The sequence below is a fragment of the Amblyomma maculatum genome, chromosome 6, assembly GCF_055883805.1.
Source record: "Amblyomma maculatum isolate TAMU_Amacu chromosome 6, ASM5588380v1, whole genome shotgun sequence".
Lineage (NCBI taxonomy): Eukaryota > Metazoa > Arthropoda > Arachnida > Ixodida > Ixodidae > Amblyomma > Amblyomma maculatum.
Genome location: NC_139349.1, coordinates 23,807,599 through 23,951,777, shown reverse-complemented (window position 1 = coordinate 23,951,777; position 144,179 = coordinate 23,807,599). Strand labels below are relative to the sequence as shown.

The following is a 144,179-nucleotide window of genomic DNA, read 5'->3' as shown; positions in this document are numbered from 1 at the left end:
GGTCGCTTAGAGTAACAGATTGCGTTCCAATGGAAGGAAAGCGTAGCAGGGGGCGGCAGAACGTTGAGTGCGCGGATGAATTTAAGAAGTTCGCAGGTGTCAAGTAAGTGCATCTAGCACAGGACAAGGTTATTTTGGAGGAGTATGAGAAAGGCCTTCGCCCTGCAATGAATGTAGTCCGGCTTATGATAATGACGATAAGGAGGATGATGAATATTGTATTTTCAGATCAAAGCGTTTTGAGGCCGATTTGAGAACCTGTGGAGAATTGAGCCAACACATTACGCAGGGCCGTAGTATTATCATCTGAAAGCATTTTGTGGCATAAAATGTTAAGATTCTCTTCCTTCCTTTAGTGGGCACTAGTGGCTGTAGTGGAAATTAAGAAGAAGAAATGGACATGGGCAGGACATGTAGGGCGAAGAGAGGATAACCGATGGTCGCTTAGGGTAACAAACTGTATTCCAAGGGAAGGAAAACGTAGCAGGGGGCGGCAGAGAGTTAGGTGGGCGGATGAGATTAAGAAGTTCGCAGGGGTCAAGTGGATGGAGCTAGCACAGAACCGGTTTAATTGGAGAAATATGGGAGAGGCCTTTGCCCTGCAGTGGGTATAGTCAGGCCGATGACGATGATTAGGGGCTGTATCCCCCAGCTTCAGCTACCGGATAACTACAGAAACGAGATTCCAAGTTGCAAGCCTAGAGTGCCAACAAATATTTGTGATTGTTTCCTTTGTCTGAAAGATATAAAGTCATGCACCAGTCTGGCTCTATAGAGTAAAGGTTCCACCATTAAGACTAGGCCTGAATTTAACAGCAAGTGAGCGCTGGCCCTAAGCTAAAAGGTGTATTTAGTTTTATTCAATTCAACATGGCGGTAGTCTTTCTTCTTTCTTTCCTCTTCTCGGGCCGTATTTTTCAATATGATGAAGCAGTTCGATGTCAAAAAGTGAAAGATCATCTTGCCAGTGGTCACGAACTGAAGCGCAGAGGTGTTTCTTACATCGATTGTTCCTGAGCACGTGGTTCCTCGCCACCACTGTTCTGACAACAAATAACCAGAGAGTATGCGTCGCTTGGCGCATACTGCTGATAAAAGCAAGGCATTCAGCTGAAAAAAAAAAAAGCCGGGCGCCTTTGGAGAAGGATTTATTGACTCAACGCCTGCTGGAGAAATTACAAGGAAAGATCGGCGCGAGAATCCGGAAACGCTGTCGCAGCACCATCAATCACGCCCGCACGGAGCAAATACGCGGAAAATTGCGGCCCCTTCCGAGGGTGTCAGGCTTTTCTTCGTGCATAATACACGCTAATGGAACTTCCCCAGCCTGGATAGACGGGACAATTTAGATATCATCGCAATTTAACATTTCTTATGCCGGTTTTTGTGTTTTAATATGGAAGCGTTCTTTTTGGTTGTTGTACAAGAGAGAAACGACACGACTTGTGAAGGGCCGTTATTGTCGCTGGGGCGCATGAGGTCTCCGTTGATTTTATGAATACCCGCATATGCAAGTGTACACACACACACACACACACACACACACACACACACACACACACACACACACACACACACACACACACACACACACACACACACACACACACACACACACACACACACACACACACACACACACACACACACACACACACACACACACACACACACACACACACACACACACACACACACACACACACACACACACACACACACACACACACACACACACACACACACACACACACACACACACACACACACACACACACACACACACACACACACACACACACACACACACACACACACACACACACTCACACACACACACACACATACACACACACACACACACACACGCACACGCACACGCACACGCACACACACACACACACACGCACGCACGCACACACACACACACACACACACACACGCACACACGCACGCACGCACGCACGCACGCACACACACACACACACAAACAAACACACACATACACACACACACACACTATCTCTCACATGCAAGCTAGAGAATCTTGCTTCTAATTCGTGCAATGCGGCTCTGAAGCGTTTTTGTTAGCCGTACGCTTGGGAGGAGTAAGGGAAACCATTTTATCAACATTCAATGTGTTAATGTGTTTGGAAAATGTATAGAACACTTGTAGTTCGCAGTGATCAAAACTAAATGATCCAAGGGAGAAATACTAAAGCTTTTTGATTTTAGAAAAAGAGGTAGTATAATGTAGCGCAGTTGGGAGTAAAAAATAATCAGCACATGTCACGGATCGCCAGATCGCTTGACTGACAACGTGTGGTGCTGCGGTTGACGAAGAGGCTAATAACGAGAGCTCCGAATCGTTCCCATCTTTCAGTAGTAAGGAGGTAGCGAACTGTATGACGGGGGTTCGGCGAAATTAATTTTTTGCTGACATAAAATAAACAAAATACAATCCATCGTTGGCTATGACGACTCAGACAAAAAGAAATTCCACATGCACAAACCGGTAATGGCGGCACTTCGATGCTCGGGTGGTGGCATGCTTGATAAAAATTTCTTCTGCTGTCCGCCCCTGTGCTGCAATCATGAGAACGGCCCGATAGGCATACTTGCGAACCTGACTTTTACGTGATGGGATATCACAGCTATGATCGCCAGTCATTTCTGATAACATTTTTACTCGGAACTGTACATGAGCAGTTAAATATATTCTGCGGAACAATTACGTCAATCAGCAGACATCAAATTGTGTAGTTTTTGTTAGTGTGTTATAATATCAACACCTTTAATATCGACAGTTGCTGTTACGACTATAGGCAAGACAACTGGTAGCTATCCTTCTCTTCCCGTCAATCCAATGGTGAATGCAGCGCCCTCTAAAGAAACTCGCATAGACGCTGGCGTCAGGTTTCCCGCTGGATAATATTAATCGCCCTGCTCCACTGGATGAATGCTCTTTGTTGTACGAAAAGCTACAAGTGTCCAGATCACAACTCAGAAAAACTCTCTGCTAGATGACATCCAGTTTTTTGCTCTTCGTGAGTAATATGGGTTCTATTTTGTAATAAAAATAGTCGGTCTTTTTAAAATTATTCTGTTTACACTAAAGCGTACGCATGACTTCTATGTTGCGATCGGGTCACTTTTTGGATTATGAGATTTTTATTTCCTGGGAACCTTTTTTTTTGTCTCTGGATTATAAACGCCAGGAAAGTGCAACCTTTACAACAAGCCAATTTCGAAAAAACGCAATCTGCGCTGCTTATAGTTTCATGGAGAAGATAACAACATGGCAAGAACTCCTAATGTATTAAAACAAATATACCGATATTTTAGAAGTGTAAAAATTCCACCTCTGTCCCGCTGTAATTGAAAAACGAAAGTAGTCTTCCTAGTAACCCGGGGATTTTATTGTTTTGCTGCATATGAAAGTAAACAAGCTAAGATTTATTCACCAGCAATAGAAGAAAACACTGTTTCCGGAACTCTGCTCGAGAATCCTTACTTTATCACCAGAAGAGGGGACAAATGCTCGGCTGGCCAATTTTTTTCGTAACTCGGTTACCGCCTGCGTCTATGAGCGGTTATTGGAACCATCTGCGGCGCGTGCAGTAGAGAACGGAAAACAACATAAGTAAGGCTTCCTTTATAGCCGCTACTCGCACATCGTGCGCTTCTGAACGCGCCTGCTTCATCCATAGAAATTGGTTTCCAGCCAGATAATATGAGTGCAGGAGCCATTTAGCCTATGCCGAAACAAGCAATTTCGTCCTTCCTATAAAATATCGCAAGGACGTCCGCCCTAGCTAGTGCTAGCTCTTAGGCAGGACTAGCATGACACTTGAAATACAAGGCTCACTTGCCCCTTTTAGTTTACACACTTTAATTCTACTCTCCTTAGTATAGAACATCCACATTTGCATTGAATTTGTGAAAACGTGGCCCATCAAAAAATATTTTAAACACAAGCAAAGGCCGCGTATTTGCAAAATTGTGTTAAGAAAACAATATTTGTTCAATAATAGAAACCGTGATCTGCGCTGCAACGAAACAAGATGCACTTGCGTCTTGTGTAGTTAGACGAAGACGATTGATGGTTCAATACTGAACTCAAAATATGCATGAAAAGCTTGATGCTGCTGTATAAAAAGAAAACCTTCTGGTCATTTTGGAGCTGAGAGGAGAAGCACAGGGTTATCAGCAGTGCCTCCGAGCTTTACGAGCTAAATGATTTCATGCAAACTTGTCACTTCAAACTCGCATAGGTAGCATTAACACGAGAAGGAAGTACCTTTGCAGATTTTTGTTACATATTCTACTCTGCAGAAATATTTTATGAGCCCTATCCTTGCTCTGCACAATTATCTACGGGATTTATCAGCAGCACGTAATCTCGTATGGGGCCCCACTGCGACGGCTCAGTGATTAAGACGTTCGAGTACAGAACCGGAGTATCCGAATTCAAACCCGACCACGGGCGGCTGCGTTTCCGTGGAGGCGGTGCGATGTCTGTGCTCGTTCAAGACCCTCAGGCGGTCGAAGTTACTCCCTACCCTCTTCACTTCTTTCTCTCGTTTCCCTTCGCACTTACCTACCTTCCCTTACAGGGTGGTCAGGTGTCCATGGAGAATATTGCGACAAATACTGCTCTTGTAACGAAACGTCCAAAAACATTTCAGTTCAGTTCAGTCTTTCAGTCGTGTCCGACTCTTCTTGACCCTATGAACCATATCACGCCACGCTTTCCGGTCTCTCACTATCTTCCTAACATCACATAACTTCATCTGCAGCGCCTCGAGGATGCCATCTAACCATCGCGTTCGTTGCCTACCCCTTCTCCGGCGACCCTCAACCTTTCCCAACATCAAATCTTTCTCCAGCGACTCCTCTCTTCTTACCAGATGACCGAAGTTGCTGAGCTTTACCTTTAGAATTTAACCCTCCAATGATCAGTCAGTGTTTATGGTCGACAATATGCTCTTTACTAAGCGGTCAAGGCTAACCATTGCTCTCTTTCCCAGAAGCAGGCGTCTCCTAATTTCATGGCTGCAGTCTCCTTCCGAGGTAATCTTGGAGCCCAAGAAGAAAAAATCTGTCACAGCTTCCACTTCTTGTCCATTGATGCTCCAGGACTTGATAGGGCAAGACGCCATGATCTTTGTCTTTTTAATGTTCAGTTTAAGCCCAAACTTCTCACTCTCTTCTTGTACGCGCATCAGAAGTCTCTTGAGTTCCACTTCACTTTCTGTCATTAAAGTGGTATCATCGGCATATATAAGGTTATTGATACGTTTTCCAGCAGTCTTCACTCCAGCTGAAGACTCGTCCAAACCGGCCTTCCTCATGATGCACTCTGCATTTAGGTTAAATAGGCAGGGTGACAGTATGCAGCCTTGCCTCACTCCTTTCTCAATCGGAAACCAATCAGTAAGACCATGCCCAGTTCTGACTGTGGCCTCTTGTCCTTGATACAGGTTCCTGAGGAGACAGGAAACATTTAGCCCAATGTTTTTAGATGGCGTGTGCCAGATTGTCTTCTTGGTTAAGGAATGTTGCTCTGTACACAATTCAAGCTTCGATGCATGTATGTGAGTACTCTCTGAGGTTTTATTTTTCCAGTAGTCCAAACCTTGATGGATTCCTGGGCTAAAAGCCAGAGATATGACTTGGCGAAGGCCCGGGAACCATTCACATGGCAGCAGACTAAAACTGGCAAACCATTATGGGATAAAAAGGTTAGCTATGGTTTAACTACGGTTAAGCCCAATGGCGTAGTGAGAGATCCTGTCCACGCTAAGGTTCAGCTTATAGTGCAGTCATCTGTCTTCTTCTTCTTCCTCCTCTTCTTTTGCTTGTTCTTCCTCTTCTTCTTCCTTTGCTTGTTTTCCTCTTCTTCTTTTTCTTTTCTTCTTCCTCTTCTACGGCCGGCATACCTCACACGGTGCGACAGTGACGTGCCATTCGCCGAAGACTACAGCAACGGAATTTTTTGGGGCGTCACTAAAAAATAAAACACAACAAAGAGGAAGTCAATAAAGCGACATGTTTTGTTGAGTATACAATACAGTACATTAACCTTAATGCATACGCAATAAAATAGTTTGCTGGATTAAAATTGTTTGCAGCAATCCTCTGATCATTCCGATGCGACTGTCGTGCCATGTTTGGTGTCTTGAATCAAAACGAATAAGAGCGCATTTAAAGCCCGCGCTTACCGTCGCTTCTGTGGCACAATGAATTAACACTGCGTGCCTGATTCTAAAAAATGTGTTCGATTACTGTGTGTGCAATTTTGTTTCCTTTTTTACTTCACGACATTGAATTAAATTACGAACATATTTCTTGGGGTGCGTTCCCCTTACGTTTGCATAATGCGATGTTTTTATTCTTAATAGCAACGAAACCAGCCGCGAACACAGAAAGGATGTGACGATATGACAACGGTTACACTATTACTTTCACCTTCATCAATTCCTGCCTACAGTGAGTGTATGTGGTCTTTAGGTTGTGTTCAGAGACACCTCTCAGAAACAATCGCAGGTAACTCGCTTTAAAATCTTTTAACGAAATTACGCCGCGGCGATATCCCAGTTAACATATTCTACGTAGGAAAGATGGCGCGACGGACGTCATCGATGTGTTAGGCTCATTACTGGGAGTAATTTTAATCCACACAACTATTACAATATTAATGCATTTCATTTTCCGTACAGCGCTTTATGCTCGAACAAAAAGTAAGGTTCTGTTTTATTTTTTAGTGACCTACCCGGCCTTTTCGTTGCTCGAGATTTCAGGGAACAGCAATACACGCCGAAGTGTAGTTTTCGCAACAAAAGAGAAGAAAAAAAAAACAGATTCTCATATATGCTTTGATGATTTCTCTTGTATGCTCCAGTTTAGGACACCAGTGCTGTGTCCAGTTTTTGCACGTGCACAGCTCGGTTTCCATGCTAATTCAAACATGGTGGTTCAGCACACTACTGGGAACATCAAATATAGATACCAAAGAAGTCCTCAATCGCTGATATCGATGAGAACATAGAGTAATATTTGAATACATTTAAGTTTGTGGTCTTCATGAAGAGGAAAGCTGTCTTGTATCTTATATAATAATTTTCATAAAGTAGAAGAAAAAAGCACGTAAAATATCTGTCTCCAGCCGCCATGAGTCAGATTCTAATCCTTGCCTGGCGCATTTTCCGTGCGGTTAATTTACCAGTGTATCAAGACTTCTGCCTTCTACTCTTTTCATGGCCTATTTTTCTTAAATGCAACCAAGCCTTAAAAGAATTCCTTGGTGTCATCATCGGCAAATATTCCGCAAACAAGGAACCCATGTTAGCTGTCCTGCAACCGATTTTTGTTAATTTATTTTTTCCTTTACTGAATGCCTACTTCCTGTGTAATTACGTCACTTCCTATCAACCATATATATATATGCTGGAAATCATGTGTTGAGGTCAACGATGACCACAATTGTTCTTTCCTACTCCCTTTTTAATGGCCTTCAGATCCTTTAAAACTGTTGAATTAACGGCGCACTTTCCATCGTACCGTAGGCAAAAACGCCGCTGTGCATATTTTCAAAGCCTGCATACATGCAAAAACTAGCCCTACCAGAAGCAAATACTTCCTCTTTTACCAACGGCCAAGTTATCATCAACCTGTCATTACAAGAAAATTAACAGTGAATATCAGTTGAACCTCTATTATTACTACATGCACGCACATATTGAAAATTGCCCATATATAAGTTCGCAGCTTTTGACAAAGCTAGCTGGCTTCCACGGCTGTTTTGATCCTCCCAGCAATCCATGTTCTTGTGTTTCTTTTAATTCCCTAAGATAAACCAGCCTCCACTGAGACTTTTTCCAGGCAGTTACGACTGCACCCCTGACCAAATTACATGCAAAGATACAATCACCTCAGTTTTACAAGAATATATGGTTACACATTAGCCTTCAACTCATCAGCACTTCCACGAGCCATCAGATTATGAAATAACTTGCCAGACATTATCGCTTCTCTTCCTAATCTAGAAGCGTTCCATCGCCAACTCATCACATTATATCACTGAGCCTTCATTTTGCCTTATTTGTCTTACATGTACATTTTTATTAAATTTGTTGCAGCTGTTAAATGTCTTGATGGGTTTTATTTACTTGTGTTTGCCTATGTACTCTTTCCGGGTTTTTTTTTTGTTTTTGTTTTTTTAAGCGCCATTCGGGGCACTGTGTGCCGCTTGCTTTTTATTGTGCTTAATCTGTGTGTGTACCATTGTGCTTTAATCTGTGTCGCGTATTTCTTTTTCTTAATGATATAATAATTTCCGCATCGTACTATTTTGTTTGTTCATATATTAACTACCTTTGTATTTTTTGCCTGTTTGCTTACATTTTTGTATATATTGCACTGTATAGATTTTATGTCCCCCTTACACCATGCCTAATGGGCCTGTAAATTATTTTCAAATAAATAAATAAATAACAACTCGGAATTGCTTGCTCAACCTTCCGCATAGATTGGGCATCATTGTAAGAGCATGGTTAGCGCGCTTGGACTGCTACCTTTTTTCGGAGATGCACAAATAAGGTCAAAACACAGGACCAAAGCACTCTATTAACGCCAATGTGGCAGCAAGAGATAGGTTTGCTTTGCTTTCCATATTCTTTGAGAACATAGCGACAAATTCACTGTATAAACAAAGCAGGGGATATCTGATATGCCCCAAATTATTTAGTTCAGACGTACTACTGCAAATGTTTCACTTTTTATGGCTTTGCACTTTTAGCATCGAAAAAACATTTCATCGTGATAAATGTGCCGGAACGGGACTCAGACACCAAATATGGTGCATGAAGGATTGAAGAGAAAAACAAAAATTCATTTTCAAATAAAGTTCAGGCTATAGAAATTTCCCGGTCGGCGAAAATGTACTAAGATTTTATTTATTATGTAAGGCATGCCAATAGTGCTCTTTCATTATTTTAATCTCGTGTTACTAAATGGAGCTGCACCTAAATGTTGCAGCCGGCTGAATTATGACAATATTGTTAAAAAGCTTGAAACAATGAGAATAATGAGAAGCACTGCTTTCTTTGGCAGGAAAACAGTACCTCATATGAGAGAAATAATGCTAAGTATTGAGCAAAACTATGATGTGGCAAAATGTTATCATGTAAACAACTATTGCAACCAGTAATTGAAACCAGTATTGGAACGCTATCTCCTTATTTCATGAGTTTTGATTTTCCTTTGTTTTGTGTTGTGATGCCTGTCTATATCTTAAATTCTGATTGATTGTTTGACTTCTTTTATTTCTTTATGCATATGCATTTCTTGTAATGTAAAATGTTTGAATGTGCCCCTCCTGCTAGGACCATGCATAGTAAGAAGTATTTCAAATAAATCAATATGCAGGAACAAAAGAAGTATAGTATATAATATGATGTTTAATACTGTAAAGTGACATCAGCTTTGAGCGGTGCCGTAGCGGAGAGCTTCGATATGTTCACGCACTTCATGTTTTTGTGATTTTTTTTTAACATATTAGCATTTTAAAGAACACAGGTGACCCATGCTTCGTCTTCATCGGAACGCACAGTCGGTGCACTATCAAACCCACCCGCGTGAGATCAGCATTCCGACCTCCTAACCACTGAGCCCACAGCAGCAGGTTGAAAGGAAAACGTATTGGCGGGCTATGAGCCCAACAGTATTGAGGCACTCTACAACTACTGTTCACTGCTTTTTTCTATACTGTAACTTTTTATGTCTTGCCTTTCTTCGCCGCACATGAAGCAGAGTATTTTTATTTTGTGCCACTGTTCTTTTAACATCTTTTAGTTGTGCATGTATTTTGAAATTCATCATCAGCTCTACGTCGCTCTGCCCTTTTTACGGGGTGCAAGCCCTTTCAAGCCCTTGTTTGGCTTTTTTGTTTACCCCCCCCCCCTCCCTTCTCATTTATCATTAGCATCGCTGGACATCAAACGTGCCTAGTCGACAAGAGATGCGGAAAATAAACTTCATTTGAGTTGACCGACCGACTACAAAATACTAGTCACTGTGCATGTGTACTATCACGTCATTATCCACATTTATTCCTGTTCCATGATTCCTCATGGCTCCTTGTTTGAAGTTCGAAGGTCGGAGTTTGAAGTTTGTTCTTAGTTTTCGTATACAGAAACTAAAGGGCCCCGAGCAAAAGGTGCATACTTGCACCTGACTAACCAAACTCAACCAAAATGCTCGCTTTGATCTCTATCCGTCCTTTGTGAATGCACAGAATCAGATCCCATTGAATACCTCCTGCCGACTGGCACACAATGATTGCTAAAAGGTGAGAGGAAGAGGACTTCGCGGCAGGGTGCACGCAATCCAACACAAATTGATTGCTATCTGTCAATGTCTCTGAAGATGCCTTTAGTCAAGTTGTAGAAAATACAAACTGCGCAAGAATAATGATCTGGTTCACTTTATCAAAGAAAGGCGCACATCGCTGAAAAAAAGTGTTGTCCTAAAGTCTAACTTCAAGTTGCGAAACGCCTGTTTTGCCCGTACAAGAAGCTTTATCCGACAATTCTGTATACTGCCTCCTGCGCACTAGTATTGGCGCTAACTGTCCGGATCGGGAGAACTTAATAAAATAAATCGAAAATCGGCGAGACGACAAAGGGAGCTAAACCAGCTTCTAGTACCTTGACAATAGCCACGGAAACGGTCTGCGATGTGCAACCACGCATGTATTATCTCTAAGGGGACCCCTTTTCTCCTTAGTGAAAAACTAATAAACCGGAGATGAAGAACAGTCTTTGAAGCGTACGACGTAGTTTCGACCTAAAGACCAGAAGGCTGTGCGTTCTGACGGCGGGGTAGCGGGAGAATTAAGCATATGTGCAATGGCTTTGTTCAAACGACCCGGAGTTGCGGCACCGATCAGGAACGGCTAGCGCGGGGATGGCTGTTTCGACATTGTGACCAACATGTTAGTTGCTAAAGCCAAAATGATGAGCATGGCAAAGACACTGCCCGCCCGTTGACGTATGGAGAAATCACAAAGACTGCTCAGACATTTAGATATCCGCCTATTATGCAGCACTGACGTACAGCAATGCTATTCTGCGCCCGGCTACTACGCAGTGCTAACGATCAGCAGCGTTAAGATTCAAGCTCATAATTCTCCAAAAGCGTGCTTTTTGGCCCGTGAATAAATGCACCTGCAAATTACTAGCATTCCGCGCAAAGTAAGTCGAAAGTTGGCTATGCAGTAACAAAGAAAATGGGGTTAAAGTAAAAATGCTCTTTCGGAATTTTTGCCGCTCTTCAAACAGGCTATAGCAATGGATTTCTTGATACTCTTACATTCGCAGGCCTTCGGTTCTCACAGGCTTGTTTCAGTATCATCACAGTTTCTTCCTTTTTTGTTGTTAGCAGATTATTCAGTAGATTCGGGAGCTCGTTGATTACCTGATTGCAGCGTTGGAGCTCCTTATGCATGCCCGTGCATTTCCTTTCTTGAAGCGGCTGTGTTAGGATAGCACATCGTGTTAGGTGCTGCAAGTTATTGAATACACAATCACCTACGCTGGTGAGCGTACATATACGGTCAAATTAACACTACCCGTGGTTCCATTGTCGTTAGTTAGCCAAGCAGTCGCTGAATATTATGTTAGCTTAAGGGAGACGCTGGTCGACTTTCACTGATCGAACGTGATGTACGGATGGATAACAACTTTTATTGTGCACCTTAAATGGAGGCCCCTTACTCCCCAACCCGGCACGCAGGCCTAGGGGATGGGGGCTGGAGCCTCCACGACTAAAGGATAACAAAGAGTTTTTTGCCTTTTCGCGGCCTCGGCCCCCAGGCGGACGGTTTGTTGCTGCCGATCGAGCTGGGTCTTCCTACGCAGCGCGGCTTCCCAGCTCTCTCTGCCATTGATATTTTCCTCGACTCCAGGGGAGTCGACGCATTCCCATATAATGTGGTCGAGAGTCGACGTCAGACCGTCCTGCTGTTTGCAACGCCCGAGTGTCGGGCCTAAACAATACCGAAGGCAACCTAAGAACGCTATTATTCCAATTTGTGGAATATGCTATGCGTATCGTCAGCAATAAAGGCGAGTTTCTCCTCGTTTGTGTCATTAGAGAGTGATTTAGCGACGTGCGTGAAGATGTTTTCAAAGAGATGGCAAGAAATGAGGACGCAAGAAACAAGCCTGGCAGCCGACACTCAACGGGGCCGGAGACGAGACTGGAGACGACAGAAAAATTAGTATACGATGGCTTGAAACCTATCACGTAATAATAATAATAATAATAATAATAATAATAATAATAATAATAATAATAATAATAATAATAATAATAATAATAATAATAATAATAATAATAATAATAATAATAATAATAATAATAATAATAATAATAATAATAACTATTGTTTCACAGGAATGTAACGACGCGGTATCTGTCACATGTGTTCTGTGTACACCTCACCCGCACCGTAAGGGAAGGGAGGGAGGTGGGAGCGAAGCGGAAAAAGAGAAAAGGGTGTCGTAGGGGAGGGCTTCAAAATTAATTTCGGCCACCTGGGGATTATTAACGTGCACTAACATCACACAGAACACGGACGCCTCTGCGTTTCGCGAAGTGCTCATATTTTTGCTCTGCCACCTTAAGAGCGCGACTGCACATTATGCGGCACGCGCGACACACACTTTCAATACGTGGCGCATGTGACTCAGGCCATTACTTCTCCACCACTGCTTCCTTTGCTAGAATGTATAGAAGACTTTTTGGCCTACATCTCATCTTTCAGATTCCAAGCGAATAATATCGAGTCATGCGCGACACTAGCGCAATCGCGTGCTTCTCCAATATCGTTGTCCTGTGTGGCTGAATTTACGCGTGAACGGCTCAATCAAGATCGCTCTTCGTCGGAATCCGCTGAATCCTAATCTGTCCGATCAGGAACCGCCTTGAGGCCTCCGTGATTACCGCCTAAGAACGCGCGAGAAACGGAAGAGAACATTAAAGATTCTTTGCGTCGTAAAGAGCTAGCAAACTTTATGTCACCATAAGCTCCTGCGCCACTGATGCAATATTGTCACTGGTTTGGCACGTGCTTAGAACGACCTAGAACACCGTCATCTCGGCAACTTTCCTGGGTATTGGCGAGTTGGCGAGTTTCGAAAGCCACTGGTGGCGCGCATAATTTTACACCCAGGGCCACGTGAGCACCGTCATTCGTTATTGTAGAACACTTTCGGTTTAGATTATGACCGGTCATGATGTGCATAAGCCCGGCCATTTATTCGCTGTAAAGCGACTATTCAGCGCCTTCACTTCCTGGGCCACCTGGAGATGTCGGGGGCGTGAAGCACTCAAACTTATTATGGTGTGTCACGGTCCGACCAGCCTCCTACTCCTGCAGAAAGGAAGGAATGCTGCAATTTGGACGAAAATAACTACAGGGGTTACGTTGACAAACCGTACTTTTTTTTTTTTTTCAAATGGCAATAGAGGCAGCGGTATTGCCGAGATTCGAACTTCCGTGCCAGAGCAAAATTTTTGACGTCGGCTCTAATGTACTAAGGAATACAGCACTGTCATTTTCACACCGACATACCAATGAAATATTTAGGAAAAAAAAAATTCAATTTCGTTCCTGCTGTACATATCTTCATTATTAAATATGTATATAATCAGCCTTTAGGAATGACGTGATTTATGTGCTGAAGAGTTTTGTAGCGCTTGCGCAAATGGGAGAGGTGGTACATGGTTGTGAAGTTGGAGTATATTTTTGTGTTTTAGGGAAAAAGCAGTTCTAGCCTCCCGCGTCGGATTTGGCGTATTTCTGGTTTCCATCCGCCTAATCCAGTGCCTGCGATTTGTGATTGAGAATATGTGGAAATGTATGTAACCATGTAGTCTGTGTATAGGTTTCTTTCTGTTAGAGTTGAATAAACTTCTCATTGTGTTGCTATTATGGACAACCCAGATTAGATCCGCTACACATTTTATGCGACGGCCTGTTATCACTGGCATGGCCACCATGAGAACCACGAAAATTATCAACGTCAAGGTCAAAGCTAATTAAGAATAATAAACAGTAATTTAGCCGGAGTGGCGTAAATTTTCAGATAATGAAGTCTGAACAGACAGGGACGTAACTGCGCCTTTCAAAAGTTTAAAAAGATTTATTCAAGAAGAAGATGCCTAACATAAGCGTAGCAGGCTTTAAGAGGTCTCATTACAGCAATACTATAGCACTGGCATAGGTGTAGAACATCTGCTTGACGTGCAATAGGACCGCGGTTCGAGTCCAGGTACCGCGCAATTCCCTATCGGTTTAAAAATCAATCCGCGTGTTGATGGAATTCGATAAACACGTTTGGGGTGCGACCTGACGAAGGTGAACACCTCCAGAAACGCACTCCCTCCCCAGAACAGTATTTGGCCACCCTTATGCAGTAATTGGCTACAAATTCCTATTAATACTTAAAAAAAACAGCCCTCAGTACCCAACGGCTGCGGAACAACTGCTCACGGCAATTGTGAGACCTGTAATTCAGCGGAGGATGCTACGGATGTATGAATCCGGATAGGCCGCCAATGAAAGCTGGGGATCAAGTGGATGCAGGTAGCACAGCACCGGGTTAGTTGGGGTAATACGGGAGAGGCCTCCACCCTAAAGTGGGTATGATCCGGCTGTCGTTGATGATGATGATAATAATAATAATAATAATAATGATGATGATGATGATGATGATGATGATGATGATGATGATGTCGCTGGTGGTGGTGGTAGTAAGATTTTCCGCCTGAGCACGCACTAGATGTAATTACACATTCATAAGACTAATTAAGCTTGATTAGGCTTTCAGGATCTTACTAAGCCCGGCTAAGTCTATTTAATGGGAACTCACTCTAAGTTTCATTACTTAACGTTGCCCTAATCTATGCCCAAACATGGCTTTAATCTTAGGATATGCAAATGCATATGCATAGGATAAAGGCATATGCTATGTACTGAACAACGAATATATATTTCCTGCACAAACTTCGATATCCCTTCTTTCATTTTCAAAGCATTTATATTCCGTAAGTTATTTGAGCCATTGGCACAAAATTACTCCTTGTCTTTGTACAGCCCAACATTCTGCTACATTTTGATTGAAATCCTAAACCTATCCGGTAATCACATAGCGCAGTCCTAGGCAAATTATTGCCTCTGCAACACCGTCAGCTCTGTCCAACCGGACAGAACGCACTGTTCGCTTACGTAGGAGGATGAACGTCTGTTGAAAGATCGTTTACAGCAGTGTCCGTTAATCGTTGTACTCTTGGTCAAAAATCTTTAAGCTGCTACGTGCATACGGCAGAAGCGGCTGTGCACCGCCTGTCGCGGCGCTGCCACTGCCAGCGCGCGTTGACGCTGTCTTGCGAGGGCAAGGTGGCATTTACCCGTAGGGGTGGTACTTGAAAACAGCTTAGGCGGACTTGGTTCCGCTTCATAGTTTCTTGCAATACAGACGCGGCTGTAGCTTTAGCTGTTTGTTACACAATTAGGAAGCCTCATGGCGCACCTTACGACCCCGGCAATGGCTGAACAGGAGCATTCACGTTTCTACTACTTCGTTTACTGTATTGATTTTCGTGAAGTGTGGCCTCTGTATTGATGCCGTGTTTAGCGAAGAATAAAATGCTACCTGCGTTTACCTATATAAATGCTTACGAACTAAATAGGATAAGCCAGAATCCGGATGATTAGGACATTACAAGTTGTGCAGAGTGAGAAATCAAATACGAGTGCTGCTGAGCGATTGCGCGCGTACCACGCCGCTTCTCTGTGGCGATCGTATTTAGACTCGCAAAGAGGCCTCACGCGGGCGCGTTTCCTTTATAAGCAAGCAACAGCATAAACAGAGACCGCTCTTAAATTTTCTAGCAACATTGTTATTAGGAGGTGCCTGAAAACAAGGCTTGGAAGAGTGATCTTTCTCTCACCGTTTTATCCTCGAAGCAAATGAGCTGCAGCACGTGTCGGCGGTGGGCCTGAACCACGAGCTGTGGCCTGAATACCTCTTATTAAGACTGCGTTTGTTTAAACATGCGTGTTTTTCCCTATTCCTCCAGTGTCGCCATAACGGGCTCCTTCCATATCGCCACACTGTTCAATGTTCCCGTAGAAACCGCGCACTAGTATTACGTCACTGTCGCCATAATTCTCGCCTTTCATGGTAGCCGCACTCTAGTTGCGTCCGCTAGGAAAGCTGTTGTAAGGCTCACTATATTTTACTCCACTTTCCTGTCTCCTGATTTTGCTCTTTTATCTGCAATAAAGGAATACAGATGCTATCTACCTTCTTCCACCTTATAGCCGTGGCATGTGCGCCTCGTGCGCTGATGACGCTACACCGAAGAACGCGCTAAAAAAAAATCTATGACTAAAAATTATAACTGATTTAGAGTGGATGGATGGAAACAACTTTATGTAATAAAAAAAAAAGTCTTCCAGGGTGGTCTCCTACTAGTCCAGGAGTCCACGGGCTTTGGCTTCACATAGAGCCCGATCGACCAGCCATTTCTGACCGGCGGGTTGAGCTGTCCGCAAAGCAGCCTCCCAGGAAGAAAAGGTGGGATGGGGGATGGGGGGCACTGCCTGGGGGGAAGGACATTCCCACAGCTAGTGGAAAAGTGAGGATTTTGGCTCGCCACAGGTGTCGCAGTGAGGGGGCAAGCCAGGGTGAAGGCATGAGAGACGGTAGGGGGAAATGAAACAATTCGTCTGCAATTGTCGCCATGTAGCACTGGATAAGGGTGACAAGGTGCTGTGGGGTGGTGGCAGTGTCATGCGCTTGTGTTTGTAGAATGTGGTGATTTGGTTGTATGTAGAAAGGACCGATGCGGCCTCCTGCGCGGAGTTGGCTGCCTGATCATCCGGGGCTCGGGTAGAGAGTTCTCGAGCCAGCGCATGAACGCGCTAATTACCGGGGATCGAGGCATGCCCTGGGATCCACGTTAGATTAACCGTTCGGTCGAGAGAGGTGGCGGTGGTAAGAATATGATGCGCGGCCGGTGTCGCCACGCCGTTTAGGTAGTGGTGGTATGCCGCCTGAGAATCTGTACAAATTTCGGTAATAGCTTCGTCAATGGCTGAATGGGCAAGCGCGAGTGCGATGGCGGCTCCTTCCGCTTCTGCAGGCGAATTAGTTCGAATAGTGGCGGCGGCCCCCACTCTGCCATCTTCGTAGGCAGCGACTGCAGTGAAAAATCCAACTTTAGAATTCCCTGCCGCGTCGACATAGAGGATATCAGAGCGGTTGCGGTATCTTTTGGTGTAATAGCTGGCTCTAACTTTCCGTCTTCCCTGATAAAGGCAAGCGCCCATGTTGCGTGGTAGGGGCTTCTGGTATATGTGATCCTGCGTGCCCGGAGAGATCATGAAAGGTGTAGCACTTGCTGGGGTGGCGATGGGTGGATTGAGACGGAGTTGTCGCAGTAGGCATCGTCCTGTTTCCGTGCGACTCAGGCGGACTAATTGGTTGGTGCGTTGAGCTTCTATTAATTCGTTCACTGTATTGTGAGTACCAGTGGCCAGCAGACGTTCTGTGCTAACCGTCCGTGGAAGACGTAGGGCGGAGGTTATGGCCTTGCGTATTAGGATGTCCGCCTGCTCTGTTTGGCGCTGAGTGAGTATATGATATGGGAGGTGGTATGTGATTCGGCTAATGATTAACGCATTGGTCATATTGAGGGTTTCGCGTTCCGACAGCCCATTGTTGCGCGCAGCCACACGCCTGATTAGTCCAGCAACCTGCTTAGTCTGTCTTTGCAAGAGTTGAAGGGTGGCGGTGGCATCAAGTGCGTTCTTAATGAGAAGGCCGAGAATCTTCATCTGAGACACAATGGGCACTGGGTTTCCGTACATGTGAAGTTCAATGGGGGGATCACCGGGTAAGGGTTTAAGCTGCATTAGTTCCGATTTAGTTGGGGAGCATCGGAGGCCTGTGTTTTCTAGATAGGTGGTGGTGATGTCTATGGCAGGCTGCAAGATATCCTGGGCTGTTCCAAGGGATCCGCTTGTTGTCCAGAGGGTTATATCATCTGCATATAAGGCTGTGTGGAGCTCTGGGATAGCAGCAAGGGCCTTTGCTAATGGCGCTAGGGCAACGTTAAAAAGTAGCGGTGATAGGACCGCTCCTTGAGGTGTTCCGCGGTTAGGCAGGGGGAAAGGCTGGGAGGCAATATCCCCAAGGTAAAGTTGTGCCGTGCGGCCCTGAAGAAAGGCCCGAACATACTGCCATATGCGCGTGCCGCAGCCCGTGGTGGCTAATGTCGTCAGGATATGGTCATGGCTTATCGTGTTGAATACCTTGTGAATATCCAGGGCCAGTATGGCGCGCGTAGAGGCTGTACGGCGCTTAGTGAGTAAGAGAGACTCTTTAAGGGCGAGAAGTACGTCTTGTGCCGAGAGGTTTGGGCGGAATCCAAATTGAACATGGGAGAGAAAGCCTGTTGCTTCTAGGAACGGTTGCTGACGATTGAGAATGACATGCTCGAAGAGCTTGCCGACACAACTCGTTAAGGATATAGGGCGCAGGTTTTGAAGAGTGAGGGATTTGCCCGGTTTGGGTATAAATCGCATGCTGGCGTGGGTCCAGGTTGATGGGAGCGTCCCAGCGTGCCAGTGGTTATTAAAGAGTTCCGTGAGTTTCTGGAGAGAGACTTCGTCCAGATTGAGTAATGCCTTGTACGTTATGCCGTCCGGTCCTGGCGCCGTGGAGCGGCGAATCTTAAGGAGTGCTCGGCGAACTTCACTTAAGGTGATGTCAGCATCAAGTTCGGAGTTAGGCGGAGGTGGATTTAGTGGATCTGCTGACTGAAGGGATATGGGTATATAGGTGTCCCGTAGTTGACCAATTACGTCGGTGCCTTTTTGGAGTTCTAGCTGTATCAGACGTTGTGTGTTTACTTGTGTCTGTGCTTTAGTGGTTGTTGGATCTAAAAGAGCGCGTAGGAGGGCCCACGTGCGTTTAGTACTTAATGTACCCTTCAGGTCGTTATAAAAGGTTGCCCAGTTTGCACGGGCTAAGGCGTTCGCGTATTCTTCTGCCTCACGAGTGAGAGCGGCTATGCGGAGTCTCAATTTACGATTGTGTCGCTGGTGACACCAGCGTTTGAGAAGTCCCTGTCGGGCCTCCCATAGATGAGCCAGGTGCGGATAAACCTGCGGTGCAGTAGGAGTATTTTTAATGCGTTTGCTGTTCACCCGGATGGCCTCCACCAGGCGGTCTGTCCAGTCGGTGACAGTAGGGACTTCGATAGAGTCAGCTGCCAAGTATGAGCGCACTTTATCCCAGTCGGTGAGAAGGTGTGTGCGAGGGCTGAAAATCTTGGAATCGTAAGCGATAGTAGTGGACACTGGGAAGTGGTCACTCCCAAGGCTGTCTTGTAGCACCATATGAGATTTAACAATTAAATTTGGTGAGGCCCATGTGAGGTCCGGCGTGGTATCACGAGTGACACTTGTGCCGATGCGAGTAGGTACAGTGGGGTTTGTGATCAGGCCGAGGTTATGATCAGCCATTGCGGTAGATATTAGGTTACCTTTGGGTGCGTCTGAGGTGTATCCCCATTGCGTGTGGCGTGCATTAAAGTCCCCCACCACAAGGAGTTGTGAGGTGCGAAAGGAGCCCAGGATTCCCGGAATAGATCTGCCTTTATCTTTAGGGTTGCTGTATATGTTAATAATTGTGAGGCTGCATGTTTGCCCGCGTGAGCTGAGCTCTATCGCGGTATATTGAGTGTCTTTACTGTCAGGCGTGCTTGTCGGTGTGCGGTCTAGCACCGGCATTGATGCGAGTGTGAGGATTGCCGTACGTGACGTAAGGGCTGCTGTCTGATAACCACGGATATGAATGCGATTTGTTTCCGTCTCTTGCAGAGCGATGACATGCGGGGGATTAGGGGACTTTGCGATGTATGCTGCTAGTTGCGCTTGTTTTCTGCGTATGCTGCGGCAGTTCCATTGCCAAATTATTGTTTCTGTTTGCGTAGTGGATTGGCGTCGCTGCCGACGTTTTCGCGTGCTATTGTTCTGTGCCATGTTGCTGAGCTGCAGACGCTGAATGAGAGCAGGCTTCGGGTTGAACTACGCGCTGCTTGCGAGGCAATTCCTGATGGGGTACAAGTTCGAAAAGCTTGTTGATGCCGGCTTCATGTTTGTCCAAGCGTGTGTTGATCGTGGCTTCTATCCTCTCGGTCATGGATTGTATGAGCTGTGCCTGGGCTTGTATGAGCTGTTTCTGCATCGCTCCGATTTGTTCGGCAGCTATGGTGTTCATTATACTAGTAACTTCTGACCGAAATTCGGCGGAACGTATATATTGTTTCACTGCCTCTTGAGGTGTAATGGGAAGAATGGGAGGGTTAAGGGTTGGATTGGGTGAAGTAGCGGAGGCTGCTTGGACGGACAACTCACCTTTTTTAGCAGGGCCGGCTCCTTTCTCGGGTGTGGCTTGCCGCGCCGACAGCGCTCCTGGGTCTCCTTGATGCGAGCTGAGGACTCACTGGCTTTCGACGTAGATGCCTCAGACTCGGGGTCTCGAACGCCAGACACTATGTCACGAACGCCGGATGAGGGACCACGGACGCTAGCTTCTTTACTGCGAACGCTGGACGCGGGGTCATTGTCTGGCCTGGCAAACACAGGGCGCGTCTTGAAACGGCGCTTGCATTGCGGAGCGCCAGTTTGATGGTTTTCTTTACAAATAACGCAGGAGGGCTCACAGTCACGGTCCATGGCTGGATTATGTGCTCCACATCGCGGGCACAGCGAAAGGCCTGTACCGGGGCAGACGTCCGGACGATGGCCGAGCTTGCGGCAAAGGTTACAGGCTTCAACCTTGCGTCTGAAGGGAACGCAGCGGGTTACACATCCTTGATAAAGTATGTAAAATAAGACTCTGATGCCACGGAATGTGATCAGAACAGACTCGGTAGAGCCCATACGCCGACCCATAATGATGGTATCGTGCCGGTCAAAGTCAAGAAGACTAGATGTGATTTCCTCTGCGGAATGGTCCAAGGGAATTCCGTGGATGATGCCTCTGCACGAATTCAGGGGATCAGCGACGTGCGTGGCAACGTCGTAGGTAGTATTGTTAAACTGGAGGGCTTTAATTTTGTGATAAGCTTCAGTATGATGCATGTTAGGCGTGCTGATAAGGAGGGTGTTATTGACGGGATTAGGTCGAAATATATCAGTACTTGCTTCAGCAGTTGAGATTTTCGAGGCTTGCAGAACGGCTTGGCGAAGAGCGTGAGCAGGAATTTTGGAGCAGTCAAGGCCCCCGCGAAGACGAATAATAACCTTGTAGTCGCTGGCTGGTAATGGCGGTGGGCGAGGCGTGCGCCTGCGAGGCACTTGCGAGGTAGTTTCCTTCATCTCCGACTGGAGGGTGATGGATTTCTTGAGTTTCGGGCGCATCTGTCGTGCACTACACGCCAGCTGCTGTCGGTGGCTTCTTCCAGGGAGATCTCTTCTCCATCGACCATGTATGCGTTGAGCATAGTGGGAGGGTAGGCCTAGGACGCTAGGCCTAGCAATGATGTCGGGGCCTATGTCCCAATATCGGCCTGATTCCAGGGGAACGGCGCACAGTAACCAGATGATGGTGGTCCAGGGTAGTCTTGAGACACTCACGATGATCTAAAAAATCTGGAAGTGCTTTAGAAAACTTCTGAAGCCACTAATTAGGAAAATCGCCGGAGCCCATCAGAGACGCGTCCATTCGCTCCGGCCCCCTCTAATTTAGAGTGATTACGAGACGGAGTTACTAAAATATTTATATGAGAGCTAAGAGAGAATTAAGACAAAGACGCTGCCGAATTTGGCTACTAGCTGTGTGGTGCTAATTGTACCTGAACGCGGCGAATGGCTGAGCTCCTTCATTTTTTTTTTGCATACTTGAAATCGGAAGTTTCCATTCCAGTCATCAGTCGCTCTAGGCTTCCGGGAGTTCCGGAATTTTTTATAGTCGCCCATTTAGTTTAGACGTCATGAACCCCCCCCCCCCCCCCTTTGTTTTTGTTTTTTTTTATATATAAAACAACTTTGCCGCTGCAGTAGAGTGTAGATATAGATAGCAAAATATGACGTGGCTTTATCAGGTTCACATCAAATTTCATCATTATTTTTACTTATCGGTATTCATCACTATTTCGGCTTTCCATGCACACACTAATCAAATAAGGCGGGCATAGGTATTCAAACTTCCTAAAAGAAGAATTGACGTCCGTGCCAGAGGTTTCTTGCTTGTTCCCGCAGCATGTCATCTTCCGCATCAGCTTTCCTGGCAATGTCGTAGTTGCATTCAGCTAATTTAAAAGCTCCTTCCTGCGTTTATGTGTAACATATTCAAGCAGTTGTATGCAAATTTTTATTCATGCCTTCGAATGGAGAAGTTATTAGTTTGCGTGTTGCATACGCTCAAACATAACCTAAATCGCGAAATTATCATAATATATAAGACGCCCATTGTTGTCACATTCGATATTTCTTGCTTTTCGCCGAAGAATAACGGCTTCTTCATTCTCACGTGATTTCCTTAGACGTCCCACATTCTCCTGTAAAATATTTGCACTGCCTTATAAGACGAAATTCCTGCAGAAAATGACTGCAAGGAAGCGCGCATGCAATCACATAGCTTGCATTCTCATTCGTGCTGTTCTGCTCCTTCACTTCTGTACTCCTTCTACATGCATAACTATAATTCTGCGCAACTATATATGCAGTTAAGTTTTCGCTTTGTCTCAACTGAAGTGTTCATGGGCTTAGATTAAAATATTGTACACGAATATTTTTTTTTTTTTTTATAAAGACTTCATTGAACAACCTAAAGCACTTGACTGTTTTACTTGCCAGCTAAGTTTATGGCTGCTTAATTCCTCACATATAATATATTGAAATATCTTCTCGCAACAAGAGGCCGAATATGATAGCAATCGAAAAGTCAATCAAAGCTCATTAAGAAATACACAGGACAGTGTTGTCCTGATTACTTCTCCTCTTGTGTTTCTGTGTCTTTCGCTGGTTCAGCATGTTAAATTCGCACCAGCTAGCTGAAACGGCCACCATATAAAATAAATATTTACTTTGAAACTAGTAGTTTTTCTTTCAACCTACGGTGAAGTCAGCAGTTGGCAGAAGAAAAATTACATTGGGTACACTGCTTGTTCTGTAACATTGCGCCTAAATTAAAAGGAAGCAAACATCGCTGTGAATAGCATTTACTCTCGGTAAGCAGTACATGTCTCCGAGACCGTGATTTGTTATCTGTTTGCTAGGATAGGTACAAACTGCGATGTCTTACTTCTAAGCAAATCTCCAATCTGCGCTGCTTGCGGTATTTCAAGGTGCCCGCTGCGAGCAGTGATAACCAGCATGTATCTGCCTTGAATATTGCAGTTGAGTTGCAGGAATCAGAATGCCGAAGACATATATGTCTTTCGGTGGTTTTGACTGATACATGTCTTTCGGCCAATCGCCCCGCGTGCTCGAACTGTTACACAATTTTATATTTTTCCCGCTCAAATGTGCTGCTTCTATTTGGGGTAGTTCGTTCTGCATAAACTTTGAAAGATATCACCGGCTCTGTAAAAGAAAGAAAGAAAACAAGAACCATTTTCAGTTTTTGTATTGCAGAGAACCCAAACTACCAAACCGTAGCGTTGGAAAAGCCGGCGTTATAACGTGCCATATTTTAGGAAACTATATTTAAGGAAATACAAAGCGCTCTCAAATATAATCCTTCTAATATTACAGTTATGCAGATGCAGAAACGCAAGGAAACCTTTCTTCTGCATTGGGGCTAGCTTTTCTGTCCTCAGAGGCAGTAACGTATAACCGCGATGGGCCGGATGATTGATTATACACTTTACAACAATCGTTCACTTACTGACGTTTCTGAACAGATTTTTTTCACGCGTGCGATGACAGATGATGCCGTATTACTAGCCCAGAATCGATAAAGTGGGATGATTGTTGGAGGAAATTGTACCTTTTTTTGACCCATCCTCAGGCCATATTTTTTATCTTAACTACGTATTGATGTCCTACCTGCAGAATGCTGACCTGAAGTTGCACTGAGGCTTTTATTTTTAACACAAAATAGCAGCTACAGAGAAGTAGGCAGCTAGAGTGCCCTTCTAGTATTATATATAGTAAACAGTAATTCTCCACCCCGAGAGAAATTAATACCTCTCAGTGAGCTCCACCCTATTCCTGGGTGACCATTGCTCTGAGCTTGCGTACAGTATACGTTTAAAGATCCCTTTTAGAGGAACGTTGCATGCATTTCAGTCAAATGACATGTACTCAAAGAAATTAGCTGTGGTTTAGCGTGTGGTTAAACCTGGAGTTACGCCAGAGCTATCGGCATGGCTACGCTTAGGTTCGGCTTGAAAGTACAGAAATAGATTTGGCACCTAGTAGTTCACTCTGTGGTTTCAGCTTTATTTATGCCACAGGGGACACTTAATAATAATAATAAATTATTAAGCGTCCCCTGTGGCCAGTTCCTCAATGGCCAGCTCCTCAGCTGTGGTGACTGTTTCTCCATTGCGAATGCTACAGGCTGTGTACCAGCTGCGGTGAGGGGCGAGATCTACAGCCATCATCACTGGCTTCGAGAGATGGTAAGAGGTGTCCATATACGCGACGTCCGGACGTCCGCTGGAGCGTTTCTCGAGTTGACGGGCCCAGTCGGCCGTCTCTCGGCGTGGTATTCCGGGTGCATCCGGATCCGGGAGTTGGGATCTCCCCGCCGAGAGCGGCCCCAAGTTACGGCTTCGCGCGGCTTTTACATCCCCAGCTGTGGAGTTGCAGATGAGCTATGCGTTGTGGAAGGCGACTTTAACCGGACACCGGACTCTCTGAGCACTCCTCTGAAAGAAGAGGTTAACCTGGACCTGGCCAGTGATCCTCGCATTCAGACCACTAAGTGGGGATAAACATTTAACCTCGCCTACCATAGGCAAACCCTCCGATCAAACTACAGTTTTGGAGCCATGGAGACGGCTGCCTGCTACTTTACCGACCATCGGGCGATCTTTATGGGAATTGAGAAGCAGCAACGAGGAGAACAAAGAGAGAAATCATAAATGCAATATTAATTAAACGCTTTACAATTTACTGATACATATTGTCTCGTCTTTAATTTAGCCATAACTATACGTATCGGGGTAACCAGCGGTGCAGTAATGGAGAACCAAGATAATTGATAACGTTTAACTAAGATACAAAACTGGAATAGCCAGAGGTGTAACAATGGCAAGGTAAACGGCAAAGCTTAACCAAGATAAACCAGTCTCAGGCTACGTAATCCTGGCATAGCTGAGCTAAGCCACTGTCGTTTTTTTTTTTTTTTTTTTTTTTTTTCATGAGGAGACCGGCCGAGCAGTGTGACTGACTACTGTGGCACAGAACCTCTATAACCCACTCTCTGTGACCCGTACTTTTGCACACAGGAAGCTACTAAGAGGGTCGCGCAATCCACCGGCAGCCATAACTGACCACCTACCGCATAGTGGCTGATACACTTCCACAAAGCGACTGTGCGGTTTTCAAAGCCCTTAAATAATGTCAAGATTTTAAACCTTGCTTTTGGCTCATGATGCCCTTAGTTTCATATGTGCAATAAAACACAACAACACAACACACTTAGTACTGTGGCGCTGCAACTATGGCGGTTGCTAGGCAACAGCTCAAGATCAATGCGAGTACGACGAAGGTGCGACCACACCGAAAACGCGATCACGGCGAGTGTATCTCTCGCTACAAAAGCTTGGCGGTCGCAGAGCTATGATGCACTGAAGCAATAACCATTCGATAAGCGCAATTAAAACGTCAGCTGTTGTTAGTATACTTTGTATACTTTATATACTTCGTATACTTTGTTGATAGTATACAAGCAACCAACTAGCCCGCGTCTCACTATTATAGTTGTTGTTAGGCTGGCTGCTGGACCTAAGATTGTCGACCATCTGATGAAATATATGTTGTCTGTAATACAAAAATATAGGAGAATTTGCTAAGCAGTCTGCATAAAAATGGCAATATTTCCTACTTCTCATCGCCAGTACTGCCTTCAGTAAATTCAGTCAAGAGCCCTCATATTATACCTTTAAATAATGATACAGGATTGATTCATGATAGTAACTATGCAGAATAGTGCATGAAATGTATGCTTTGATCAAGAACGTTTCTTTTCTGTTGGGGTAACGTATCATTGTACGTAGGTATCAAGGTAAACGCATAATGCGAAACTATGCTGGCAGTCATGTTAATCAGTACTTAAAGAAGAATATATGGCTCTCTAACAAAATAGGAATGAACATGCTTGCAACATCAAGTGTCCAGTAGATGTTACTTATGCGTTAAGCTGACAACAAAGAGTACTAGTGGTTTACCATGCTTCTGCGAGCTTTCTTTTCGTATTAGTTAAACGCGCAGAGGCGTTTATTACTTTTTTTGTCAAAATGGCTTTATATATTTCGTGTTTAGTTTAGCAACCGTTCTTTTGTCTTTGTCAGCGACTGAATTTTAGAAGATTGCAGCTTAATTAGAAGAAACATCGCGTCTCTGAAAAGTATTTCCCTTAACGCCAAAGGTATTCTACTGAAAGTGCTCAACGGCACGAGTCGAAAATGAGAATAAGAGGTGAGAGACAGGCTTTATACCTCTCTTTACACTAGTGCTGTTGCCCTGCTTTACTAAGAAATATGTCTGAAAACTGGACACCACAAAGTACCTAAGTTACGTGTGTATATCGTAGTCACGAGGTTCTTTGCTGGTTTAAATTAGTGTAATTTCACCTGATTTCTCTTCTTTCGGCTGTGATAGGGGAGGAATATAAAACAGTCCAGCACGGTTCGGTATGCGCTAGAGTAAGCCAGTGAAACCTGGTTTGCTTTTTCTTCCATTCTGAATCTTCTAAGCGAAGTGACCATGCCTGTCACAACAAAACAGCCTATGGTGGCGGCACGACAATGTGCCTTCCTTGTCAGCTTTTGGAGCATACGTGAGAATCCTAATGTGCTAGTGCTTGCACTTTTGTTTTTACTGTTTTTCATAACATAATGCGAAAGACAACTGGCTGGCCTGAATACGCGCATATCTAAGCCGCCCACTTCATTCTGCCTCTTCCTGCTCACAGAAAACAGAGTACTACACAACTATAGTAACTGTACCGGACATCCATTGGCTCCGAAGCATGTTTTCCATATTACGTACCAAATATGTATTTTCATTAAATTAAGTACCAACGAGCTCTAACTTTCATGAAAATAAAAAAATATGACAATGCATTCAGAATAAACCAGTCTGTTTCTTTTTTTGCTTGCTTTTGATGAAGGAAGAGGGCATGGCAGTCTGCTAACGAGCTAGCGCGTCATGGATAGCGGCGTACAAGTGTTTAAAGTCGTGAATGCCTCAGAAATTAATGAATAGAGCAATCATACTCAGAACTAAATTGTCTGTATGCTTTCCGTTATCACTAATAAGCTCTAAAGAAAGCTCCAGGAACTTTGTTTCATAAAGATTTGTTTTTGATTGGTCTTCATTTTTCCTACTGCCCATAGTCAAAACTTCCCTCTGAAGTAAACCTGTGCCAGACGTCTCGAACACTGTCGTCATAATCATGCACATTTCACCACATTTCAATTTTTTAAGTAAAACCCACTTATGCCGCACGACTACTCAGCGGCGGAAAACCATTATTAAAAATTAGACATTTTTAACAAGGACACTTGCAAGTAAGACCATTTCAGCCGAGCCGCAACGTCTCCTGGTTTGTTTCAACAATTGGCTGGCACTGGATAGCTGAGAGCGAGAAACGTTGCGGAGCATAAAGATTTCTGTCAAGACTCAAATCCAAATATGACTGTGCTGCCAGTCTAGACTCCGTAGTTTCCGACCACCCAAAAGCGGTTTCTTATAATCCAGGAGACCAAACGCGTGTTTTGAGTTTTCTTTTCAGTCTGAATTGCAGCAGCATTTATCTCCCGCAAGAAAAATAAACTTACAGCACCTGTTTTAAAAGCGACAGTTTTACATTAACTGTTCAAAATTTGCATAGATCAGTTTTAGTTGAATGCAAATTCTCTCTGGATTGACTCGCTTCACTTATTTCGCTCAAGGGAACAAGAAGTTAGTGGCAGAAAACCCGGTGGCAAAGAGCAGAAAATATTTTTTTCCGGTAGAATGTACGCAGAATAAAAAAGTTACATATAATTCGCTGAAAGTTTTCCGAGGAAAATTGACTCAAATACAAGCAAACAAATATTTATTATCTTCACGCACAACCAAACAGGCTTAATTACTCGTGGATTGCCTTCCGAACAAGTGAAAAAGTAATCTCCCCCCGCAACTGTCAAGAAAACTATTAAGCCTGCAACAGTATACGTGAGGCGACGGGCAGGCACTGTGGAATATTTTTTCCATACCGATGACGCCAGATAACCGCATTTACCCCGCAAAAAAAATGAGGTGGACAGAAGAGAAAAAAGTAAGTATATTGGCTCGCAAAGTTTGTCATCCGAGTAGCAAAGCAGGGAGAGCATATGCGAGCATTGCTAAATGTGCAGAATTGCGAATGAGTGAATAACGCACAACTAATGACAAAACCAAAGTTGACACAAGCTGCATAAAAATCAAGAGGATACTAAATAAAAGTAGCGAAGGCACCGACCCGAAAGTATGAGCTTGCGTGAAAGGTGAGGTTACAGCCGCATTTGCTAATGTGTATCCATAAGCTCCTCATACGTCACGCCATGTGCGATAATGCTTCGGTAATGCACTTAATTTTAATCCTCTTAATATGTGCTTCATGGGATCCAAAGACTGATGGAGTCCGTAGTCAGCTAATACGGCCTCGTTACCGCAAGGCACCGAAGGCTGTACTCTCGAAACTCATCATTCTCGCCAATATATTGCTGCGCAGCAATTCAAGATCTCTTTCCATCCCTATGCATCAGCCCTGTATCGACTGAGAAGTTTCTGGAAATTCCTCTCTCTCAAATACAGTGAGAAGTGTTTTAGTGTTAAAGACCTCTATTACTTTGGGTTCACTCTTCGGATGTCATCACGCGTGAAATAAGCCGCAGCATTGAAGTTTCCTATCGTTACCTTTTCTTGGTTGGATTCAACGGCATGTTGCTTCAAACACAGGATGGAATTGTATTACTTATGGGAAGCGTTGCTGTCACATTCAAGAAGGAATTTTAATAAGAAAGTGAACATGAGAAAGATGAGGCATGGCGGTTCTTCATGCAGCTGTATTTCAGTTTATTATTTTTATTATCATTGGTAAATGCGAATTTGAAATATAAGTTGTACTTGCCAGGATGTCCCGAAATTACACATTTACATCGTGAGCCTCGAAGTTGAAAGGGGGCCTCCTAATATATAGTGGGTGGTTTGAATGCAATATAAGCAATGAGCAAAGCAGAAATATGGAAATATTGCACACAACACAAATTTAATAGGACGTGGCCCGGCAAGTAAAAAGGTAGATACTACAATGTAAATGCCACAAAGCGCGATTAAATGACAAGCATATAGAATGCCGATATTTTAAAAAAGTATTTATAAACTTCGGCATCAGAAATTATATTCCTTCCTTCTTTCTGCCTCTATTCTTCCTTTCTCGTCCTTGTCTCTTTGTACCAAGACACTTAGCTGGGCGAGTTAAACTAACAATGGTTGTGTCTTTGTGTATAGTACAGTGTTATTTGTGAAATTATATATACAAAAGAGGTGCCAGAAAAAATACACTTTGTTAGCGCACTGTCATTAGCAATCTCAGCCTAGAAGTGCCAAAATGTGCGCGAATTAAAATTACTCACCTCGTTTTACCATTTTAATTCAGAGTGAGGACAAACCTAACACCGATGGCTTACCATGAGCTGCTCAGTTAGGTACCCTGCTTCTACCCCTGCTTCTAGCGCGACTAAAGTCTCCAGCGTTTCGCATATTTGGCGGTCCGGGAAATTTAGAAAAGCATCTTTCTTGGAGTCACTTGGTCTTCGATCTTATGCAGATATAATTTCCGTGAATGCATATTGGGACACCGGGGCACGTCCTCTCTTCATTACTTGCCTCTGGCGTCCGACGTGGCTGAAATCAGGTCGGGCGATGAATGGACCGCTGATTATTCACACGACAAACACGTCCTTAAGAGCAGTTTTTTGTTTTAAAGTGCAGTTTATTTTCACTATCGAATAAGTGAAGTAAAATGGCATCTCGAAAGTTAATATATAACTTCGTAAACAATGACAGCCTAGCTATTCCTCGTTATCCTTGTTAGGCAACACTCGGAGCAGCGAATTTCAGCAAATCTGTCGCATGAAACCTGCCGTAGCTAGTATGATCCTTGGCGTACTATCCTTTGCAAAAGTAACAAGGTGGCATTTCCTAGAGCAGATACATTACTAACCGCATTTTGGATTTCGCTAAGGTTGCTCTGAAGCCTCCTTCAAGCAATAATAAAAAAATACATCCACTGCCAGTATTTAAAACCTAAGAAAAAATTCACTCGCTACTCGTTAGCCACTACGCGATCTGATTTTTTATAGCAATAAAATGTAGAATATTTACACAAAGCCGTTTAGCAGTATTTGACTGATATAACGGGGCTAAAGTTGTTTTATTGAGTTTATAAATTTGATGTGTGGAAGATAGCCAGTTTCTTCTCTGGCTAACTTTGCAGTCTTTCACGCTGAATTTCCGATCTCACCCCCTTCATCTCCTCAGGCAGAGTTGAAATAAATATCTCAGGTATGGCTTATACTTTCTGATAAAAGCTTAAAGCAGCCTTTGAATATTTAGCAAAATACGGCATGACGTAGCGAAGAAAAGGGACTCTATATAAAGTGCACTTTGGTTACCCTTGTAGCCAATCACATCGTCTGCGCTGGGCCGCTGCTACTACTGGTAGTTGTGATTTAAAAGGTGCGTACAGAGAAATAGAAGTTAAACAAAGCACACTATACCAAAACGTGGCAAAGAAAGATAAACACGGGCAAAACATTGCTTTTGAGCATATGTCTATGTTAACCAGAGCTAATCATCATTTACCCGAATTTGTCTCATTAGTATACTATCAAGCCCGCAAAACTTCTCAAAGAAAATTGTTTTGAAAAGAGAAGACAAGTGCTCTCATTTGCCTAGCCGATTTTCATCTTTAGAGTTTGCATGACTGCCGCATTTTGTGGCAGAGAAGCACACTATGGAGCCTTTTCACTTTCCTCTATGATACTGTACGCAGGAAGATACCACGCTGGCGGCAAATCCTAAACAGCTGTAAGTCTCAAAGACTCAAAGGTACACGTTATTCTTTTCAGATAGCCTGAAAAATTTGAATGACGCATTTTACCCTTTTAGCTACTACTTTCTTGCTACTACAAAACAAACATTTTTGAATATCTAGCTGGTCACAAGTCAGATATTGGAGACTTTTTAAATTGCTTTGATCTAAACTGAAGGTGGTTACTTAGCGGTCCTTCAGTTGCATTGACTGCGAACGAAAACGTGTTTCTATCGGATCAGAAAAGAAGAGTGATAAGACGGCTGTCATATTCTTCTTAATGTATTTTCACATTTTTTTTATCTCATCCTGAATGATGTTCGTGGTTAGTGAAGATGAAAATGAAATGTACTCGCTAGCTCGCGCTTGTGTCTTGTGCTGTCTCTTTTTCGCTGATTGTTAGCACACTTCCAAGTCAATATAAAACAAAACACTGCTGTATTTATAGCTTTTCAAGGTAGATGAAAATCGATTACAAAATTCAAGATATCAATTCACAGCTTCCTTTCCGCATCAACAACAAATATCAAAACAAAAATATTTTTATTTTATATTTCTTGCGGGATTCTGAACCAGCACTGTTCTCTCGCGAAATGCCCAAAAAAATCCTGAAGTTCTATTTTTATTCTGGCACTCAGAACATTGACAGATAATGCCTGTCAGAGGATAAAACATCACCCACAGCGCTTGAACATTTCACATAAATGAAATCGAAGGAAATGCATGGCCACAGCAATTGTTTACGAAAACAATAGCTGAGTCAGATATCAAGGAAATGGCTCATCGCTATTTTCCATTTTCTTTCGTGACAGCGCTGAAGGTGCGATCTCTCTTCACTGTCAATATAAATGGCTTCCAGAACTCGCCTGTCAAGACAAAAGAGGTCACCGGGAGTAATCGTGAAAAATAGCGACAGGGTCTGCGTACAACAAACGACTTTTTCCTAAGAATCCGATGCTATTACCAAGAAGCACAAATCTTGTCCTCATAACGATCAGAAGCCTACCTACCAGCTGGAACAAGGAGAATGAGCAATGGATGTTGAGACGTTGTATTGGCATGGCTGTTCGTTAGTGGGGTGGTTCATGTCTTGCTGTGCTTCCCTTTGTTGCGCAGGTGTCTGAGAACGTTTTTGGCTTCATAAATTTTAAATGCTTGAATGTCATTCAGCCAGAACACCGCTGAAAGGATTGTAAAGAGGTAAAATAAAATATACGAGAGTGCTTAAGCTCCACTTTAAGAGTATACTTTTGATAGCACCTTCAACACGGCCTTTTTATTCTGCGAATAGTTGCATTGAGAGTAGCACAGTTTGGCAGACTGTTAAATGGTTCTAATAAGAATATCGGTTCACAGGAAATGAATGGCGCTGTATCTGTCACGTTGAACCTGTGGACACCTAAGCCGCTCCACAGGAGAAGGGTTTTGTGGTGCAAAGGAAGGTGCAATATCTGTCTCATTTCTCGATGGTAAATGAAAAGCATACAAATTGTAGTCTAACTTATGCGATCGCTTCGAATCTCTGTCTCAACTAGCATCCCATTTGACCACCAGGTGAATGCTAAATAATGGCCGAAATTGTATGACACCACCCTGGACAGTGAGTAAAGAACGAATGCTTATAGGTTTGAGGCCAAATTATGTGCATGTATCTTCCTGACGTGATTTTCTGAATTCTGGGGTACTGTGATGGCTATTTTGTCCGAATGAGCTACATACGATATCGCGTAAACCTTTCCTCACAATTAGTTCTGGTATATATAAATCTTCAGATGGATGCTCGACTTGCCCCGAAAGTGCTTTCGTTCTTCAAAAAATGCTTTCGAGTTCCTGCTCATTTCAATTTCCGCGGCTTTCTTTTTTCTGAGTGATCGCAAAGGCGTCTTCTTCTATAGCTCGATCATTATACAGTCTTTCCCAGGGGTACCAACTCATGGTGGTTGTTACAGCATTAGGTATAAAAGGCGTCATAAAATCCAAGTATTAAGAGATGAGCAGTATATTATTAAGCAGACCAGAAAAGGCGGACGACTAACGCGCCCATAAGATGGCAGTAATAACAATGACATAACGCTAACCAGTCTATATCCATATAAAAATGCAAGTGGCCATATTTTCAACATTTCCCGAAACAAATTGCCCCGCCGGGGTGGTGCAGTGGTAAGACGCCCGACTACTGTGCCGGAGTTCCCGGGATCGAATCCCGGCCTCGGCGGCTGCGTTTCGATGGAGGCGAAACGAAGTGGGCCCCGCCGGGGTGGTGCAGTGGTAAGACGCCCGACTACTGTGCCGGAGTTCCCGGGATCGAATCCCGGCCTCGGCGGCTGCGTTTCGATGGAGGCGAAACGAAGTGGCGTCCGTGTGCTGTGCGATGTCAGCGCACGTTAAAGATCCCCAGGTGGTCGAAATTACTCCGTAGCCCTCCACTACGGCCCCCCTTTCTCTCTATCCACTTTCACTCCCACCTTCCTCCCTTCCCTTACGGCGCGGTTCAGGTGTCCACAGAGCAAGTGTGACAGATACTGCGCCTTTCCCTTCCTATGAACCAACCAACCAACCAAACGAAGTGGCGTCCGTGTGCTGAATGACGTCAGAGCACGTTAAAGATCCCCAGGTGGTCGAAATTACTCCGTAGCCCTCCACTACGGCTCCTCTTTCTCTCCTTCCACTTTAGCTCCCACCTTCCTCTCTTCCCCTACGGCGCGGTTCAGGTGTCCACAGACACAAGTGTGACAGATAGTGCGCCTTTCCCTTCCTGTGAACCAATTATTAATATTATTGATATTATGCCGCGCTTGAACCTACATTTGTCATTCGAGTAAGACAGAATACATTTATTATTTCGACCCATATTTTAGGACTGTTATTGTTGTGTTGTTAGGTTGAGTTCATGGCGCGTAACCAGCTTATTTCAGGACTGACTGAAATTATTTGCACCTTAAAATTGTAGCTTTTAGTAGAGTGGAAATATGTAAAGCTCGCTAAATGATTTCAAACGCTTTCAATCGTGGAGCAAGTGTTTTTCCAGGCCAGTCATTTTCTTCGCAATCATTTCAGTGTGACCGAAAGTTGATAATAACGATGCTTCTAGTACACTATTTTAACTCGATAGTTTTCTGGCGCATGCTCCTTATGCTGCACCGCACTTATTTAATCCTTCAATAAATCCCTAATAATAGATATCCACGTTTTTTGTTTGTCCACATTAAGAAACAAAAGCAATCTTCCACTTCTCAGCCTTATTTTCCTCATGTGAGTTCAGCTAGAGCAAAAATAAGACATCCAATCTCTACACAAGAGAAATAAGCTTCCCTATTCAGATAAATGGAGTCGTTTGAGACAAAACTTTTTCTTGCCTGCTGTTCCGGGCAGTTACTGCTGTAATTCTAGCTCCTGTGCATCGGACCAACGCATTGAGTACTCATGCTCTCATGAGACCATTTATATTACTGGGCCAAGCTATCACTCTTCGGTCCTCACTGGCTTCGACAAATAAAAATGGTAACCCAATGTCGTTCGTGACAAAATCCGTTGTTGCTACGCAGCAGCCTGAGAAAGGGCGAAAAAGTCGACGAGACGCTGCTTGGGGCAATTGTATCGAGCACCACAATCTGTGTAATGTAGTCAGTAAAAACAGCCTGAGTGGTGTGGCACCTAAATTTAATAAACACTCTCGAAGCACAGAAGTAAATAAAAAGTGGTCGATTTTCATAGCCAAATTGCATGTAAGGTGAGCTAACATTTGATTTCATGCCATATACATATCTTTCTCTTTTTTTTTGCTATTTGAATTTCTTACTCATGCTTGAGTTCAGAATTGTGCGAAAAGAATGGTAACTGCAAAAACATTGTAGCAAATTATTTTTCAAGCTGGAATGTCTGCAATTGTTCGCCGATGTGGCCTTCTCCAAACAACTGTCCAGATAATGCAGCTATTTGTGCTGCTTATGCTCAAATACTCAATGAACACGCCCAGAAGAACCGGTCAACTATACGTTACACTTAGGAAGGGGCTACATATTTTGTTAACTACAGAACTGCTTTGGATCATGCAATACTACAGTAATATTAGCAGTTGTCAAAATAGAGAAGGGACTGACCTGCCTATGTCATATGTTGGTCTGTAGTCGTTATGACGTCGCGAAAAGTGGAAGGGTGTGAAATCTCGGGTCATACACGAGCGGTTATAAGCACGATATTCAAAATACTTGTTAATTATCATGACAAGGGGAGGAATATATCAGAACACAGCAGGAATCTACGGAAAGTGCTCTGTCTCTCTGAAGAACGCATTACAGTTGGCGCGAAAAGAAAAATAGAGCCCCAGCAGACACCGTTGACAGTTAACAAGAAAGAACAACTTTTATTTTTCTCCCACAAATAATACCGCGTAAAATCTTCGTGCCGACTAAACCTCTACGCTGCTCCTAACATCTCAAAAGAAGCTGTCAGATAACGTGCAAACTGCTGCAATTTGAGCTTCCTGGCGTAGGCATTACAAACTCGGTTTCTTTGTGTTCTTTATCGCTTCTTCCTTGCAGACAAAGCTGCTTCGTTCTCCGTAACAAGTGTGATGTAGATTTATGATCCTCTTTTTCCTACAGGGCCTTCGAGTAAAGGAACACCGTAGTATTTTCTGCTTTTCTCTTGATCTCAGATTTTTTTCTTTCCCCGGTGGCACGTCACTTTCTTATCGCAGCCCCCGTCGTAATCTTAGACCCTTGTTAGGGAGGTAGTTTTGTATTATGCTTAGCTAGAGAAACCGTCTGAAGGATTCTTATTTCTTGTTCTTCGTGTAGTCGTGCTACGCAGCGGGCCTTGTGTCATCGGGAGAACGCTTTATATGGGTCATTTTCCAAGGCTATTCCCTCATTCCACGAGATTTGCTACTAAAACGATTGTTCCTTCACTACTCGAGAAGGGTATGCATTGTTTGGTCTTTGGATGTCTTTGAACGAACTGTGATTATTATGGCTTAACTAAAGAAACTAAAGATTGCTGCACGAAGTTTTATGGCCCCCGATTAGCACACACATACAATAAAAAAAGAATAAATAGAATAATAAATTTATTTTATTTATGCGTAAATTTACCTAAAATGCCTGCAGCGCCGTAAAGGACATTGCTGTTGGAAAGAGTAAATACAGAAATACGAAATTAGGAAAAACTTATCCTTGCATACAGTACCTCTGCAGACACGCACATTTCAGAAAAGCAAAGCTGTCTTTTTTATATATATATAGCTCAAGACAGGAACACAGACGCACAAATGTCATTTCAGGCTAAACTTATATTTGCTTAGCTATTCCTTTCATTTATTGTACACTGTCGTTATATCATGTATGTTGTTAGGTACTGTGGTTGTATATAGGGATCGAGGAACCGTGACACCGTACATCTACTTAGTCTCCGATTGTCCGGTGAGGCTGAGGAACCAAACCAAGCCATAGTCATCTACTTCAATTGAAAATCAGGCGTATTTTTATATCTTCGTGACTGTTAGTAAACCCACTTACCGCGTATCCCTCAAAAGGTTAAGCATGAGTGAAATGCGAAAAAAAGAAAAACGAGGGAAAACGCTAAACAGTACTTGCATTTCGCATTGTAAAGTATTTTGCAGGATTTGATTGAAAAAATTTCTCCTTCGACAAGCGGTGTTTGCCGCTGCAGAATGTCACTACTATAAACTCCTGTATTCACCACTCCCCTACGTACAGCTTTTCCAAGCGCCTTTGACTAATAACTCAACTCGGAGACATCGAACAGAATGCAAACTCAACATGGCGTACAGATGTCATCAGAATGAGTGTGAGAAGCAACACTGCCATCTCTGTCGCTTTCCTGTTACGGCTAAGAGCACAGTGTTCAGTCTTTCTTTTTTTTTTTTTTTCGAACTTACATTGTTGTGGGGAAGCACTCAGATGTAGGCGCGGCAGTTCACCGTCAATACCCAGCTCAGTTTAAAACTCAGTGTTATTCAACCCTCCTCCTCAACACACACAAACTGCGCCATCACATCGTCTCCTTCGTCTCGCGACTGCTTACGCTACCAATACGGCCACCGCTAGGCTGTCCTGAAACAACATAAAAGACGCCTTGTAAACTGCGTCCGTCCACCTTGAAAACAAAATCCTGCTATAGATTGGCGCATATGTAGAGATAGAAGTTCCAGTACCTGCACCCAAACACACAATAACTTATACAATCAAATAAGAGAGAAATAGAACGGCCTTTAGTATGAGGCTGACTTGATAAGTTCACCAAAATAGCAGATATAGAACGATAGTTTTACAAGCTGTCTTTTTTTTGCACGTTGTTTTTATACTTTGCTTTCAAGTTTTAGTCAATGAACAGTTGCAATTTTGTTTCTGCTAGCATTCTCGCAATTTGTTTTGTTTCTGCACTCAAGAAAACAGGCACATACCATATAGGAAACAAACATTTTAAGCATCATCCTTGTTATTGTGCCAGACTGTCTTCCGTTCAATATTCGTCAGTCCTGTCAGAGGGTTCCTCGAATAGCAAGTGAAATTCCGCTGTTGAAGAGTTCTCGTATTAGATAACTTCTTTGTGAAACCTTAGTTATAGCAACGAATTCCGAATAGTTCCCCGAGCGCCAGCATCGCAAATCTGCTCGAGCCAGCCGCAGGCCCTGCAGAATCTAAGCAATTACAAATTCTGCCGACGGCTCGCGCCGCCAATTTGGGTGGCAGGAGCACCGGCGCCGCGCTTATGAGCCGCAGGAGCGGTATAATCATTAGCACTCATTAAACGCAGCCGTACTGAATTCCGATTGAATTCGCTCTGCAACAGCCAGGAAAGGAAGCGACGTCAGCTCTGGTGGTCTCTTTGCGGAAACTATACTAATTACTGGAGATGCTCACATCTCTTCTATAAGGAGGGATCTGTTTATGTTGTGACATGATGCACGATACACACGATACGAATGAAATGCAATGAAGTACATGCGGTGTCTTGATGAAGCTGTTTAATAGAGCATAAAAAGCAGTTTAGAGGTAGAGACGATGCTGGTTCTTCTCAAACCATATAAGAAAATAAATCTGCACACATGCAGCTGTTTAAGGCGAAGAACCGAACAGTGTAATACATTTAGCCTAATTATTGAAAAGATATACTTTCAATATTGAAAAGCCTCAATATTGAAAGTAAGCATTTTCTAGGATTACAATAATTGCGATCATGACACTTAATAAGCAGGGTTCTGCAGCTATACCTATTGCTCACACTAAAATTCATTGAGGAGTTTAATTCGCGAAACTGTCGCCCTATTTGTTAGGACGGGCCATGAAAGGAAAAAAATTAACGCGTATTGTCCGCACTGCTTGAATACGTAGGAACTAAAGCCGAACCTGGGCTGATAGTTACATTCCGAATCCAAAATTTACTCTCCCGATTGCAGGGCGGGCCTGCAGGATATGAGAAGCTACCAGACTCGAGAGCTCTCGAGGGCCGCTGCCCCAGTCGGCCTGCTTTTTAATGAAATTCATTTTTTTTTATTCCCATCCTCCTTTCCAGTCTCAAAACATCCTACTTGTCTCGGGAGAGGAACAGGCTGAGACGGAACTTAAACCTGGAGGGTCAGTTTTAATCGGCACGATAATTATAACAAGATAAAAACTTCACGTTTTTATTTCTGACATGAGTGCCCAAGGCGGTGCCAGCCGTGTATGAAGCATCGGGGGAGAAACCAATCTCATACCAAGTAAAAAAAAAATGAAAGCCGGAAATTGTCAGCCCCAACGCTGTCGACCCTTGTCGTCGCCTCGTGTGCCCAGAGAGAACCGGAAATACAATTTCAGACGGGCCAAACACGGTAAACAACCAGAGGCATCGCCACCTCAGGCAACCGAAGCAGAAAACGAAGTGCCAGGGTATAAAAGAGACTGCCATTAAATCAGAAAATGTAAGGACGAAACACTTCCATCGCAGGCAATGCTAGATATGTATTAAAATACATAAAAAATGAGCCAATGTGTCGAGGAAGCGGGCACATGTTTACATGCTTGTTTTCTTCATTCCCTCTTTCCGCACCATCACGATTCTGAAAAAAAAAAAAATACTGAACAAACTAAGTTTCAGTGCTCCTATAGCAGTGCACACTTTTAAATGATATCTCTTCAACTGTGGGTGACGGTGCAAAAATAGGGGCATTTTGTCGCTGTTAACTTCATTTTTTTTTAAAGCAAAACTGCGAGCTCCGAAGAACTGCCGTGATCAGTGCGTATTCGTTTGTTTGCTCGAAAAACAAAGCAAAAGAATTTGGTATGCAATCCGCAGCAAAAAAAAAAGAAAAACACACACAGTGCTTCTAGCTCTTAATCGAAAAGCGATTTCACACACCTTTAAAAATGAAATATCATCGCACATTATTAGCATTCATGCGCAGGACAACTGCGCAAGATATTCCTCGCTGGACGTCTATTACACTCTCTCTATACTCTATACTGAATTCATTTTTCTCAACTTGTCGTTTCACTAAACTATCAACTTATGAAGTTTGGCATCGTATCGTAATATTTGTTTTATAGTGGGCTTTCTGGGTTCGTAATTATTTCAGAAGCTTAGCTCTGTGCTCAGCCTGCCTGTTCTTATTTTTTACTAGAACAGTTTTTTTAAGAACAGATGGTAATTATAAACCAATGTTAAAATTCATTTATTAAGAGTGATTTAAAATGTAGCAAAGCTAAGCAAAATATTTCCGCAGTTCTGTGCTCTGGACATGCATGAGGCTAACTAAAGCAAAACATTTTTCTAAAATAACCTTTTTCGTTTAACAGAAGTTTTTCCAAGAAAGCATATTCATCCTTACCACATAGTTTGCATAAAGCTCTTCATACTTACTGTACAATGATGAATTTTTGGCATAGATGGTCTAAGTAGTGACATAAAGTGGTCTTTTAAATTTCAGTTCAATCGAGCAAGCGGTTGAAACCTTCAATCTTTTGGGTAATGGCTCGCGTTAATGAGCTGATAACTAAAACAGCGGCTTGATCCCAACCATTGTGACATACAGTTTGACGTCCATTTAACACCTCAGGACATCTCCCAAGCCTAGTGAAGCTGTCTTTATGTCTTCCTGCCGAACAGCTCGACGTCCCGAGTGCCTTCGCAGCGATCCCTCTCCTTGCCTTCATTTTCAAGCACAACGTTCCAGCGTTATACCAGTCTTAGCTTTCATTACTTTGTCCACCATGAGTGGCGGGTGCATAGGCGCCAGCCGGTTATGGATCTATATCTTATGTCAATGTACACAACAGTAGCGTTGCAAATCGGCTCAGTCGACCGATCAATCTGACTCTCGACTCTGGCATTCGTTATCGTTATGGATAGCAAAATATGGCCCCATTTCTTTCATACGAAGCTGTGCCATTAGATAAAAGGCTCTCTCCATGAGCCTAATAGTAATAATAATAATAATAATAATAATAATAATAATAATAATAATAATAATAATAATAATAATAATAATAATAATAATAATAATAATAATAATAATAATAATAACAATAATAACAATAATAATAATAATAATAATAATAATAATAATAATAATAATAATAATAATAATAATAATAATAATAATAATAATAATAATTAATAATAATAATGGACAGATGAGTTTCGCTGCTTGCGTTCTCTTTGCAAACGCTTATACAAGCGGGACTACGACTCCTATCTTGAATCTTTAGAGAGTAGTGCCTCAAATCGTCCTAGTCAGTTCTGGCGATACGTTCGGAAGCGTTCCATTAAATCAGATTTGAGTATCAGCTTAGTTTTCTCAGGGTTCGGAAATTCGGGATGTTGCCGACAGTTTTGCACAACATTTTTCCTCCGTTTACAAACATCCACATTGTGATTCCGTTTGCCTCCCATCTGGTGCACCATCTCATTCGATTCTCTTTGACGAGGAGTTGATAACTGAGAGTCTTAAGCGTCTGAGACCCTCTTTGTCTCCTGGACCTGATGGCATTCCAGCCGCCATAATAAAAGCCTTCAGTTACATCTTTCTACCAGTACTGACTGTCATATTTAATAACTGTTTAAAAAATGCTGTCTTTCCTCGCGTGTCGAAAATGGCACGCGTGTTTCCTGTCTTCAAGTCAGGAAACAAATCTGTTGTTTCCAATTATCGTCCGATTTCTCTTCTATGTGCAACCTCTAGGCATTTCGAATTAGCCTTGCACAACGTACTTTCCTTCCATCTCAAACATATCATAGTACCGAATCAACATGGCTTCATATCGAGTCGCTCTACTTCTACTAACCTAGTCACGTTATGACGTATGCCTCTGCAGCAGTCCTTCAGAGAGGTCAGATTGACACTGTGTACTGTGATATGAGCAAAGTTTTCGACGTAATTACTCACTACTTCTAGAAAAGCGTCAGCTCTCTGGCGTTGAAGTCTCACTCGTAGCCCTCCTACGCAACTATCTCCTTGATCGCTCCTGCTTTTTCAGTGTCAATGGACAGACCTCCTTCGTTTACTCTGCAACCAGTGCAGTTCCTCAAGGTTCCGTACTAGGCCCACTTCGATTCTCCATTTTTATTAATGATGTTTTCTCGGCTATCAAGAACTCCTCATTTCTTCTTTATGCTGATGATATCAAAATATTCAAGGTAATACATTCTTTTCAAGATTGCTTGTTGTTACATTCGGACATATCTGCTTTTTCTGATTGGTGTGCGAAAAATTGACTTACCCTCAATTCTTCCAAATGTAGGGTTGTCTCATTTACTCGTAAAACACACAGCTTTCTCTACCATTATTCTGTAAATTCTGTGCTGTTGGACACGGTTGGTGAAATTAATGACCTTGGTGTACTTTTTGACCGCACCCTTAGCTTCTCCTCTCATACTAAACGCATTGCTCTGCGGGCTATGCGCACGCTCGGATTCGTTTGCAAACTTTCGAGAGAGTTCCGTGCTCCACTACTGTTCTTAAAACTGTACCTGTCCATATGCTTGCCGCTCTTGGAGTACGCTTCGGTTGTTTGGAATGGCACCTGCAAATCGAACTTCGGTAAGGTTTACAGAGTACAAAAAAAAATTTTACGGATATTTCATTATCGCTTTCCTTGCGCAACTTCCTCATCTCGCTCGACCAGGAGCACCCAACTGAATCTTCCTTCTCTTCACTGCCGTCGTATCAGAGTTGATATGATTTTTCTGTACTAACTCCTTCGTGGCCACATGGCAGTTCAAGATGATAACGATTAAACTGAAAAAATGAAAATCAAATATGCGGCGAATAATCCTCATTTTAAGCGTCGAATTCAATTAACTGCAGGCTGAAGTTGCTTGAGAAAGACAGCAGCCTCCCCACTCATATTGTCACGGTGTGAAGTCTGGTCAGAAGTCACCGCGCGACACAGGAGTCACAGGAGTCATAGAAGTCACAGTGCACAGAGCGGCAGAAAACTAGCGGTTCCGCTTCAACAGAACTTCGGTTTCTTCGCCTCGAGGAGGCACACGCTCGCGATCAGCGCAAAGGGAAGACAAAGACTGCACCGTGTCAATATATTATCGGTATTTGGAACTTACTATAGGATGCGGCTGGGTGTCCTACTTAATTTCGTCAGAAATATTTGAAGCATTGAATAAGATGTGGTGTTTAACGCACCATACACCGAAAGATGCCTATTGGACATGATATCAGGAATGCGGCATATCGAAGCAACATGTCGAGTTACGGTGAACAAAATTAAATACTCAGTTTCCTAACGCGTCGAGTGGCAATAAAATTTTGTCTGAAAAAGGCAGTCTACAAAATAAAACATGAATATTACCAGTAAACATGCGCTTCCACCCCTTCTCAGACTTGCAACAGACACGTGGATGATGGATGAGAAGACGAATTCTCGGTAACGTCCATACACAACCTCGAGTTGTGGGAAGTACTTTAATGCGCAGTTTATCATGTTATCGACTCCGGCATTTCACTCATAGATCGCAAGCTATACGCCTATTAGCGAAAATGAGAAGTGCGCCGTTTTGAGCATGCCGGCTCTCATGGCTCATCGTTCTGTCTTCTCGAATTTATGTTCTCGTTGCGGTGTGAAACACTGCTGCATTTTACAATTTCGGAAGCCGAAATCGAATCAGAATGAGCAGCAGCCCGCTCCCCCCCCCCCCCCCCCCATCTTCCTCTATTTATGTTTGCAGGCTTCCGGGTAGTCGGTAATCCGCATCCCACACTCGAATCGCTTACGTGATTCTCGTTTTCAGGCTTTCTAAGCGATTACCCGTTTCGAACCCACACTGGCTGTAGAACCTTTATAGGACTAGGGGAACAAGTGTTACAACAAATGGTTGATGACTTAAGAACAGTGCCAGCAAAGCAAGTAGTGGGTGCGGCGGAATGATATACGCTCTGCGAACGATGTGTGTTCGTTGCGTGTCAATTCATTGTTCGTGGGCTGTTTATGGCCTCTTCAAGTCGTGATCCGAACGTGCCCTAAGACGCGTTTCGGAGGTTAGAAAAGTGTAACTCGCGTGGGAGCCTATCGTGCATCGCGTGCACGTAGGAGCACGCCCCGGCAACCATGCTTGTCATTTCTGTCAATTAGATTATTTTTTTCCATGCACTCTGCAAATCTGCAGCTCAGCTCAGACTCCGTGTTTATTTATAGTGTGAGTCACGGCTGGTGGAGGTGGGGCTTAGATTTAGTTTGCTCATTTGGATGGTGTTGTTTGAAAGATGGCCTCTCTTTACCGCCTTCAAAGGGAAGGGTTATAATTAAGTCGTGGAATGTACGTAGTGGGGCGAATAAATCAGCTAGTAGGCACGGTGTGCGATTGGCCTGTTCAATTTTTGAATAAAACCCAATTACTGATTGCGGTACGCGTGCTCCCCATTGGCTACTAAATTGGTGTCGAGAATGCGGGACAAACTGTTTTGGGGAAGTGTTTTGCCGCCAAAAGAGAGGAGACTTGAACAGGACCTCTTGGTGGAGAGTCGGAGGAGAGTGTTTGGAATGGGTCCAACTTTGTGCTGGCCGTGCTCTGAATGAAGATCAACCGCTACGCGCAACGCGAGTGAAATTGGCCAAGCAGAACGAGATTTCATGAAAACATGTTTCTGGACTGATGTTCCTAATGGTTCTATATGATATCAACCACCCTGATTAAATCGAAAAGTGGCTGTAAGTATATTTAGCTTCTATGTTAGTAGAAAGATGTAAGTCCAGATTGGGCATCCTTATGTAGTGTGTGGCAACCAGGCGTACCAGATCTCGACCGCGACCGACTCTGCAGAACTGCAATAAGAACATCTAGGAAAAGCTTCCCCGCCTCTCTGTCATTTGTTTCGGCAGTAAACCCCCAGCACTTATTGCCAGCAGGTTCCCAGGGCAACGACCGTCTGATTCTATCTGACGTGCCATGTCACACCCGCAACTTTAATTTCAAGCTTTAGTGACATGTTGAAATGCGCTTTGATTAAAGCATACGAAGTGTTGACGTGTTAATTCTTGGTGTCTGGGAAGCGAGATCATAACCATTTGATAACGCAAGACAAAGTGAACAACCTTTGAGGGTTTCTACGAAAAGTTTCTACGAAAGGGTCGCACAGCTTTCATCGCCGGCTTAGATCTTGAAGAAGACTTTCTGTGTGAGGAGGAAGGGCTGATTAGTTAGAGGAGATTCTGATAGGAAAATAGGGTGGGATCGAAAAGCGTTAGAAAACCTACTGTAAAGGCAGGAAGGCTGCTACCGTAGGCATCCTTGATGGGATTGGACGGGCTTAACTGGAGAATTGAGATAAAGACGGCGAGTTTAGCAGAACAGAAGCCTGGTTATGGATAGGGTGCAGACAGATCGGGCAGGAATTTGAAAGGGTGCGTTTCCAAGAATTTACAGCTCATGCGCGCTGCAGAGTCATCCATATTGCACGGTATGGATGGTATGACAGACATTGTTCCGCAAGTTTGAAAATTTGCTACAATTTAGACTTTAGGATAAACGTCTGCACAAAAACTTAAAACCTCTCAAATATGCTCCATCCATCAATCATTTAGTACGGTGTTGCCGCTGCTTAGAGTAGAGGAAGATCAATTGAGATAAACAAGCAACATTCCGAACACTACTTCATTTCACCTTTTTAACTTTTTCTCCCTCTTTCACCCCCCCTCCCCCTTTAGTCTTTACTTTTTTTTTCGCCTTTATTTTCTTTATTTGTGCTAAAAAACTATACACGAACAGTTGGTTGGACCCATAGCCTTTACAGCTAGTAATGGGTCCAAATGAAAAACAAGTACAATGTTACTGCAGACCTTGTACAGAAAACCTTCAAAATTAACGCAGTCTCTTTCTCTTTCTCTACTGTGTTTTGTTTTAATATTTATTTTACTCTAAGTTGCTTTTAGTTTTTCCTTGGCGCCTTTCCCAATCTTCTTCATGCGACCCTCAGCCCCCGCAATCTTTTTCAGCCTTTTTTTTTTCCTAATAATTTTTGTTTTTCTCATTTTTGTTCTAGGAATCCCTAACGTGCCCATTCCGTGTCTTTCATTTTTATGTTGTTATCTCTATCCATTTTCGCTTCCATATTTCCAGCAACTGTACGGCCCTGAGGGTAAAGGCAAATAAATAAACTGCTTCTGAGGAGCTGTTTGATTCATTTATGCCAATTGTTTCAGGTCAACTCCAGCTTTAAGGGCCCATCTACCTCTCTCAGCCCTGTGTTTAGACAGGCAGCTTTTTTAGTTTACTTTCGTTACCTCTGACTGGAAACCACAGCTCTAAGCACGGCACAAAGGAAGAAGAGAAGACCGGCGCTTTCCACAACCTCTCCACAAGCCGGATGTTGTTCTTCTGAGCTTGTCTACATTACCCCACTTTAGAGGTCGACCGCCTAATCTTTTTCAGCTTGCCCGCTGCAGTTTCCCCCTTGCCCTGGCAATATAATTTCTAGGATATTTTGAACTGGAGCGCATTTACGAGATATTACACTCCGGCCCCTCAACAGGGCTCCCTTCTCGGTGTGAAAGCTCCATTTAGGCCCCGCCTGATGAATGCCAATAGCTTTGGCCAGACGCATTCCTATCCTACTGTCTAAATGTTCTTAGGCCACTGAGGCTTCCCATCAACTGCTGTTCTTGCGCTTTGTGTTACAGAAAAAATAATATCTCCCTGATTTTAAATTTTCATGATTTCCTATGTCAAGCTTCTCAGTGTGTTTTCCTTTACCTTATTTTCATTCCGAACACACCGAACAAAATTATTTAGCGCAGCACATCTTATTTGTTTATAAACGGTCACACTATGCTATCTTCTGGAGGTCCTTTGAACACAGGCACTTCTATCCTTCGTTCCTGTTCGCTCACATTTTCTGTGGCTTCATTTCATTTTCTTTGGATGCCTGCGGCTGTGTAACCAAGATCTCCGACCTGCTTAGTGGAAAAGGCCGTCGCCTAAACTTTGTTCACATATATTTCTTTTTGTCTGCAGTGAATCACCAAATTGCCCTAAATACATTTCCCTCATTTTTTTTTCTCGATCGGGGCCCAGCATGTGCAGAGTGTGAAAAAAACGTTAAAGAACCACAAAATAAGTGGCCTAAAAAGAGTGAAATAGCCTAGTCTGGTCGTTGCTGTTCATAGACATTAATTATAGGCAGGACAATTCTATTGAGGGCCTTGCATATATTGTGCATGCGAAAAAGTTTGCACCGCACTGTAACTGAAGCACAGGAAAACTTCGGATAGCTTTTAGTGCATAAACCCCGTACAAGGAGATAATTATGCATTCCTTTCAGTTTCTCTCAAGCGTTAGGTCAGGCACAAAAATTAAAAAAAGCCAGTTGTTTCATCTGGGCATGTATGCACGAGCGCTCATGATTTGAGCGCAAAAAAAAGAAGGATTCGCCGCAAAAGACCCCACATGCATAAAAGCGCGTTCGTCAGTAGCCGAAAGAAATGACTGTTCCTCGTGCTTGTTTATGTCTGGATCATTAAAAAAAAAAAAAAGAAAGAACAGAGCGACCAGAGATGGAATTTTTCCGTCTGATTATAACGAAGCGCTGTCCTTGAGGAAAAAAAAATTAAAGTGTCGCTTGGATGTCTCTCGGCGAAAGCCTACCCTTTCTTTCCTATCATTTGCCTCCCATTGTTTGCCTCCTAACGCGTTCTTTGCAGTGCTAAACATAATTATAATTTGTTTACAGGAAAGGAAAGGCGCAGTATCTGTCGCACTTTTCCTGCAAGAGTGAGTAGGACACCATGGTTTGGACGGCATCGCTTCTGTCGCGTGGCGTTCCTTGGCACGCGTTCAAGTGTGGCATTGCAGATATGAGGAACGCTAGGCAAGAACTAATCTCGTGAAAACTCGTGGAATATGACAAATCTCGGGCACAGATCTCGCGCACAACTCTTGAGCACGGGATTTCGTTCCATGACCCAAGAAAGGCATTCGCCTTACAAAATGGTGAAAACTGGTTAAGAGATATTCTAGCGTGCCGATGGCCGTGGAGACCTTTGGCGACACCGGAATATTCGATAGCCTTGAACAGAATGTCAGGGTCAGAAAAAGCGGCAGAAGGGATTAATAATCTGAATTATGAATTTTTATATGTAGTTTCGGTTGGGGAGGATCCCCGTCTATAGGTGTCTCCGTAGGACTTGTTGTTTTCTTGTCAATTTTTATGGGGTAGTGGGAGTGTTCTTATTGCTTTGTAATTTGCGGTGAGTTTGTGGTATGATATGACTGGCTCACCGAAGGGTTAAAAAGGCCGTACCAACAGCACCGAAATATACGTCACGCACTTCAAATCGAGGTCACACATAATAGATAAACACAGCTTTTATTTTGTTGCCCAAGTTTTAAGGTATAAACGCAATCGAAACGTAATCAAAGTGCAAGTGTTCATTGGAGGCGTACGTGATCAAGATTTGAATTGCACCCGAGCACCGCACATGTTCCTTTCGCTAGTGTATTTAAAAGCTGGGGATTCCTTTTCGTGATGTTAAACAGCATTGAGCTTAGTAAAAAAAAAAAAAAAAAACAGTGGAGCTAAGCAGCGTGATGAAGAAATTGCCACACATATATTTTACTTTCTCTCTCTGCATCTACGTCTGAAAGAAAAAAAAACATTACACTGTTCGACGTACCCCTCTCCAAATGTTGTGTATGGGTCATCGGTGAGAGAATCGTGAAGAACATATTCTCCTAACCAGTCTCAGAAAAAAATTAACGACTAAAAGAATTTTACAAGTATTGTATTCATATCTGGAGTCGCAAATGAACCGCAGTTCTTACCGAAATCTTCAGCTAATTAAAAATACGAATCAACATTTGGCTGCAATTCCTGCATAACCGCATTTTATCACTTTTACAAAATGGTTGATGCGACTCCTTTCAAATCCGTGTACACGAGAGAATCATCTTGCATAAATGGAAGCCTTATGTGAAGTTTCCATACTGGGAAACATGAGGCGCTGTAAATTATTGACCTTTATTAAAACCGTCGTCTGGTCCTATATGACACACGTTATAATCACTAGACTTCCTGAAGTAAATTTAGCAAAATCTACCCTAAATATTATTCGCAACATGATTTCAGGTATTTGTACTCAGCTATTAACTTCGAGCTGTAAGCCGGCATCACGAAAGAACAACAGGCGTCAAAACAGCTCACAAAAGAAGCGCGGCAACAAAACAGCACAGGGAAAAAACAGTAAGGCGCCATAACAGGACACATCAAAATTCACACCGTAGAAAAGGCTCAGCAACAGAACAAAACACGAAAAAAAAAAAAACCGGAAACACGACAAAACGGAACAGCTCAGTACGCTGCGGCACCATGGGAGCGGTGAATTGTCACTATCGTTACCGTGAACGGTAAATGGCAACGCATACAGCTGCACTCTTGCTAATTGGCGGGTGGTATTTTCGTTTCGCCATGCAAGGAAGTCTCCTCAAAAAGCTTTGGAATGCAAATTTTAACCTTGATCGTTTCGAGCCACACTGGCGATTAAAAAAATATATATATATCAGTCTCATCTTTGATGGGGACCGCCGAAAAATCAAATTATATTATTTCTCCTTAAAATAACATAAAACAAATCACCCACTTTTATATTTGTTCAGTCACTAAATTTTTACTCAGTTTCTTTCTTTAAACAGCGAAAAAAGCAACGTGTGTTTAGCAGTCTCCAACTCGCCAAGCTTTCTCTTCTACTGAGAGATTAAATCATAACATCGATTATTTAAGTAATGAACGAAAACGGAATGTACAACTTCAAATCCTGCTGCCGTATGGGTCCTCCGTTAGTCCTGTCAGTAATGACTACGATTATTTAGCGTTCCCGAAGTGCTGCACAACATTGGCCGGCGCCATTGTACCGTCATTCTGTTTTTTTCCAATGCGGTTTTTGTTGCTGTGCTATTCGTTCTGTACACTGTTTTGCTATGCTGTATTTTCTGGTGTGCTGTTTTGAGGTAGTTTTTTTGAAGCTTGCTGTTTTGTCGCCATGCTGTTTTTGCATGTGCGGTTTTGTCATTTTGCAATTTCCTAAATTCCGTCTGGACGCATGTTATTTTGGTCACGTGCTGTTCTTTATTGTGCACCTGAAATCCTCATTTGATGGTTCTCACTGAGAAAACATCCGGATTGTAATTTCTTTAGGGCTGCTATTTCAACAACTTGTCTGCGAAAATGTTTCTGCGGAGAGTATATTTTCTTAAGTGAAGATGGCTGCGATGTTTACGCTTTGCTGTAAGGACACCTTCCCTTACTTCTCGGCTTGTGCTAATACACCTCAATAAGCTTAATGGACTAATGCTCCTCACAGAAGTGCTCTTTTTATTTTGCCAGCGTTTCGAGGAAGAACGTTTATACACACTAGGCGTCAGTATCGATCAAGAAGTATAGTCACGTTCGCTTCCTTTTTCTTCGGATCTAATCAAATTAGGCCTCGCAAGTGTTTGCGCTGTCGATTGAGCTTTGAGAAGCCATCAGCACATTAGTAATATGGAAATCCTAACGCGGAACTTCCTGTATTTCACTAGTGCCCTCTTATAACGCGTCGCCTTGTATATAGAAGTTCCTTTATTGAGCACTGAAGGCGGATGAATGATTCTGTTAGAGAGCAGGAAGTTACAATTTGTCCTCATACCCACTTGTATATTATTAATTTATTTTACTTTGTGGCGCTCATTCTGGTCATGTAACCTTTTATTTTATTCATGAAACACCTATAGGAGCCTACTAACGTTAACATTTATTCGAATGTACCTTAAATGATGGAAATCGAATAAGAAAAGTAAGCATCGTATACGAATGGAAAAGTTGTGAGCTACTCAGGACATTGTTTCCCGAAAAAGACTAGAGGAGGGCTTAATAAGCAAAAAGATCGGTAGGCGTTCAGTTTACTGGTTACCTGAATAAAAGCGTTGCGGGAAACTACGTAGCAACAATTGTTAAAATTTTCTTAAAATATCGTAATGTAAGGCATGCACCAGGTGGAATATTTAATAAGCAAACATAGTTCCCACGTTGAAAGCAAAACTTCCGCTCGTTATAGTGCCTTCCACGATAACACGCGAAGCTCTCGTCTCAGCTAAGCGTGTTTCTTTATTGGGCTGCTTCAGTTATATCCATTCACATTAAATGCGGGCAGCTCTAGGATTCACATCCAAAGATCGCGTCCTACGTTAATCACAGGAGCCGCTGACTGAAACAGAGGACGATGCTGCCACTAGACCGCTTACGGGGGTTTCACGTCATGAGACGTCATGTCATGGCTGTTGGACCCTCCTCTCACAGGTGTTATGGCTGAGCGCTTAGTCGAAGCCACGGTGTGTGGCGTCAGGGGACCACGTGACACTACCAGGTTTGCAGGTTCGCTGGCGGCACTTGACTGTGTGCAGTCGAGTCTATACCTTCGGAAAATATTCTATATCTGCAGCGAAGGCTAAGTATGAGAAGGAAGAGGACGGTCTTTTGTGCTTGCCCCGTTTAAAATGGGCTACCTAAGCCCTACCTACTAAACACCGTCCCTTCAACATACTCATTCCCTTCCACCCCTATTCAGAACAGGAGACTTCGGGACACGGTCACAACGGCGTGCCTCCTTTTCTGCCAAGTTTGCACTGCAGAGCCTCAAAACGTTGTCCGAAATTGCAGAAAACCCTCAATACCATGTTGGAATGGAGCCAATCTCAACAGTTCCTTTTTCTACCGTACCGAAAATAAAAAATGTGAAGGGTTCAACACTGCTGCACCATTTAGAGCGAAATCATTAGCTGCGGGTGACGGAGAGTTCTTCTTCCTCGCTTTCTTCTTCTTCGTCTTCTTTCTCTTATTCTCATTCTTCGCGGCTGTTCAAGGTCATTCGTGGCCGCATCCACAGCATAAGCGACGAGCTGAAACCTGGCATAGTGTTGCTTTCGCAACAAAATGCAACCCACGGAGTCTTTCGATTTTATCCATAGCGTACTATAAGTGTATTTACAGCCTTGGAAGGCCAGGCTCTCACCCAAGTACTTCCGCAAAAGTGGCAGCTCTACCCAAGTGATTAGTAAGGATAGCTAAGAAAGTATTTCGCTACTACTCCGGTTGCGATGACGAACATTGTTGCCGCAGCATTGCTTATGTTTCTCTGATATTCCTCTCTTAAAAACGTTTCCATAATTTTGACCTAAAACACATTGTTGTAACCATTCTCTGAGTGGGTGACAAATTTAATTACGTACAAACCATGAAATGAGATTTTAAGTGCGTTGTTTTGAGTACTTATATTCAAGGATAACATAAGACTCAGCATGCCGTACCCAGATGCATGAACAAACCTTTATCTAAGCGTTTGAGTCACAATAAATGTTTACGTCGTTGATCGGTTGGTAGAGTTGATGCCAAAAATAATGTAAACTTTCTTGAATTACTGTTTGGGAAAATTTGTCCAAAAGTTGGTAGAAATCGATACTCTTTTTGAAATTGAGAGTTAAAATGCATGAATTCCATCGAGATGAAAATACGTGACATGGCTCATTACAGTCACGAGCCCATCAGCTTACAATCTAGAAATTTTGCTCGAGAAAATTTTCTCCTAAGTTGGCAAAAAACATTTTAAGTTCACAATCAGTGTCACTGCTCGGCATTTCCGAATTGAACTGTGTTTCACTGCATAAGACCTACGCGCCACAGTTGAATTTTGCAGCACCTATAAACTCTGGATCCGATATATGTGGGTGGATGATACCTTCTGAGCGAAAATGGTAATACATTGCTATAGCATTAATGAGAGGATGTAAGACTCATAATTAAGCTTAATAAGCGGTATAAACTGAAGGTTGTACAGGCCTACGCATCTACATGTAGTTATGATGACCAGGCAGTTGAAAACTTTCATAAGATGTAGAATTAGCAATGCGGAAAGGAAAGACTCCGTAAACTGTACTAATGGGCGACTTCAATGCCAAGGTAGGGAAAAAGCAGGTAGGAGACCAGGCAGTGGGTGATTATGGCATTGGTTCTAGGAATAGCAGGGAGGTGTTACTGGTTGAGTTTGCAGAGCGCAATAATTTAAGAATCATGAACACTTTCTCCAGCAAACGGAAGAACCGGAAGTGGACATAGAAAAGCTCTAACGGGGAGAAAGGAAATTTACTACTAACGACCTCTGATTGACTGGAGAAAAGGACCACAAGCTGGAAATAAATAGAACATTAAGATTGGAATGGAGCCCATTTGGCTAATACTCTCTGATCCTTAATGGCAGATTAGCAATGTTAATCAGGAGAAAAGTTTATATCCCCTGTATTCTACCAGTGCTTAACTCTTAAGCCGAAACCTGGAGGTGGACGAAAAGGGTTCAAATTAAACTGAAGATATCTAGAAAAACTATGAATCGGAAAAGAATAGGTGTAACGTTAAGGGACAGAAAGCTTATGAAGTTGGTGAATGACCAAAAGCGAGTAACTAATATTCGAGTCGAGATCAAGAAAAATAATTGTTCTCAGGCAGGGCTTGTTACCTGGAGAATACATAATCGATAGTCACTAAATAGCATACTTGATTGCAAAAGCGCACAGGCGTAGCAGGTGGTAGGAGAGCGTTATCTAGGTGCATAGGATTAGGGAGTTTGCGCAAAATCCGGGTTAGTTGTGGGTATTTAGGAGAGGTGTTTGCATTGCACTAGATGCAGTCAGGCTCATGTTGATGATGTTCACCACTCTATTTTTGCATTAAATATGAGGCTCCACCAGGTCCCTCCACACTAAAATTACCGCCAATATTACGTGTAAATATATTACTTGAAGCTATGTCGCCCTCTTCGAAAAGGAATATTTTTACTACAAATTTTGTTTATAAAATTTTCGCGACATTCAGAGACCTGTTGCGCAAAGAGTGGTGCATCTAATATGCCCGATTGAAAGCTTATAGCTTTATTTACCTGCCTTCAATGTATGAAACATTATACACTTTGTACATGCTTGGTCGTAAAAGGTGATCTGCATTTAATCAAGCAAAAGCAGTGGATACAGAACGCTACATGTACATCCATATCCGACCATCCAAACGATGTCGTCAAGAAAGTTAGCTCAATATAATGTGTCCTTCGTTTAGATCCCATTTCAGCCAAATGCTTGCATTAGAAAAGCCAAAATGCCAGCGGGTATTTTACCAGGACTGGAACTCTTAAAGACATGCATGCAAGCTTGCCCATTCCTGGGTTAACAGTTTATGACACTGCATGTTCTTTTCATGATGCAAACAGAGGCACTGCACATATCTTGCGGAAGGCCACACTTGAACCCAGCTATCACTACCTAACAGCTTACGCTATCAGTGACCGTCGGCGTGTTTAAAAGGCAGGATATATATTCAACTGATAATGCGAGATAAATCCGTAAGAAAGCAGACGAACTGCAAAAATAGAAAATTTATGTTGACTCAGCAAATGTACGGAGGGGGGACGCAGCTATGATCTTAATGGCTTTTACTCCGAATGCAACTTTGCATGCACACCAATATAGGATGCCGAATTTTCTTTTCCGAACTTCGTTTTTCGATTTTAGTCGTTGAGCAAAAATTCGTAATTTTACAAAGTAGATAGAAAGACATTTATTCAACAACACGTAGTTTTTTATTAAACAATAAGGCGCAAAATTCACTAAGGCATTTGAAAACAATGAATACGTATTTGTTTTATGCTTCAGGTCAAATGCGCACACATAAACTGACACACTGTTCGGTTTATCAGCTCAAATCAAACGTCAGGGATTTGATGGCGTAACTGAGGCATTTACATAGCCATGCCAGAAGTAATACGTCATGTGACGTCATAGCTTGTTTGTGTCATAAGGTATGTGAAGTAATGTGTATGGGGCGTCACTGCCAGTGACATTGGTGATTTGATGACGTCGCACAATTAGCCAATCAGAAAGCCTCGTCAAACTGTACGCGAATGCTTCGAGGAAAGGACGTTTGACTCTAAAAATTATACATCGTTGAGTGGTAGCATCACAGGTCGTAAAGTGGCGGTACAGTCTTAATTAAGTTGGTAAGTAGATGCATAAAGTAGTCGATTAAGAGTCAACAACGTCACGGCAGCGCTAATGCGTTCTGAATCTCTCAATGCAGTTTCTGTGGCGACCTCTACGTTCTTGCTTACAAGGTTTGTAAATAATTTATGAACGCCTAACCTAAATAGAGGGCCTTTGAAGCTACCCTTGGGAGGGTTGTTTTAGCGAAAATATTTTAAGACCACATTTTGCTTAATTCGAAGAGTGGGAAATATAACTTTCAAGGACTGCCCCCCTAAGGCCTTTAAGCCATTGGAATATGCCCATTCTAATGGCTGCCAATTTGTTTTATTTCGTCCAAAATGCAAAGAGGAAATTAATATTTATTCATCTACTTTTCTGTTTCAATTACGTCTTCTGCCACTTATTGCGGTTTCAGTGCTTTGTAATGTAACAGCCACTAATTAACAACTGTCCTGCACGTGTTATTTCACTGGTCTACTTATAAGCTTAAATTTTCGACATTGCCGCAGCGAAAAAAACACAATCACAGAAGGAAGACACGTACACAAGGACCAACGCTGCACTCACAACTGGTTTATTTCCGAGAAGAACGCGAAATATATTGCTTAGTACGCGCATGCGCGCAACAGGTATAACGAGAGAGATAGATAGAAAAAAATATATATATAAAAATAAAAAAACACATGTGCCAATGCCAAACGAAAACGAAGCTTGCACAGGAGAATACATTTCATCTGGCGCAGAAAAGCTCGTATTCAGACTTGTGCAAAACGATAGAAGCCACACTTATACAGTTGCCCCCCTTTTTTCTTATATAATACGACTCTAGCAGCTCACGTGCTGTTTGATTACTGCTTTTGCCTAGAATCTTTGCACTATCGAAAAGCGGCTTACAATGCATACATGCCCTGCAGTGCTCAACCAGGTGCACATTCTCATTATTCTTTAAATTTAGGGCATGCTCCCTTAGCCGGTCGTTGACACAACGCCCAGTTTGGCCGACATAGGCTTTTCCACACGAGAGCGGGATCTCGTATACCACTCCAGAATTACAGTGCACGTATGGCCTGGCATGCTTTTTCTCGCAGCCATTTCTTCTGGTTTCAGTGCCCGAGATACGAGGGCATAAGCGGGCCAGCTTCACCGGAGCTGAGAATACCAGAGGCACCCCGAACCTGCTCGCAACTTTCTTCAGATTGTGCGACACTTTATGCAAGTAGGGGGCAACTTCCGGTCGCATGGCCCTTTTGTCCTCTCTTGGCTTCAGGTTCGTAGTGCGGGTGTTGATCTTCTTGAGGAGGGTTTCGGAAACAGCTGCCACGACCGACGAAGGGTAACCTGACGCCACAAATCTTGCCAATTGGTTATCAAAGCTGGCCTGCATCTCATGTTCGCACGATTTCTCTAGCGCTGATTCTAGGCACAAATTCACAATACTTCTTTTTATTATCTTTGAATGGGCCGAATCATAGGGCAGGAGTTGCTTCATCACACAGGGGGCGTATGCCCAGCACAGATGGTCACCGCGAAACTTAATCCGGACATCTAAAAACTGCAGTTCATTCTTAACAGGTGTTTCATATGTGAACGTCAGTCCCTTCCCATGCTTTTTAAAAGCATTTAAAATTCTATTAACTATAGCGCTAAAGTGTAAAGGGCTCCGCTTGTCCAAAAGGATTAAAAAATCATCAACGTATCTGTACACTTTCGTGACTTCGTCCGGGTTAAAAACAGAGGCTAAAATCTGGTCAATGCTAGCTAAAAAAATATCTCTTAAGATGGGCGCTACACATGACCCAATGCATATTCCATTAGTTTGCAAGAAGTGCTGGTTGTTAAAAGTGATAAAAGTACCTTTAAGGTAAAACTCTAAAAGGGTTAAAAAATTATCAACAGACAAGCCAGCGCAATTCTGAAAAGGGACGACACCACTCTTATCAATGCACTGCTTCAGTGAAGTGAACAGTTCCTGGTGTGGAATCGAATAAAACAAATCTTCTACGTCAACAGAAAATGCAAAGCCAGTGTTACAGTTAGTCTTTAAAAAATCAATCACCTCCTTAGAATTCTTGATAAGGAATGGGTCACTAACGTTCAGTTGTTTCAAAGAACTTTGTAGGAAGCGACTAACAAGTAACTGCCAGGAGCCCTTTTCACTTACAATAGTTCTAAATGGCACCTCTGGTTTGTGCGTTTTTGCACTAAAATTCACTGAAGCAGTGCATTGAAGCATTTCACTGAAGCAGTGCATTGATAAGAGTGGTGTCGTCCCTTTTCAGAATTGCGCTGGCTTGTCTGTTGATAATTTTTTAACCCTTTTAGAGTTTTACCTTAAAGGTACTTTTATCACTTTTAACAACCACCACTTCTTGCAAACTAATGGAATATGCATTGGGTCATGTGTAGCGCCCATCTTAAGCGATATTTTTTTAGCTAGCATTGACCAGATGTTAGCCTCTGTTTTTAACCCGGACGAAGTCACGAAAGTGTACAGATACGTTGATGATTTTTTAATCCTTTTGGACAAGCGGAGCCCTTTACACTTTAGCGCTATAGTTAATAGAATTTTAGATGCTTTTAAAAAGCATGGGAAGGGACTGACGTTCACATATGAAACACCTGTTAAGAATGAACTGCAGTTTTTAGATGTCCGGATTAAATTTCGCGGTGACCATCTGTGCTGGGCATACGCCCCCCGTGTGATGAAGCAACTCCTGCCCTATGATTCGGCCCATTCAAAGATAATAAAAAGAAGTATTGTGAATTTGTGCCTAGAATCAGCGCTAGAGAAATCGTGCGAACATGAGATGCAGGCCAGCTTCGATAACCAATTGGCAAGATTTGTGGCGTCAGGCTACCCTTCGTCGGTCGTGGCAGCTGTTTCCGAAACCCTCCTCAAGAAGATCAACACCCGCACTACGAACCTGAAGTCAAGAGAGGACAAAAGGGCCATGCGACCGGAAGTTGCCCCCTACTTGCATAAAGTGTCGCACAATCTGAAGAAAGTTGCGAGCAGGTTTGGGGTGCCTCTGGTATTCTGAGCTCCGGTGAAGCTGGCCCGCTTATGCCCTCGTATCTCGGGCACTGAAACCAGAAGAAATGGCTGCGAGAAAAAGCATGCCAGGCCATACGTGCACTGTAATTCTGGAGTGGTATAAGAGATCCCGCTCTCGTGTGGAAAAGCCTATGTCGGCCAAACTGGGCGTTGTGTCAACGACCGGCTAAGGGAGCATGCCCTAAATTTAAAGAATAATGAGAATGTGCACCTGGTTGAGCACTGCAGGGCATGCATGCATTGTAAGCCGCTTTTCGATAGTGCAAAGATTCTAGGCAAAAGCAGTAATCAAACAGCACGTGAGCTGCTAGAGTCGTATTATATAAGAAAAAAGGGGGGCAACTGTATAAGTGTGGCTTCTATCGTTTTGCACAAGTCTGAATACGAGCTTTTCTGCGCCAGATGAAATGTATTCTCCTGTGTAAGCTTCGTTTTCGTTTGGCATTGGCACATGTGTTTTTTAATTTTTATATATATATTTTTTTCTATCGATCTCTCTCGTTATACCTGTTGCGCGCATGCGCGTACTAAGCAATATATTTCGCGTTCTTCTCGGAAATAAACCAGTTGTGAGTGCAGCGTTGGTCCTTGTGTACGTGTCTTCCTTCTGTGATTGTGTTTTTTTCGCTGCGGCTATGTCGAATGTAAGCTACCAACTCGCCCAAAAGCTTGTTTTACTGAAGCTTAAATTTAAATGCCGCCCCTCAACTTTGATCTCTGGCACATGAAGATGTTTCTGTCCGCGTCATGGCATCTTGCATCGACACCCATATATTTCATAAGGAACGACAATTTTGATGTATTAGTGGGGCTAGAATGCACCACTAGTGCACTCAAAAGAATTATATGAGACTTTTTGTTAGAGCTTGGTCTCAATGTCTTATTTACTGGTTGCTTAAGTGGCGCCCCCTCTTTTCCGGCGCACTGCTGCGTGGCCAAGTCCTTCCACAACCAGCATACTTTTTCAATTTTCCTTACCGCTTCACTGCAGTTTTAAATTTTGCAAGCAACGAAAAAGGACTAAAGCTGGAGCATTCGCGTGGCATCATTTTTCATTAACCAGGGTCTCCTTGTTTAAAAAAAAATATTCGGTGAATTGCGGTTCTTCAAATGGCGCTGCTCTTGTAAACGAATTATGCGCCTGCCCGTCAAAAGCCGAGAGAACAAACCTCCGAGACGGTGCTTTCGGCTTTGTGCGATGCATTTTTCGGGAGGTTTTGGAAAGCATTTTGTCCTTTGTGTTTAATCCCCTCTAGGCGAGGATACGCGAATAGTAAAACTTATCTTCTTCATATACAACTGTAAAGGCTGCAGAAAGCAATATCTAACGTTATTGTTTTGCAATGGCAAGACCCAAAAGAATTATACGGAGGCTAATGTTCTGCCTAAATTATATTTATATTTCCTGTTTTTACCCGCGCTCTTTCAATACTTGCCGTCACTTTAAAAGGCCTTACGCCTGCTAGCCTAGAATCATATTGAAATTTTAATGATGATCTGTAATATTCGAATTGTAAATATAAATTTTGCAATATAAATGTTGATTTATTATTAATAAATATTAGCTCTGCTTCAAAACGTAGAGTGAGCACACTAGGGTGCATAGGCTGATGTGACGTAAAGTGTCTAGAGTTTGCAATTATGATACTGAGCAAAACAATAAAACCAGTTTCAGAGTGATACCCATCGGGAAGGCCAGACTTTCATGCAGAGATTTCGAGCACATCGGTCTGATTTCTGGGCCTCTTTACACCACTCAAGGCTGTCACAAGCTGCCTCACCTATTATACAGCGGAAGATGCGGGAGCTTATGGCTGGAATATAGAGCGAAATTCACGGGACTCCGTCGCTCCTCTGGACAAGATTCGACAAGCCGATGGGGCAGCGACCGCCTGTCCTTGACGCGGCTGCTGCATAGTCGGCCGAGGGTATAAAATAACCGACAGCAGCACGCCCTCACCAGTGCGTTTGGGAAGATTCAAACTTCCGGCCACTCCGCGGTGCTCCGAAAGCGTATTGTGTTCTTCGGGCCCGCGATCGACGCATCGTCCTCTGCACCTGTACGGCCGCCGCTACCGAGCAACACAGCCTTCGACGCCTCAGCAAACAAGAAAGACGTGAGAATTTCGGACTGTTGTTCAATCGAACATTATTTTCGCTTTGTTAACTTTTGTCCTGACTTAGTAGTATTTTACGCTGTGTTCTTATGTAACTTTTGCTCATACTTATAATATCTGAAATACCTGCTTTATTATCTTTATAGTCTTCATATTTTTATCACAGTGTTTTGTTCATTGTCGGGTTATTTTTTTTTCTCTTATCATTTATTTCTTCGTCTTTATCAATATCTTGTCGTGGCGTTGTATTCTCTTTCATTGTACTCTATTATTATCAGTGTAATTTTGGTCTGCTATTTATAAACCTTCAATTGTTTGTAAAAGAAAGTGACCTATTTGTACTTATTCCTCAATCACACACCGACACACGTGCTTCACGGGTTGACCGGCCTAACTTTTAAATGTGTTCACAACCCTCATAGAGGAACGACGAGTAATCGTAAAGAGGATCCCGCACCTCTTGTGACCGTAAAGGCGGGGGTTTGTGACATAATTGGCGTCCGACGACAGGACTGGTCAACCAAGTGTCGGTGGGGGAGAGAGGAGTAGGTGCAATTTTTTTAGTGTTGTATCCTAGCACTGCATAACGCTTTCCACCTAACATGGCTGATGCAGAGTTAGAACGGCTTGTTGAGTATGGCCGAACTTTCGGCTTTGAGGGTCAAGAGCTGCTCAAATGGGTAGATCAGGAGCGAGCTCGTCGCAGAGAAGAACGCAATGAGGAACGTACGCGGCGGAAAGAGGAGGCAGAACTAGAATCTAAACTCCGGATGGCGGAGATGGAGAAAGAAAAGGAAATAGAGTCGCAGAAAGCCCAACTCCGGATAGCGGAGATGGAAAAAGAAAAGGAGTTACTGATGCTCCGACGAGACCTACCTAATAATCCGGCAACTGACGCTAACAGCACCGGAGAGACAAGGTCAGAAACGGGGGAGAGTCACGCTGCTCGGCCCGAACGCATAAGCCCGCATAAGCTGATGCCGGTTTTTAATGAGGGCAGGGACGACCTTGACGCTTACCTCATGCGTTTCGAGCGCGTCGCTGAGAGTCAGAATTGGCCTCGCGACCAGTGGGCTACAGCCCTTAGTCTATGTTTAAGCGGCGAAGCGCTCAGCGTTTTTAGTCGCATGTCTGCGTCCGAGTGCTTGGACTACAACAAGCTCCGGCAGGCACTCATGATTCGCTTCCGTATGACAGAGGAAGGGTTCAGAGAAAAATTCAGGTCTGCTAGTCCCCGGAACGAGGAAACGTGTTCACAGTTCGTGACGCGTCTTCAGAACTTCCTAGACAGATGGATAGAACTGTCGGACACAAAGAAAGAGTACGCAGATCTCTTTGACCTGATTCTAAAGGAACAGTTCCTTTCTAACTGCGCCACTCCGCTACAAATGTTTTTGAAAGAAAAGAAGGACACATCCTTCTCTGAAACAGTAGCAAGGGCAGAAAAGTATGTGGAGGCCCATGGCTGGTCAAACTTCGGAAAGCGAAGCACCCCGAAGAATAAGGCAGAAAACGCCGTCTCCAAGACGACCGAGAGAAGGGAAACTTTGCTTCAATCATCGGATGCGAAGAGCAGCGATGAAAAGAAATGTTTTATTTGTTCATGCACGGGACCGCCCAAGAAATGCCACAAATGCGGAAAACCAGGTCATCCAAGCTGGAGATGCTGGGCAAATGGGGCCCCGAAACAGAGAGAAGAAAATCGGGAGTCCGCTGCAGTATGTGTTGAGAACGGATACCTCGAACTTAAGGATGGAGGGAAGATCCCCGTCATCAACGCTGGGTTCACCAGTAAAGAATGCGCCGTCAGGGAATGCTTACCTGTCGTAGCCGGCATGATCGGAGGCCAGACAGTCCGAGTCCTGAGAGACACAGGCTGCAACACGGTGGTGGTAAGAAAGGACTTAGTACGGAAAGAAGATATCACCGATACGAAGTCTCCAGTTTACCTACTTGACCGCTCAGTCCTAATGCTCCCAGAAGCTTGGGTCGATGTCGACACCCCGTACTTTCAGGGACGACTTCTCGCTAAGTGTATGGAGAATCCCTTGTACGATTTGGTGCTGGGAAATGTGGAAGCTGCTAGGCCAGCAGACGACCCCGATCCGAACTGGCACAAGACAACAGAAAGCGAGACTACGAAGTCCACTGCAGTAAAGGTTGAAGAGCTAGCGCCTGACACCGAGAGCCCCGCACCCATTTCGGATGCCGTTGAAGCTTGTCCGGTAGTGACTAGAGCGCAGGCGTGCAGGGATAAAACGCTGAAAAAGCTTAAAGTCCTGCAAGGCCTCCCTAGTGTATGCCGCGAAGAGTTGGTTCAAGAGCAAGAGAATGACGCGACCCTACGCTCGTGTTTCGATCGCGTAGGCCCGCCGCAAGCGAAGAAAGGAAAGGGTAGCCACCAGTTTTTCATTGCTAACGGCGTCCTTCAAAGGAAATACGTCGCCGAGTCGGGCGGGGAGTACACTCAAGTTGTTGTGCCCCAAAAGTATAGATCAGCTATTCTCAAGCTGGCACATGATGGGTTGATGGGAGGCCACCAAGGCGCGAAGAAAACCCTACTGAAGCTTCAGACAGAATTCTTCTGGCCAGCAATGCAGGCTGACGCTAAGCGGTTCGTTGCCTCTTGCGATCTGTGCCAACGCACAACTCCGAAGGGTCACACCACACGAGCGCCTTTGGTTCGAGTGCCCGTCATTGAGACACCGTTTCAGAGGGTGGCGATCGACATCGCTGGTCCACTCAACCCGAAGTCCGCTCAAGGCAATCGGTACATCCTGACCATGGTGGACTATGCCACTCGGTACCCTGATGCAATCGCACTTCCTAGCGTCGAGACCGAAAGGGTAGCCGAAGCACTTGTCGAAATGTTTTCCCGTGTAGGAGTGCCCAGAGAGGTCCTCAGTGACAGGGGCACGAATTTTACGTCCGAAGTAATGAAGGAGGTTAGCCGTCTGTTGTCAGTAAAACAGCTGCATACCTCTCCCTACCACCCGATAGCGAACGGCCTAGTCGAACGGTTTAACGGCACGCTTAAACAAATGCTCAAGCGCATGTGTCAAGAGAGACCAACCGATTGGGATCGCTACCTGGCTCCACTTTTGTTTGCATACAGGGAAGTGCCCCAAGAAAGCCTCGGCTTTTCCCCATTCGAACTGTTATATGGGCGAAATGTGCGTGGACCCCTGGCTGTACTTAGAGAGCTTTGGACGAATGCAACCATCCCTAACGAGTTGCGAACGACGTACGAGTATGTGCTTGCTCTACGGGAGAGACTGGAAAATACCTGTAAACTTGCCCACGAAGAGCTAGAGCGCGCAGGAGAGCGTTACAGCCGCTACTACAACATCAAGAGCCGCAAACGCTCACTCAAACCGGGAGAGAAGGTTCTTATTCTTCTTCCCACAGAGCACAATAAGCTGCTCATGCAATGGAAGGGTCCCTTTTCGGTCATCAGCCGCAGGGGCGATGTCGACTATGAAGTGGATTTGGGCCATGCCACAAAAATATTCCACATCAATATGCTGAAGAGATACCAGCAAAGGAAAGACGACACCATTGTTGCAGCTGTCGGGGCAGTAATATCGGCAGAAGAAGACACAGTCGCTGGAGTATTAAGCTTCAGGAATACAACTTCCGTGTAGAGTATATTAAAGGCAGCGACAACGTGGGAGCAGATTACATGAGCCGGCTGGAATAGTTGTTAAGCTTGCACTACTGCATAGCTGCATTGTGTTGATTGTGTAATGAAAATCGTACACGATGTGCCTGTATATATGTGCACTTGATTGTTATCAGTGATCCGTGACTTGTGACATGTGCGCAAGACATGACTGAAGAACTACAGTGTTGTGGTGTGTGCGGGTTCAGATCAGTGCGTATATGGTGCGCGTCATGAACGGTAGTGAGTGACGAACGATCTTCAGTGCACTGAACGGACCCAATCTACTGCACCCCTCTATAGGGGCCTAATAACATCGTTCTCGGCGCTTGTGGAGTTCTAGAATATTCCGAGGCAATATTCTTCAGTGGGGGGGCAGTGTCACAAGCTGCCTCACCTATTATACAGCGGAAGATGCGGGAGCTTATGGCTGGAATATAGAGCGAAATTCACGGGACTCCGTCGCTCCTCTGGACAAGATTCGACAAGCCGATGGGGCAGCGACCGCCTGTCCTTGACGCGGCTGCTGCATAGTCGGCCGAGGGTATAAAATAACCGACAGCAGCACGCCCTCACCAGTGCGTTTGGGAAGATTCAAACTTCCGGCCACTCCGCGGTGCTCCGAAAGCGTATTGTGTTCTTCGGGCCCGCGATCGACGCATCGTCCTCTGCACCTGTACGGCCGCCGCTACCGAGCAACACAGCCTTCGACGCCTCAGCAAACAAGAAAGACGTGAGAATTTCGGACTGTTGTTCAATCGAACATTATTTTCGCTTTGTTAACTTTTGTCCTGACTTAGTAGTATTTTACGCTGTGTTCTTATGTAACTTTTGCTCATACTTATAATATCTGAAATACCTGCTTTATTATCTTTATAGTCTTCATATTTTTATCACAGTGTTTTGTTCATTGTCGGGTTATTTTTTTTTCTCTTATCATTTATTTCTTCGTCTTTATCAATATCTTGTCGTGGCGTTGTATTCTCTTTCATTGTACTCTATTATTATCAGTGTAATTTTGGTCTGCTATTTATAAACCTTCAATTGTTTGTAAAAGAAAGTGACCTATTTGTACTTATTCCTCAATCACACACCGACACACGTGCTTCACGGGTTGACCGGCCTAACTTTTAAATGTGTTCACAACCCTCATAGAGGAACGACGAGTAATCGTAAAGAGGATCCCGCACCTCTTGTGACCGTAAAGGCGGGGGTTTGTGACAAAGGCAGTGCTGTTTAATGGAGGGTTTCGTCCTCAACAGCGGACAAAAGGCTGGACATCTCTCTTTTGATCTAACACGCCCGTCTCCAGCAGAGGCGCTCTATAAAGCGTGTCGGCGGCGAGTTCTTTCCCAGAAGCATATACCACTTCGTACTGGTGTGTCATCATTCGCATTTTAAATCTTTGCAGCAGTGAATTAAGATCATCAAGATTTTTTGAGACAAATATGGGCACCAACGGTTCGTGGTCTGCTCCGATTGTGAAAGGCTTGCCGTCAAGGTAATCACTGAATTTCTCGCAAGCCCAAAGCCCAAATTAAGGCAAAGGCCTCCTTCTCCATGTATGTATAACGTTTATCCGTGCCTGATAGAATCCTGGAGGCATCGGCCATGACTGAATACTTGCCACTTGTCTGTTTCTCTCAAACCACTGCCCCAGTCCAAAAGAAGAAGCGTCTGCACTCACCACTGTTTCCTTAGCAGGATCGTGCAACCCTAGCTCTGGCCACGATGAAAGGAGCTGCTTCGATTGGTAAACCGCTTGCTGTTGAGGAAGGTCTCAAACGAACTCCTACTTTTTTGTCAGCAAACAAGTAAGCGGCTGAAGTATGTCTGAAAGGTTGGGTATAAAGCGGGAAAGATATGTAGCCATTCCGAGAATCTTTTGCAACTCGTTTTTGTTATTGGGACCGGCCATTTTTGGGCTGGCTTCAACCTTTTTTCGCCAGGTTTGATTCCGTGCTGGTCAAGCTTGTGACCTAGAAATGTGAGCTGGTCAAGATTAAACAGACACTTGTTCTCGTTTAGCGTGACACCTGTCGCAGTTATTCGTTGAAGTATGGTACGAAGTGTTTCGTTGTGCTCTGTTTCATCTAAGACCCAGATAAAGATGTTCTCCATATGACATACAACTCTGTTGACACCTTCCAGAATTTTTGCCACCTGCTTCTGTAAGGGCTCGAGAGGTGATACGATGACAAATGGCAGCCAATTGGCCAATTGAAGGAAAACCTCCCGAATGGCGTGATGAAGGTATTCAGCTTGTTGTTGTCGTCACTAAAAGGTATCTGCCAGAACCCTGCATTGGCATCGAGCTTTAAAACCACCTTGGCCCTGCGAAAGCCCGAGTGTATGCTCGACAGACGGAATCAGATTCCACTCTCTCAGGACGTAACGGTTGAGTTCAGTGAAGTCTACGCAGATTCTAACGTCACCGAGTCGTCTTTGGACTACCATCATATATGTGCACACCATAAAGTCGGCTAATAACAGGTGAAATGACGCCAATATTTTCCCTTCGCTGCAGTTCAAGCCTTGTTTTCTGGTAGAGCGGAATTGGTATGCGGCGAGGGGAGCTCAAAGCAAATGGTTTAGTACCTTCACGCATGCAAGTGTGGTGCTCTCTTGCTAACTTGTCAAGGCCTTGAAACAACAAAGGAAATTCGTCTCTTGGGCTCACCTACTTTGCGATGGCGCTGACGAAGGTTTAGCATCTGCTAGTCTTTTGTGACGGGCTAGCAGAGTAAGGGAGTGCGGGCATTTTCCAGCACGTAGACGGTCTTGGAGCGTTTCGCGTCCACGGTAGGCGAGTTGAAGACGCGCTACGCCTTCGGCTACCAGATGCCTCCTAGCAGAACTGTAGAGCTGCCGTGGAGCTCCCGACCACGCAGACTGAAGTCGGAGCATGCTGAAAGTCGTACTTGGGAGGACAGATTCGTCGGCAGTTCTGTCAAACTTGAATTCGGCATGTTGGCCTTGCACGGGGATCGTTGCTTCACGTGTCGACGTAACGAAGGGCGAGAAGGTTCTGAGAAATGCACCTTCGCTGTCGAGTCCTGATGCTTCAATGATGTCCGCCCAGCGTGGCGTGCAGACAGACGCTTAGGTTTCCGGGCGTGGTTCGAATGCTATTTCTGACACCATGCTGAAATGTCAACAGGACATCTATTCAGTCAGGTGAACACTGGCATGAGCACGAGACATATGCCAGCTGCAGCGAGCTTCACGCGAGCCCGCAGCAGCGTAGCCAAGCTAACCGGCCTAGGCACTGCATGTGGCTATTGCCTACAACAATGCCTCTTGCACTCCCGGTACAAAAGAAGAAAAAGCCTTGTTCTTTCACCCTGACCTTTAAGATCAGCCAATGTCAAGCTGGGACATAGCCGGCCTAGCGACAAGTTGTACTTAGTATAGCGTGCTACTGACTACGGGACTTAGCATTACGTGGCGTACTACGCGACTGGCTGTTTACGACCGCGTGAACTGGCTGCTTTAACAATAAAGCGTCGTAATTAAGTATGGTTAAATAGTTGGCAAATAAAAATTGACCTTTACGGCATATAATCAGGTCAAATTTTGTTCGGCCGCTTTTGTGGAGTATGTTCGCAGATCTTCTCTTAATTGCGGTTAATTAGTTTATTGTGCTTAAACACTTTACTTCACACTATGGAATCAAGTCACATATCGTTCTGCAGATTATATTGTGTTTGATTTCACAACACAAATTGGGTGCAATAAATAAATTACCGTAGTTTTTTATTAAAAACGAACCAATTATGTTACAGCGTCGCCATTTATCATCGAATGCATCGAAGAGTAGAGTCTAAAATGAAAAGCTCAATCACGCAAAAAATGTGTAGAACAGAGCTAATGCTCGTCTAACTTGGCTCGAGCATGGTTAAACCGGTGCCAATGTTGTCTAGTGAAAAAGGAAAGAGCATACATGGAGCTCCCTATTTATTTTTCATTGTGGGCGTACGTGTATGTTACTGGCAGATTTGTGTGTATCATTCCGCGCGCATAGATTCTCAACAGGCTGGTAGTTCCCCTTTTGATAAAATAAGAGTTAAACTGTGGCCGCCGGGCACAATTTCTTGCTTAAGAAATCTTTAGGGGTCCGCATCTTCCCCTTTTGCGAATTCAAGCGATCAGTTGTGGATGCACAATTACTTTTTGTTGTTTCTTTGGTTAAATGTGTCAAATTTTCTTTCAACGCAAGGAGCATACGTCATGAGCTGAGACACGTCATGATAATGCACATGAAGTTTGGGTTTCGCAGGTCAAAAGGCTTGCCTTTCAGATACAATTGTTGTAAACGCTAATGTGTTGTCGTTTATCCTGCCGACAAACACTCTCTGCATGGTGCATTTCGTGTTTCGTGTTTCTTATGGCAACATAGCAAAGATGGAAGGAAGCATAACTCTGCATTTGCAAACATAAGCTTCGCAAAGGATCACAGCATGGAGCAAAGAATTGGGACCCTGCTTCACTATACGCACACAAAATGGAAACACAAAAGCAATAGATCACGATAGAAGTCATAAAGCAGAGCACATTGAGGTGCACTTTATATAATGTATATAATAAATAGCATCCACGCTGCCTGATGCACCCCACATACATTTTTGGCTGTATATCTGTCCCATAACACTTGTGGTTGGTATATTATTTAATTTAGCTAATAAAGCATTTAGCGCGAGATAGACGATAAATATGGGGTTTCTTCAGTATTCCGTCTTTTGCAGCGCCTGTCAGGCTACAAGCATTCTTAAATAAAGCATATCATGAAACCTTTATCCTTTAATATTTATCGCAGGAAGAGCTTTCTAAGACACTTCGAAACAGACATTACCATGTCTATGAACAATGCACATGATGAAAATCCATAAAGCCATGCTAAATATCATATCACCAAAATAGGGACACGAACTTCATGATCTCGGAATATTCTAAAGAAAATGGCACGACACAGGAAGAAGCTTGCGTGTGTAATCAGTAACAAAAATTAGCCAAGCTTTCTTATGTACATCGTATTCTGAGGTAAACACAAGGGTTCATGGTATCGCAATGCTTATTTTCAAACGACATCAAAAATATCCGTACTGCATTCACTTTCTTAAATAGACAATGTTGCTGGTCGAGGAAATTATGACGCTTGCTTTTTAAATTCTTGTGAAGTAAATAGCTCCTACGAGCTATTATAAAATTATGCGTCAAAATCAAATATATATTCATAGTGCCTGTTGATTCCGCTTTATATATTGTCATAAAAAAATCAGAAAATTACACGTATTCTTGTGATTTTACTGTACCAAATATAATACCTCCCGCACACGCACGCACACACACACACACACACACACACACACACACACACACACGCGCACACACGCACACACACACACACACACACACACACACACACACACACACACACACACACACACACACAAAATACAATCGTTCATGAGTAAGTTATACCCGACCTATTTCGAGGGATTTAACAGAAACAGGACACAAAGCACAGATATGAAAATAAATCAATCACTGAAACTTGAGCTACTGATTCGAGATGGATAAGCGGGCGCCCAGTTTTATGCAATTCGATAGGCGCTTGCCTGTGCCTCGATGACTCTAATTCATGAGAGAATGTTTCTGATATTGATGTGTAAACTGATAGACGGCAGAACAAATTGCCAGAACTCCTCACAGTTTGGGTGCTCAAACACGCGCTGTAATATGAAGCAAAATGGCATTATGCTTTGGCTTGAGGTGAAAAAATACGTGCGTAAAAATGTCGATGTATCTGGTAGACGTCCTATTGAGTGAGTTGCGAAAGGTTTCTTTCCAAACGTTGAAGATCATGCCAGCCAGGTTTCGTTTTTCTTAAAAGCATATTCAGTTGTGATGCGTCTGTATGTCCCGTGAAACATTTGTAACCACTACTGGAAACATTGGATAATACTGTGTGCAATAATATAAAAAATTGGCCCTGTCTCGATGGAAATAACATGCCATGCCAAGCAGCGTTCTCTAGGAATACGAGAACGGTAAATGTGAGAATCCTACAGGATATACGCAATTGATAGGTACGCTTGGTCACGATGTATTTCGTGCATACGTTTATGGCAAAAACAAAAAGTTCGGAGGAGGATAATATAGTGTAAATAATTTTTTTTTAATTGATATTTAAATGTCTTCTAACGTTCTTTAAAGATGGCTGCATCATGCTTTGTCAACTTTTAAAGGCGAAATAAGTGAGAGACCAGACAGTAAAAAAAGCGTTGTCCCGCAAATCGTCTCGCGAAATCATCCCAATTCCTTTCGAAAGCGTGTCAAATGCAGTGCGGCTAAATTTCTGGAATAAAAAAGAACTGATCCAAAGGTGCAAAAATTAACGCCATTTTAATAGCATCTAACTAATTTTAAGAGCGTTCTTAACACTAATCAGCCAGCGTCATTTACATTACAGGCGTGAGCGTCCTATGTACTTTTATTCGCATTTGATGGTACAGAAAACGCCTCAACCCTGCACAGTTTTTCTTGCCTTCGTGAATACCTGCACATCATGTGCCCCTAATGCCAAAATTTGGGTAACTTTTGAGGCCATGCGCGGCCCAATACCTTCTGCATAGGAAGCAAGCCATATGAAGGCACTGTAAGGCCGATAATATGCTAGCCCTTGTACTACCTCGACGGTGGCTCATTTTCTTGAAAAGATACGAGCTGTTTCACATTTCTCGCAGTCGATGACAGACATAGGGTATTCGTGAGTACAACATCGCTAACAAACACCTGGTAACAAAAGTTGGCAGCAATCAGGAGCCATGGGAAATACAAAATATCTGAACAATCCCTTTGTGGAAACCGTTACCGGCCCTTTCATTTCATCATTTGAGGTTTTCTTTCTGTGCATCAGCAGTGAGGAAGTCAAGCCGTATCAGCGTCACCGAAAGGATCTGAATCTGGAGCGTGAAATAACTTACCATTACATTTAAATTCCTGCAAAGGTCAAAAGTAAGCATGTTCAGCCATGTCTTTGACCGCATTACTAAGACAAGAAGAACAACCGCCGCTAGACGACCGGTGTATTAGCTAATTTAACGTCGGTTCTCAAAACCAAGCATCGACTACGAAGGTGAGAAAGCCGAACTCATACCCTCATTTCTTCCGAAATGAAGCTTCATGATTGGCTAGCAGCAGTCGTTTTAGCATGTAGCAGAGTCTATGCGTCACAAAAGACAAGCGGCGTATTAAAAAAATACCTGCTCAAAACACTGCGAAACTGCAAAACACTGCATAGACTGCGAAAAACGCCGTTTTCCTTTACCTCGGTGACGCGTCGGGCACATTAAACCGCCGTGTCTCTCGCCTTCATGCGCCTAAATAAAGCAGCAACTTTTGCACAATATGCCTTGAAGATCGCCGTGACTGTCGCGCATTTCTGCGAAACAAACATAATTAAGGAGGAGAAACACAGTGAGAGCTACGTGCGTGAGAGCTACGTGCGCGATATAAGATGCCCTGTGGGAAATTTATCAAGATGATTTCGTCTTACTTGCTTTAACAACCGTGTACTGTGCTCATTTTGCGCATACGTCTGAAATGAGCATGGCTGTGTAATTATTTTTGTAATCAAGTTTGTTACTGTAGTTTAACAGTACTGAAAAGAAGCATCCCTAGAACATGTCAGTGGCTCGAGTGTAACGTTTTCTAAAAGGAAACATGCGAAATTTCTCTCTGAGTCCTCTTAGTACAATTGTCCGTCCTGTACGCGGACACAATGCAGCCGTATTATTCTACGGCAACACAAAAATTGCCCTTTTTTTGTCGCTCAGGAGGGAGAGCGACGTGTAAGTGTATTGACATGCTTTCAATACCAGCTCTGTCACCTACAAAATTGGTCTAGCGCCAGTTCTTTATTCTCAGGTTATAGACAAATTTCTCGAAGATAAAACACTTACACGCCTGGAACTTACACCAAGCTGGATTTTTATAACATATTCCTTTTCTACATTTCAGATTGAATTCGTAATAAAAAAGGCTCAAAATCCCTTATCAATTTTATTACTGACCATAAAAGAAAGTGCTTTAAAAAAAGCTTAAAAATATTTCTATAATATCTGCCGAATTACTCGGCTGAATACGGAAACTGGCCATAAGCATTCAAAATAAGTTTCTACATGAAACGCTTTTGTGACAACATTTTATCCAGGCTCTGTTTTCGGATTCAGTCACCCAAAATAATAATAATACCATTGCTGCCGCAGCCTTATACTCATTCCCCACACGGTTCCCCGTGGCCATCTAACAGAAACAATCTCAGAGCTGCGCTTTTTTATACATACTTCACAATCTTATATTATTTTCCCCCCAATAAATTGGAAGCAGGCGGTCCCGAATTTCAAACAGAAGATATAACAGAGACGCCTAAGTCGTGCTCAACACCGACCACCCGTATATACAAACTTTGAAAACCGGCAATCTTTCGTTTTCCTCAATTCTCATGCAGAGGCACTTAGCTCCACTCGCTGCGAACCAATTTGAGGAACATGGGGTCGTTCCTCCGACGCGTGAAGAGTGCCTGGCACCTGAGTAAACCGAGTTTCACTCTTCGTATTTCGGTGCATGCCACAGTGAGTTCTATCCACTGCTCTCAAAGTACCTCCTAACTCGATTGCCAAGCAAATTGAATTGTCACGCCCGCCCGGGTCGAGACTACCAGTCAAGAACAAAGTGCTTAGGAAACTCGGGCATAACAGGAATGTCTTTCCAGATTTCCGTTAAACCAGGCTCATCTTGCTTGCTGTAGCGCGCAACAAAGGAAAATGTTTCCCGTGCCTCACATGCTCAGTACTGTCCGTCTCTGGCAAGATACGAATGGGCACATTCCTTCGCTGAGAATAAGGCGCCGCACCCGGAAAACAGGAGATAAATCAGTAGGTGAGTGTTTAAAAACAACGGAGAAACTGCAAAACATTTAAAAACATGCATCAGTTTCTTACACTTGCACTTGATTATGCGCTCCAAAGACGAGAGAAAGCACAAATGTGGCCTCCTTTGAAAACTATGATGTCCGTTTTTTTTTCAACGTCTACTGCATTTCGCAGTTTATTCCTCATACGTTATAATAATTCCTCAACATCTGAATTCTTTCTTGCAGATAAACAATATTGAAATATATGTTCGTGCTTCTTTTAAATACGCTCTTCACTTTTGCGAACTCTTATGTCTGGCAGAACTGCGGCGTTCTGCTCCGCGTTTTTTGCGGTGCGCTGGGCTGGCACGGAGGGCTTCAACGCGCGTCGAGGACGGTGGATGCTCTTAGAGTTTTGCATTTTAGTTTATATTATAAAGCTCAGCTTGCATTTCTTCGAAGTCTTCAGCATAACACGTGAGCTGAGTGACCCTCGGAAACATATGATTGTTCGTGGATATTCTTTTAGGCTCTCGAGGATGCCATAGTACATGGGCTTATGATATAACGCGTCGTGCCCACAATAAATGGAGCCATCCCTCCAAATTTGGCATCATAAAATCACTTGTCACTCGATGTCTCTAAAAAACTGGCGTTATAATACTGGCTGCCGAGAGCAACCTGCAGCTAGCTATTGAATCAAATAGCCCCAAATATAAACCGGCTACTACGTGGTATGGCAGGCGTGACTCCCGCTATGAGGGGAACACGGACTCAAAAAGAAAAGAGCGGCATAAAACAACCTCCAAACCGCCACTTGTCGCAGTCAACGAAAATTATTACTTGAAGTCACTTCAAATTAAATGTGAACCAGCTACTACTTGCCACGGCGGGCAAATGGAAAAGAAAATCTCTTGTTGGCATAATTCCTGACAGGTGACAGGTTACATGAAGAAGAGCTCATTGTTCGCCGAAGTGTGCTACGTCATGTGACCAAGCGATAAGGTGGAGTTAGCAGGGGCCAAGAGCGGCAGTGGAAGGTTTGGATTCACAGATTGTCATGAATGCCAGATATGCTGCACAAATGCGTGAGCGAGCCCTTCGGCCTGCAACAAAAGGAACTTACCGGAACAGAATTGCTCCTGTTAACATCACTTAGGCATTTTCATATCTTACCTTTTAGAGCGATGAAACAATCTAATATATATGACACGGTACAGTACAAAGCAGACCGTTCAACTGTGGTGCAGTAGTCCCCGCAACGCGTAATTAGCAAGCCTGCCGTTTATAGACAGCATCTTGCACGTCTAAAGCGCTACGTCTGGGTTTCATGTGAAAAAAAAGAAAAAAGCGCCGGAATTCATTCCACGAGTGCGGTTTAGTTGAGTGAGGTTTAGTTACAGTGTGGTTTAGAAACTTAGTTTCTCTTCATTTCAAAACGTAATATGGGGTTGCCTTGTCCACAGCTTGGCAACCTTCATTTTCGCTAAGGCTGGAGCTCTCATAATGAGAAAGTAAATTAACCACCGTTACTATTGCCTTTTAAAGCAAATTATGTCTACAGCCACAGATAATGTTCTCATCTAAAAATACCTTTCTTATCATTTTTAAACTGCCTACGTTTGGTAATTCTCGAAGGTTCGCTAAACCACCCTGTACCCGGGTCGTCTGCTTCACGTTAAGCAGAAGTTGAGTTCTTTTCTATCCGAAATACTAATTGCCAGTGACTCACTTGATCAAAAAGACGTCGCCATAACCTAAAAATGAGAAAAACTAGCGGGAAAAAGTGCGCATATGGTTCCGTATGAAAACTGTCATGCTACCAGTCATTGAATCGCTTTTACTTCCCTCTAGAATCTGTCTACTAGTCAAGTTGAAGTCTATAATTTGTGATAGGAATTAAAAATGACAATATATTTACCTCCGATTGTACGCCAGTAATTAGTAAGCGTCCAGCGAGAAGTGACACACATACTGCGCATTTCTTTTACCAAAACATCTAACCAACTGCCTAAGCATCTCCCAAGTGTTTTAGATTCTCTTGTGCACGAGATGTAGCTTTACGTGTCCATTTCGCGACGGTAACTTTACAAGTAACGTTAATGACGTGATTGCATGGGAAACACTTGATAGCTTAGAAAACAGCATCCAAAAAGCGCTTCCCTTTAAGCATAGCTGTCTTCTACGATGTGAGCAATACTCAATATTAAATACCTGCATGAGGGCGTACATACGGCGACCGCTTTTAGTACATAAGATTACAAGTACAGGTATATCCTTTCCACAAACAGCCCCACAACTGTGTTTTTTTTTTTTTTAAACAGTGCAGCATTAGCGACAAAAAAGGATAACGCCTGTACCTCCCGCCTATTATATGCGTGTATGCGCAAAGTACCGATTCGCCTATACGAAACTAACGGCTCCAGAATTACACTGGATGGCAATTTACACTCAGTAAAATGCCTGAGATTTATCTTTCAGCTGGTCACCGAAATAGCACAAGCATGCCCAGCACACTCGCTACGCCTGCTTGTTGTGGAAAGATCCGACGGGCTGTCGTCGATGGGATCTGATTGGCTACCGATCAAGCCAAGGCAATTAATGCGAGAGTCCGGCGATCTGTCTCGTCGGTGTCAAACCTGTCACATTACAAAATTTCGAGATCATCGGTTTAGCTGGATGAACGACAAACAGTGCAATCCCGTACCTCACCTGACAGCCTGCCCGCCGACAACGGGCGTTAGATTCAAACGCCCAGGCCATAGCGCGACTAATAAAAGCCTATGGTAGGTGAAATATTTTGTGCAGCAAGATGTTATTGGCATGCTCCTACCTGAGCGATGACCGCCACTAGAATACCTACAAATCTCTGTGCAACATTTCTTACGACACTCCAGCGGGTATGCTGTTACGAAGCTAGGTGAGAATTTAAATATGGCTGTTGATGTTGGGTGAACAGATTGGCAGTCCCTATTTCGATGTCGTTATTAGAAATCTCCAGCGTGCTTGGCATCCAATTGTTAGGAATATAATCACAGCAACTAGTACTGATAACGGAAATATGCAACTAAAAAACGTCAAATAACCATGTAATAGTCAATTTGACGTGAGGTAAGAGTTCGTTGCTATAATACGAAGAATTAGGACAACAAATTATACTACGCGCTAAGAATACAATCTCTTAAGATTAATTCCTTTCAGTTAACTTCCGACTGTATCAGTACCACAAACAAAATAATTCCAATAAGTAAGTTCACAGTAAGCTTTCCTGTGATGAGGCTGGTGCAGTTATTTTCATATGAATGCAGGTGCCAGTGGGGCGATCAGAGATATATTCGACACTGACCAGAACTGTGGGTTCAAGCGGCACTATGTGCGGTTTTAACAAAGCTCCCTTTCTAATCTTCTAACAATTACTTAGTGACGTCACGTGACCATGTGACGTTATCATTACTCGAAACAAATAGCGAATATTCTGGCTACTCGGGCCGTATTTCTGCATTGATTAGGCGTCTAATGCTCCTGACTTAGTGGCGTCACAAGGCGATATAACAACACCACTGTCTCGAGCAATCAGCGAATTAGGTGGCGTTAAGTGACCCTGCCGTGCCTTCCCTGTCTCGACCACTCAGAATTTTACGACGAACGCACTAACAATGCAGGGGTTTCCCCTTGTAGATCTTTCTAATGAAGCCACAGCGTAACCAGCTCTCTTGCAATTAGGTCATGTTGCGTAATCTCATGAGGTCACATATCCTGACAACCAATAAATCCTCGGACATGTGACGCGACACTATGATGTCATTGAGTTCCCGTCCAATCAGCCATTGTGCGGCAAGCCAAGAAGCGGAGTCTCATGAATAACACAATTATCACTAACTTAATTTGCCGGCATTTCCTACGATGAAGCAGGCAATACTATCTCATTAAAACTAACATATTTTGCAATCTTTTAACAATTCATTTTTTTAGTTTTCAAAGAAATATATCCCTCATCATCAGCTGACTATGCCCACTGTTGCGCAAAGGTCGTTCTTATTTTCCTCAAGTTAACCAGTCCTGTGATAGCTGAAGCCACGTAGTCCCCGCTGACTTCCTAATCTCATCCGGCCACTTTTCTTGAGAGATATTGGTGAAAGGTGAAAACACTTTTTGATGCTTTCAGATGCTTTATTTACGCATTCTTGTTCTGTAATGACGTGTTCAATATATTGGCTTGGCAACGTTCAGAATGACAATTTCTTTTCAGAAAATGTATTGCATTTTGTTATTAGGGATATCAAAATTAGTTTTTATTTTTTGTGCTCACGTTCAATAGACAGCTGCAAGCTGAAGATGATAATTGCGCATTTTTTTTTCAAACAAGCATTATTAGATGTTTAAGTGATTTTTGTCATGAATAAGAGAACTCACGCTGTTTTCTACGCATTTCAACCAACGTCTTTTACATGAGCAAGACTAAAATTAAAAGCATAAATCCTTGCATATTTTTTCAAACTAAAATTGAAATTCAGGGGAGATAATGTTGTAGCACCAATAAAAAATAAAGTAAATGGATTAGTGGTAAAGAAAATGATTCCAGCTACGTGTTTCAACTGCCGTTCGATCTATCTACCCGTTGCATCTAACCGATTTTAAGAAAAATCTAATATAGACTGCAATAATTTGACACTCCACAAAGCTTTCATCTAATTTTGTGCTTCATGCAAAGCCTGCACATGGAAGATTGCTAGATAATATTATAGCCATAACCTGTATTATGACGAATTACAACCATCGTTTGAAAGCCATATTCAAGATTCCACCTCACTCTAACTAGGCGTCGTACTTCCACAGACTCATTATTAAAAACTTCACAGCATTAGCAGCCTTCAGCGCCATTTAAAAAAGGTTCTTGTTACAAAAGAACGTTTCCAAACACAATTCGACCAAAAGCGGTCCGCGGGGCTCTTGGACTTACGGCTTGAATTACTATGCAAGGTTTAGAGGATAAAACAGCGCGCAAACTGCTAACTACGCAGTTTAAATCTGCGTTGCGTTGCATCATGGGCAGGCTCCGGCGCTATAGGTTTCTCTTCAGCGCCCAAGCCATAGATTTAATTACAAGGGCTTTGAGAGGCGCTAGTCTGCACTCTGTTTCGCAAGGCAAATTTTTGAGCACGCAAGAAGAAAAAAAGTCACTGCTTCGCAACTTTGTTGTGTCACATTCAGCGCCAAGGATTTCAAACGATAATTTCAGTCAAACAATTGTCCGCCGTGTATTCTTGAAAGGGGCGGCGTTGATTATGATCTAAGTCAAAAGAATCAGCAACTGTTGTTCATTATTAATATAAACAGCGCGAACACGAAAACAAGGGACAAGAAACAAGAAAGCCACAGTACAAGCGCATGTACTGTGGCTTTCTTGTTTCTTGTCCCTTGTTTTCGTGTTCGCGCTGTTTATATTAATAATCAATAAGTACCAACTCGCCCAACAAAGTATCTTGGTAAGCAACTGTTGTCTCAACATGCAGTTATAAATGAGCAGAAATATAGACGTTTACGGCAAGGCATGAAATTGAATTGAAATTGATGGAATAGATAATGGTGACAGATATTGTGGTGGGTGTAATAATGCAAAAAAGCTATTGGAAAGTAACGTCGGGGGATTAATTGGGCTTGAAGTAATACGATCAAGACGGACAGAAAGTTGTTTTATACTTCGGAAATAAAGGCAAGTTACTTTATTGACGCGGCTGCAGCCATAGCAGCTCGGTGGCAGCTCGTGATGAGGCTTTGTCTTCCAAGTTGCCTTGTCTTAAAATATATTTGGCAAGAGCTGGAATCACACTTTCATTTATTGTTGTGTTCAAGCCAGTTGGCATTTATTTTTCTGGGAAGTCTGTCATCTTTTGCCGTTCAAAACACATATCAATGAACAGCAACGTCTGACTGCAAAAACTGAAAACAAAAAAGTAGATTGGACGCTTCACAAAGAATTTACTGTGTCGTCGGCTTGCTCGATGAGACCCACCTTTTACAGAGGGTGCAACTTTGAAATAATTGCACTCTTTTCCACGACTTAAAGGTGTGTCTAAGTTAAGCAGCAACTTGCAATGCACAGCGCCATATACAACATCATATATGCCCAGAGCCGTTGTTACCCCGTTATTTCTCAAATAAACCTTTGAATTGTCAGCTGTGAAATGCCCTGCTTATAGAGGTTTGATTCCTATATAAGGCTAACAACCTCAGTGATGTCATTGAGTATTTCTTCTTGACAATCTAACTTCGATATCACCAACCATAAAAACCAAGCCAGTAGCCAGTTCTTTATATTTGCTTGGAAAACTTGACACTACTTGGTACATTTCTTTCTTTGTTGTCATTTCGATTTAAGTAATTGATTAACAATTACACGGCCTGCGCACACTCATTTATTTCACGAAATTGCCAGCTGACACAAAGGGGAGTTGGGGAAGGGCAAAATTCTTCTGACAGAAAAGCGTCACAACCGCGTTTAGTGAGCGTCTACTGCATAGAGTGTCCTGGTGCAAAAAGGTTATCTCAAATCACTAAATGCTCAGAATACAACAACGGCCTTGACAAATTATTTCACTTGATCGTTGGGAGCTAAAAATTCGATTAACAACTTGAACAATTTTTTCACCTTCAATCTGACGGAAGTTCCCTTCCTTCTAAACTCAGGTCAGTAAAGCTATCTTCTATCGCAGCCGTCACCGCTGCTCCCACACACAGGGTAGAAATGAAAGTTGTTTATCTACATTTTTATCTGCCTATTAATAAATATAACATTTAAATATATGCAAAAACTATATTAGTTGATTGATCTCGACAGCTTCGCGCTTCATTAGTAATCACATTATAATTGTTGAGTTAAGCTTTGGAACAAGCATAACTATTTTGTTTGCTGGTTGGCGCATAAATATGAAGAAAAGCTCTGGCACTGTCGTTTTCGTGCTATCTTTGCACTCGCATGCCATACCAATTCATTCTGAATTCTTCTGTAACAAATTTGTAAGTTTCTGCGATCTTATATTTGTCTAACGAGACTAACAAAACAACAAAGAGTTATGATGCATTACGGTATAATACCCATACGGCAAAATGTTACTCAAACATCCTCTTTACAGTACATGCTTGTGTAACAGCTGCCTTCAGGTATGAAGGAAAAGCTTTCAAAAGAACTGGAGAAATGTCAACTTTGATATTTCTACTAGACGTGTGACTCCGTTTCTCTATAGTGATCCGGAATCCTTCCATTCCAAAGTAGCATTGAGCCCCATTACCTACTCTAAGAAACAAAACCCCATGGGTAGCCAGCAAGAGAAGTACCCTAGAAAATAAATGCAATTTCAAGCAAATGACCGCTTGGCCGCTTGGTTTTCGCGTAGGCACGAGGGAAAACCTCAAGTCTGCACGTGAAACAAAGGATAGGAGTAGCGAAATACACTAAGCCATCTTTCAGGGGGCATGCAATGGTTTCGCATCCTGCAGGCAGACTCCGTGCTATCTAGAGCATACATATTTTACTTCAAAAGAGTGCATGTCCGTTCTAGTTCGAAGCCACAAGACCACTGCGGCAGGTTTTGCAATCCTTCCTTTTTGTCGCACACACAATGTATTGCAAGAGTTTCGTAAACGCCGATGTCCTTCTTCCAAGGCTCAATTGCATGGTTGAACACTATTCAGCATCTGAGGCTGAACTTTCGTCATACCAAAGAACGATTGCCGCATAGCTGCGCACAGCCACAAAAGGCATTCAGGCCTGCGCAGTCCCGTTATAAGTTTCAAAATCTAACTGATTTAAGGAGTTGAGCCCGTTTCTATGATCTTATCTTAGTTGCGAAGACAGAGTGCGGGCGTCTGGAAAGACACTTTTCTTTTAGAAAAATGACTGCACTGGTCTCCGTCATTTGTTTGATTTCTTAAACTGGTCCATTATTCTCTGAACCAAATAGAGCGATGCCAAGGTGAGGGCTAGTAAGGGACACCATGATATTTTTAATCGCGCTAAATCTACGCGCCATGACAACATCCCTCGTCACATTTCACTTAGAAGGGCTTCACTTAGAATGTGCCTTCTTTTCTTGCAAAGAAAAAAAAAAGTCTCTTTGCACTATGTGGCACGCCTTAAGTTCTTTCCTCCAAATATAACGAAACATTCCTTTAGAAATATGTTAATTTTTCACTGAGAGACAGAGACAAAAAAGTTCTGGGGCGTGAACGAGTTTGAAGTTTCACGAGCGTAAACCATCGGCCCTAGCCGCAGTCGCTGCTGCCGTTTCGATCTTAGCTCGCTTCTGCGCTTGGTAATCTCTGCAGTGAGCTTGTCTGGATTATTCTCGGTAAACGGTCTCAGCAGCCTCTCTCACAATGCTGCGTTCTCAGTTTTTAGTAAGAGTGGCTTCCTCTATACCACGGTGTCCTTTATTGTTACGCCGCCTAGTGGTTTCGCCCGGCACTACGCTCGCGCACCTCGCCCGCAATCACCCTGATGGCGTATGTGTGGGTGACAATTTTTTTCTCTATTTAATTGAAGGAGCCGCGGAGATGCAACTTGGTAAAAACGACGACGCTTGCAGCACAGCGCGAACATGATCGGCGGCGGCGATAGCATATATAGTGCTCTACCTCCTTGACCGATATCTGTTCGTTCAAGCGTCGATTCAAAACTCAATCGCGGTGGTGGTTTCTTTTTTTCTTTTTTTTTTTTTTTTGCGGCGCAGCTGTGGCGACGCAAATGATACTGCATGGCGTATGCGCAGTACCTTGCTCTAGCAGATGAATGACTTTGGATAACGAAGACGGCGATATTTGCTGCACAGCGCGAGAAATCAAGGTGAAATTTTTGTGCGCCAGATGACTTTGTCTGGACATAGCAAAAGTAGAACTTACTCTCTTAAAACGCTTTATTTGCTTCGCAAAGAAAGTGCGAGCGACGGAAGAAGTGGCTGCATTCTGGTCAGACTTGTTTCCTTTACTGCTGGGGAAATGATTTCTCAGTTTGCATAATCATTTTTGTTGTCCGTGATCAGCTAAGAGCGACACAAGCTGCGCATTAGATGCTTGTGCATAGCTGAAATGACGTTTTGTACAACTACTCAACAAAAGCAGTTCACAAAGCTTCCATTATTTACAGCTGAGTTCGCGTTAAACTGGCCTGGAATTTTAGGGAAGCAACCCCACGTAAAGGAGCCTTTAGCCTTCCGCTACAGCAACGTCTCCACTGCAATGCTTAAGAAACAAATGTTAACGTAAGACTGGAGAAGGAATGAAAATAGTAGCATGAAAGTTATCCCTACGCAGCGTAATATTTAGCAGCAATCGGTGAGATATTTTCATTTCGCGATACATTAAGGTAAAGCGACTTAGAGTATCATATGTACATACCTAGATTTGTCGCGCACGTACTCGTTTTAGTTTTTTTACAAGCACCACTCTTCCGGCAACATTTATCCAGTCCACGGCCCACAAGGGCGTGGGGCCAGCTCCACCTTGCCTTTTTTCAGGCTGTGAGTTCCACAGGCTGAGCCACAGACGGAGCGTGCGACATTGTTCCACTTACACTGTATTTTGCCTCTCTCTTTCCCAGTAACCCGATTCCGGTTTCTTCCCGCGGCAAATACGCCTGATTAGAACATTTGTTTTCCAATCTCAGCATGTCTTTCCAGTTCCACGGTAACCATCCAGTGGTTAATTCCGGTGGCAAATGCCTTTCGGTAACACATTCTTTATTTCTGGTTATTGCATCTTCCATATTAACCGTTAGGTTTGCACGGAAACCGCCAATCAGGTGGTTTCAGTGGGAACCATGTATATGCTTATGTATTTCTAAGCTCTAATCGTGTACCCTCCTCCGCCCATAGTAACGGTCATCTTTGGAAGGTAAGCATTATTCGCATTGTCCTCCTGATTACCCCCTCCTGGTTACGCTTCACTGCTACGAAACCAAACCAAGACAAAGGGGCAATAATAGTTGCCGCTCTAGCTGAACCTTCTAGCTCGTTCCACAAAGTTTCACAAAACAATGCACAGAAAAACATATTTTAAATGTTTTGTTTATGGGGTTTAACATTTGACAGCTATATATTTTGTTTATGAGGGACGCTGCAGTGGAGCTCGCCGGAAATTTCGAATACCTGTGGTTTCTGAAGCTCACTCTGACATCACACAAATAGAGGCGCCTTACGTTTCGAAACGGTACTGCCGAGGACGACATCAAATCCGCGTTCTTGGGATCAGCATTCGGAGGCAACTGAGCCACCGCGGCCGAGTGCAAGATACCGTAACTGACTTCTGGAGTAAGCAGTCACGCAGGCTGGAAAGAGTTAACCAGCACAAAGACGGCACACCAGCGCACTGATCTGGATACTGACCTAATTTTATTGCGTAACCGATACTACGCCAGGTTTCAGCCTGTCGCGTAAATCCGGCCGGTAGCCACGTTTGACCTTTAGAGCGACCGCAGATGGAGCCCCTCTTCAAGACTTCAGGTAAACCCGGTCAGTGGCCACGCCACGAAGAAGAAGATGAAGAAGAAGAAGCAGCAGCAGCAGCAGCTACGTCGGCTTTGCTTACGCAACCTACCGGGTTTAACTAAAGCTAAACCCCAGCCTGTTTTTTTATTACCATCTATTTAGCTTGACGTTATGATCAGAATTCTTCCTGAGCAGGCATTCTGTGAGCCTTTCGTAGCCAAAGGAACTCGATTGATTATTCTATCCAACTCTGAAAAGATTCTGTTGGTTTGTAATTTCCTCATGAGAAATCCTGGTGGCTTTTCATTTCCCCTTTGGCGACTTTCGATGGCTGTTTTATTTTGCATTTACTCAATTTTGCTGTTACTGCCAGCGTCTTGTTCTTGTGAGAAAAAGTCAGGCTAGAGAACACACCGAAGCGAAGAACATTCACTGCACCATGGGATGCCAACTTGTGCAACCTTTGTGTGAGAGGCAAGCATAAAACTTAAACTGCATTCAATTTCCTCTGCAACCTCGAAAGCATCGTTTTCTTCGAACGAAGTGATCCTATTTTTTAAGGGAGGGTGTGTAGGCCAAAGCTACGAATATGTAACAAGATAATGACAAATCGCTATAAGTTCCTCAAATTTAGAATATCTTTTTCTCGGCGAGATTTGTGGCATCCCAATACCACATGACATGTCCTTGTTGAGTGGCACTTCCAGCTCAGTCTTCTCCTTTGAGATGGATTGTTGATATGGCCTTAAAACCCTCCGGAAATCCAATGTTCAAAGCCGAACGCGGTATATTCCTAGGCTACTCAGGTCCGTTCATACGGCTTGGTTAAACTGGGGCTTGGTATCTATGTTGGATGGCGTATCATAGAATGCGGTGCCTTCAGACTGTACTGCATTCTAATGAGTAGGCGTTAGAAAATAGACTCAAATAAATTGTGCTGTGATTAGGCGATCAGTGAAGTGCACGTACGCGAATGAGAATTCCCGAATAAAGCCATCAACGGCTGAATTTAATCGCATTAAGTGTCCACCAAATTTGTATGGATAACACCAGAGGCGACGTTTTTCTTCAGCTCTATGTTCGATCTCGCCCCACCGTGAAATTAAGGGTAAGGATAACTGGAATCACCTCGGCTATCCTCCGTGCTATTGGTACCTCAATGAAGATTATGCGCAAAAAGCTCAATAACAATCGGCCTACTAATCTCAGTTTTTAAGCATCACCTTTCAGCTTAACCCACTTGCGCTGTGGAGAGTAGATGCTAGTGCCAAGCATGCGAATGATAATACGTTTCCAGATTTCCCCTCCGAAAAACCTATCTGGTTTCCATAGAACGGATGCTTACTCACATGAATGCTATGTTATTTCCATTGCGATAGCTTAAGGAGAAAGAAAATTGAAAAATCTTACCGCTTTAACGCTTACTTTTATTGTAACCAGCCTATAAAATCTCATATTTGACCTGTGTTCGATGTGGGACTCTTCGCCGCGTCAGTATCTCACGATGTGAGTAATGGGGCTTTTGGTGAGGTGTGCATATTCTTGCCGCATAGTGCATGCAGTATAGCCTTGCATGCCAAATACAAGCAGCCCTTCTACTTCCTTAGCTTTTCATTCATTCATTATTTCTTTGCATTCGAAAGGTAGAAGCAGGAACTAAAATCTGTAACTACAGCTTGACAGGGGTCCTTGCCCCTTACATATTGGCAGTACAGAGTTGCGGACAGCAACATAAACAGCATAACAGATGCAATATCAATTAAAGTTTACAACCTCTAAAGCTAGTTATTATTATTTATTGTTAGCTATTATTTATTATAATCAGGGCGAAAGGTTCCCTACTATTTTCAAAGTCAGGTACACAGTCATTGCACTGTGTACTTGACTGTGTGTTGCAAATGAGCCGTAGTCCTCAGAATGATGAACCAACAAGCCAGCCACTAGTATTATTTCTTCTGCCGTAGACAAGGTCATAACAGCAGAAGAATTAAGAGAGCAATTTTGGATAGTTAGGTAGAAATGAACAAAGTGGCTGTCATGCTTCTTTCTTTTTTTTTTTTGGTTAGCAGTACTGCGCCAGGTTTCAGCCCGTTCCATAGTCCCGGGAAGGGCCACGTTTGACCTTGAGCCGCAGCAGAGCCGAATACGACTTTAACCAAGCCGTATGAATGTGTCTGAGGGGCCTGTAGGCGTAACGTGAATGCCAGGATCCTGGCAGGCTGATTCTGACATAATACTTCCATGTGAAACGGGAGACCTAAGTTGGCAGCTCCTGCCAGCCCACATATAAAGCCCCACTTTAACCAAGCCGTATGAACGTGCCTTAGTGGCCTATAGGGGTAACGTGATTGCCAGGGTCCTGGCAGGCTGATTCTGACATAATTGTCCCATATGAAACGAGAGACCCAAGTTGGCAGCTCCTGCTAAGGGACAACGGACACGGACACGAACACGACACACAGCGACGAGCCGTTAGACCTGGCGTAGTATTGCTTTCGCAATAATAGAGAATGAGGAGGTACAGAGGAAATATGTGCGCGCTTCGTCTCCGTGTGAACAGTTGCTATGCAGTCTGCTAAAGAGAAGCATCGGCGTCGCACTAAAGCCAGAAAACGACAACGTGCATAAGAGACTGCTGAGCGACGTGAAAAACGCCTTGCAAAGCGTCGTGCTCAAGATGCGGCCAGACGATTGCGCTGTACCTCTCAAAGTGACTCTGTGTCCACTGCTCGTGATGGGTCTCAGCTGCAGTTTCGTGCCTCACAGAGTGACTCCATGTCGACTGGTGGGGAATCTCAGAACAGCCGAGAACGCAAGAATGAAGCCAGGCGAGAACTACATGCTAAACCATAAGCGCAGTCATGGAGGTATTGCTAACGCAATTCAACCCGGTTTAACCAGAGTTAAACCAAAGCCAGTTGCTTTTAAATTTCAGCTGTGAAGTGCAAAGAAAGAACGGCGCTACCGAGACAAAGACCGAACAAAACAGAAGACGGAGGTGTGCGTGCTGCGTTTGTGTGCGTCTTGCCCCTCCTTGTTCTTTGTCTTGGTAGTGCACCTTTTGTTTGCATCGAATCATGAAACAACTAGACGTACGAGTGTTGCTAAGTACAGAAAGGAGGCTATGAATTGTTTGAAAAGAGCGCGTAAATATTTTGTTCTAAACCGGTCCTAAGCGCGTAAAAGAGTTGCTTGGATTGCGTGCATTTTCTTTTTATTTTTGTTTTTGTGTAGCCGTTTAGATTTAAAGAAAAAAGAGCGGGAATATAGACTATTTACTGAACGAACTGGGCGATGTTCGTTCAGTAAATAGTCTACACTGGCAGATGCCGGCGTGGGGATGCCACTTAACAGCGCGGTTTTATTTGCCATAAACGTTGAAGTCCCACCAACAGGAAAACGCACTCAGAATCAGAAGGGCAGCTGTGGTGTCAAAGTTAGGTCCAGTGTGAATGGTCCTACTTCGTACAACACGGAAGGCGCCTGCTGATTGCTCTTTGAGGTGCGGAAACTCGGCCTTCGCTACCCATAATCCAGTCTCCTGATCCCTTTCGCTTTCGTGTCGTTGGGCACTGAGAAAAGCGAGTCAGTATTGTGTGCGTGCTACGTGTTTGCCGGATTGGGACGCAAGCAGTACTACTGTCAGTGAAGCTGACTTGATATTGTGTCTGTGTTGTTATTTTCTAGTGACGGCGTGCTTCTTTGCAACAGTGATATATGCCTGATGTCGACCTCATAGGCCGACACGTCCAATTCCTCGCTGTAGAAGCAACACAGGGAAAGGACAGCAGAGACGATGGCACTGGCTGATAATTTGTACCGTACTTCGGCAACGCCAGAAATTATTGCGCAGCGCTCAAGAGCGGCGACGGCGGACTCCAAGGACAATAAAAACCCTTCCTGGAATTGGACGAACAGATAAGGTTATTTTGCTAACCTCGAGAAAAGAAATTATGGATATGGTGAGGAACTGAAAGTAGGAAGTGCGAGCGGATACAACACAGGGCAGCTCCGCGATAAAACCAAATTCCATGGGTGCACTTTACGTCGGTCGATCAGCTTGTTGGATTTGCCGGACACTACGCTAGCTGACCTTGGCCGCACTCGGCCAGATTGCGTATATGTAGCCCGTATTTACTTCAGGTAAAGGAAGAAGTGGCTCAAATTGAATTTAATGAAAACAGCGCTGCTCATGTCACAGTTTTAGAGTATTTTCCAGTAAGAACTTTATGGAAATTTTGATATTTACTGCACAGGGCGGAAGTTTGCTGCAATTTTCAACGAGGCGTGATCGGCAGTGGTGATAGCATAATGCTATCGTGCCTGGCCCGAAGAAGCTGATTTGTTCGGATAACGGTTCCATTCCTGGCGGTGCTGAATTTCTTTTTTTAAGTGCCAGTCTGTGGAGACATGCTCTGATGACAGGCTCTGATCTCAGCCACTCAAGAGCCAAGAAACCTTTCTCAATAAAAAAAAGCATCAAAACAACCAAAGACAATAATAAGCAAGCAGAATCACCAAGAGGGGATCGGGGCTATGGGAGAAGGAATGAGGTGGTCTTAAACGAGTGGGCAGTCGTGTACTAATACAAAACGGCGGTTGAAGCGAAAGCTTCACTACCTTTGGTATAAGCCGGTCGTCGTGTAGCATTACATTTGGCCTTTACCGAACTTGAGATCGTGCATGACTAGAAGTCGCACCACACATGTCCTTCAATGTAGCCTCGTGGACCGAGGCAATGAACTTAACCCATTGCCCTTTGAGTTGGCTTTGGACAGCTGAAGCTTGGAACTGAGGAAAGAGTAGTAGAAGGTAGAGCGCGTGATAATCACGCGGTTGTCACGTTGCGCCATTGCGCAATGGAAACAGCTATGATGTCATTCGATGGGTATAGGAGCGAGGAGCAAGTATGCCTCAACTGAGAGCCAGACATGCACGCCAGTGGCGATGATGCTGCGCTTATCGCGTCTTACCGATACCATTTAAATCGGACAACGTAAGATCATCCAGCAGACATTGCTCGCTGTACGCAGGCTAGTGCGAAAAGATTTCAACTAATCATAACCATGCTGTGGAACTTTAGCTGAATACTGTGTTTAATTTTGAAAAATAACGAAAATATTTTGATAACAAATGCAAACAGAAAGCTGCTCTAATATTAAATAAAAAAAGATTCCTTATTGAAGAAAGCTGCTTGGTAACCTGCGATGCGAATCAATCTCGTGATGCCAATGGTTATTTATGAGATAAGCCCGTAGGCGATAAGAACTAATTTGCAGACACACAAGTTGATTGCAAAAAGAAAAGGAGGGACTACTTTTTAGAAAAATAGAGTTCCTCCTTTCCGACCCACACACCATATGGGTAGTGGAAACTACCTCTGGCCTATCCATCCTTTCTAAAACGTCCTGGTTGTGAGCTTGTGTCAAGGTCATATGTTGTTGCAGTAACTGTATTATCGACTGTGTTATTCTCTAACACCACGACGTAATGCCTGCATGAGCCTTCAAAAAAATTAGTGATAATGATGATGATAATGGTAGCATTTTGTTTCTTCTCCCACAGGAAACCTAATTACAAGGCCACTTACATTGGCTCTACTGCGTTCGAAACTTGCTCAGTTTGGTGAGCTGTGCGAGCTTGCCGAAGTGCTCTCTCAGATTTGAAATAAAAGGAAAATAACCAAGCTTACGGTTCTGATGGCTGGATAAACAAGAGCTTCCAGTGGAATTAATGAAATGTTATCCCAGCCTAAGTTTGCTTAAATCGACCAAAAGCGCCTAGATATCACTGTCGAAGCCTAAAAGAATCAATGTTAAAGATACATTGATGAACGTTAAAGCCTGATGCTTTTATTTGCTTCATGGTACTCCTCTCGAAAGAGAAAATTGTCGTGGTAGTTACCCTATAGGTTTTTCGGAGATGTTGATTTGCTATTTATGATTATTTATCAAATTTCTGCCCCTTCTTATATGGTTATAAACTGGCTGAAAAGATACGACCAGAAAAAACGACGCTGCACGAGAAATATGATTACGCGGGAGAACGAAGTTTCCCAGAAACCATACTATGTGCTATTGTTACTATATTAAAAATTCTATTTTGAAACTAAGCTCGCTTGATTATCACTTTAGTTATGAATGAGCTATGTGTTGTTGAGATATATGCAAGGCTTGCCTTGTACTGTACTTGACTGTTTAGTTTACTTACTGTCAAGGGCTCTCTCATTGCATCTTTTATCTGGTTTTTCGCCTGCAAAGATTTTTCATCTCAGAAATCGTTTGGTGCAGTTGACAAAAACGTCAAACCTTTTTAAACATGCTCCTGAGTAATTTTTTACGCTTAAAAAGTTGCTCAAGCTACGCCTTCACGATTCAAACCCTAAACGCTTTCCATTTTTTCCAAACAAAAGCAAAACCCTTTATCTCCTCCAAGGAAAACACACAAGCACCGGGGGCAGCGCTATAGGCAACAGTACAAGTTCGCACCATCCCCCTTCCGAGGAAAAACAAGACCTGCGCCGTCGCAGGCGTTTGTTTGCACAACACTCCAAAGTTCACAGGCAACATTCGCACAATATTAGAAGCTCTGCACGGTACGGTACGATATTTGTTTGGAATTCCACGTAGGAAAGCACAGTCTTTATACCCCTGTGCCGACTGCTACACACATTGAAACAGGCGCGTTTTGCGACACGTCAAAACACTGTTTCTAGCCGGGACTGCGCATTCAGTTTTTTTCCGCCAAAGTGATTTCAAACTGGGATTTTCGGCGAATTGAGTCGAATTTCAAACAGCGCGGCGGCGAGGCGTATGCAAGCGACGAAGCAACTGATTATGCACGGTTTGGGCCTATGCACACGGAATAACAAAACAGCTGCATTTTCTGCCGCTTTTTGGAGCTAGCCTGTACTATAAATGCTCTTTTTTTGGAAAATAAAAAGCTGATCGAAGAAAAAACAGTGCAAACGTGTCAGTCCAAATGAGTTTATCTTGTATCGCAACCGGGAATATAAAGTAAGTACAGCGCACTTTGTAAGCATATTGGCCACGTCCGTGAAGAAAATGAAACCTGTGAACGAGATTCTTTGCGCGAAAGAGCGAAAAACGTATTGGTAAACAAATGGAACCAAATTTACTGTCATCAAAAAAAAAAGTTTCCACTCACGCCTCATTCGAACACGAACAAGAGGACTGCTTGCGGCGTTTTTTCTTTTCTTTTCTTTTTTTTTTGTTTCATGATAGTCGAAACATGTTCGCCCCTTTAGGGCTCAGAGTGAGGGGAAACAGGAAGATCGGAAGCGGGAGATTGTTTATGCTGAAAAAAATCAAGATTGTGCAAAATAGAGAAGGAATACTCATTCGGAAAAACGCTTCACTTGACTTTCTCTTGACGCTAGCCACTAGCGGAACTGATCGGTATGCAGGCGGAAACACGCTGAGTGCTACTAGACAATAATGTAACCCTGAATTCTAGTTGATATTTCGGTAAATTGTTTTGGTTTACTCATTCCCTGTTGTAGTTTCTTCTTAGCGTATCACGTAGTGCCTTTGAAGCCGCTTCCTTTCCTAAAGCAACACGCCGAGTTACGTACGAGGCAACCAAAAACATGTCATTCGAATGCAGTTTAGAATAGAATGGAACACTAAAAGGCTTACAGCTGTACTTATCTATCTTGTGATATACATCGCCTCCATTCATTTTGGTACAATGCATTTATTTGATTTTGACGAAGAGAATGAGGCTCGTACAATGAGGTTTTGTTCAGTGGCCCTAGTAAAAATTACAAGCACGAATAATTACACCAACCATTGGCAATGCTCGATAGCGTTAAAATTTTTGACATTTTCATCGAATTCAGTAGCATGCTGTTATGTTTGTGTCTGCGCATCATACACGTCCGTCCCCACACAGCCAGACATCTCTCCATGTCAAGCAACTATTGTTTAGACGTTTCGTCAAAGAGAAGGTCTAGAGGGGACGACACTGACAACGTGACCACATCCACGCAGGGAAAAAGTGGCAGGCTTAAGTTGCCACTCCCCATCTGGAAACATCATTGCCCTCCGTCGACTGGTAACAATTGCGGTCTGGTGACATCACTTCTCCTCACCTAATCAGCAAATTACCGCTGTTGCTATAAGACATCTAATGCGGCGTGTTTAATGAAGAATCATTACTAATAGAATATTTACCTTTCGCCGGTGTGGATGCGAAGCCTCGTTCGAAACAGGCTAGCCTCCAGTTAGTTTCGAAATCAGGCAGAGACAAAGAGCAGCTTCTCTGGTTACTGCGCTAGATCACTGCGTCATCTCGGTAGCCAGTTTCTTAACGTGCTCTACTAGCAGTCTTCCACGCTGTGTTTCGGGTGTTGTCTTATTCATCGTAATCTACTCTGACAAAGTTGCAGTAAGGTGCTTAACTAGGCTTCCTTCATCTCGATAAAAGCCTAAAACACCCATTATATACTTAGCTACATATTTCAAGAAGTGACAAAGAAACAGTAAACTATCTAAAAGTTAGCTGAACTAGTGATAAATAATGTTTCCGCATGTATGCTCGTGCTGCTTCAAACTAAACCACCACAATGAGACTACGCAAGAACTATATCACTGCAGGCAAGGGATGGAAGAATGAAATACTAATCTGCGAAAGGCGTTATTGTAGATCTTAAGTTAGTTGTAGTTGTATACCTGAGCTCAAGGCGCTGAACTTACAAGCGACTAGACGTCATTATTCTGTGATGCTATTTTATTGCTTTTCAAACGCATCCATGACCATCTTTGACACTGGTCGTCAGGTGAGGCTCACTGCTAAGACTTCTTCCTTACTCCCTCTATGATGGAAGACGCAAAACTACCTCGCATAAAAGGGTAGGTTCACTCTTCACAACTTAATTCTGTGCTGCCTTCTTTCCAGTACCACAATCATCCGACTCTACAGCAGCTTGTAGTACCATGCATATCGCTATCCGAGGCCAGAATAATTTAGATGCTTAATGCCACGACGCATTCTCTGAAATGCTTCTTTGATGCAACGTTATCTCGGGCCCGACATAGCTTTTCACCGAGCGTGATACCTAGTGAGGACCTAATTATTAATGGCATTGTCCAATATCAGCGTGCCGTGAGAGCAAACAGAACGTACATCGGTCATTTATCTTGTAGCAACAAGAAAAAGGACCGCCAGGATAAACCTTGGTAGCAACGTGGCACAAACGACAGCGTTCTATATAGCAATGACAGGTTATATTAATAAAACGCCGGAAAATAAATTACCATATGGCAGCAGTAAAAAGCGGCATGAAAGAAAACTCAATATAGGGTAGTTGCTGCAGAGTCATGTTTTTTAATTATTTTAACCCTTTGTAGCGACCACACCACCTAAAAAATGGCAAGGGCTTGTCTTCAGCACTTTATTCATTCCCGCGACTAAATTCTGGCACGTCATTTACTATTCGTTGAGTTTTTTAAATGCTGAAAATGAGAAATGCGGCATGAAAGCCCACACCGCGAGTAATATATTGTGCGGTGGGGAGCAGAATCGTCCATAACTAATAATGATATCTTATATTAATGATAGCTTAACCTGGCAACAAGGACGAGCCCAGTCATTCATTTCAGGTTGAGATGTAGTTAGCAACGCAACCTTTGTTATGCTTCGCTGATAACAATGAAGACTGCACGGCATGTCCCCAATGCATGTATTATTGATAAACCAGTGACAATGCATAAAAACAAAGGAAGAACTAGAGACGTGACCAGCTACGACAAGCGATAGTCATTTACCACGAAGTGAAAAAAATATTTTCTGCCGGAAGAAACCCCGCGTTCAACAAAAACACAACCTCCAGAAAAACATTACGTAGTGCTTTCGAGCGCAGAGAATGATTTATGCATTTAATTACAATGCATTGTTGATTCGAAAAGCTTATAAATCCTCTTGCATAATACTACGAACAAATAACTAATATTTAGTACAGAGCATCATGATAGAAAAGTAGTAAATCGCGTTAACTTTAGCGACTAAATCTTTCTCCATGTGCAAGGCAGTTTTGTTTTAATACCATCATCTCCTGAATTATTGAAAAAAAAGCTTGATGCATCATATCATTAATTTTTATTTTAAGGACTGCGTGTTAATTTTCAAAAGAATCGTCCGTTTTTGGAAAGTTGGGACTTGATTTTAATTTACATTAAGGATTCATCATTCTACCTTTCATCATCAACACAGCGTATTTTTACGCAAATGACACGACTGTGCTTACCTCTCATAAATATATCTACGCATTAACCGATGAATTGAGCAAATATTTCGCTAAATATGGGCACAAATATTAGGCCGACAATAAATCCACCCAAGACTAAGTATACGGATTTAGTTCGCGAAACAAGACTTCAGACAACGTAACTACAGTTTTTATCAACTTTAATAAAATTCATCCAAATGCACGTTCCTCGGTGTTGAGTTTATTCATTTTTAAAGTTCACTGCCATATCAAATAAATTAAACAAAAATCTTCATATTGCTTACGGATAGTTTTAAATTCTAGTAACTTCATCAGCACCCCAACAAAGGACATGATTCCTTATGCCTTCACCCGTAGTCGTCTCAATCACTGTATTAGCTAGTCCCTGGGTACTTTAGCTTCATACATATCGATAGTCGCTTGAACACATACAGAATCAAGCTGTCCGATTTATTATGAATAGCGTCTGGGTCGCTTTGAGACTTTAAGCCACAGAAACCAAACCAATCATTACGAATAGTCATGGTAATAATCACGTGCCTTCAGCTTTAAATGAACTGCATTATCTTATAGATACTTTACAAAACAAATTCAACTTGGGCATATTTACGTCAGTTTGTTTTAAACTATAATTTGCTGTATAAAGTAGTAAAACTAGCCTTTATAAACCAAATATGAAGATTTTTTTGTTTCTGTAAAGCACCTTTCTACTACCGAAACTACGCACTAACTATGGTAAACCGACCGCTGGAATGTCGGCAATAAACCATTGCAATAACCAATTGTTCACCGTTAAATTTTTCCCATCTGTTGCTCTTCTCAGACGGTTGTTAAGTTTGCTCATTTCTCCTGAAAACCCCTTGATTTTGCTCCACCTTTTACCCCGCCGAGGTAGTGAAGTGATTAGGGCGCTCGACTACTGTGACCCAAGATATGGGTTCGAATCCCTGCCTCGGCGGGCGCCAATCAGTGGATGCGAAAAGCAAGGCGCCCGCCTGCTGTGTGATGTCAGTGCACATAAAAGAACCCCAGGTGGTCTAAATCTCCGGAGCCCTCCACTATGGCTTCTTTGACGCTTTGGGGCGTTTAAACGTAAAACCCAACGAAATCGGCCCTTTTATAACGTAGAACACATTTACTTGCATGTTTCCTTTTTGTGCCAATATTGCTGCCTTTTGTGTTCTTCCGTGTTGTTTTATAATGTCTATGATAGTTAGTTCGGTTAAAACATGCTCTTTCGCTGCGTTTTATGTATCTTTCTAAGCTAGAGTTTACTTCACATCAGGTTCCACTACAGCTTAGGCTATCACTCTTTCTGAAACCTCTTTCTGTAATATGTAGCGTTTTCATTGGATTATTTTACTGACAATAGAAACTTAAAAAGGAACTTCAAACTATATATTCAGTTCATGCCAATACGGTAAAATAATGCAATAAGTAGATTCTGTTCTGTCCAGAAACAGTCTTCTTCTTTGACATTATAGTGCGCTGAGCAGCATCCTAAAAGACCATTTCTATATTCCTATTCCTAACACCTGATGATTTTTGAAGGTAGATGGGGGAGCAGAGTGCGAGGACAGTTGTTCTCACACAGCTCTGCATGGCTGTTCTCACAAAGCACTGCGACCGCTGTGAACTTAGTTAGGTTCTGGGGTATACGGGGTTATCCCATGTAACTTGAATCCCACCACAATGGCGCAGTGGTTGAAGTGCTCGACTGCTGTACCCAAGAAGGTGGGACTGAATCTCGGCCGGAGCGCCTGTTTTTCGGCGGAGGCATGGCACCCGCGTGCTGCGCAGTCACGTCAGAAAGTGGGGCCAGATGGTGGGTCATACTTATTTAAAAAGACTAGCGCATGTAACGCAGACTGAGAAAAGCGATACAGAAAAAGACAGGAAAAGCGCTAAACATGAACTGAGCGTTTTGCTGCGACTGAAGGTACAAAAATACAGCTCAGTGGCGCAGTCGCCCCCTAGGTTACAACGAAGCCAACTAAAATAATCGTTTGAATGTGACAAGCTGTTCCTCAAATTTTATTTTCCTCGGGAAGGCAACTGACGCTGTGCTGACAGAGTTATCGCCTTCCCTGCTAATATGATACGACTTGCATATCTGACTGCCTACACTGAAGAACCCCAGGGAGTCAAAATTTCCGGGGTCCTCCACTACGGCGTCTCTTAAAGCCTTAGTCACTCTGGGACGTTACCCCCATAGACCGAAGCAAACTATGTACTTTGAGCCAAATTTGAAAAAATGAAAAGTTTTCAGAGGATAATTGAAATGGATGCATGAGTTCGAACTAGCCTCAAATACCCAAGCCTATATTTATTTTTGTTTTAAATGACTATGTTTAATTATTCAACTTAAATATTACCTACAGACCCCAAGTCTGATTGCGACGTTGTAAAGGAGCTTCAAAAATAACTTTTTTCTTGGTGGTATGAGGTACGTCGTCCTTCTTTCGGCGTTGCAAAGAAAGCCCGCAAAACATAAAAGAAAACACAGGGCGGTGTGCTGCGCTAAGCTATTGTGCCGCTTTCAAAAGCATGTGATGGATGAACAAGGCTGCTGCAGTGCTTTTGTGGCCACGGGGAGGCGATATAGTGTTTTGCGGGTATAGGCGTTTGGGGTTTTGGCTCATGTCGCATGACGGCACAAATGAGGGTTGATAGACGAGTGTCGGTGAAGCGACAAAGCGTCCGAGGCAGCGAAGGAAAATAAGAAAACGGCTTTTTGACTCTGCTTCAAAGAAGAAGTGCTCGATCAGCAGCAAGCATTTGCGCTATCATATGTGACGAAAGCCGAAGGCGCAGATGCCTATTAACGAAGCAAAGCCCTCTCCGCAGTCACAATGCGGCCCAATTTCGTTGATCCATCACACGCTGCAGAGCAACAATTACCAGCACCCTGGAACCCCCTCCCCCCTCTACACACACACGCACAGGTGGCTTTTCTTTTTTTTTTTTAAATTCGCTAGCGTCCTTGGAATGCGGAAAGGAATAAGCATGTGAGGTGCTCAGGTATAAAATATTATCGAGGTTTATGGGAATGCTCTGCAACAGCGCGTATGACACTTGGGGTATGCTGTAATATTTACAGAACGCAGTAGTTAAACGCAATTGATCAATTAATTAAGGTGAAAATAAAAATATAGCACCTTACATTACGCCAGCGTAAATATTTTGCATCAAATACCACTCACTTTCGGAGTGCGTTTTTTTTTTTTTTTTAAATCTCGGCTCAAGTTGCGTGAAACAAATTGTATGCCAGCACATGCAGCCTGCGTGAACATAAAATAACATATATGGTTCTTCTCAAGGTTCGACTAACCCATTCACCAAAACGTAAGGGAATAAACTAAGGTAAATAAAATTATTCAGCAGGTTTAGCTGCCCAGAGTAGGCCACCTTTTCTAATTCATCTATAGAAGACAATTTTAGCACTATGGCCGGCGTCCGTTAAAATTTATCGCTTGGCTCGTTTGGTCCTCTCTTTTAGTCTCACCTCAAAATCAGTTCTACATACTTATCATTCATCTTCATAATTTTTCCACCAACTCAGAATAATTAGCCATTCTCTTAGCATTCGCTAAACCAAATGCAAAAACCATCAAGATGACATTTAGGCTGCTCATTATTATTTGGCATAGAATATTTATTACAATATTAAGGCAGCTCTGTGCACCATGTGGTGATGTGGCGCGCTCTTATCCTTTATAGAAATTTGTTTTACATACCACGCCTTGTGTTTCCGTTTATCAACACAGCTCTTTTGCACAAGCAGCGCTAATAGGTGTTTTGTATACTTATAACGTTCAATTATTGCCATTAGATGTAAATTCGGTACCTCACGCGGAAGTTGCTGCATACCAGCGCTTCAGCTTCAGCGATGCTGGCCGCACTATATTAGGCAACACCCAGTATTGAAGGTGGTATGCTGGATCATTGGCAACGATTCCACATAGACAGAGTCACGACGCTGAACCGTCGATCGTTCACGCGCACGATAAGCGTGGTGGCATACATTGCGCAATCAGAGCTGCGCATTATCTTACAAATTTTGACTGAAATGCAGTACGCCCTCGTTTTACGGAATTCCGTGCCTGTTATCCAAAAACCATCCCAAAAATTCAGAGCGGAGACAATTTGTCAGCGCAAAGTCTTGAAATTGGCTTTTTGACTTGTTCAGTTAGTATAAGAAAACGCATTGTATTCTCTAGCCAAAGCTCTCGCATCTCTAGTGACCTGTGTGTGGGCAACATGATAGTCAAATTACCTCAGCCGTCAAACAAGACATCCTTCATCAGCCCCATTAATGTCAGACTGGGTATGAAAACCTCGCCTCGTGGCACCACAGTTTGTACCATTTGCCCTGGTGCCCTTAATTAGGTGTCATACCCTTGCTGAGTCAAAATGCTACTAACCAGGCGCCTTTTGCACAAGCAGACGGAGCTGGAAGTTCAGGTATTATCATAATCTCTGAAAGAGCAAAGTTGTTCAAGTCATATCGACGTTGTCTCAAAGTTAGCGACACGTTGTAATGTGCTTTGATTACTGACCCAGCGCTCCTATTTCTCCGCTGCTACAGAAGCCATTGTTTTTCTGAACCTTCAAATGCATTCCTTGAACATGTCCTACTACCGCAGATCTGGGTATCAACGCCTGTATAAAATGAAACAGACGTCACGTGGCTTAAAAAAATGGCTATGCTGTGTACTTTAGAGCAAGAGTTAAATGGACAGCGAAGCGAGAAAGAGCGTTTTATTCGACCTTCACATAACTGGCAGAACTTCCTGTCTCGTTCTGTGCTCCTCGCTCTGTCATTATTTCTACTGAGGCCATTCGGAAGCCCCGGTAAGTAGCTGCCCCCGACAAGAATTTTTTCTCGCACAAAACGTAAACACACCGATCATTGCACGATTCAGCCAAAGGGGCATTTCAGAGACCTCTTTCCAATATTGTCTTCAGGGATCACAAAGTAAGAGCTTTAGTGAACCGTCATCAATTCTGGGAAAGCTGTGCACCAAAACTCGTCTAGCGGAAGCAGCACAATTCCGTCTCCAGAATTCCATTGACGTAAGCACATAGTGCGGGAACGTGTCCGGGATAAGGGCTGGCAATGCCACTCTTATTACAAACAGAACTGTTCCTCGGAAAAGATGGCGAGTGCACTCGCATTATTTCTGAGGCGGATTTCTGTTTGTCTTGGAAATAAATTAGGGGGATGCCTTTTTTGGTCGCGAGAGCGAAGGCCGAAATATACACACTTGTTTGTCTTCGACATAGTTTTTTTTTCCGCACAGGAATTTACTCATGTAACGTTTGCTCATTCTTAATATCTTCTGCTCATTATAAAGTTATGACCAGTGTTGCTTTTTTTCCAGTTTTTTTTTTTGCATCACCTTTATCGTTTTATTTCTCAGCGCTCAATTCAAAGCAGTAATACATGCGATCATGTCTTAGACATAGCGTCCCCTACTTGGGATTCAGCCTCATGAATGATGCGTATTTTTGGGAAGGAATGGGGGGGGAGGAGCTGAGCATCCATATACATAAATAACGATATATGTTCTTTGGTTACAGAAATTAAGAGCATAAATGAGACTTATTCAACATAATACATATTTATATTAAAGCACGAGCCTTTACTCCCACATACTGTAGTTCGCAGAAGGTTGTTGAGACTGTAGGAGGAGGAGGAGGAGGAAAAAAATTTATTTGGCCCTATATTACTTGGCGGTTTTTGGGACGTCTTAAGAGATGACTGCTTGTTGAATCCACAAGAGTCTTCTCCGTCGACCTCGTCCACTTCTGCACAATGGTCGGTTGCCCTCAGTCCAGGGCTCCGCTGGCTACTGCCACCCGTTGGGCTCGCTGTACCAGACCTTGCTGGTATTCGCAGCGGTCGCTGGACAGCAGAGTCTCCCATTGCTCCGCACTCGGGTTTCGAATTTTGGGTACCACATCTATGTTTTGACAAGCCCATGTGATGTGATACAATATGTTGGTTTTTATCGCATCACGGACATCTGTCCGCGTATATGGTAGGGTGCATTTTGTTTAGTATGTGTAGGTTTGGGTATGAACCCATCTGTAATTGTCTCCATATGACAGCTTCCTCTCTGGTTAGAGAACTGTGCGGTGGGGGATATCGCATTCTTCTTCCTCTATAGTTTTCTTGTATGGCCGAGTGTGCCTTGGGTGCTGGCAAAAGTTCCGCGGACTCGTCGGATGCTCGGAAAGTAGTGTATGCTAGAGCTATCCTGTCGGCCTCTTGGTTCCCTGCCACCCCCATGTGCCCCGGTACTGACATAATTTTGTGTCTGGTCTTGTTTTCTTCGTCGTTTTTAATTCTGTCACTCGCTTCGAGGAGTATACGGAGCGCGTGACGACCAATCCTACCATTCAAGAAATTTCTACAGGCTGTTTGAGAGTCCGTGAGTACCGTTAGCGACCGCCCATTTCTATAGCCCTCCGCCACCGCTAGAGCAACGGCTACTTCTTCGGCCTCTGCTACTGTGCAGTGTCGGATAGAGGCGCTGGTCACTTCACGCAGAGACGAATCGACTACCGGGGTCACTGCAATTTTGTTGTGTCTTCCTCTCGAGGACGCGTCTGCATACACGGTCGTGTCTTGAGGAGCGTACGCTTTTTGAATAAAATCGGCCCTTGCTTCTCTTCTACCTTGGTGGAGGTTAGGGTCCATGTTTCTCGGGATTGGAGCTACCTTGAGGGGCTTGCGAAGTTCGTCGGGGATCGTTTCCGTCCTCGCTATTTCTCGCATCTGCTCACAGTATCCGAGTCTCTGTAAGAGCGCTCTTCCAGTCGTTGTCAGCAGCAGCCTGAGTTTTTGCGACTCAAGCTGCGCCTCGCGTAGTTCTTCGAATGTGTTTTGCAATCCAAGCGCCATGAGCTTTTCTGTAGACGTGTTGCGCGGTAATCGGAGCGCCGTCTTATACGCTTTGCGTAGCAGGGCATCCGCTTGTTGTATTTCACTCTTGTTGAGGCACTGGCAGGTCAGGCTGTACATAATTCGGCTCACTACCAGGTTTCTAACTAGTTTTAGTGTGTCCTCTTCGCGCATGCCATGACGCCTGTTGGTGATGCGGGTAATCATGAGTGTCACTAGTAGCGTTGTTGTTTTAAGCATGGTAAACGTCTGACTACTGCGTTGATTCGATTGAACCCACATACCTAATATTCTTATTGTTGTGTTTTCCGGAATGGTCATTCCTTCCAGGTACATGTTGAGTTTCAGGTCCGAACTAGTTGGGACGGTCCGATTTTGTTTGCCTTTCCACACTCGAAGCAGTTCCGATTTCTCGGTCGAGCATGCGAGTCCTCTTTCTCCGAGATATTTCTGTACACAGGAGGCCGCTTCCTGTAGTTTTTCTTCCTTCTCCCCGAGGGAACCGGTGTTCGTCCAGACTGTTATGTCGTCTGCATACATGGCGTGCCTGATGCCTTCGATCTTCTCTAGTTTTCGTGCTAGACCTATCATAGCTATATTGAAGAGGATAGGTGAGATGACTGATCCTTGGGGTGCTCCTTTGTTTGGCACGTGAATTTTGGGTGCTCCTGTGTTTGGCACGTGAGTTTTGTTCGATCGAAGGTCTCCCATGCCGATGGTGGCAGTTGTATTTGACAGGAAGGCTTTGACGTACCCGTGGATTCTGCGGCCGCAGTCCAGGTCGTCTAGGCCTCTAAGGATCGCTTCATGACTGACGTTATCAAATTCTCCCTTGATGTCGAGGGCCATTATGACAATTTCACCCGCTCGGGGTACGTTGCGGCGCACATCTTCTTGTATTTGAAGCAGCACGTCCTGCGTCGGGAGTTTTGCTCTGAAGCCGAACATGGTACGGGGTACACGGTCATTATCTTCCATGAAATTTTGCAGTCTGAGCATCACCACCCGCTCGTAAAGTTTGCCGAGGCACGAGGTGAGCGAGATGGGCCTGAGATTTTCAATTTGGAGCTGTTTGCCAGGTTTAGGAATCATAATTACTTCGGCGTGTTTCCAGTCTTCGGGAACCATCTCCGACTCCCAGTGTTTGTTTAGAAAGCTTGCGAGCTCTTGTATGAGGTCTTCACTCAGGTTTCGGATCAGGGCGTTATCGATTCTGTCGGCTCCTGCTGCCGTGTTTTTGATCGTATTCCTTATGGCCGCGTAAAATTATTCCACAGTTATTGGGCGGTCGAGTCTCTCGTTTTCGGCTTCGCGATAGGTTCCTTGGTATCGTGAGGGGTTGTGATCACCGAAACATGTTTTTCGTGCCTTCTCTAAAAGTCGGTGTCCGCACCCTCGAAGGAGTGGATGAATCTGTGGATGCTTTTATTGTTTGCTGATTTTGTTTTGTAGAAAGAAAAGAAAATGCACAAGCCTGCTACTGGCTCTGTAGCTGAGCCACCTCCGCTGCCTCGCGCGAACTGAAGAAAAACTAGAGAAGAAAAAAAAGAAGGAAAGACGCGCGTCGCAACAGCCGTCATCCACCACCGAAGCGGTGGCGGGTGCAGTGACGGCCTAGAACAGAAAAAAATCCGGTGGCAGGCTAGCACCCGTCGCAAGCGGCGGTGACTTACCAGTCCCAACCCCGTAGGGCTGGGAGCATCCACTCACTCTCCTTCGCAAAATGTGTCACACTTTCGCTGGTGTAGTCTCAGTCTCAGCGGAGTCTGCCGCTGCTTTTTATAGGCTTGCCAGTTCATAGGGAAAGGGAGAGCCCAACATGTTCGGGCCAGACGAGATGAATGACTCAATCGCAGGTGGCGCGACCGCATCTCCTCCACCTGCTGCAGACGGGCGAGGGCGACGCACTTTCCCTCAAGCGCCGGGCTAGGCCAGCGTTTGCACACACACGCACGCACACACATTTGGCGCGTGGCAAGAACATGCCGAGACACGTTCGCGGGAGGAAGCGGGAGGAATTTCCATAGCTGATTTGCTATGGAAATTGAGCCAACCGGGACACTTAATTGGATGCCGAGTCCGACACGCAGCTCCTAGGCCATGCAGGTACGTCCGTTCGGCTGGTTAAGGGTGGGGGAGGGGGAGGGCTCTGTATCATTCGTTCCTGCCAACATGCTGGTCCTTTCAATGAGCATGTCATTGGCAGGAAGTAGGTGGCAGGTAACCTGGCAGAACACCAGTTTTTTGGTCGTAGCATGCATCACCACTTCATAAAGTAATGCGTTCTGCGGTTAGGGTATGTACATAGTCCTGACATAGTCATTATGAGTGATAGAACCCGCAGCACTTTGCAGCTTCACATAACGCAACGTAAACTAACATAATAATCTTGCATCCTCACGCGTAGCAGTGTCAAGTGTTCCTGCCAATTTTTTGTTCTCTAAGTGTACACGATATTTTTGTAGAAAGCAGACCTCGTAATCACTAGCCGTACATCAAGGTTTTCCCTTCTAAAAGTTTCTCTCTCCGCGAACTTCAAAAACATTGCATCGTGATACTTTGTAAACGGTATTTTAGACTTACTTGAAACGCCCATACAAACGATTGTATTAGCGATAGAAGAAATCTGTCCTGAAATTAATCCCAAACAGTTGAAGTGATAAATTCATTTAGCCTGCTTGTAACCAGCGGAAATGTGATGGTTCAAGTTCGGCTCGTTGGCGCAGAAACCGAAAACTTATCAGCGTTTTGTTTTTGAGTGTCTGAGGCTGTTTTCGCTATAATAGCAATTCCTAAATAAGTAGCAGGTTTCAGATGTGCAATTAATTCCACCTTAATGTGGGCTTCAATTAAACATGCGACCTTTTCATTATCACGTGTGGAGCGATATTCTCGTCCAGCTTCTGTTCGGTGTAGTCTTCATTTGCTAATAAATGCATTCATACCCTGAATGAACCGTTACATCACGAAACGCATGAGGAGTTCTAAAGAAGTCTTCCTTTGAAATGAGTCCAGATACCTGTATCAGTTTATTGCTCATGGTGTACTGTTCTGGACTCTTAGCTGAGTTAATTGATTATGAAGTGCCATACATTATCTAATATCTCAGAATTACAGACTTTGTAACGTTCTTTGCGAAATGCCTGACATGGCTTAGTAGCATGCTGATCTGTTATTCATCTGAGCCTTCTTTCCTTGCCCTCCACCCGTGCCTTGTATGAAAGTGTGCTGACAAAATTATCGCCGGGTTCCTCCTTTAACATCTTGTCGAGAACCACGGCAGCGCCACTAATTGGATGCGTACCAGGGCTTCAACACTCACATAGTAAACGTTGAAATATGTAAAATGAATTAACAACCCCCCCCCCCCCCCCCCCCCCCCCCAAGCACACACACATGCACACTCAAAAAATATTAAAGGATTTTATCTGAAAGCGAGATAGGGGCGCCTAACCGCACGCAATGTTTTGTTTGGAGGCTACAGTAAGCGCTCTATGACGCTACAGTCAGTAAGCAAAAAACGTGGGACACATTGGCTTTTAGATATCGTCCGTTGGTTCAAATTTTGATTAAAGGATGGGTGTAGTTTCCACACGCCTTAGTGCCGGAAAGGTGTGAGGATGCCTCAGTAAGTGTCTTTACAGCTCTGAAAACGAGCATGTTGCTACACAGCTCCTTTTGAGCGTGCAATTAGAAATGACCAGAGAACGCTGCAGCAACCTTGTATGTTTGGCGTCAATTTTACACGCCCACGAAGAAAATGTATTCTAGAAGTGCGTGTGTTAAACGGTTTGTACGCTGACGAAAGTCGCACAAAGCAAATTTAGAGTATCGAAGCGTGTCAGAACGCCCACTTTATGATTTCTCTAAGTGCCGCGAAAGGAAAAGCACGAATAAATGGAAGCAGCTTCGTTACAGCGTCAACTCTGTACGCGATGGCACCCGAACTGACGATGTGACAAGCGCTTTCCTGGGACGACGATGGAGCATTCGTTCGTGACTAATGGCGGGAGTGTGAGGGGCACCGCGGGGAGCTCCGCCCGCTTGAAAGAGCTGTTAGGGAGGCAAGCAGGCTTCGCAAGAAGCATCCGGGGCGGAGATAAGTCGAGCAGTGCCAAGCTGCAGGGCGTCCGAAGGGTTGAACGAAAAAGCTAAGCCCTTGGAGCCGCAGCGTCCCGGTTCGCTCCGCGCTTTTGGACCCCTGCGGGAGTGACGGGATGAGTGGAGTCGGCCGCGCCATGAACAGGCGCAGCGCGTGCAGCGCTCTTGACGGTCGCGTGCTCGAATCTGGGAAACCAATCTGCGCTCTCTCTTGCGTGCACGGGCTTCCACACACTTACGCACAAGCTTAGCCACGGGGCGGGGAAAGCGCATTTATGCGTGGTCACTCTGGCAGACGTATGCTTTGCGTACGAGCAGGATGCCTGTTTTTTTTTTTGTTGTTTTTGCTGTTTCCGGTAGCACGAGCTGTCTCCAACTGCCCCTGGCTCTGTATTTAAGCGGTGGTATATGCTCAGGTGAATCCGCTTGTCCACCGTTTTCATGCATAGAAGATGGTATTAATTAGCACGGAATTTTTCCATTTCTCGACAGGTTATAGTTGTCTCCATGCGCTGTCCTATCCTTCCTCTAATACTGATTAAGTATATAATTTCTGATTATACTATTACAATCTTGCTGCTAAAAATATTGGCGCAACTCAAATTCAGTACATATCAACGTTTAAACAAATAAAATGTGAAGCTCCTTATTTCAGCTTCTTGCTTTTGGATTACGCAGATAGCGCACCGTTTGCTTTTCTGGCCTCACACGTAAAAAAAAAGCATCAAAAACGAAAATCCAATGCGACAATACTAAGCATAGCTGCCATATTAAAGCTTATACAATAATGCATAGATAATCGTGATTCTGCCGGCACAAGGCACTACTGCGGCCCACTTCAATCATTAATTTAATAGTCCCAAGTTGTTGTTTATTTCTTTTTATTTTGTAGTCCGTCTTTAACTGGGTAGAGACGAAATTTCATTTTAAACCACACTACTGAAGCCGAATCACCAGAAAACAAACAAAGCCAAAGTAGAAGGCAAGAGTGCGGAGTTTGAAAATGAGCGCCTAATGCGTTTCGTGCTGATTATTCTGGTTCTAAAATCACAGCCGCTGCTCGCCTCTCTTTGTGGACCGATGAGGAACATTACTCAAATGGATTGCACAAAATCAAGAGCAAAAGCAAGTGAGGATAATCCTTCGCAAGTCCGAATAAGGAAAGATATGTCTAAGATAGAAACCAACCATCCGCACTAGAGGCAAACAAATGGCTCGCTCCCATCTCAGCGTGCAGCCCTGTGCAGCTCTCATTGCTTAAAACAAGAGGGGACAAACTTTGGAAAGCCTAGCGCCGAAGCAGGCGGGTAATATAATTGGCCCCCGGAGTAATGGGGTCTTAAGTACGTTGCCTCTTTTGTGCCGCGCCGCTCTAAGAATCGTCACGATGTTTTGTTTTTGTTTCAGTTTTTATTTCCAATCTATATAAGCAAGACACAAATAAAGAAAAACCGTTGTCGGTTCCGAATGGGCCCTGTGGGCTCCGCAAGCTTTTTCCTTATAAAGGCCTCTATGCATCTTTTTGCTTTCATCACCCTGGAGTGAAATGATGACTTCTTTTTTACTCTCGCCACTTTTATTTTTGTGGCACAGACTCTGTCTACTGTTTGTCTTCCCCCTAAAATGTATAGCGGGTAGTTCTTTTCAACCTAGAGCCGCGTTTCGTGTTCATTTTATTCCGCCTTCGAGTGCGAATAGCGCTTTGGAGGCAATGAGCCTGGGAAAAAAAATGGAGGACTTCCGCCGGGTCGTCACTTTTAAATTAACGAACAACTGCTCCGAAAATTCTTTATTATTGCTTATCGGATGCAAACATCTTCATCTACTGAAATGATAAGAATTCTTTCGTACGAAAGTAACACGTCCCTTCACAGAAGCCTCGATTTTAGTTTCATCCAAAAGTGCGTTTTCAAACCGAATTTGAATCTTTGCTTAATTTTCTGTGATGTGCAGTATATTGACGCCTGCCGCCGTACATTCTTACTTAACTCCGATATCCCTGCAGTAAAGGTAGCAGTCACGAACTAGTACGACTTCGAAAGGTATTAGACTCGGTAGCAAAAGGCCGTTCAGCGGCGTCGTGCAATTACGCCCTTCTCTCAACCTCTCTTCCACCATTCAAGGTTTATTCGCAAATGATATTCCAGGATACATTTATTTTTTTCTGTGGTACTATCACCCAGACAAAATATAGTCTACGGTTATCGTCCTGTTTTAGATCTGTCGCTCTATATATCGTGGATAGGTTTTGTCCGGACAATTAGCAGGCGTCTGGTACATTTCATGGTCTGGTTTTATCTGTGTGCTCGTTTCTAAAGCCTTTTCTTGAACGGAGAACCTCAGAACAATGGTTCTCGCCGCACAGACATTACATGCGCTTGATCAAGATGGTAAGCAAAGCGAAGTTAATAAGGGATCACATCGCACTTGCAAGAAGAAAAGGATGTTACGAAATTTACACTAGTTTTTGTTTCCTGAAAAGAAAAGGCAGAAACAGTTTCACCAAACACTGTGCATCCTGTGATTAGATAAGAATTCCAGGTAGAGAAGGATACATATCAATTTGCTTCATGGAGATAGAAATTGTGAGCAATTGTACACACCGCGAAATTCTGTAGCCAGTGGGAAGAGGTCGAAAAATAGGCTCTGATATAAAGTGAAAAACACCTAATGCTAAAGACGGATTTCAGACGCATAGGCCTTTTTTCAGCGTAAACACAAGTTCATGAATATTTCTAGCAGCACCGACAGCATTACAAGAAGTCAGTAATATTTCTGATGATCCTTTTGGGACTTAGCGATTGCATGGTCATAACCTTTCCCTGTAAAAATTACGACATGATAAGAGAAACTACGGGATGTCATAGAATTCAATTTAAAGGCAAGGTGCGTCATTATTGGTCTATTTGATTTCTTATAATAATAGATCACAGCGCGACAAATATAGACCAAGAGAATAACTGGCATTGTGACGTTCTGAATTGTTGAAGGACTTAGCCTCATAAATTTGCATCTTTTTTTTTTTTTCTACTGACCTCGCTACTGACCTGGGCACAATGATATGCTTCGCACGTGCGCTGAAAAAGGCCTATTTTATATCAGTTGGGGTGCGCCAGGGAGTGCAGCCGTCAGAAGAGGTTAGAAGGGAAATTCCCGATTACTATGTAGCAGCAACTCACGCACAAATGATCTATTCCAGTAGAAACACGAGAGAAATAACTGCAAGGTTCTTCCTAACTTGCACATTACCATGATGGGAATCGACCATGTGCGGTAATGCATGTGTCTGGGATTAATGTAATGATGCAAGGCAATTTTGTTGCCCCAGTGCTTGAATATTAAGATATGATGATAATGTAAGTTCTTAACTTGAAGTACTGCTTTCAGATTTCTTTCTGTTTCTTTTTTTTTTTTTTGAGGGGGGGGGGGGGGGGGGGGTTGGGCTTAGCCACGAAGATTTATTGTTACTGTGCTGATTGTGATGTTTTTATCTCTCGTTTTCCTTTACGCTGTTATAAAGTACTGCGCAGAAGGGGAAAAAGGACCAACACAGTGCTAAGAACTAGAAGAGTAAGGAAGATATATAGATAAGATTATCGCCAAAAATAATATTACAAAACTGAGTTGCATTCAAGATATTGCGAGCTTCCGCAACACACTATATTGCTGCTTTCCTTCCACCACGTGTAAAAACAAAACTATAGTCTTTAAAAACCGTAGGTCATAAAACCAATTTCACGGATAGGTGTGTCAACTTTAGCAGAACTACTCAGAGAAGGTAAAGGTGCATTTTTTTTTCTCTTCAAAACATTACCACTACGGTCTTTGAAGGACCTACTTCTGGAGGTTCGTGTCTAGAAGTGTAATCCTTCGCAGGATTTTGTAATGCAAACGTTCGCAATGCTCCACCATTTTAAATAAGAAAAATATCAAACTGATAACCTATGGTGGCGCATTTCTCACAAACAAGTCTCTTCACTACACTTCTTCTCTTAGTACGTCTCTTGGTACTCTAAATTTTGCGGATCTTCGCTATAATTGATATATCTCATTAAATCAAAGATTTTGGCAGCGAATTTGTGAAGGTTTCCCGACAAACAAATAGCTAAACTTTTTTCTGTGTGTTTTTGTCGCACACAAAAAAAAAAGCCTCAGATAGAGCTATGTAGATAGGTTCTGTAAGACATAATCATCTCTTTGACTACTGCCACTGGGGGGCAAAAGCTTCTCCCGTATCCCTCCCATTAACCCGTTGCTGTACTCGCTGCATCTACATAATCCCCGTAAACTTCCTGGTCTAAATTTCTGTCGCCTCCTGCTACTTCCTATCTTCTCTTCGAATCACAAGCACGATCATTAACTACCATCAGTTATCTTTGCACATTACATGTCCTGCCCATGAAATTTTTTTCTTCTTGATTTCGGCTAGGTGCGTAACAGCCGTTTGTTCCCGGGGCATCTGTCCGCTTTCTGTCTCTTAACATTGCACCAATAATTAATCGCTTGCTGTCCGCGTTACCCTCAATTCATTCTGTAAGTGGTTGCCCTTTATTACCGGTATTTTTCATGACCATTTCGAAACTGCAGGCATTAGGGGGAGTAAAGCGAGCACATGTAGCCAGTGAGAATGTAGCACGATGACAAATTCACAACCGGCCAATAAAAGTGATGCGGCATATACACTTAAATGTTAGTATTCTTCAGCAACATATATGTGCTTATTTTGTTACCTCTGTAAAGAAATGACTGGGACATTAACTCACGTTTCTCAATCGTTCATTCTGTGGAGAATATTTTCTTTTAAATGACACAGGAAACACTTAATGTTCTGTGGCCGTCGACGGTCTTTTCATTTGAAGGTTTTTCGTGCAATGGTATTGCCGCGGCCTGATCGTCAGATAAATGGCTAATCGTATGCCCCCTCAAAGAAAGCCTTTTCATATATTTTTGAGGCGACGGGGCGTCTGAACGCGCTGTGCAAATGTCGTGTGTATGTGCTCAATTCTCAACTCCCGTTCCCATGTGACAGGAGCTGCCCTGATTGTCAGATCCTTCAAACTCGACCATGCCATCCGCTCCCGTGACGTCACACAAACAACCAACCAATCACATGTACGGCGACTTTCATGAGCGAAGCAGAAGTGGGTGTCGGCGCGTCATTGCACCTCCCGCCTACCAGTGCCCGGTCACGTCACCTGCCAACGACCACCTCTTGCTCGCTCATGAATTTTCGAGGTTTCGAGGCTTCGCCGACGCTGACGCAGCCGGTGGGCAATTTCTTTCCATATGGAAATACAAACGTTCTTTTGTTAAAAAGAAGATCACACCTCACCATTTCGCAAACCATCTTCCAAGAAGCAGATTAAGCCAAGTCAGATTTCAAAGCAAGTGCTCAGGCTGCCGAGGAAAGCAACGTAATGTGGCGTTCTCTTTCAACACCTCCCGTTAAATCAAGATCCCCTTTGAGTGGATGTGGCGAAAGCATTGCAGTTATTGCTGTAAGAAGCATCGAAAAATGCGTCCGTGGTAATCCTATTCGCCCAGGATGAAATCCCTAGCCATTATACCCGTTTCCAAGAACCCTCAAAGAAATACCGCGTTGGTGCGTTGTGACTTGTTCATAGCTTTGAGCATTGCTCTTCTGGGCCTGTCTATGCAGTTTTCTTCGAGGCTGTCTTATTTGGAAGGAGCCGGGAAGAAAATATGTGTTCGCGATATCGGTTCTGATAGGGGGGCGTTAAACTCTTCATATACACACTGGGTATGGTGGACGCCCGTTAAGTTTCTCCCTCTGGCTTTCCCTCTTCGCCATATTTCTGCGCTGATGTAAGAACAGTGCCCGCGGTTACGAAAACTGCACAGAGCGAGAAGTTAGTGTGCCATAAGTAAGTCTACGAAAGCTAATGCAAAGACGAAAAACATACTGGCCTGGCACAACGAAGGTGTTAACGACAGCACTGAAGAGATTGCGGGTTGTGTAATTTTGGGGAAGAAAAGCTAGTGCCGCATGTAACACACGTTGGCTACATACTTTAGTGCTGTGGACGCCGCGTGTCTAGCAGTAACAACAAGCGGCACAGCTCCTCGTTTAGCACCCCCTGTAGGCCAGGTGAGGGTGTTCCAATTCGCCTCGCGGCTGAGAACTATTACGCGGCTGCAACAACTTAGCACTGTTCCCATCTTGACTCATCCATCATTTTTTTAATTTTACGCATGGTCCTCTTCATGGTGTCTTCTTTTTTTTTTATAGAAGTGAAAGTGTGTAAACCCTTTTCTTGCTGAGTGTTATTTTCAAATTTAAATTTGCTGCAGATGTTATCTTGAAAGCGTCGAAATTACATAGTTTCAATGACTAAATTGACAGGCAAACGACGTGCGCCTAGCGATTAATCCCTGTTATATACCATGAGCTTGCAAAAGGGAGTAGCTGATTGATACATTGAATCCAAATTTTTGCTGCGTGGCTTTAGCTCCTTATAACACTGCTCAATTCGATCTTTTGGTATCTATCTCCTTGGAACAGTCAGTGATGGTTACCGGCCTCCCTATCAAGCCCACGGGGCAGAGCAAAAAATTTAATCTCCGAAATTTTTTGGGCAGATCGCTTAAATCACAACAGTCGCATTATCGGATATTCATTTTCCATCTAGAGTGACATGATATCGACGAACATTGAAACGGTGCAACAGATGTTTGGTTTGGGCTAGTTGGTAGCAGTTTCTTGAAGACATAGCGCAAAAAAGAGACGGGGACAACACAGATGTAGACAGGACAGGCACGAAATGGTGTCCAGTACGAGTTCGTGAACTCGCTGGCCTCCACTATGGTTCTCTGAGCTATTGACTTCCGCACATTTAGCATTTAAGTCGAATACAAGCACAGTGCCCCAACGTTTATTGTTTTGTTTATGCTTACTAGGCACCCACTATTTATGAGATTCCGGCCAGTCAAAGGAACGCTTAAACGAAACAGTTTTCAGAAAAAAAATATTTAGGTGGGCACTGCAGGTAAGAAAAATACTACCACATGTATTGTGGGAACTGCCTGATTGGCAACGGTTCGGGCCATTGGTGTGGCTCTCTCGGGGAAAGACGAGGAGACTGAAGTGTGTTTGTGACTGCAGGCTCTCTATTTTCACCCGTGAATGGTGGTAAAAATATTTATTGCCATTATTATAGAGGGTGAGGGCACAGCCTCTTAGATGTCATTTGAGGTACCCTCCGTGCACGGAGGGCCCTCTTAAAAACCAAAGGAGATCCTTGGGAAGCCTATCCTAACGAGAGCGCTAGTAATATTTCAACCTTGACATAAATGCTATGGGAATAAGCCGGGTGGTTCAGCAACGGTGAACCAATAATTAAAGAAATCATGTCAGATTGGATATTTCTTCCTTCGTAGCTTTGTAGTGGCCTTGTACGGCCCCCATAATAATGCATAATTCATTTATTTCTTAACTATTATTTGAACTGCATCAGCTAAGCCTTGCAACTTTAGATTTAGGGTATACCTGTGACATGAACAAAACTGAAGCGCGCCGTCCATTTACCCCAACGGCACTGTTAAATGGGACAAACAAAATTGCAGCACTTGCCAGGTGGGGTGGGGAGGTGATTCTAAACAACCAAAATAATATGTGCAGTGTCACTATACGGTCGCTCAATGTAACCGCGCACTTGCGGCCTGTCGCGTAGCCCGGAACAGGCGCGATGCGCTTAGTTTCTACCTCCACCGATGCGGCGTAACTTTGGGACAGCGATTAGAGGAAAGCTAAGCTTCCATTCAGCCGTCGGTGTCGTCGGCGGTTGAGAATTTCAGATCTTAGGACCTGCGCTTCCCTACACATGAATGACGCTACTATGTGCTATTCGCGATCGATACTGGCACGTCACAATTGATACGTTCCTCCGACTGACATGTGCACTCATATTTACGCCAAGCCTAATTATGCTGCAGCTTCATATTTTTACAGACATAATGAAAAAGGACTGGGTACTATAGAGTAGTTTCAGTTTCAGTGGCAACGCTTCATTGAGTCATGCAGTAATGTAGGATTGAATATCAACATTCATTAAGACGAGTGTCAAGTTCTATATTATTGCGAAAGCAATAGCGCTAGCACTTTTCTGCCGTCGGTGGAGGTCGTTCCTTCGCTGCGGCTACCACGTGACAGCGTGACGTCACGACCAGAGGAGAGCAGGGGTCCCAACTCGTCTCTTCGGCCGTAGTCGTTCCTTCGCTCGGCGCGGCGGCTACCACGTGACAGCCTCCTCTGCCCACCGCGTGAGGGCGCTCGCTAAGAGAGGATAAACGGGACGCCGCAAGCGCGCTTCGATTAGTCATGTGTGAGGAGTTGTACAAGGCATCGCTGGAGCGACGTGCTGCGCGCAAAAGCCGGCGCCGTGCCGAGGAGACAGATGAAGAAAGGCAAGAGCGGTTGGCTAAGCAACGCGCCTAAAGCCCGCAGAATGGCGAGCCCGGCGGCGTTCTACAAGTTCAGTGAGCGAGACAGTGTTCAGACCAAGAGTCACTGCTTTACGGACCACCAAAGCGTGTTCATTGGAATAAACAAACAGTAGAAACCATGTTGTGTCCATAGTAAATCCTTTAGTTGCACAAAACTCGAAGCCATGCCAAACCACCAGCAGAGGCAAGCGCAGCCAGGGAGGTATTGCTTTCGCAATCACTCAGGCTTAACCAGAGCTAGTTCAGTTCAGTTCAGTCGTGTTCGACTCTTCGTGGCCCTATGGACCATATCACGCCACACTTTCCGGTCTCTCACTATCTTCCTAACATCACATAACTTCATCTGCAGCGCCTCGAGGATGCCAAACCATCGCATTGGCTGCCTACCCCTTCTCCGGTGACCCTCAATATTTCCCAACATCAAATCTTTCTCCAGCGACTCCACTCTACTCATCAGATGACCAAAGTAGCCGAGCTTTCACTTTACAATTTGACGCTCCAATGAGCAGTCAGGGTTTATGGTCGACAATATCGACTGATTTGATCTTCTGGCCGTCCAAGGAACTCTCAAGAGTTTCTGCCAACACCACAATTCAAACGCATCAATTCTTCGGCGGTCAACCTTCTTCAAAGTCCAACTCTCGCATCCTTACATCACAACTGGAAAGACCATAGCACGAGTTATACGGATCTTGGTTGGCAGTGTAATGTCTCTACTCTTTACTAGGCGGTCAAGGCTAGCCATGGCTCTCTTTCCCAGAAGCAGGCGTCTCCTAATTTTAATGGCTGCAGTCTCCTTCCGGGGTAATCTTGGAGCCCAAGAAGAGAAAATCTGTCACAACTTCCACTTCTTGTCCCTTGGTGCTCCAAGACGCCGTGATCTTTGTCTTTTTAGTGTTCAGTTTAAGCCCAAGCCTCTCACTCTCTTCTTGTACGCGCATCAGACGTCTCTTGAGTTCCACTTCAATGTCTGCCATTAAAGTGGTATCATCTGCATATCTAAGGTTGTTGATACGTTTCCCAGCCATCTTCACTCCAGCTGAAGACTCGTCCAGACCGGCCTTCCTCATGATGCACTCAGCATATAGGTTAAATAAGCAGGGCGACAGTATGCAGCCTTGTCTCACTCCTTTTTCAATCGGAAACCAATCAGTAAGACCATGCCCAGTTCTGACTCTGGCCTCTTGCCCTTCATATAGGTTCCTGAGGAGACAGATGAGGTGAATTGAAACTCCCAACTCTTGGAGAGCTTGCCACAATCTGCTGTGATCTACGCAGTCAGACGCTTTCGCATAATCAATAAAGCAGAAGTAGATAGGTTTCTGAAACTCTTGCTTTTTCGATGATCCAGCGAAGGTTGGCAGTCTGGTCTCTAGTTCCTCTGCCCTTGCGAAACCCAGCTTGCACGTCCGGAAGCTCCCGATCCACATACTGCTGCAGCCTACCTTGGAGGATTTTCAACATCACCTTGCTAGCATGCGAAATAAGCGCGATCGTGCGGTAGTTGGAACAATCTTTGGCACTGCCTTTCTTTGGAATGGGGATGTAAACTGACCTCCTCCAATCATGTGGCCACTGCACGGTTGTCCAAATATTCTGACATAATGTATACCGAGCGTTAACAGCGTCGTCATGGTTGAGAGTTTGAAACAACTCAGCTGGAATGCCATCAATCCCGCTAGCTTTGTTCTTAGCAAGGCTGGCTAAGACCTATTCAACTTCACTCTTCAGGATGCCCGGCTCGAGATCAGTAATCAAAATCGCCTTAAGTTAGGTTTGCAAATCCGGGTCCTTCTTGTACTGTTCTTATTCCTGCCACCTCTTCTTTATCTCTGAGGCTTCCGTGAGGTCCCTGCCTCGTTTGTCCTTTATCACGCCCAGCTTAGGACAGAAGCTTCCTTTGATATCTTTGATTGTCTTACATAGAGCTCTTGTGTTCCTCAATTGGCTGTTGTCCTCAACTGCTTGGCACTGTATGTTCAGGAAGGCATTCTTATCTCTTCTTGCTATTTTCTGAAAATCCGCATTGAGAACCTTGTATCTTTCTCTTTCCCCCATAACTTTTGCCATCCTCCTTTCCTCAGCTATTTGCAAAGCCTCTTCAGGTAACCAGTTTGCTTTCTTGCATTTCTTTTGCTTTGGAACTACCTTAGTAACAACTTCTTGTATTATATCACGAACATCAGTCCACATCTCTTCAGGCTCTCTGTCTTCTAGATCTAATTCTAGAAATCGATTCCTCACTTCCACAGCATATTCTGATGGAATTTGATCCAGATCATACCTGAAAGGCCGTCTAGTTTTCTGCGTTTTCGTAAGCCACAGCTAATTGTTTATGTGAATAATTTTAAACAATATAATGCTACGCTCTCTTTTGAAGGGAGTTAAATAAACATTTTAAGAAGTTCATATTTTATTGAAATCAAATATAATCAAATATAAATTTAATATAATATAATCAAATATTTGCTGTTTTAGAATTTAGATGGATTTGATGAATTGTGGACACCAGACCTAGTGGTCTGGAGCTCCAAATGTTGTTTCAAATTAAAAACATGACCTGCATAATAAAGAGAAAAAGATTTAGTGCAAACACATAAAGGCGTGATACCAGTATGAAAGGTTTAAAATGAACATTTTAGCAGCGTATCGCTCCTTAAGGAACGCTTCATATTTTTAATTAAATCAAATGCAGAAAAAAACAGGTCTCTAATAGTTCTTTTAAATGTAAAATGTGCATTGATTTAGTCAGTAAAAATTGGCGTCAATATTTTAGTGCGCTAGCAGCAAGTCTCCAAACCTGCAATTTCTTGAAATGGTAAAAAAGGCACTTTTCACCTGTAGTGATATACGAACACCTTTATATGTGGCGGACAAATGCCTTGAAACAAAGAACCTTAGCTTTGCAAGATATGCAGTAGTTTTCTCTAAAACAAAAAAAAAAAGAAATCCTGAATCACAAGAGGAAGAAGACGCCTTTCTGCCATTACAAAAAGTTTCACATTTGGAACCCTGCTGCTTGCTCAAAACTATCTCGTGCATTACTCTTCACTCAATAAATCTATGCACCTGTTGTTTTAAAATCAAATCAAAAATATCAAAAATATCAAAAAAACCTTCCTTGCCACAATTGTTTAAGAAAAAAACCGCAAAGCGCAGTAAGGAAATTCGATTTTTAATCCATCATTCTTGCACGAAGGATTAAGTTGTTGCTATTAGCTGTTTGCCTTTAATATGAAGGCTATTTTCTTAATTTCAGACAGGATTTGGGGCTCTAGTCTGTTAGGCGTTTTTTTCCACAACGTATCAAATTCAGTCAAATTTCCAGAACTGCACAAAAGAGACGACTGATTCCAATTCAAAGCAAAAAAACCTCTTCCATTTTTATTAAACTCTCTCTAAGAACCATCAGTACCTCGGAATTATTGGGAAGTAAAAACATTCTGCATTATATTGTTAAAATTACTACACTAATACAAATCTGAGAGCTGCACTAAACATTAATAATATTTTGCCCTTCTTTCTCGCACAATTCAATACACTGTTGCTGTTGAAACATTTTATTTGTTGTAATACTCAGGCATCGTTCTTTATTCCTGCAAAAATTTGTAGCTGTGGAGCTGTCCGTTCTTTCTGCAGATTACTTAAATATTGGCCGAAGATTAAAACTATAGAAAAAGACAACTTTGATTAAAGATTAAAATCACCTTCTTTGATTTTCATTTGGAGTCGGACACGACTGAACTGAACTGATATATCTCCCCAGGCTAGCGTTGAAACTGTGCTGAATATTCTGGCTACCGGAATGCCTGGCCGAACTGAAAAGGAGTTGGTTGTCGTGATGGGGGACAATAATAAAGACAAGAATTCCGCCTCTGTTCTAAGCTGCAGCGGAGCGGTTTCTACTGAAGGTCAGCCACACCAACCTCTAACCACTCCAGATTGGGGAAGCAGTTTAGACTTTTCTTCACATAGAGCCTCCGCAGATAGATTTCACATGGTCAGCAGAATCTAAACCAAGTCCCACTCCTTTATTGATCATCGCGGTATCATCATTGGTATAAAAATAAAACTCTAGCCGTTACCTGAACAGTTTGCCTTGTCTATTCAATAGAGGTAAACTAAACGCTGAACCACAAGCTACAACCACAAGCGTAGCCATGCAGCCGTTGCTTTTGTAATTTGACTACGGTTACCCAGAGCTAAACCACAGCTAACTTTCTCCCACTGTCCCCTTTTGCCACTGTAATGTGTATGACAGAAATAAACCTTCAAACTTCAAATACCTGGCTTGGGGAATATCGGCGTGTACAAAGCGACGGTCGTCACTATCGACTAAGGTGACTCAGCAGAGGTGGCGGGTTCTTTTAATGTAGAAAATGTACCTGTTCTATGCTCAACGTGCAGGCTGTTCTTCCAAGAAATGACCTCAGGTGTGGCGCGTGGAGCCGGCGTCGATCCCTTCTCATGCATGGCGCGGCGCACGGAGCCTGCGGTGCTCGCTTTTTCTTCATCTACTTCGCACATGCGGCTTCTTCCTCGTCATAAACCTGCCAAACTTCTTTCGTGCCGGTACATATCTCCACAAATATACAACATTGCCTGACACACTGCCACACAGCCTTCCAATCCCTTGACTACCCTTTGCCTCCACCGCCACCGCTGCCCATGACCTCTCCTTTCAAAATGCCCTCGACACTGTCGTGTCGCCAATAACCGGCAGAGGTTCTCTAGAGATTCACAGACAGGAATGTAGGAGACAAGCCTCAGCAAAACATGTATGAGCCCTATTAGTCAAGCTTCCGCTCTGTGAACTAGGTTCAGTGGGGATGAGTACCGGGATTGTTTTTTTGTTTTTTGTTTTTTCTGGAGAGTAGATCATGATTTCAGTTCGATCTATACAATTCTTTTTTAAAAAATGCCCTTGGTTGTGGGCTCATTTTTCCAGTGGCTCATTGCATCCTTCCTGCTAGTGAACTGTAGGATGGTGAGACCCACTTAACAGACTCTAATCCCTGAGTTTTATCACCACATTAAGTGTACATGTACAAATAAAGATGACTGATTGACTCTTTGATTGAGAGGTTTTTCATTGACTGTATTATTCCCTTATTGTTTTTTCAATTGAGCTGAAATGTTATTTTTCGGTAAATAATATTGTGTGCACAAAACTCTTGGGAGCTGAAATCACCTTCAAATCCTTCACTGAAAAAACGGTTATGGCCACACCCTCTGTTTTATTGCATAGAGCCTTTAAATATTTCTACTTATTCTTGTGTCATGTTTAGAATTCCGTTCTTTGTTCCCCCGGCTGTCACGCCAATAACAAATGAGCCTGCAGCGTAATAACCCGTTGAATAGTTGACACGAGCTCCCTCCACTCCATCATTCTCGCAACTGCGGAGGTAAACCAGCGTGCCAAACTGAGCTAATTAGGGCGACTGAGAAGGTTTCATTTATCTTCTCCAACCTCCAGACGAAGCACGTGGAACCTGGCCCGGTCGACAATGTTTGCACCCCTCCTTATAGAACGTGCAACGTTAAAACAGTAGCTCGAGTTAGGAAACAGATGCAAGCTATCCCAGCTGTTTCAAACTGGTACATAACGGCCCGCATGAGAGCAGAATTTTCCACTACTTGAGCAAGCTTCGAAAATAATTTTCTTGCGTCACTCTTGCTCAGACAGGCACCTTTACTTCTTTCCTGTTTGTCCGAAAGGTTAGCAGCAAGCGCGCACATAGCTGCCTCGGAGGGAAAGAGGGATCTCTGCTAAGAGGACAGAGTATGCGAACCAAGAAATGGTTCGGAACTGTTGCGTTGAGTAAAAGTCGGCCTGGTTGTGATTGCCGGAGCTGTAAAACACTAACTTGGAAACTACATGTACTTGAAATTTTCCACGTTGGGAGGATGCATATTTCACGCAAACTATTTAGAAGAGTCATAAAAGGTGCATTGCAGACGCGACTACAGGCGACCGACCTTGCCTAGTCTCTTTTGACCGTTCACCGCTGTCATCTCTAACAAATATACCGCTTACTTCTAGCGCGCACTCCATAATGATATCTCTGAAATTATTGTTCATTACTTCTAGGCTAAGGTTGGCTTCCTCGGTTAGCACTGAGTATCTATTCTGCAGCGAGAGCTTGAATTCTTCTACTTTTCTCCTTGCCGCTAATTCGTCGAAGGACTTCTTTCTCGCTAATCTGTTCTGCTGCCTTTTCAAATCCAGATAAATTCTTAGACTCAACACTGGTCACATCTTGGGCGCTTGCTTTAAAAATGATTGGGGCAGCCTTTAGTTCATGCGTGATTAGCCCAAATGCAACGCGAATCAGGAATTGACAACTGAAATTCTTATCATAAGCGGTTCCCATGCTAGTGAATTTTATTTTGATTCATTTCAGGCCGACGCAGTATTGCCCTACTATGTAGCACTTAGAGCTTGTATTCTTCAGTATACTTAATAAAGCATAAGTAAACAAGATAGAGGAGGTCGTTTGTGATTATTTTAAGTTTTTCTGCAGTTGTTTCGCCTGAAACATTAAGTCTGTTCAAGGCATAGGGCTGTCGAAAAGCTCTCTGCACTATGCATTTATTTGTAGTAAATTTTACTGGGAATGCAATTGCGACATTATCTGTGTTAATAGGAGTTTAAGAACACCCTTATGAAGCGGCTGGCACTCATAGGTAATGAACTATCAAAAGCCTTAGGCAATGCAGGATGTTCGTGCAATTGTTCATTGCTGCAAGAATGCTGTACGCGCTTTCAAAATATTATATCTGCACAGTTAATATTAAAATGTCGTAAACTGCGATAGCGTTTCTAACACTTCGTTTCTAAAACTAGAAAAACTACTTGGCAATACTGTGTAAATAAAGTTGATGTTCAGCAAGCGCTGTTGCTACTGTGTTGACTATGTTTCAGAGTTGCACTAACCTTCGGGCTTAGAAATTGATCCTTTGTATTTGTTTTTATATTGAAGAAGGAATTAGGCGAATGGTTTAAAAAATGGATTCTATCTGTTTATTGGGTTCATTATCATAGATATCCATGAATTAGAAATTTGCTATTATCATGTAATCTGGTATGTTTACACAGCACTGAGGTGATGTGGCCTTCCATCGGCGCATAGTGGAAGTTCAAAAAAATATGGATCCGGACATTTTTACTGCCTAATCACTGTTTGTGTAATTGTGATAATGACAAGGAGTGAAAAAAGAGGCCGACAGTGACCGAATGTCCTCTGATATTAGACTGGCGAAGCATCATAGCTCGCATTTTTACGCCAGCTGGGATAGTGCCGACAGGGCAAACGTCGCTGAAGTCCTCATTGAGTAATAACATTTAAACTATTTTAGATGCCAATCGAACGACAAAAGCATAAATTGGTGCCTTTGAGTAAAGTGTATGCACAGTACACAAATACCTTGAAATTTCTCTCCTCTCAAATATATTGTCTACCACTGGAAAGTTGCCACTATGAGCCAAACTAAACGCACCCTTTCCCAAGGGCCAATAAAACGGAGTGAGCATTTCTTCAATATCTTGCTGTTGGCTTGTTTCAAGGTTTTTCACCAAGAAAATAAAATTTATCAAAAATCAATCCGTCCTGCGCTGAACGCAGACTTAGTGGTCATCGCACTACATCATCTGCATAATTCTGGCGCAAATGCTCACTTTCATTTTACTTTGTTTCGAACTTTCCCAACCGTGGAGTCAAACAATATTTATTGGCCTTTGCTCTTGCTCTAGTCGTCAAGAAGTATTAGCTAATGACACAAAAACAATGCCTCAAAATGCCAGCCATTGCAACAGGGTCGCTTGCTGTTACTTAGAAGCTTCTTGACGAGGAGACTCGAGGCACGTACGGTGCAAGAAATTATTTCTTAATTCGGTGTTTTGTGTTCGCTGCTGCTCCAACATACCAAAGTGCACTATTACGCAAAAATAAATAATATCGCAGAGGTTATGCCTTCTGATAATGGGCGGTCTGAGATGTGGTGCCTCTCCCACAGGGTGGGCTCGATGGTCACGTCCGCGACTGGTCTGATAGGCTGTGGAAACATTCGACACAAATACAAGGGAAAAAAGAAAGCAAAATTACTCTTTGTTCTTCCTGACAGTGTTCACTAGGAAACTAGCATTAAGGGCTTCACCCTGTATTCTAACGTTAATGCTGTATTTTTGTTCCATTTGACATCCTCTTTTCCTTGATCCTCTACTGTAATGTTCGATTGGCAGAAAGAAAGAGACAACGAAACATTTTACGTAATTAGCGCTTTTTTCTCCTTCATGACGTCGCACAAGCCTTGGCTGAGGACTGCGCAGTCTTGTGTCTAGAATAACAATCCCGATACCCTCTCGTTGAGGTGGTCCGCCGCTATGAACAGCTTCTGCCTCAGCGACCAACTCAGGGCCGTCCAGCAGGCCCTCGAGGCGGTGAAGAGACAAGCTTTGACGTTCTCACTTAAGCGATCTAGGCCCGACCACTTTAGACATTGCCGGAAACTAAATAAAGTTATTACTCACTCACTATACTTAGCTATGCCAAATTTGCTGACAGGGTATGACGCCCAAAAGAAGCCCTTCTAAACAATGATATGACAATATTGAAAGCTGAAATAGATACAGGAAGACCTTGTCCGAAGCGCTGATGTATCCCAGGCTGTGATGATGTAACTAGTATTCATTTTCATAAAGTGATTCTGCTCGTTCTTTTTGCTGCAACTTTTTTCTTGATTATTAGGGTTAATAAAAAATGTAGGTAATTACGGTAGATTATGACGTAACCGTGAACTTGTCAGACACCTCGTCACAATAAGGAACCAAAATTTGACAATCCCGAATTCGCTAAATTAAAAAACATTTCAAATCACTAACATTCAGGAACAACACGTTAAAGCAATTATTTTCGATATCAGCAAAAAAAAAAAAGGATGCATTTAAAACGCTTGTTTTGGAAGCATGGCCAGGGACTGCGGTTAAGGTCCTCTTGTGGAAATGATGGCCAGCGGGCTTCGTCTTCCTCACCGCCCCCTCGCTAGTGCTGTCTTATCGTCCCAGATTTCACAGAACGCGTTGTAATTCTTGAGCGCCTCCGCTTTTTCAAGGAACAAACATGTCTAGAAACAGCTATGCTTTCAATATTATGTTCCTCCTTGAGCGGTTAAATATATTCGAAACTTTTCACGCATATAATACCGCATTGCGTTTTTATGCAAGATCTGGGAGGTAAAAAATGATAAGGGAAGGAAAGAGAATTGATAGCTGCCCCCATTATATACCTAGGCTGTCAAACAGCACAATAAAAGTTTGCAGTCATTTCCAACTCCGTGAATATTAGGAATTCAAAGAAACTTGCCTTCCGTCAGTTACCTTCGTTTCGTTAGTTACCTCTTCGTGGTAAAAGGAATATAAAATAGTTAATTAACGTATAATTTAAAGCATTCTGCAATTTACCCGGTGTCCGCCGTAGCCCCAAATATAGCCCCCCCCCCCCCCCTTCAGTATTTTGGATCTTCTATAAAAACTTGAACACACGGTATTCCATCATTTTTTTAATCAATTCAGCACTGCACGCATATTATTTCAGCAAGCAATATAGCCAAGTAGTCCATGCCCCAAGAGGCGAAGGTAAATATGAACACCATCACCTAGGGAGAAATTATTTGAGAGATTTTGCATTCAGCTACCACAGAGCAAACGAAAGTGCTATTCCGGAAGGTCACTTGTCACTTGTCACCTTTAACTGGTTATATTTTACTTCGGACTAAAACGTTGGTACCCTCGCGGCATTTTGCATTTCATTTTTCGGCAGTTGCCGCAGTCTGACTTGCAATTACAGCCTTCTTCATAAGAAAAATGACAAGTGAATTTTTTCCATAGAGGAACAGGCACCCGTTCTTAATGTTGGCGTTTAGTATACCTCTGTAGGTGATAAATGATTGAAACATCCCGACATAAAGCCATAATAATGAAATTGTTTACCGCTGTTAATAACTGGTGTTGGCATCAAACTCTTTAATTGTATGCCTACAATGGTAAGACAGGAGTTCTCTTTTTTTTTTTTTTCATCCATACACGATGGATTAAACCGTTGCAGTACCGCTGTGTCTCATCATCAACAACCGGACTATACCCTCTGCAGGGCGAGGGCCCCTCCCATATTGCTCCCAATTACACGCTCTTGCGCAAGCTGCATCCACAAGGCCAGCACAAACTTTTTGTCATCCATCCAGCTAACTTTTTGCTGCCCCTACTGTAGCATACGCTTTCCTTCCAATAGAATCCAATTGGTTACCATTAGCGAGTGTCGGTCACGTAGCATGTCCTGCGCACCCTACCGCCCTATCTAGTTTGCCTAAAGACAAAACAAGCGTCGGGTGCCAGCGCGTATATGTTTTCAAACGAGGCGCTGACCTTGATTAGACTTTTTCAGGTAAAGAATGTACCGGTGATGGTTTTACTCGGTGAAGCGACACATGTTTTGCGCTCTTTTGGACGCACAAGTATAGAGTTGATACTAACAAGAAGGCGCAAATGAAAATGTTCTCTGCAATTCGTGCATCGGTGTCATTTGACTGCGCAAATTTCATTCCGATATGAAAGAATGACAAAACGATTATCTTAAGAATGAATTTACGACCAGACGAGATCCTTCAAAACCTGTTCGGAATTCTTTGCTCAGTTCTAAACCTTTTTGCTGCAAACAAAGCTTGAAATCAATGTTTTCAACAAACTTAGCATAGCAGCAAATCGCCCCTTACATAAATCACTGTAATGCCTTTCAATTCTCATATCGAATTTTACCAGTTTCACAGCAAACGCAAGACACGAAACGGCACGAAATGGCACCCCGAGTGCTGCAACCGCTTCGCTTGGGGGGAGTCGTGTGTACACTGGCGGCAATTTCGTTGGAAGTCACGTGTGACGGCGTCACGTAAGGAAGACGCCCAACACAGCGCAGCCGGTGAGTGAGATGAGCGCTTGGGAGAGGCTAAACACAAAAGACAAGGCAATAAAAACCCCGTCCAGGTTAATTTCCCTAAATAGGTTAATGACGATGAGACCGTGTTGAGCAGCGGTGCCGGTTCCGAGAACTCCCACGCTAGGTCTAAACGTAAGCCCCGGATACACTACTGCTTTCAAGAGCCCACAAGAACATAAACACACGTACGAAGCGCCAACACACGCTAACAAGCAAGCGTGCGAACCAAGATACGCTTTCAAGCCTCGCAGGAGACCTTTGTTTCAGTCCGGCGACCCTTCTCGAAAAGAACATGGCATTGTTTTAGGGTAACTTGCTCTGGATTGATGAGGCAAAGCGCTGGAGGGAAGCTATACAGGCAATAAAAGGGATACTCTTCAGGCTTGCGGTAAACGAGCTCAGCTGCCCGTCGTATGTGCCTGCCCCTGAGCGTGTTGGTCCGAGTGAAGATGTCTTCTTTCCGTCCTTGTTTTTTCCCTTAGATAATACTGGCGCTAAAAGCTCCCGCTATTCGGTGGTGGTGGGGAGAGGGAGAGGGGGGGGGGGGGAATCTTTTCAGGGAGTCCATTTGCGATGAATTGAGAAACTGAAGTAATATAGAATGTTCCCTCATACTCTTCTCTATTCTTCGCCATGGTGCGAATTTTCTGTCGGTGGCAGTCCAAAGCGCAAGCATAAAACCAAGGTATACAATGGGACGTTTATTCAGGGATTATTATTTCTCTTCATTTTTTTTTTTTCAATTTATTTCACAATAACGAAGTTGTAGCACCATTTGTAGCAAAGTTTGCGGCATATTGGCTAGCGCCATCCGATATAAAAGCAAATACCGCGTCCTTGCAGACGAATCAAGCGCTTATCTCTGTGTTCATTCAAAACCGACGAAAAAAAGAACTTAACCGCTAAAAATTAGATTCTTCGTGAAATCTTGTGAGTGTCGCAATGACATACAATTTTATCAAGATTAATTATTTATGTGAATAGGTTAAGATTTGTTATAATAAAACCCCGAAGGCATTTTAGTCACATAACGGCTCAATATTGAAGTGAAGCTATCGCCCATCCACAAATGCAAGCCAAGAAATGAAGAATATTGTAGGCTTGCCTCTTTCTGTCGGAATATAGTTAGTGGTAACTGGAAGCATTTTTTGTGAGAACATTTGCCGCCACTTTCAATTTTGCGTTACTTGTTCACAATTTTCCACTATTAAAGTTCAGGTTTATAATTTATTCATTAACAGCGCTAACTTCGGTTTTTCCATTGTACAATTATCCGTGATGCCATTATAGAGAACCAGAGTTTACATAACTTCCCAAGTAATGTTGGCCACTGCTCATATTCCCATGCAATAAAATTTTTTGAAACAGTCTCAATATGCCACATGCCTAAGAGAATGAAAACCTCGTTAGTTCACTAAACATCTAAATTTTCTGCGCTATACTCCTAAGATGATTTGATCTGTACTAAACTTGGTAAGGTGGTTTAGCGGATACAATGTGAGGACTGAAAACTGCAACAAGATGTAGAAGTTGCGTGGCAATCTCACAGGCTCAATGTTGTAAAATATATATATTTCGTGGCACAACGCTTAAAAACGCGTACTTTTACTGCAGGCCATTAGAACACACACGCGCACGTACGCCCGCACGCACACACGCACGCACACGCGCGCACACACACACACACACACACACACACACACACACACACACACACACACACACACACACACACACACACACACACACACACACACACACACACACACACACACACACACACACACACACACACACACACACACACACGCATATGTATATAATTCATAATTCTTCAAGAGCTTTTGTCATAAGAACACAGGTACGTTTGATCGTCGTTTCAACTTACAACAAAAAAAAAAAAAAAGGAAACACAAATATTCGGACACGTCGGGGAAATATGTGATCAGTGAGTGAAGAATAAAGAAAGCCGAAAGGTAAACTGCTCAAAATTAAAATAAAGCTCTCATGGTATTTTTTTATCGCAGTAAAACAAAATTTGACATGCTCTGCTGTCGTCAGCCGCGCTGACTCTGCAGCAGGGAAAAAAACTGATCTTCGAAAAATTCCTTTCAGTAATGCAATCACTATATTATAATTTGTCTTGACTTATTTTGCGAACTTTCAAGTAGTAAGAAAAAGAAAGTAGGCTGAGGACGAACAAAATCTTTGCCAAGACATTACACTCTCTCGGAAGCGAACAAATAGTTCCTAAGTGTATTATCGGCTCTAAGCGATGGAGTAACCTTAAGTAGGGAAATATACCATTTCTTCTGTTCTTGGAGATGCGGTCACGCTATTACATTTTCAGGAAGTTCCTTCAAAGCAAGCACCATGAAGCGAGTTGATTTTACCACTGGCGTCCCAGGTACCCGGGATTTTGTATGGTCTATAGTGCTGAACCAGTTTCATCGTAGCCTCTTTGTGCTACCGGAGACTCAAGTACCTGCAATACATACTGCCGCTAGTTTTAATACATCGCTGCGTCACGTACTACAGTCACCAAGTGGTACGACAATGGCGGGTTCATTTCGTGCACATGGGATGCCCGTCAGCACTGGTTCCCTCATGATGTGTGTGAGCACGCACGGTGAGTCGACAAGATGGCCCCGTCCCCGGCGCATGCCGCCACTGCGATAAAGCGTCGGCAACATACATTCCTATCTGAAGTTTTCCAACAGCTCGCAAATGCTGGTTCCCGCAAGCATTGTTTCTTATGCCAATCAAATCGATCTTGAGGAAGAGCAATACCATTCAGGGGATCCGATTTGAACTACTGGTCCTTCTGATAGGATTGCAGATGACGATGCACAGCATTGCGTTGTGGTGTACTCTTCTTTCTTTATGACTGTAATAGGGGAGGGGGGGGGGGGGGGGGGGAGGGCTCTAGGTTTCCGTACACTTCTGTCTCTAGTGTACATTGGTATAAAACGTTTTCTTCCAGTAATTGTGCGTCTGCCAAACAAAGAACACGTCTTCTCAGTGACGCCACACATCAATTGTTTCTTTTTTTTTTTTCGTTTTGCACTCGCAGAAAAGAATATTTAATGCGCAATATCTGAGATAATAGACTGGCATACTTTAGCTAGCATTTCTTAACTGCTAGTCGTCGGCGTTCCGAATTCCACCAACTCTCTGTCTGTAGTGGCTGGAAAACACGCAGATCGCCCCAATTGCACCTCCCACGTATCATCCGAAAGGGCCGCAAAGCTCATTTTTTCACGCGAGCAATATATACGATACTCCAGCGGTTTCATAACCGAACGCCAACCACCTCTACGTGAAAGAACGCTTAGAGTGGCTCGCCCGAAGAGTGGATATCTAGCACCGTGCCACCACGCCCTCTCACCCGGGATAATCAACCATGCCGCAATCCACGATGTGCCAGCGGGCAGAAGCCATGGATCTATCCGAGCGCAAAAACAAGCACACATGATGTTGCGACATGTGAAAAGCGCTAGCGCCACCTGAGCGAGCCATCGGTATTTTGTTCATTCGTCGCCAAGGAATTCAGGGAGCACGCACATAAAGCAACCACATCAACGCCGATGCTTTGTCGGTTGCTCAACTCTGGTTCCGGCCGTAATGCGCGGTGAAGACGGCCCCATTATTTATCCCGCACCCGCCTCTACCACGGCGGCGACAAGCTAAGGCGATCATGTTTCTCGGCAACCGCTTGCAGCAACCGAACATACTATTTTGCGCGTGGAGTGCGAAGGGGATTAAAAATGAGTCTGCTATCAAGGGAGGCGTGAACCATATGGTACGAAGGCTTAGCAAAGTAGCGTAAGAGGATTTGTCGTCATTATTGTAGATTCCCTTGCTGCCTCATATTACAGCTGAACAACAAAAATGATCGAATCCCGGCCTCGGCGGCAGCGTTTCGATGGAGGCGAAAAGCAAGGCGCCCGTGTGCTGTGCGATGTCAGTGCACGTTAAAGAACCCCAGGTGGTCGAAATTTCCGGAGTCCTCCACTACGGCGTCTCTCATAGCCTAAGTTGCTTTGGGACGTTAAACCCCACAAACCAACCAAGAACAACAAAAATGAAAAGGTAGTGGCAAACTTTTGTGGAGCAAATTGCTGTTCAAACAACGCACATCCTTTTTTCCTTACCTCATCAAATTCTTGTTTGTTGTGGTGAGGGGATTAGTTAGTGCTGCAAGCTATTGGTCTGCATCAAGTAGGGTTCGAAACCTATAGCGTTCGTGAACCCGGTTTGACTTTCCTCTGGTTCGTTGGTAATACTACTGTTGCGGAAAAGAAACCCGGAAACCAAATATGACAACTATCGCATTATGACTTTTATCCGATATGCTTTACGACAGTTACAATCTTCTCAGTCCCTCGAAATCTCACACAAAACACGTGCTTAAACCAACAAAAGGCTTGGTATGATTTGGATAGATTTGGTTTGATTTGTGGGGTTGTACCTCTCTAAGCGACTCAGGCTGAGAAGACACAGTAATGATGGGCTCAGAAATTTTGACAGGTACCGCCTGAGGTTCTTTAACATGCACCGACATCGCACGGTACAAGGGGCATTTGCTTTTCGCCTCCACTGAAAAGCGGCCTTCACGGCCGAAGTTCGATCCGGCATCCTTGAGAACAGCAGTCGAACGCCCCAACCAATGCACCACCGCGGCAGAGCCGAACTAACGGCGCTGGTTTCACAAGTCGTACAAAGCAGAAAGCGCCGAAAAAAGGGAGTTCCTTTTTTTTCTTTTGCTTTGTTGCATTACCGCGTTCAGTACCCGTGTTTCTATTTGTCGAAATCTTTAATTTGGCCCTCATTCTTACATATGGAACTCATCGAAGCAAGCACCAGGAATTCGCAACCAGCTACAAATAGTAAGAATTCATCCCCGGTGTCACCACTTTGCACCTTCAGGTATAGCAAGCCGATATACTAGCTACTTATCATTTTTTGCAGTACACAACATCCGACACTGCAGCGAACTTCAAGCTATCTGTACATCGTTGGGGCCACAGTCATTTCCGAAAGGTATGCGACACACGTGCCGGATATATTTGTTTGCGCACTTAACATTTTCCTCTGCTTTCGGGATGATGCAGCTCACTTAATCATTCCTGTTCATAAATGCCTAATTCGCTGAAGTTTTTCGGTCCGGTCAACAAGGCACTCTCAACACTTGGTCTTTTCCTATGTCCCTTTTCTTTGCTCTTTTCCTTCCTTTCTTGCCTTCTTATACATTCTTTTTTGCTCTTTTCCTTTTTCTTTGTTTCTTACCTTCATTCCTTCATTCTTTCGCTCTCTCTCTTTCCTCGCTTCCTTTGTTCGTTTTTTCATTCTCCCCTCGCTTCGTTTATTCTTTCGTTCTTCCTTTCTTCCCCTCCATACTTCATTCTTTTTTGTTTTCTCTTTCTTTCTTTCTTTCTTTCTTTCTTTCTTTCTTTCTTTCTTTCTTTCTTTCTTTCTTTTTTTCTTTCTTTCTTTCTTTCTTCCTTCCTTCCTTTCTCTCTTTCTTTTTCTCTTTCCTTCTTCCTTCCTTTCTTTCCTCCCTTCCCTAATTTTTATTTCTTCCTTTCGTTATTTCTTTCCTCTTTTCCTTCATCCTTCCTTTCTTTGATTCTTCCTTTCTATCCCTCTTTTTCTTCTTGTAAAGAAATCCTCGATCCGCTCAAACAGATTTAGTAGCAATCTTTTTTTGCGTGTGTTTAGGATAGAAGTTTAGCTACAGCTACCGCTTTCGGGAGTTTGGTGGGAGTGAGAGCAGCGGGAACGAACTGGTTCGAGCTTATGAGAAAATAATGGGGCAGTAGCTTCGGGGAAATCCTTCTCTATCCTTTCATGACGATGCAGTTCTACCCCTTCATTTGAAAATACTAGCAAATGAAAATTACGTAGTTGGGACCGCCAGGACATTAGCAGGTGCTGTCAAAGATGACGGAGACTGCCACGCAGGCACCAAGGAATTGCGAGGCTTTCAAAACAGACGCCCTAATGCGGATCAACGTCTCGGATGCCAACGATAGCGGCCCATGTACTTGGCATACCTCTTTACTAGAATGACAACCTTTCTGAGGCAAAGTGATACTTACAGGTGACCCGGAACTTTCTCGATTTTTTTAGGTCTTGAAAGAGCTGTTTAGAGCATCACAGAAACGGTCGCGTCGCACTGGCATCCTGTGAAAATAATCTGGTCCCGCTTGTCAAATACATGTGGCTTATAATAACAGAATACTGCGCGCCTGCGAATGTTACCGGATTTCAATGTACCAAAACGTCATGGTTTAAGCGAGAAGTGTCCTCTTGAACCTTGATGCAGCTGAAGCTGCGAAGTACAAGCAAAGACATTTCCATCGTCACTACAAAATATTCACTGGGTTTGAGACCGTCGCCTGGCGCCAGCACCTGACGGTCACGTATCTTAACTTTTTTTTAGCAAGCACTCTTTCTTCCCCACGCAACAAGCTGAATAATCTCAGCAGCGCCACAGTTCAAACCCAAAAAGCCAACACTTTCTCTATCAATTGCCGAACCCTCAAGGGAACCAAAACACTCATATTTCATTTTTCATTTTCTTGCGGAAAGCTGCCCTGACCGGCTCGGATTGAAGCGATCAGCAATAGCTGATCGAGCAGGCGTACTGTAGCGCATCAGTCATCAAGGCCCTCGACTCTGTCCAACACGGACGGCCAAAAATAAGCCCTCCCTTCGAGCTAAATTAAATGTTTTTACAGCCATTATTTCAGAAACAAACTTCCTTATGAACCATTCTTACGAGAATTTCTGCGCTTCACCAAGTCTCGCCCTACTATAAGCGGTCGTTGCCGCGGCTCCCTAAATATATTAAAAAGTCCAGCCCCATGACCACCCCATGGAGAAATTACACTTACCAGAAGCTCAAACACCAGCGCAATGAAAGGCTACGTTCAAATCTTGTTAGAAAACCTTGAGGCAAAGACCATCGTTACTGTCAACGCCGCCTCGTTGCATCTCGTCTTTTGTCCATAGCATTTGTTCAGCCTTTAAAAATATTTCAGCCTTCACTCACCATGTCAAGGAACATCGGGATGCCGTAAATGTTCCTACAAGCATCTTCCATACAAATTTCATGCGCGTTTTACAACCAGTGTACATTAACTATACAGATTTTGCCGAACCATTATTTTATCTGCAACGTCTTTAGCTTCTAGCGTACGATGCAAAGATTAAATATTGACCATTATTCTATTTTTTTTTTTAATGAGAGCGCCAAAGAATTCAGTATAGTCAAATCATCGTTCCTGCTTTAGCGCTGTTCTATTGCATACATGCATTGCTGAATCCGTGCAGTTTTTTTTAAATCATTGATATTCTAAAATTTCAAACCATCATCAGTCTTCTCTCGCAATGTCCTCGAGTCTATATCTTGAAAACGCCATGCAGGCGATGCTATCAGCTGCTCACACTATGGGAAGGGAGATCTTATGTGCCACTAGACATGAGTTAGAGAGAAAGGGCACGTTTTAATGAAGCTAACAGACCAAATTCGAAATGGGGCGGTTTATTTAACCAAAGTATCATGAACCAGATGTTTTGTTTTTGTTTTTGTTTATGTAATTTCGACCAACTTATGAACCGGCGCAGGAATTCAACAAAATGAAGGTTAAGAAACTATATTTTCCTCCGGTTAGTTCCAAATTTTGTTTAATCATTGAAGGAGACCATTCTATCTGATTAAGCATTTTACGGCCGCAGCATACTTTCTCAATTCAGCATCCTTTTACCCAAGAAAATCAAGCCTCACAAGCAGAACAAAAGAGGGAAAAAAAAAAAAAAAAAGGTCTATTGAACATGCGAGATTACAGGAAACTGAGTGTATTCTTTTTCTTCTCCGCAAAACGGTTCAATGCATAAGTGCAGCAGAAAGTTTCCCACCCGGACGTGCGAAAGTACCCATGTTTATGTAGTACCGCCAGCTGTACCGCTGATTTTCGAGCGTGCAATTCTCGGGTTGATGTCCGTGCACAAGTGCCGCTCAGTGTGGGGCTTACCATGCCCATATAAATTTGAATTCATTTATTGCGCTGTACGTCTCTCAGTGCATCGTTTGTCCTTTCAGGTAGGTTCACATATCTCTTACATGTGTAACAATGAAAGCAAAAATTATGAAACATCTCTATTTCCAGGCCGATATTCGTCTTTCGCGAACCAACTTATTTGGTTAAAACGCATGCATGTACAATACGACGTGAGCCTAATCGCACGATAAATTGCCCTTGATATAAGACAAATTATTATTTATATAAATACACTCGATGTAAATACGAGTTCCATTTCATTTGTTCAATACTGCCAGCGTTGTGCAGCCGTTTCCTAAGCTTACCAAAACTTATTACTACACTCATTAAACAAGAACACTAGGATCTAATTAAAATAAGACCATGCCTATATGGTAAAGCTGGGGGTTTACACTTGCCAATGCTTATTGGCACATGTACAATGTCATGCATTTAGCAGTTTAGTTGGGTTAAACCCAAGGTTAAGTGTCGGGTACAGTGTTAAAATTTCCGCGCTAAGCATAAATAGCAGTCCTCTTGTTCAAAGAAGAGTTTTTATTATATGGGTTAAATAAAACAGAAAACTCAAATAAGGAGCTACTTGCGCCATAATTCCCAGATGCAGCCGCCCACTCTCTTCCAATGACTGCTCATCTGGCCAGCAAATATAGGGCAATAAGTGGCTCGCTATGAGATACATACAAAGGCATCCAACAGCCACTCAAACAAAGGGTGCCATAGATGCTGATCTTCTCTGTGGCAAGCGGTTGTCTATTGTGCTTATTAATAGTTTATCTTGTTTTAATCACGTTCATCAATGCCGCGAGACTCCTCTGTTTTTTATTTTTATTTTTTAAGTGGCTTCCACCATTCTTCGATGTCTCGTTAATAATACTAAGCTAACAAGCTTTGTGCTAATTGACGCCCTCGGCTGAGACCGCCACGAAAGTTGAGACTTGTAGGATGCCTCACATAATAGTGCGAGCCAAGCGAGATCATAGTATCTGGTGTCCACAGAGCTAGAGCATTCATCCCTGCTGTTTAGTGGAGTCACTTGTTACCAAACGTAAGCACGTTGATCTTTTACTTTATTGTGATAATGATATCATGCAGTCATCTTGCATTTCCACCTGACATGCGCACATGCATATTACAGGAATTCGACGGAGACGTCGATCGTGGCAATGGAGGCCCGTGCCCTTTTTACGATGCTGATTCTGCCCTTCGCATCCGCCAGTGAAGTAATTGTGACTATTCAGCAAGGACAGCTGCGTGGACGCTCCGGGTACGTTTATGAGTACCCCATCTACACCTTCTTGGGCATACCGTACGCGAACCCGCCGGTAGGCGAACTTAGGTTTCTGAAACCTGAACCCCGGGATCCGTGGCGTGGGGTTTACGATGCGACTTTTCCGAAGAATTCTTGCATGCAGCCTCTCGCAAACAGCCTTTTTCCTGTTCCGGGACCCTTTTCTGAAGACTGCCTCTACCTCAATGTGTACACGCCCAGTACGTCCGATTCAAAAAAGCGGCCTGTTTTGGTGTGGTTCTTTGGAGGAATTTTTCTCGTCGGTTCATCCCACCAGCGTAACTATAACGCAACCGTATTAGCCGCTTTCAATGACCTCGTCGTCGTGACCTTTGACTTCCGCAATTCCGTGTTTGGATTCCTCGATGCACAAGACCCTAGCGGACCGGGAAACGCCGCTCTTTGGGATCAAACACTGGCCCTCGAGTGGGTGCGCGACAACATCGCCGTGTTCGGCGGAGATTCCGAATGCGTTACTCTATTCGGTGCAAGTTCTGGATCTATGCTTATCCACGCTCACGTTCTGTCACCGCACAGTGCGGACCTGTTTCGCCGCGTGTACCTGATGAGCGGCACAATGAACACTGACACATTCGCAGACTCTATTTACGAGAGCGACGTTAAAGGAAACGAGGTCGCCCAGATTCTCAGTTGTGCAGACTCCTTCCAAGATTTGACGACTCACACCGCGCGTGTAACGGATTGCCTTCGAAACAAATCGGCACTGAATCTTGTGGCCGCGAATGTACTGGCAATGGTACCGAAGATAATATTTTTCCTCCCGACATTTAAGACAGAATTCATGCCGTTGCTGCCCTCTGAAGCCAGCGAAAAGGGAGCGTTCTCCCCTGTTGACGCAGTTGTCAGTGTTACGTCCAATGAAGGAACATTCCCGTTCGTTTTGCAGCCCGACCAAAGGCTGGTTGAGCCAGAGTTAGAGGATGTCAGCTTAGTATACCTCCAAACGGTAGTGAAATTACTGCTGAACCTTTGGACAAAAAACAAAGTCGTTCCTCTCGGAGAGGAGTACATTAAGGCTGCTCCACCTGACGATAAAGTGGCTCTAAGAAGTACAGCATGTGATTTCTTTGGGAAGCACAACAGTTACTGTCCAAGCAGGTTCTTCGCTGAAAGCCACTCTCGAAAAGCTCGAGTGTATGGGCAGATTTTCGCGCACAGGTCTGAAATGGAGACGACCCCAGAATGGGTCGGTGCAACACATATGGACGACGTTCCGTACACGTTCGGTCTTCCTCTTCTGAACACGGACGAGTACACGGACCAAGACAGGGACTTCAGCTTGAACCTGATGAAAAGTCTGGCAAACTTTGCGCGGACCGGGTAAGTAGATTTACTCCTTCTGCCGAACTAGAGAACACGCCGATTTATAACATGCTCTGGGATGCGTCACTCAGAACTTGATCTGTTTTGGTCAACCACAACATCTGAAAATATTATCGATAAATTGATGTGACAGAGAGACCATGAATAAAATTAACTATACCATTTAAGCCAGCATAGTTAGTACAGACACTGAAATATGCAAAAACAATTTTTTTTTGCTTGTTACAGTCAATTAGCGTTCCGAACTTCCCCTCCTGATGCCGCTTTGGATCGGCATTCAAAGACTTTCAATATCTTCGTGAATGCAGAAATCACCCTCCTGCTGTCTATTATTTGCATGAAAACATTACTCTATCGCTTTGCTGTTGCCTAAGAATTTTTTTATTTCCCTCCTGTCAGGACGCCTGGTGTTCCAGACATACCGAGCTGGCCCCAGTTCTCTTTGGATAATCCAAGCTTTGTCTGGCTTCAACCAGGCAACTACGGCGTCATCGAGGACTTTTATGGGACGGGCTGCGAAATGTGGAGAAAATTCCTCTGAATTTCAAGCATTTCCTATTCGTGACTGCTGGCTGGAAAAGCAGAACTCTGCTGCCGGCAATGACATCTACACGTGCTAGTACTTGAAGACGCTGCTTCGATGCTCCTTCCCTTACACAGTGCGGACAGCGGACAGAGGGAGGAAAGAGTAGTCCGTGTGCCAAGTTAGGACTTATTCGTCTAATTATAAGTGTAAAAATTAATTCCTTTTGTCCTCACTGGCGTGTTCGTGCAAAAACCCTCATGGGATACCTAGCCACCACCCCATTTTCGTACAGGGCTTTTAAGAAAATTAAAGAACTTGTTTATCTTCGTTCCTATAAATTTTTCTTCTACGATTTTCACTAATGTGGGCATGCTGTGCGGCATGCCAGGCTTTCCGATTCGTATACAAAAAAGGCCGTATTTCCTTCCACTTTATGCGATATTGCTTTTTGGTTAAGCGCTTACACTCTCATTTTTTTTTTCTAGACCATAATGAGTAAAAGTTTATTCGTATTATTTCGAAAGGATTACTTCGCAATGTTCACAGATTTCAATCCACAGACCGCGTCCGCAGACAGCGTCAGTAAAATCGTGTCCGCAGCAGTTGTAATTGAGACGTGTAGAGGTTAATGAGTGGTGTCAATCGATAAAAGGTGACGTAATGTTGGTGCCGAAAAAATAATTAGGTCAATACGTTAATTAGATGAATAATTACAGTCAATAAATGTAAAAGTTGTCCGCAGCAGTTGTCAGTAATTGAGAAGAGGTAGAGTTTATTGAGTGGTGTCAATCAATAGAGGGTGACGTTATGTTGTGTTCGAAAGACACAACATTACGTTAGAAGCAACAAACACCAACATCCGCACTTTCACATTACTCCAGTGCAGATTCTGCAGTGCTCTTTAATTTTTTTTCCTCAGTTCCGGACAGTCTCGGCATCTTTCACATATATTTTGCAATCTCAGACATTTTCCTTCTTCCTATGTGCTCCGTTATAGCAGATGTATATATTGCGGCTGTTCCTCTAGACTGCTGTAAACGCATTTCACCAAATGCTGAGATCATCTGGCAAATATAATACGTAGCGCCACCTGAACTCTTCAAAACCATTCTATTTAGTAGAATCTGCTCACTATACATTCGAGGATGATTCAATTTGCTAGCACATACCCTGAAATGTCTCCCCTTATAATTATCCGTACCAACTGAATTTTCAATTCCAATAGCAAAGTGGATGTCGATCGACCCGAAAGGTTGTTACACGAATTATGCCTTCTTCACAGTGTATACCTACGTACACTGCCACCTTTTCATGCAAAAAAAAAAAGCAAATTAATTTGCAGCAAGGCATGTAAAACATTCATACAGAAATATTGAGATTAGTTATTACTAAAATGCACATGTTTGTTGGGATGCGCCAATTGCAAAGTTGGCACTGAAAATGTGTAATGTTCGGCTTCCGGCCTTATGGCGGATTCTTGGCCAGGGGAGGGCCGAAGTAGTCAGACGGTCGGCGCCCAACCATGCGGTCGTAGGAAGGGGACGGTCTCCAGGTGGCCTTTGACGTCTTCCTGCTGACAGAGAACTTCTCGCTGCACCGGGAAAGATAAAGCTATCATAAATCTGCCAAGCCCGATCATAATAAAATCTCGATCATTCTCCGTGCCTATTGCAACCATTACCAAACAATAGCCTCTTTTTTCCACCTACAAAACCACCTCGTGTTACAGCTGCGTCTAGTATACCGCAGAGCAGGCGAGACAGAAGTTTCATGACACTCGTTAGAGCGCGTGTCTTTTAGCGTAAGATAACCAAAATAAGGGTCACAGCCCCGAACGTAATAAGATTTTTGAAGTTCTAAAAACGGGTACTGGAAATACCAATCGCTGCCTCTCTATATTATCTTGCTGCAGCTAGGCAACTATATGTATTTCTCCGGATTCATCGTATCGCAATTTAGGAAAAAAATCACCGACAGCCGTGAAAAAGGACAGCCGCCATCTGGGCTTTTCAAAACAAAGCCCTAAATGTAATATTTAAAACGTTGATTCAAAATTACTCATTCCTGGCAGATTAACATTACTGTCCTTTTTATCTGATGGATGTATATACGTCAAGTCGCGGCGAAGGCATCTTCCAATTTTAAAGAGAACATCCATAAAAATGTGAGTTCTATTCATAAAAACAGCAGGTATTAGCTTGCGGGTAAAGAATATGATATTCATTAGGTTTCAGGTAATGACTGATTTCTCCTCTTCATGCAATCTGCTAGCTGATTAAGCTTGGCAGCTTGTAGATCGTTTCTTGCAGACAGCCGATGGTTTCGGGTTCCAGCCTAGAGTCGGGAATATTTTTTCTTTAGTGCCAAGTTTCTCTAGAGATCTTCGTTGCTTACTTTGTAGCTACACGATTGCAGAGGGGTCAGGTATTTATTTCCAAAGCTGACCCCAGTTGACCAGCATGAAATTCACCAAAACGTTTTCAATCAGAGATGTATTTTAGTTATAACTGCAAAGACGCTCTGAAATTCGAACCCCAGATTTTCTGATCAAGCTGTGGGTGCTCTTCAAGTTCAGATTATCTAAAGTCCCTACTAAACGAAATGCATCACAACAATGAAATCCCACTGAGACGCGCCCGGAAACCACTTTGAAAATTAGCAGCGATAAGCTGGCCGCCATGATTGCACGATTCACCGGTAACTGTCACAATTTCTTTCCCTGCAGCTTCACTGCACCTAATTTTCGCTGAGCCGGAAAGCTATGTCATTCATAAGCTTTCGAAATCTCAGCAGTCGGTTCTCCGCGTTGTATACTGACCCGCGCCTGGCCTTTGCCTGTACCAAGTGTTCCCGCGCCGCGGCCACCTCCGCTATGGCCTCCCGGCGAGCTAGGGACTTGCGGGCACCTCTAGCCATCCGCTTGTAGTACGTATCATAGAGGCGAGTCAGCGAGATGACCTCGTCATGCACCGTGGTGGCCATCGTACGCAGCACAGAGAGGACCGCGAATGCGACCAAGCCGATGCCCACCATCAAGAGGGTGTTGCCTCGCATAAACGACACCACAGCATCGACGCAGCTGCGTGTGAAGATCTGTGATAGATTAAAAACAGGCGGTTTACACGAGGTGTAAAATTCACAAAAACATTTATGCTTTCTAAACAGCTTTCTATATCACAGCAAGCATGCGACTATGCAAAAAAAAATTGATTGCAGCTTTCATGAATGCTTGTTGCCGGGTTAGGGCGACCCTACTTGCATTACAGTGAAACTGGCCCTTCAAATGAGGTCGGTTTAAATTTTTTAACAGAAACTGTTCAAGATGGCTGTCCACCTTTCTTTCTAGGCGCATGCTGAGATAGAACGACGCCCATGCTAAACTTAGCATTCAAGGCATTAGTAACTTGCACAGTCTTAAATTTCAGTTTTTAAAAAAACTTTAAGCGAATTACTAAGCAATCTGATGCTGCTCACCTTAAATTCTTTGTAGGCGATGAGGGTGGAATAGACATTTGGAAAGTATAAGGATAGTAGGAAAAACTCGCAGAACTTTAGGAATACAACCAGCTTTGTTACGGAGTGGCTTGTTGGGTGGTTTGGTTAAATAGTATGTTAAAACAGCACTAGAGCGCGAACAGATAAAAAAAAATGTGCGTTGTCTCTTTCTATCTGCCCATATTCTGGCGCTGTTTTAACATAGCGTTTAGTAAGAATGCCACCAGAGGTGTTTATAGCACTGGGAGAGGAGAGAAGACAACAGACATCAGTAGCTCCACATTTCTACGACCGAGACCTCTGTGTCGGTTAATGATGTTCCCGCTTTTTTAGCTCCCTCATACCTGCCCTTGTAAGGCAAGGGTATGAGATCATTTTTGGTTTAAATTAGGGCATTGCATATTCGTCCACAACACGTGGGCAACTTCTGCATACATTCACTCCGAATAACACAAAATAAATTTTCCTTTAGTTTTACCTTTTTTCAAGGGCGATGAAATAACGACAATAATGCCACTCAGCCACACCGAGACATTTTATATGAAGAGCCAAATCGAAGTTCAATGCGGAACTGGCCTAATGACAACACGCGCGTACGACCGGCTCAATGGCATTAGCAAAATCGCGTCCTTGACAGCAACTAAAAATTTTAGGACACAACATTTTAAATACTTAGAAACATATTTCTGTATTCGATATTCTGTAAAGTTCTCTTTTGTTTTTCGAAAAGCATTCGATACGAATTCATTCCCAGATCATATTGTTAATTCCACACCTCTGAATGACTATGCTCCGGAGCTATCCTTTGCTGAAAACAGCACTCTTTTCGCTTTGTCATTATTTTCTGCCTAAATTTCTTTCTTTTGCTTTGCTTGTAACAGGTCTATCACATACGGCTGTTATCGTTGTCTGTAAGGTCTGTAAGATTCTTCGCTCAATCCTGGGACAACCTCGCATATGAGGCTAGCAGTATGTACTAAACAAATAAAATAGATAAACAAATGAACTCTAAAGCTTCCAATTGTGACACATCCTTACGCTGGTAGAACATAAAATGCTACTTACTGCGATTGAACCATCTTATGCACCTAGTCAACGCAACACACTCGACAAGTCATTGGCATTCCACTCGTGATCTCTAAGCTAGGCATATCTTTTCCAGAATATTTTTTTGCACACTAGAGTTGGTGCCAGTAAAAAATAATCTAAACAACAAAGTCGCGTGATAGAACGGCATCTTGTTTTTGGCAGAATACACCTCGAAAAGAAACCCGCCAGGTAAACGCACAACCTTCTGCCAGGCCTCCTGCTCGGTCATGGCAAGCACACCGTAACCGCAAAAGCGATGCTTGAGGCGCGTCTCCAGATTCGGTTCGTCGCCTTCGGGCGGCTTGCAGCACGAGGCAGGCACCGAGCACCGCTCCGTGCTGGGGTTGAAACGCGAACAGTTGAAGTAGATGTTGTATCCCCAGTCGCGGTAGCGGTCCCTCGTGATACCGCAGCACTGGAATGAGGACTGCCAAAGGGCGCCAAAAGAGAATTTTAATTTCCATTTTATTTTTCTGCCTGTTCGCGTACGAGGCGCCAAGTACCTCCGGCAGCGCATTTAAGACAAATGCTTCACAGCGTGGTATCAACTGACGTCAGTGCAGGGAAGCTTTCATCACTGGAGCCAAAGTGAGAAAGCCGAGCGACAGCTCATGGGCCTTCCGAGTTTGGCCTCAGAGATGCCCCTAAAAATATAAAGAATAGAAACAAACGGCGCAAACTCAAGGTCATGGTGTTCTTAAGGTTGGATAACAATTTACCGGAGAGGCCAGTTCAGATTCTTTGTGATTTCTTCGAAAGACGTGCGAGCTCTCGCAGGCCATGTCCGTTTGCTTAAATGATTAACCTGCAACGTGATTTCTGTGCATGCGATACACAGCATCCACGAACGGAACGCGGCGAAACGGATACTAACAAAGGCTTGCTCTCCACATCGGCGAAATATACGTGAACGGCAAAACAAACCGAATAGCACTGCAGCTATTGCCTCCGCCTCAAATATACCGTGAACGTCTTTGGCGGCGCTACCCTCAGTTCAAGCCCCGCTGTCAGCATTCGTGTTAAGCATACTGATCGCGTTGCCAATTTGACCAAACACTACCACACGTTGATGCGTGTTCATGCAGAGAGAGAGAGCACTGCACGCTGACCAAGAACATCATTTGATGATTTAAAACAGTTTCCTGCCTTCGTTTTCTTTTTTGTTTTTAACGTTGAGTATAGCTTTACTTGCTAAAAGAAAAAGCCAATATAATGGGGTTTCATTTTTTTTTTTTCATCTAGATGTACATCTGATTAATGATAAGTTAGAAGCAAAAAACCTTTTAAATATTGTGAGGTATATACACCACTTAAGCACGTTCCACAGTTATCTTATCTGTAAATGCTTCCCGTCAGCATTCATTCTCATGCTCGTCCATTCATACCTGTAAAAAACCTGTATCCTGTATCCTGTATCCATTCCTGTATCCGACAAAGTTGAGTGCAGGACGACAGCTATGTATGGCGATTTGCCGGTACGACTGGCGTCGTCGATATCACGATTTTTTTTATCTCACTGAGGTCTCAGTTACATACAATAATAATGCATCCTGAAATTTTTAATTTATTTATTCGTATAACATCTGGCCGAAAATTACAAAAAAAATCAATTCTTAACACCCACCAAAGAAGACAAAGTAATTAAGAAAATAAGACCCAATGTCCACCTAGCATCTTAGGTTTGACACGATTTGCTTTCGACTTTAAAAACAAAGAGAACAGAACAAAAACACTAACGTATTGTTTTGCGAATTCGCACTATTATTTTTATCTTAATATTGTTGATTCCCCAGAAATTCATTTTTAGGATATTTATTCTCGAAAACTGTTCGTCAATTTTCAGACGAACATTTTACTGTTTCTAGACACATCAGAATCTCAAATTCTCTGTTTACATTTATACGATAAATCCGCTTGCACTCCAGTCCTCCGATGAGGCACAGATAAATAAAGCACTTGATGTTCATGTATTTAGCACCCAGACCATCTAAAGTACTGTTGATTGAGGAGCACCTGATCCTGTCAAAACCACATTAGGCGAGACATTTACACGCAAGTTTAATATACGCCTGTACATCTGCGGGTATTTTATTCACACCGATTTGTGCTTGCAGATAGGAGTGAGTATCAAACAAACAAAGCAATTTGAATTGAAGCATAAGCTTAATTTATTCGTACCTGAGCGTAATCGACGAGTCGTGCAAAGTCTGCGTTGTCTCGGTAGCTCACGATAAGGTCGATGCTGAACACGCTCTGCGCGCTCTGTGAGAGTGTGAAATAACACGAATGGTAACTATGGCTCCTTTCCGTGTATGCTTTTGTAAGTCAAGAGGCTCAAAATTTGTTGAAACAGGTTTGGCACGTTTCCGATTGATCTAAAGGCTGCCACCAAACAACTGCCGTCAGTACAAATGCCAGTGCTTAAAGCAGTATCTCTAGCTTTACGCTTTCCATTCGATATGCGCATGAGTCTTAAAATATAGTTATAACTTTATTGTTCTGAAACTACAAGCGAGCACTGCAATTCACTTGCACTGTATGCAGCACTATAGAATGCACTTCACGAAACCCCTCAATCATTTTTAAAATAGTAATTTTGAGGTGTCAGAAGATTTCGGTGCCACGGTAACATCAATGCTGGTGGATATCGGAAAAAATGTTAACTAGTATTTGGAGTAAATAATTATGACAATTAACTTTCCTCACTATCACAGTTAGATGCCTGCTTACCCTTAGATATTCGTAGACAACCCTCAGTAAAAGCCATTTATTTTTACAATCTCGAAACCTATTTTATCCTGCAAAAGGGTAATTTATCTTGGCCGCCACGAATGCGCAAATTCGGGTTACCTCTCCCCCAGAGGATGCTGCATGATGTCACGAGATCAAACATGGCAGGGACTGCCAACTTCGGCAGCTCCTGTCACACTGGAGGGAGAGATAGGAGTGAACCCGAGATCATACTAAACCGAGTCAGACAAGCTACTTCGAGGTCGCCCAGGTACGCTCGTATGGAATGTTCAAACCGGATCTTTAAATCTATGTCAGGCACCCTTTCGTATAATGCGAAGCTTATATAACTGTGTTCTAATCAGCGTGCGCGAGGAAATAGAGTCACAAATTAAATAATTAGTGGTTAAACGAGTAGCAATGTGCGTGTACGCAAAGATGGATCCACAAAGACAGTCGCAGACGACAGCTAATAATAATATCGTATCGTGTACCCTCGTGTACCCTATAGTAAACAGAAGAATGGGCAAAGCAGTGCTAGGGTACAACCCCAAAAAATTCTAAAGTTAAAGCTCAGCCACTTTGGTCATCTGATGAGAAGAGAGGAGTCGCTGGAGAAAGATTTGATGTTGGGAAAGGTTGAGGGTCGCCGGAGAAGGGGTAGGCAGCGAACGCGATGGTTAGATGGCATTCTCGAGGCATTGCAGATGAAGCTATGTGATGTTAAGAAGATAGTGAGAGACCGGAAAGCGTGGCGTGACATGGTCCATAGGGTCACGAAGAGTCGGACACGACTGAACGCCTGAACTGACTGACTGACCCTCGAAGGCGAGGCGCGAAGCTTGAGGAACAACTTACCACCCTGCGATCGAAAATATTTTCTACCTCGCTGACTGTGAAGTTTAACCGCGCAGTCCGCAGCGACAAGAAGCTTTGAAAAGGCGAACAATGATCGGAAATACGTCCATTGCAATCAACGTATTTCGCCGTGTTCTTCACCTTCGAATCACTCTGCGATATTGTTCATTCTTTTGGCTCTTCGCCTGGCCTTCAAAAGGAAAATTGCCCTCCTTCTTCAATGCTTCCAAACAGCACGGAATCTGTGGCGCGTTAGTTTCCTCCGGCACGCCCCGCCGTGTCTGGTATTTCTTCATTTGTGCCAACACTTACACGTAGGGCTACATTTCTCCGCTAGAGTAGGAAACGTGCGCTAGTATCTCGAGGCGCGTTTCAGGCTGGGTTCTCTTAACGCTTTGTTTTCTTTGAGTAAAATCTTCGTGATCGTCCTTACAATGATGTGGGCCTCACCGAACGTGTCTGTTTCGTACGATTGGCCTAAGAAATGGACCTGCAAGGTGACACACTTCTACACTGTAAGCACACAAAGAGAGAAGCCGCATCTGGATCTTGCTCTTGCAACTGGACGACGGGCAACGAAAAAGCGCGCAAGCAACGTGTGGGTGATGCAAGGTGTAATTAAGCAACATCTACAATTGGGAAAATTGGTACTATTCGTAGCAAACAGATACAGTTAAAACTCGATTTAACGAAGTTGATGGGGGCCACAAAATATTTCGTTAAATCCGGAACTTCGTTAAACCGCAGGAGGCATTTCTTGATTACCTAATCCCATGCAATCAATTATATGGTTTTGCGGCATGAACGAAGTGTTGCCGCCTCATATTCGGGAAGCGTAGATGCGCTGAGGATAAAATCGTGTTTCGAAAGGACAAAACAAAGTGCAACTTAAACAAAGCCCCAAGGAAGCTGTACTGTTGCGTCATATTTAAATATAATACCGACTAGTCCACT

At 43.6% G+C, this 144,179-nt stretch overlaps 2 protein-coding genes across 2 annotated transcripts; one reads left to right on the top strand and one right to left on the bottom strand.

Annotated features, from left to right (window-relative positions):
- The first annotated feature begins 57,694 nt into the window (after positions 1–57,694).
- On the top strand, positions 57,695–135,068 carry LOC146185276 (acetylcholinesterase-like). The gene is made up of 3 exons (XM_084607789.1): positions 57,695–57,903; positions 133,031–134,524; positions 134,927–135,068. Exons 1-3 carry the CDS (start codon positions 57,695–57,697, stop codon positions 135,066–135,068), a joined length of 1,845 nt encoding a protein of 614 aa, XP_084463915.1.
- Positions 135,069–135,958: 890 nt separating this feature from the next.
- LOC146185275 (uncharacterized) lies at positions 135,959–139,961 on the bottom strand. Its single transcript, XM_084605497.1, has 3 exons — positions 139,840–139,961; positions 137,872–138,146; positions 135,959–136,644 (listed from the first exon to the last, which is right to left on the bottom strand). The coding sequence occupies exons 1-3, from the start codon at positions 139,864–139,866 to the stop codon at positions 136,518–136,520; spliced, it is 429 nt and encodes a 142-aa protein (XP_084461623.1). The 5' UTR covers positions 139,867–139,961; the 3' UTR covers positions 135,959–136,517.
- Positions 139,962–144,179: the final 4,218 nt, after the last annotated feature.

Coding starts and splice junctions, on each gene's coding strand:
- LOC146185276 (XM_084607789.1), top strand. CDS start 57,695: ATGCAGGCCAGCTTCGATAACCAATTGGCAAGATTTGTGGCGTCAGGC. Junction 57,904..133,030: donor CTGAAGAAAGTTGCGAGCAG/GTTTGGGGTGCC, acceptor TGCATATTACAG/GAATTCGACGGAGACGTCGA. Junction 134,525..134,926: donor GCAAACTTTGCGCGGACCGG/GTAAGTAGATTT, acceptor CCCTCCTGTCAG/GACGCCTGGTGTTCCAGACA.
- LOC146185275 (XM_084605497.1), bottom strand. CDS start 139,866: ATGACCGAGCAGGAGGCCTGGCAGAAG. Junction 138,147..139,839: donor AGCAGGAGGCCTGGCAGAAG/GTTGTGCGTTTA, acceptor AATCTATCACAG/ATCTTCACACGCAGCTGCGT. Junction 136,645..137,871: donor CAGGCAAAGGCCAGGCGCGG/GTCAGTATACAA, acceptor TTCCCGGTGCAG/CGAGAAGTTCTCTGTCAGCA.